The sequence below is a fragment of the Myotis nattereri genome, assembly GCF_964212035.1.
Source record: "Myotis nattereri genome assembly, chromosome: 5".
Taxonomy (NCBI): Eukaryota; Metazoa; Chordata; class Mammalia; order Chiroptera; family Vespertilionidae; genus Myotis; species Myotis nattereri.
The window spans coordinates 33,097,782-33,240,538 of record NC_138080.1 but is presented as its reverse complement, the minus strand read 5'-3'; the positions used below and the strand labels follow the sequence as shown (position 1 = coordinate 33,240,538).

Sequence of the window (142,757 nt, the reverse complement as noted above, 5' to 3'; positions counted from 1 at the left end):
GCATGAATGCCTGTGTGAAGGCTAGCCTCCAGAGGATTTTGTGTATAGGAATTTCTGCATAGCAGGCCTTCAAAGGGTTGAGCTTTTAAATAGATAAGAAGGGCCCTAGTGGGCATTTCTATCTAGACCAGTGATGACGAACCTTTTGAGCTCGGCATGTCAGCATTTTGAAAAACCTTAACTTAACTCTGGTACCGTGTCACATATAGAAATTTTTTGATATTTGCAACCATAGTAAAACAAAGATTTATATTTTTGATATTTAGTTTATATATTTAAATGCCATTTAACAAAGAAAAATCAACCAAAAAAATGAGTTCGCGTGTCACCTCTGACACGCGTGTCATAGGTTTGCCATCACTGATCTATACTCTGGATGAAGACCCAGAAGCAAGGTTTTGTTTCTCATTCAAAACTGGAAGAACAGCATTCGGAACAACCTGGACAGGTGTACACAGTGTATTTATAAGATAAAGTTCCAGAGAAATATATTTAAAACCTTCATTTAGATTCACCATTAGTTGCAAAGGATGAAGCTTAGGAATTCAGAGGGAAAGATCTAGTTTATATTGGCTATGCATGGCTTTCATTCATTTATTAAACAAATACGAAGCCAGGAGCTGTGCTGGTGCGGGGGATATGTTCCCTAGCCTCATGGACATTATAGTTTTGATACAAAAAAAAGTAGGGTGAGATTACTAAAAAAAATAAATGGGATCCCATATTGCACTAATTGAAAAATTAATTCAGGCAGCACCTATTAGGCCATATCTTAGAGAATGGGAGCCCAAAGCTGAATGAAAGTGAAGGAATGTTTGAACTATAATGTGAAAATTTTCCGTGTAATATGCTTGGTCAGGATTCCTCTAATTTTTCCACTGCCATAATGACAGAAGTAGCAAAAATATGAAGTTTTTCTTTTTATTTCATAAAATGATATAAAATTTGCATGCCATATCATAATAAAATGATATTTGTTTTAATATAAAACTAATAGTTTTACTGGATTGGGGATAGAGGAGGTGGCAGGGTAGAGGAATGCTGAGTCATGGGTAGAAGTCTGCTATGTTGGGACTTTTTATACTATTTGATTTATTTGTAGTAAGTTGCAATGCATTATTTTTAATTTAGTACTATTTTATATTTGAAAATTATATTCATACCTTCAATAAAAGAAACATTCACTTAGAAATAAAAATAATAGTTTAAATTATTTCTAGACATGTTTCTAAATAGGAAGAAAGCACCCAAAAATGTGAGTTCTTCTAAAACTATCTGTGCAATTACTGCAACTATAATTATAATACCTTTTCTTTTCAACTGAAAAAATTAATTTACATTTTATATGGAAAAATTAATGTCTAGAAATAGCCAAGAAAACTTGTAAAGGATGAGTGAGGGTGACTACCTTCTCAAAATTAAATATTGTTTTAAAGTGATGTAATGAAAACAATATGTTACACATGAATAAGGATATAAATCAGAGGAATGAACTAGAAAGTCCTAAAACAGAGCCAAGTTTATTTGGGAAACTTCATAGATGACAAACTGGCATTTCAGCTCAGCATGAATAGGGTAGTTTATTTGATAAATCATGTTGACATAATTGGCTATATATCTGGGAGAAATGAAGTTAGATCCTTCCTTCACTTCCCTCCTTCACAAGCTAACACATGCGTACACACACACCACACACACACACACACACACTCACACACACACACACACACACACACACTCACACACTCACATCATTTGAACTAAGTATCTAAATATAAAAATAAACACAGAAAGCTAGAGGAAAATTAGGAGGAGAACTGTTCATATTTTAGTGAGAGGAAGACATTCTTAAGCAAGACAGGAGACCTAGAAACTATAAAGGAAAAGCTAAGCAAATTTCACTACATAAAACATTTTAAAGCCTCCATGGTCAAAAGGTAAAAGACACATGCTAGCCTGGGAAAAATATTTGCAGCACATATAGGGTTACTTTATTCATTTGAAGTGCTCCTACAAATTGAGGAATAACTCAAGAAAACAAGAAGACAAGATGAATAGGCAAATCACAAAAGAAGTGCTTTGGAAGGGAGCAAAACCATGCTCAGACACGGAGACTGACGTTGCCAATAGTTGAACACAACTTCACTGCGGGAATTCTAGTAACATCACGAGCCAAAAGCATACAGGAGAATGTCTCTTAATAAGCCAAATGAAGAAATAACACATTCCAAAGCAATGGTAGGTTAATCACACTCTTGTTCCAGGCCAGGGGAGATGAAGGAATAAACCTGGATTTAGATGAGGTGTACCTTTAGTGCAGTTGGTACTGGGGAGAGATGGCTGAGTCAACCGAGAGCTGACAGTCAGCGGCCTGCACGAAAGTAAAAGTGCCCTGATGCTGCAGCGCCTGCTCTGGAATGAGGGCTCCAGTGCTGACAGGCAAGCTGGTCTCTTCCCTGGGCCCGCTGCGAGTTTCCGCCACGGCTGGTAAAAGTCGCCTTATCCAGGCAGCAGTTAATGCTCCAAAGCTCTTGGGAGAGCTATTTAGATCAGCAACGCATAGCCTTGCCCACACTGGATGCTCTCGGGGAGGCCTTGCAAACTCTTGATATTTAAAGTCTAAGGCCCCTTTGCCATAGCTGCTTCGCCACGTGTTCTTATCGAAAAGCCCCCAGCATTGGCCGTCATCAGCTGAGAGCTTATCCATGACCACGATCGTCATGACAATATCCTGACAGCCTCCTCGGTAAACTACTTAAGTCACAAACAAACAGACAGAAACAACTTCACCCATGTCACAAATAAGTGAATTAGAAATCATATCAAGTCAATACACAAGAGGAAACTTTATTTAAAAATTAATAGCTGAAAACAATAATTAGATGAAGAGATGAAGAAGGTAGCAAAAATGCTATTTTACCCATTAGATTGGCAAAAATTCAAAAGGACAGCAATCTCCAGCAATCTCAATGTGAGGCTCTACTTTATACCAATTTATTTGAAAGGCACCAACATATTAGGATACATACAGGGGGCTGTTTATTGTGGCCCAGCTTACCGTGGCGGAAAAAGCTGAAATAGAGGAATGGCCGAATAAATACCAAAATACCAAAAAGTATGGGTTAGATCTATGTGTTGACTTAAAGGGATGCCCATAATATTTTAAGTGGAAAAGAACACACTGCAAAGCAATATGTATAATATGATTTCATGGTTATTTTTAAAAAGAAACAGGCAAAATCTCTTATAGGTTATATAGGTAATATACTATGCATATACATATTATATTCACACACACTCTAAATAATAATGTATTCCCATTACTTGGAAGCCTGATTTTAGAGAGGATTTCAAGAAGAACGAGTGAAAAAAAAGAGAGAAAGAAGATTGATTCCTCATTAAATATTAACTTTTCTCCCTAAATCTTGGAGTGAAACTGCAGCCAGTTGTTTCCGTGTCTGTGTACTCCTGGCTCACCACAGCCTGCCGCAGGGTCAGCGTGAAACAGTTCAGGAAGCAGAGTGTGTGATAACAACACACAATTCAGCAGACGGTGCTTTGGGGGCCCGGGAAGCTTCGTACCAAATCACAGGCAGTGCCTGGCCACCCTCTCACCCTGCCAGCCCAAGCTGGTGTCTCCTGTTTGCTCCTAAAGCTGCACAAGGGGGATCAGGACAGAATGGAAACGCTAGGGGCAGGCACGCGCAGAGCGAGGTATCTGTGGGCCTCGCTGCATCAGAAGAGGGCAGAGGACCTGTAAAAAGAAACACATTTAGCTTGAGATGGAACATTTGTTTTCCGACGTCTGAAGGGCTGTGCTAAAGGGGCCTTAGACTTTAACATATAGCGCCTTAGAAATAAGATAGAGAGAAGAGGTTATGAGGAGGCAGATTTCAGCCCAGTGTAAGCAAAAACCTGCTAAGATTCCTTGACCTCTAATTTTCTCTTCTGTAAAGTGAGAGGAATACCACATACTTTAAAAAGGGGCATAGAGATGCTCTGAGGAACAGATGGGCAAACTGTAAGCCAGCAATGTGTCAACTGGAAAGCACATTACATGTACATGGAGAGTTAAAAAACTCTGGGTGCTCTATCTGGCTGCACCCCTGATTGATCCAATCACAGCCTCTGGGGGTGGAGCTCAGGAAGTGGTCATTTTTAAACTCTTCTCGGCTCATCCCATTGGATAGTTCCATGGAGAACCACTGACCTGAAAGAATTACTAGTTGTATCCCAGGTGGTTGTGGGAAAAGTAGATTTCACCCCAGGTAGATCTGGGGTCCAATTTATAAAAATGCCCATTAATCGGTGAATTGGAGCAAATGGTTAGAGCTGACCAGCTCTGCAGTGAAATACAGACCACGTAGCCATTCCAGAGCGTGAGTAACCTTGAAGATGGTTTAAGGCAGTGGTTCTCAACCTTGGCTGCCCATTAGAATCACCTGGGAGTCTTCTCGAATGAGGCCCAGAAATCAGGATTTTAAAAAGATTCCCAGGTGATTCTAATGGGCAGCCAAGGTTGAGAACCACTGGTTTAAGGAATATTTGTCTCCTTACAGTCTCACCTCTTTCCCCCAAAAAGATCCAAGATGGAAAGATAAGGGCAACACAACTGATGAAGCGAATGCTTGTGGACTTTGGGGTTCTGCCACATCAGCTGTGGGCTGATGTTACTGTATATGACTTTATTACCCATGACCTTGTTCATAACCTGTAATTGACTGAATGCACTCATTAAATAATTAAAGCCTAGAGAGTGATTCTTAATGACAGGCCACAGAGTACCGCTCTTGCCCATTTCCCGCTTGTTCCAGTTATATCAGGGACGGTTAGGTTGTCATGCTGGTGGCACTGAGCAGGGCAAGGGTGGGGACACATAACAAGGATATAGAGGAGGGGAGAGGTGGTAGGCCACGCATTAAGAGACAGACAAATGTAAGGCTCTTTACTTTCCTCCTCCCCGCTTCCCAGTGCTGGCTCCCCAAGAAAAGAAATTAAGGCTAAAATCCCAAACATGACTGCCTACATCCACATGGGAGAGGAATGATTTCAAAGCAGCATTGCCAAAAAGATGATGAATTGTAATGAATCAGCCGAGTGACTCAGCAGCTAACGAAGAGCTAATCTAGAGTGTTTGGGCGAGGGACGCGTGGTCCTGCTTGGGGCTGTGGTCAGTCCTTTCTGGTATGGGCAGGCCCAGGGCTGAGCCCCTGGCTGCAAGAGAGGCAAGGTCCAGAAGGTCAAAGGACAAGCAATGACAGGGCAGGGAGGTTAGGAATTGTGTGAGGGCTGAACCAGTGGGCCTCTGTGGTTTACTTAGAACAATCGTAATCCAGGGATGCATTTATGCATTTCAAAATTCACACTTTTCCCCTTAAAATTAAATCTTCTGAGCCCTGTTTGCCTTGCAGCCGGAGTAATCAAGTCATCATTCCCAGGGGACCACAGTGTTGGCTGTGAATTATGTTATTTTCTCCTAGTCCCTTCTCCCCCTCCTCCCTTCCCCTCCTTCAGCTGACTAAGGCAGATCTTCTTGCCTGTCCTCCAAAGTTCCACTTTTAAAAATATAATTATCACAGAGTTATGCCTCCTGTGCCAGATGCTGGGGGAGGCGGAGAACAGAAAAGTTACAAGAAGCGCGCTCAGAAACAATTCTTCTGACCTCAGGCATTGACACAGTGAGGAGGAGGCAGAGTCCAGAGAAAATGTAGCTGTTACTGATCATTAGACTTTTTTTAAATTTTAAAGGAAAATAAACCCTCCAGGAAGAAATACTGCTCCAAATTTTCACTGGATTTTTCTCTTCTTCTGGGCTGATGATCTTCTCACACTTGGCATTGTCTCAGGTGAGGGGGAAGGGAGGACCTTAGAGATGATACAAAACAGATTCAGGACCACCCATCCCTGGTCCAGAAGGAACAGAACCCCTGAGGGCAAAGTGACTGGTCCAAGGTCACCCAGCCCCTCAGTGCAGAGCTGAGACTATGGTCAGGATTCCATGTTCAGGTTCCTTCCTTCTTCCCAGGGCCAGAAGCTTTCTCCAGGTTCCCTCCTGAAGAGGGGTGGGGTCCTAGTGGCCCCTAGACTTTGGGCAACCAGGGCCTGGGTCTCAAGCTGTACCTCCAGAATTATAAACAGGAAAACCAGCCCCTGACTATACAGCTCTTCTCTGAACCCTGTCATCTCACAGGGTTTTCAAAACCCGCCACCCACACGAGGCTGCCCACACCTGCCCAGCCCTCCCATCTTCCCCCCACGAGTGAGAGATCCAACCTCCAGCCCCCTGACCTCTCTCCTGGTACTCACACATCCCAGTGGTCCGGAGCAGGTGGCTCTGCTTCTTCCCCAAGAAGTAGCCATATCTGAGGGGCTTCTGGGTGGGTCCCCTCTTTGTCAGGGGTACCGCGATGGCTCCGGTCCCTCTGTCCCCCATCACATCCCTGGACAGAAAGTCAGATAAAAGCTTCCTCCTGGAAGAAGGAACTTGGGACGTAGGGAGACAAGCGAGCCCCTTGGGAAACAGGACTGGTGATTTTCGAGGCTCGGCGCAAGATGAAAATGTGGGGGCCCTTGTTCAAGGGCTGTGAAGAACTGGAAGGCTGCAGGGATAGTGCACCAAACCAAGTGTGGGCTGCAGCGGCCCACTCCCATGCAGCCCATCCTGCTCGGCTGGGTCCCGAGTGGATGGGGACAATACTTGCTTAAAGGCCAGCGATCCGGGAGCCAGGAAGGCCCAGTTCCCCCAAATAAATGCTATGTTTATCCTTCTATACATACTTCTGCCTCCTCTTGGCCAGCCCATCACTGGGATGGTTCGGGAAGTCAGTACTTCATGCTTTCTTCTCTAGCATAACACCCCTCCCCACCCCTCACCCCAGAAAGAGTAGGATTTATGTGGTTGTAAGAGTAGGATTTATTATTTTTCTTCTTTTCTACCTAAATGAAACAAGAGGAGTGGCCTATGTTCAATAGGAAAGATTAACATTCAGTAGGGCTGCAGAACTGCGGTGTTTAATTTGGACCGGGAACAGCCGGGAGCACAGTGGATACCAGGAACCCTGAGGAGAGGGGCGCTGAGCTGGCCCCTCCTGGGGCGCTGTCCTCCAGCTCCGAGTGCCGGGGGAGCTCCAGGGCCTGTCTCCCCTAGAGACTGCGCGGTCTTTCCCGGCGCCGCTGCGCCTCCCCGCGCCCCAGGCGGGTGCTGCACCGGATCTCCTCACCCCCGCACCCGTGCACCCCCGCACCCCCTCCCGCGCCAGCTTCCAGAAAGCTCCCGTGCATTCCCCGGCATTCTTTGGGCGTGAGTCAGGCAGGTTTGCAGCCAGCCCCAAAGGGGGTGTATACGAGGCAGAGCCCTATAAATACGGCGCCGCGCGGCGCTTACCACGCCGCGTCGCCAGGAGGAGCGCACGGGCACCGCTGACCGGTGAGAGGTCCCCACCTTCCCTACCCCTGCGCAGAGCCTCTCCCGGGCAGAAGGACCGATGGGCGGGCGGGCGGGGTGGCCGGCAGGCGAGGAGAGGACGGTCGCTAGTAGTCCTAGGGGTGTCAGAACCGATCTGTGGATGCAGCGGAGGGAGTCTGAGAAGATAGGCAGCCGGAGCCCTATCACCAGGCAGCGGGGCAGAAGGCCAGCTCGCTGGGGGCGGTGCACCGGCTGGGCTCCGGCCCATTAGCTGCAACCACAATGGTCTGGGTAAGTAGGACAGGTGTAAGGAGCCTCTTTTTGCAAAGCTGGGGGAAGCCGAGACTTGGAGAACCGACGTCTATTGCCAGAGGCCCAGGCTGATGAGCGGCAGCGTCTGCCTGCACCTGGGGCCTTTCTGCAGCATCTTCCTTGGAAAGGTACCATCTCCAGGGGTGTTGCCAGCTGGCGTGCGTGAGTCACCTTGTTTGCTTCAGAGTTTTCTAGTTCTCCGGGTAGTGTGCTTATAAGTATGAGGTTTTGATTGAAGTCTATGTTACAACCACATCAATCCTACTCTTTCTGCTTCCGAATGCGCCAGGGAACAGCAGAGGAGAGTCACTCAACCCCCATCAGACGTCAGACGTCTGACTCAACCGGCTCATCGTATAGCTGATACTGTGAGGCCTAGAGAGGCGCAGGGCCTTCTCCACAGATAAACAGCAGGGAGGTGTCAGAATAGAGATTAGAACCAGAGCCACTTGACCTTCCAGAATTTCTGGACCTAATTTTTAAAAAGAGAAGCTGACTGTTATTAGTATTTTTTTAAAAGGGAAAGATTAGGAATTTAAAGGTGCAGCTACAATAAAAGGATGCCCGTGACAGTGTTCATTATAATAGTGGGGAGTTACAATTTACATGTCTAGTCCTGTGGGGTAGCACCACAGAGCATATCAGAAAATGGACTCTATTTACGCGTCCACAAGCACACTCCTGCTTTTAAAGAATAGTTGAGCTAGTGGATGCAAAGAATCTGATTGTATGCAAATGCATAGGAAATAGAAGGAGAGATACCACAGAGGTAATATTTGCCTCTGGATGGTGTGAATTACAGGTGAATTATTTTCTTATTTTTCTTTTTCGGCTTAGTTTTCTGCCCGCGTGGAGGAAGGAGAGTAGGAGCTTGGGCCTTGAGCTTTAAGCCCTGTGGTGTATAAGCTTTGCTTAGATCCCCAAGCCCTCTCCAGGCTCCCTCTGGCTGGGTAAGCCCCCCCTGGGGGAAAGGCTGCCAGGTAAAGGTGGGGAAAAGAGGGCTTTGGGGTGACTTGTCTAATCAGAGCAGTTGCCAGACAGGAGCCCGGGCCAGGAGATGAGAGGGGAGGTGCAAAAAGAGGGCAGGTGCGGCCCTGACCGGCTAGCTCTGTTGGTTAGAGCCGTGGTCAGCAAACTGCGACTCGCGAGCCACATGCGGCTCTTTGGCCCCTTGAGTGTGGCTCTTCCTAAGCCTTAGGAGTACCCTAATTAAGTTAATAACAATGTACCTACCTATATAGTTTAAGTTTAAAAAATTTGGCTCTCAAAAGAAATTTCATTCGTTGTCCTGTTGATGTTTGGCTCTGTTGACTAATGAGTTTGTCGACCACTGGTAGAGCATTATCCCCATACACCACAGTTCCAGGTTCGATTCCTGGTCAGGGCACGTACAAGAATCAACCGATGAATGTATAAATACGTGGAGAGACAAATTGATGTTTCTCTCTCTCAAATCAATAAGTAAATTTTTTAAAAAGACAGGGCCGGTAGCCGTGCAGCCACTGTCCTAGCGCTGTCCTGGGACTGGCATTATCAATGTCACCTGTGCGCATGTTAGCACGGCAGACTCAGCGTCAGGGTTATCGCAAGACCCGCCCTCTGCTCTCCGGTGATTCATAGGTGCTCGAAAGCAGCAGGTCCTTTCACTAAGGCAAAGCCACACAGTCCGGGAGGGACCGCAGGCGGCCTCTGTGTGTCCACTTCTGTTCCTCTGCGCCTCTCCAAACCGCCGCCTGCCCCCACTCCCCTGAGGGCCCTGCCAGTGCTCACACTCGGTCCTACATCAAACTGTGACGTAGTCGGAACTCACTACGGTCCTATAAGACCTTGTGTTTGCAGAACACATTCACATCTCGGAGGTCTACATCAGGCCCATTTCACAGACGAAGGAACTCACTATGGTCCTATGAGACCTTGTGTTTGCAGAACACATTCACGTCTCGGAGGTCTACATCAGGTCCATTTCACAGACGAAGGAACTCACTACGGTCCTATGAGACCTTGTGCTTACGGAACACATTCACATCTCTGAGGCCTACATCAGGCCCATTTCACAGACGAAGAAACTGACGCTCAGAGACTTAAGTGGCTTGGTGTCAAGGAAAGAACACTGGACTAGGGGTTCAGGAGAGCTGGGTTCTCGTCCTGGGGTTGCCACAAGCTTGCTGGGGGCCTTGGGGAGCCCCATTCTTTCTCTGGAGCAGAGGGATCGAGCAGAAGACTGATCTTTTTCCTGGCTCTGACGTCAATGGCTCCCCATGAAGCCCAGGCTCCAGTTGGGAGACCCTGTACTGGCTGCTGGGTTTCTGGACTCCTCATCCAGTGCTCTTGCCTTTCGTCACCCTCCCTCCCCTTTCTTCAGGGCCCAAGGCCCTGTCTTCTGGACTTCTCGGAAGTCATTGCTACCAGGGACCTCGCCTGGAATGGTATATTTTGCTGGCTTTCTCTCTCTGGCGTGACAAAGGCTCTGTCCCTGCTTCAGGCGTTTCAGGCCTCAGTGAGCAGCTAGGGCAGAGCTTGTTAGACCCGGACCTGCCTGCGGGCCTGACATCGCGCCCTGGCCCAGCCGCCCACCTGTCTTCGGGAAAGGCGAGGACCCACTCTTCCCTCCGTGATGCTCATGCACTTTGTGCAGCTGGTTGGGGAACCACCATCGGCTGCCCTACTAATTACTTTCCTGGAGAGGCTTGCCTTAGGAATGTTCCGCCATGCATCCCAGGTGGGCCTGCACAACTTTTGAATGTGCACAACTTCAGGAAGGGGGCACCCCACTCCCCATTCTGTTGTGGGAAATGGGTGCGTTCAGATAAGCAGCTGGTGGGGGGTAGGTTACAGGGGGGAGGGGTGTCTGCTTATGCAACAACTTCAGCTTCTGGGAAAGGGTCTATTATGTAAGACTGGCTGTCCCCAGGCTCAGGGCAGCCGGCCCAGAGTGGTGGCAGGAACACCTTGGCAGGGCACCCCGCTGTGGATTAGAGGGACGAGGCCACGTGAAAGGGCCTGGCAGAGCGGAGGCCATGTCCTCGCAGAGGGACTGCTCCTGGGGAGGCATCAGGGCCCCAGCACCCCTGCGTCCCAGTGTTAAGCCTTTGACGTTGCCCTTCCCTATCTACTTCCCGAAGACAGTTTTCTTTCCTTCCTGGCTCCACTCTTTGTTTATACCCACACTGGGGATGACAAATGGATTTATTCTCCTGCGCCAACCCAAAGGGTTGGCCATCGGTGCCTCAGACACTTGAAACCAGTTTTAGGTGGTGCTGAGGCGCAGTGGGGAGACGTGCTGTGATTGGTTGGTGATGCCCGCTGGGGCAGGATTAGTGATGCCCTTGGGGGCGGTGGGGCTCTGGGAGGCAGTCCCCCCTCGATGGAGGGACAGGAGAGGGCCCGCTGATGATCCAAAAGCGGTGTTTTCAGGGTTTGTTTCATATGAGCAGGTGCCCTCAGATAGACCCCTTTCTGGGTGCAGAAAGTGCGTGCGTCTTGCTCAGGCATATTTAGCTACTATGCAGGAGGTAGGGAGGAAGGCCTGGACTGGAGCCCAGGGCGCTGACTCCAGAACTCTGGCTTCTTTTGTGTTGGGCTGCTGTCTTGCGGTTCCTCCCTGTACCCACTGCCTCCACTTTCTTTTGAAAATGTAGAAATGAAGCAGTGCCAGTTGAGAGGGGATAGCTAATGGCCAGGCCTCTGTGGGGCTCCTGGGAAGCTGCTGCAGGCGGCAGGCTGGGCCAGAAACCAGCAGGCTGTCTAGCCGTTACCATGACAGTCTCCTGTTCTCCACAAACAGAGGCGTGCTGCGAGTCCAAATCGGAGGCAAGATGAAGGCTCTGCTGCTCTTGGTGGGGCTGCTGATGACCTGGGAGAATGGGCAGGTGCTGGGCGCCCCGGCCGTCTCACAGAGAGAGCTCCAGGGTGAGTAGACCAGAGGCCTCCCCCCCCCTCCCCCTTGCACACTCCTTCCCTAACAGGGCCCCAAGGGTTAAAGGCCACTTTATCCTGTGCATGAAGTCAGGTTTGCTGGGCCCTGCCCCTCTCTGAGCCTCCTCCCCCCCCCCCCCCCCCCCCCAGCCACCTAGCCCAGGCTCTTTGTGGTCAGGTTGGCTTCTAGGCATTTTCAGGTGTATCGCCGGCCTCTTCTGGCTGCTGGGTCTCATTCGCCGGTTCCCTTTCCAGTCTGTACAGCCCGGTACCCACACCTCCTCCATGAAGGTCCATAAAGCCTGGACCATTTGAGTCTTTGGGGAGCTCCCGTTTTTGAGTTTCGTAGCATTTAGTACATGTATCTCCACCTTCCCACCCAGGAACCCATGCTCCGTATTCTCTGCTCGTAGGGAAGGAGAATTATGGTTTAAAGGGAAGCTGTCATCCTTCAGAGCCCAGCTGGTGGTCCCCTCTTCTCCTAAAACCCATCCTCCCTCCAGCCCACTCTCATCCTCCTAGCCGAGCGACCCTCTGGGTCAGCCGTGGGCAAACTACGGCCCGCGGGCCGGATCCGGCCCATTTGAAATGAATAAAACTTAATAAAAAAAAAAAAAGACCGTACCCTTTTATGTAATGATGTTTACTTTGAATTTATATTAGTTCACACAAACACTCCATCCATGCTTTTGTTCCGGCCCTCCGGTCCAGTTTAAGAACCCATTGTGGCCCTCGAGTCAAAAAGTTTGCCCACCCCTGCTCTGGGTAATAGTTACAAACCCCAGCCTTGAGATCAGACCCGGGTATGAGTCTGGCCCTGCCGCTCCCCTGCTGTGTCAGCCTGGGCAGGTGTCGTGACCTCACTCTGGAGTGCGGACGATGAGAGGGCCGGGGGTTAAAGGACACGCACATGAGGTGTCTGGCCCAGCCCTTGCCCCGGGGCTGGTGCTTCGGTGATATCGTCTCCATGCGTTTGTCACATGGTGTTATGTCTTGGTCACAGTCTGCGCGAGGAACAGTGCTACTAATTCATCTTTGGGTCTCCATCACTATGAATTGGAGAAAAGAAGTTCAGATGTTTGGTGAAACTGAATTCCAGAAAGACTTGTATCCAAGAGAATAACATTTCCCATTTCGATGTGTAAGCGCTTACTCTTCCAGGATTTCTTTTTTCCCTGGGAAATTTTCTTCTGTGGCTGGGCAGGCTCGGCGTGCAGCCCGAAGGGAGTTCGTGCCTCTATCCCTCCTCTGGGGTGTGCCTGCCCCAAGTATGGGGCACGGCTCCAGTGTTTTGGACAGGTTCAAGCCTTGGACTGAGGAGAGGCACAGTCCTCTCGTTGCCACGTGCAAGTCCCAGCTGGAGGGCAGAGCCTTCCCAGCACAATTAGCCAACAGCTATAGTTGTGAGCTTGAACCTATAGTCCAGCGGTTCTCAACCTGTGGGTCGCGACCCCTTTGGCGGTCGAACGGCCCTTTCACAGGGGTCGCCTAAGACCATCCTGCGTATCAGATATTTACATGATGATTCATAACAGTAGCAACATTACAGTTATGAAGTAGCAACGAAAATAATTTTATGGTTGGGTCACAACATGAGGAACTGTATTTAAAGGGCCAGAAGGTTGAGAACCACTGCTATAGTCCAAACACGTGGCCCCACGTGCCTGTGTGATAGAGTTCAGGTGCGTGTAGTTGAGTAGGGTTGAAACCAATGAGAATGTTGTTAACATCTTGATTGCGCCCCTCCTCTGCCTCGTGGCATCTGCTATAAAATAAAGACACGGCTGTGGGTGCTGGCGCTGTCTCCTCATCAGGGAAGCAGCGTCCCACCGAGACCCAGCTTTCATTCTCTTGTCTGTTTTTTCTAAGCCTTTCACCTCTCCCCCCCCCCCCCCCCCCACTCAGGGTCACTGAACCAGGCTGAGCTGGCATGGCACATAAGGCGCCCTGGGGCTGAGTCTGCCATGGCCGTGCCGGCGCCCCACACCGAGGGTTTGTGTTTGTGAACAGTTGGTGCCCTGGATTCCGGGACTCTGGGTCCACAGTGAGCCCTGTGATGGGAACCTGAGTCAGGGAAAGCTGGGGCCCAAAGGCTGCCTGCCAGGGGTTTCCCAGCCTGGAAGCCCCTGCACCCACTGCCTTTCTGACCATTCCAGCTGGTTCCAGGCTTATATCCCCCAGCGCCATCTCTTCCTCTGGCCTCATTCTACTTCCCTGCCCTTCTCTTGCAGAAATGTCCACCGAGGGGAGTAAGTACGTTAATAAGGAAATTAAAAATGCCTTCAAGGAGGTGAAACACATCAAGTCTCTAATAGACCACACCAATGATGAGCGCAAATCACTGCTCATCAGCTTGGAAGAAGCCAAGAAGAAGAAAGAGGTAAGGAAGAGCCAGGCGCCCCGTGGCCCTGCTTTGACGCCCCCTGCTGGAAGGGGGCAGGGAGGGGTCCTGGCTTCTCCTGGAGTGTCCTGCTGGGTTGCCACGTTGGCCCTCTGTCTTTCCAGGGCTGTGTCACCTGACACTGGGACCGTGGTTAAGAAATAGGGAGGGTTTATTTGCTTTTGAAAGCCTCAAAGGGTGAGATCTTGGATCTGCTTTTGTTACCAGCCTGGCTCAGGGCCTGATACCCAGATTCACTTCAATAGATTTTTCCAAACCCTGACTATGGGCACGCTCTGAGGCAGGCTTTGGATATGGTCTGTCATGGGGTAGGAGGGGGGAAGGTGCCCTACTTTCAGAAAGCTTATCTAGTAGGGGCGATACCTTGGGATTAAGGCAGGCACACACTGTGTTGCCTCAATGTCTTTCTAGAGTTCTGAACTGCTTCATAAAATAAACAGCTAAGTCCAATAGTGAACTTAGTAGCTCTAGGCTGCGCTTAATGAGTCAACAGAACTAAAACACTATAATTCAATGAACAATTTATTTTAAAAAATCAAGAGTCTTCTTAAGGGCATCCTAAAAACCTACTCCCATTGCCATCCTACCCCCTAATGAAGGAGATGCTAAGATCAGGCCACCTGCCACCTTCATTATCCATAATGCATAGTAAAAGCATTTTAAAGGCTCTGGAAAGTTCTGCAGTAGAGCATCCTATGTAGGAAAAACCGGGGTGGGGGGCAAGAGGAGAATGGGGGACATCTGTGATAGTGTCAACAATTTAAAAAAAAGAAGAAAAACCTATGTAACTTCATTCAGCCCAGTGTTTTTCCAATCAAGTTGAACAGGAAGCCCAGTTTTATTTTTCTTGACAGCTTTTAGCACCATTTCACGGGAGCCACTTAAGGAAATGCTGGCCCGGGTGCAGCTCTCACTTTCTTTGAGATTTTGTGTCCGTCCTCGGCCTCAGTGTTAATTCTCACCATTCTATGAGAAGCCTCACGTCGCTCATGTGGGAGGGGCAAGTCTCCTTCTCGAATTTTTTGGGTTAATGTTGGAGTTTGATATTTGACAATCCAGATTTTATAGTAAAGCTCATCAAGTTTGGAAAAAGGATTCCATTTACTTCTTAGTTGAAGACTATGTGAACCGGAAAGAAAGGAGGTGACCAGCAGAGCTGACGCTTGCGAATTGGCTCAGTGGAAGGCGGCTTTCCCCAGCACAGAGCAGGGAACGCCTCCTGGTCAGACCTTCAGAGCGCCTTCATGCTCTACTTCATTCTTCTTTGAAGAGTAACACGCTCATTCATCAAGATTTTAATATAGAAAAAAAGCAGAGGAGGAAAAGATTTTCTGTAATCCTTATACTTAAGGACATTTCACTGTTAACATTTGGTCTGTTTCTTACTAGTTATTTCCCTCTATGCTTTTTTGACAAATCAGGAATTTTTAATGTGAAAAATGCTTACTATAATACTACAACTTAACATAAACATCCCTTGGAGTGCTGTACTTATCCACCCTTCGTATGTCCCACAATTCGCTTAACTTGTCCCCTAGTTTTACATCTGAATTAATTCTAGGTTGTTGGTTGTTTTGTTTATTTGTTTTTTTGCCATAAACACATATGGAAACAAAGATCTTTAAGCATAAGGGTTTTTCCTTTATTGCAGGAACTCCTTGGCATAAATTCGTATAAAACTATGGGGTCAGATGACAGGGCACATTAGAGAGTTTGGGTGATCGTGCTGACTTTGACTTTGAAAGCTGGCCTATTCCGGTTGCATGCCAGGGACCATGGTCCCAACAGATTCTAAGATCCAGGGAGCCTCCAGGAGCTTTGGATGATGACCTTTAGACACCAGAAGTTGAGCATAGAAAGTGAAGTATAAGTGAGAGGCAAATCCTGGGGTAGAGACTCTAAGTGTGTGTCAGAGAAGATGTCCACACAGGGTCTACTGGCCGGGGAGGACTAAGGAACAGTTGGGTTTTGAAGATGAAAGGATCTTTAAAGCTAGGTGGGCAAGGAAGAGGGAACACGGGAGCCAGAGCTGGGGTGGAAATGAGCACACCGTGTGGCCAGACGTGGGAAGTCGGCCTGGGTGGAGGGCCAGCATCACCGTGCGTGCGTGCTGGCGGAGGGTGCAGCCTGTGAGTTCTGCGTGGCTGACCTGGCTTTGTGTCCCGCTGTAGGATGCCCTAACTGATACCAAGGATACTGAAATGAAGCTGAAGGCGTCCCAGGAAGTGTGCAATGATACCATGCTGTCCCTCTGGGAGGAGTGTAAGCCCTGTCTGAAGCAGACCTGCATGAAGTTCTACGCGCGCGTCTGCAGGAGCAGCTCAGGGCTGGTTGGCCGGCAGGTGAAATGGGGAAGCGCTGTGGAGTGCAGCCTAGGCTCTGAGTGGGGAATGGGGAGAACCTGGTGAAACATGTTTCTGTTATTCTACACCCAATTCCAACGTGTGCGAGTTCTCGCACCCCAGCTGGGTGTCCTATAATTCAACTCAATTCTGACACTATCTACCTGGAGATAGCCTCAGATCCCACAGGTTAAGGACTCAGTCCCACAAGACTGTCCCACACCCCCTTGAGGTGCTAATCACATGTCCAGGTTGTCACCTGTGCTTCTGACTGTTGCGCTATAGATTGGAGGTTTCAACAACCCCCTCCTTAATTGATTTGCTAGAGTGGCTCATGGAACTCAGAGAAACATTTTACTTCTTAAATTACAGGTTTATTATAAAAGGAACAGCCAAAATGGAAGAGATGCATAGGGCAGGGCAAAGGGGCAGGTAGCTCCCGCGCTCTCTCCAGGTGCACCACTCTCTCCACATCTCTATGTGTTCAACAGCCCCACACACTCTGGGAACTTGTCCTTTGGGGTTTTCATGGAGGCTTCATTAACATCAGCAACATTGGCCATTGGAGATTGATTCAACCTCCAGCTCCTCTCCCCTCCCTAGAAATCAGAGTGTGGGACTGAAAGTTTCAAGCTTCTAATCAAGGTTCCCTTCCCCAGCCTTCATCCTTACGAGTTTTTTTCTAAAAGTCACCTCATTAAAATCATAAAAGATACCTTTATTGTTCTCATCATGGGAAATTCAAAGGGTTTTAGGAACTCTTTGTTAGAAAGGGTCAAAGACCAAATAAATATTTTTCTTATTATAATTAAAATGCCACAGCTTCATTTCACAGATGCAATTGATTAGTTCTGGCTGCGTTTGCGCCCAGAGTGCCATTATCAGTTGGTAAAGTCTGTGATAAGTGCAGAAATACAGTCATGAAAAGCACCTGTGCCAGGTATTTGCCACCTCTTAGAAGACTCTTATCTAGCAGTTATTAGCTGGATTACATAAATCACGTCATGGTATGGCACAGCCCTGTGTCCACTTAGATGGAAGGAATTAAGGATTTTTAGTACATTAATGTGGATTCCATCCTTCCCTGTGAGCCTGGTTAACCGGGATTCAAATTTTGCTACTCACTGAAGACATACCAATTGGTCTTTGGCTGAGCAGGGGTGGGGGTCATTAGTGGCCAAAGAAAACCACAGAGAGTCTCAAGAGATGAGCCTTGTGACTCTGGAGCAGCGGTTCTCAACCTGTGGGTCGCGACCCCTATGGGGGTCGAACGACCCTTTCACAGGGGTCGCCTAAGACAGTGGTTGGCAAACTGCGGCTCGCGAGCTACATGCGGCTCTTTGGCCCCTTGAGTGTGGCTCTTTCACAAAATACCGACTTTTGTGCATGGGCCACGAAGTTTCAATCACACTGTACGTGCGCGCCCACACGTGATATTTTGTGGAAGAGCCACACTCAAGGGGCCAAAGAGCCGCATGTAGCTCTCGAGCCGCAGTTTGCCGACCACTGGCTAAGACCATCGGAAAACATATTTTTGATGGTCTTAGGAACCGAGACACCGCTCCTCTCTCCGTCTCCAGGCGGGTCCGCCCACATGCAGATATACCCACATACGAGTGCCCGGCGTATTAAAGGGTCGCGGCATTAGGAAGGTTGAGAACCACTGCTCTAGAGCCTCACGGGTCTTCCTAAACTCTGTTGGGATGGGTAGACTGGAAGGGCACTGGCCTGACAGTTCAGAAACCAGGGAGCCAGTCTCAGGGGGGCCTTCAGTCACAGGCTGTGTGACTCCGTGGAGACCAAAGTGCAGTGAGGAGGAGCTGGGCCTGGCCCGTCTCAACAAGAGGGAGGTGCAGGAGGTTGGGACCCTCGTGAGCTTCTCCTCACTGTTCCGCATTCTGCCTGCCGCAGCTGGAGGAGTTCCTGAACCAGAGCTCTCCCTTCTACTTCTGGATGAACGGTGACCGCATCGACTCCCTGCTGGAGAATGACCGGCAGCAGGCCCACGTACTGGACACCATGGAGGACAGATTCGAAAAGATGTCCAGTATTATGGATGAACTTTTCCACAGCAGTTTCTTCAACCGGGAACCCCTGGATCCCTACCACTTTCCACCCTTCGGCTCATCCCCAAGGAGGCCTCCCTTCTTCAGTCCCAAGACCCGCTTTGCCCGAAACTTAATGTCTTTCCCCATGTTTGGAATCCCAAACTTCCAGGACATGTTCCGGCCCTTCTTTGACATGATACACCAGGCCCAGCAGACCATGGATAGCCAACTCCAGGAACCTCTCTTCGAGTTTCCAATGATGGAATTCCCGGAAGGTTAGAAAGATGTCTCCTTCCCCCTAAGAAGGGATGGGAACAACAACTTGTTGAAAAACCCATTAGATGCTAAGAACTTGGTATGTGTCGTCTTGATTTCCCCCCCAGCACCTCTGTAAAGGTGATATTAACCCCATTTAAGGAGGAGAAAACAGCGACGGAGAGATGGAGGGTTGAATCCAAAGTTTTGCAGCTGGTAAAATAGGACCTGGTCAGATCTAGCTCTGCAGGACTTGGAGTTTACCATGCCCCTTCCAGCAACTATTGGGCATTGGATTGACTCCTGCCTCTAGAGAACCAGACCCCTTTCTCTTGGGAACCCAGGTGGTTGTCTGTGGATGCCATATATATATTGGCGACAAATTATTTAGTCTTAAGAAAGCTGTTCATGGCTATAACCTTAGGGTCTGGTAGAGAATGGGCACATAATTAATATTTTTTGAATGAAGTCTAATATGGACATGAAAAGCCAATACTTTCAGAAATTATTTCCTTCATTGAACCAATCGCTATTGGTTGGCCTACACCAGTGGTCGGCAAACTCATTAGTCAACAGAGCCAAATATCAACAGTACAACGATTGAAATTTCTTTTGAGAGCCAGATTTTTAAAAACTTAAACTATATAGGTAGGTACATTGTTATTAACTTAATTAGGGTACTCCTAAGGCTTAGGAAGAGCCACACTCAAGGGGCCAAAGGGCCGCATGTGGCTCGCGAGCCGCAGTTTGCCGACCACGGGCCTACACCATCTCCTAAAGGCTATAGTTTGACTGGCACCAGGTTTGGCTTCAAATGATGTGGAAATAGAAGAGGGTGTTGAATCGAACCAGCATCTACTGCGTATCCATAATGGGGGGAGTTATAACACTCCTGTGTTATAAGGAGTCTGAAAGGAGGATCCCATTCTGGCCTTCAAGGGGCTTGCTGACTCGCTAGGGGGAGAGAAATGAGTCCGTTAAACGCAGAGCAGATGGGTTATGATGCCAAAGAGAAGTACAAATAGGGGAGTATCGAGGCAAGAGAGGGCTCATTGAGGGAGATGGTGGCGGGGTGCGGGGGCCATACCTAGCCGGGGAAACCCTGGGAACTACCTCCTTGTCCTTCTGCAGGGATCCCTGATCAGAGGCCTGTATCTGCAGCCAACTCCAACCTGCTCTTCCTGCAGAACCAGCTCAAAGGGCCAAGCAGTAGTGTCGAGGGGGTCAGGGACATTGGGGCGGCCCATCACTGTATTGCTCTGTATGGTTCTTCAGCATGACTCCCTCTTCCCCTGTGTGTCTCCAGAAAACAATGATAACCGCACCATATGCAAGGAGATACGTCACAACTCTACGGGGTGCCTGAAGATGAAGGACCAGTGTGCCAAGTGCCAGGAGATCTTGTCAGTGGGTAAGTCTGGGAGCCTTGCACCTGGTACCTCAGTGGGGCTGCCTTTATTGGTCAGATGAAGGGAGTTCAAGTTTCAGCTCTGCTGCTTTCTGGCTGTGGCACCAGGGGAGGTTGTTTGCCTTCTTCCGCCTGGGCCCCTATCTGTAGACAAGGGTTAGGATGCAGAGTTGCCCCTGAAATCGGGAATTGGATAATATACTATTATATAAAGTGCCCACCAAGTCATCCAGCACATGGCCAACAGGAAGTCATGGGAGGGGCTGTTACGCTTTTTTGAAAAGCCATCATCTTTGATTTCCCCATCATTCTTTTCCCAAGGGCCAAGCATAGTAGACATCCTCGTTTTTTCCTGCAGACGGTGACATTTTAAATAGTATGTTTTCGGTTTAGCAAACACCTACCATGTGCCAGGTACTGTTCTAACCACTTTGCAAACAGTTACTAATTTCCTCAAAATGACCCTGAGTTGGGTACAATGAATGTTCCTATCTTACAAAGGTAGAAACTCAGTCAAAGAAAGGTTAAGTAAAATTACAGGACATCCCATGTGGGGGACCTTATTGTTTGATTGTGCTCTTAACCAGCACTTTGGGGTCTGTCTTCAGCACCCCTGGGTTAATGATAATGGTCCCTTAGCCACCCGTGGGTCAGTGATGGTGGTCCCATTGCCTCTGGTGGGTTGATCTCCGAGGCAAAGGAAATCATTCCCCTCGGCTTTATCAGATCTGGACAGTGGCTAGTTTCTTCCTGCTTTGAGATAACAGCTCTAAAAGCATCTAGAAACTTTTTGGCCCGCAATAGTGTGTGCTCAGCAAGAGTTAATGGTTTCCCTTGTAAATAAAGGATCAATGTGGTGGCCGTGCTCTTATTTAATATGTGTGTGTTTGCCAGGGCAGGCCTTCAGAGTCTGGTTAAATATTCTAGCCCCATTCCTGTCATTTTAGAAGCCACTGCAAAATAAATACATGTGTCATAGGAAACTGATGGATGAATACCCAATGTCTCTTGGCCTGTTCCCATACGATATCATCGTTAGAATAGCATAAATGACATGGCACCTCACCACCAGAAAGTTAGTCATGTTAAGGCCAGAAGAAAAGACACACAGCTGCCTAGGCTCAGGTTGGCACCCCTGGCACTGACCTGCATGGTCACTGATCACAGCTTACCTACACAGCCACCTTCTTTTCTACACTGAGGGACACTGATGGCCTCTTATTTAAGGTTCTTGCAAATATCTAAGGAGGCATTGCCCAGGAACTCCAGACTGGGATTTCTCAACCTCTTCACTATTGCCATTTTTGTCCAGATCATTCTTTGTCGTTGGGGGCTGTCTTGTGCCCTGTAGGAGGTTTAGCAGCATCCCTGGCCTCTAACCATTAGATGCCAGTAGCTACCCCCCTCCTGTCAGTCCCCACCCTCTCTAGACTGAGTCGCTGTTCTCAATGACTTTTCTGGTCTTTAAATTATTTCCTGGTAAAAGAGTTAAGGTTATTTATTATCTATCTTTTCTAACCTGGCTTCTTGTTCCTAATTCTGTTTCTTGCCCCACCTAACATTTATTTGATTGTAATACCAATGATGACATTCAATACAATCATTTGATGAAAAGGATTACATATAATCATTTAATAGAAATGATCACCATTCTTTAGTGTGAAAAGATCTCCTTTCCCCTGACTCGTTTGGGTTTGATGTGCTCCCCTTGGAATATTTTTTTAAAATGTAGGGAGAGAAAAAAAGAGTAGTTTTTAGAGATAGCGGGGAGTTGCCAACACTTATCCATCTGGCGCCCTGCAGTGGGCGCTCGCTCAGGCACCAAAAAGAATGAACTCTATCTTCCCTGCTCCACCGGTGAACTTGGTGACCAGCCACGTGGGTGGGTGGGAAGCCAGGACCCCAGCCACCAGCTGCTCTTCTGCTAAATGAAGTCTTGGGGCAGCGTTTCCAACTCTGCAGCTACGGCCAAAAGACAAGCTTGGAGAATTTTCCAGACCACAGACTCCGAATAGGAGGAGCCTAAGATTAGGAGTTAAAAGCCCTGGGTTCAATTCTGGTCCCCCAGATTGTTTATTCTGTAACTTTAGGCAAGTGTGGGTCTCCATTTCATTTTTGGTAAAAAATAAAAATTCATTATTGGTGCCTCTTAGAATATACCTGATTGTTACAGATAACGGACATCCAAGGCACTTATGTGGTATCTGGTACGTGGTGGGTGCCACACAAACGGTAGCTCCACATGACACCCCCCCCCCATCTCCGGAAATGACTCATGGGGGGACGGGGACAGCAGAGTGGCCCTAGATCTGAGCACCCGGAGCAATGAGGTCCAGGCTTCGCCGAGTGGGTCAGCTGCGCTCGCCCCCAGCCGCCAGCGATGTCACTGAGCACGCTGTGTAGTCCAGCCGACAGTTTTCCAGGACGAGGCTTTCTCAGTGAAGGAAGCCACCTGCTGGGCTACATTCTGGGCGACCTCTTTAGGTTGTCACGGGCTGATGACAGACGGTTTGGGGACCGGCAACGGTTTGGGTCCTGGCTCCGTGAACTGATTTCCATCCCGTTTCTTCCCTGTTTGACTTTCCCTTCACGTGGCGGCCTGTTGTGTTTTCTGTCTCGTCTCGGGGCAGACTGCTCGGGCAGCAACCCCGCACAGAACCTGCTGCGCGAGGAGCTGAACAGCTCCCTGGAGCTGGCGGAGAAGTTAGCCAGGCAGTACGACGAGCTGCTGCGGTCCTACCAGCAGAAGATGCTCAACACCTCCGCTCTGCTCAAGCAGCTCAACGAGCAGTTCAACTGGGTGTCCCAGCTGGCCAACCTCACCCAGAGGGAGGACCAGTACTCCCTCCACGTCACCACGGTGAGTCTCTCCGACAGCTGGGACCCAAGGTGCGGCCCGGAGAGGAGGATGTGGCCCTCCCTGGGGGTGAAACGGGAGGAAGACTTAGGCTTTCCATTGAGTGTTTGTCCTGCGGCCGGAAACATCCGACCTTTATGTGCATCATTGCCTGGGAGCCTCATCGCCCAGAGGTGCAATGTCATGACCCCGTTTTATGGATGAGGAGAGTGAGAGAGGTTCGAGGGCTTGGTCAAGGCCAGATGACTGACAGGTGCCTCGCCTGGGTGACGGAGCCTGTCTGCTTGGCTGGGACCCTGTGCTCTTTCCATGAAGCCGCCCCTCCTGCTGTGTGGGCTGGGCACTCGTGAATTGGGGCAGCTTCCTGTGTCCATGATGAAAAGCTCCCCTCCAGCACTGGGAACCTGTAGGAATAGGTTTTTAAATATATTTTTACTGATTTCAGAGAGGAAGGGAGGAGAGCAAGAGAGAGAAACATCAATGATGAGAGCGAATCATTGATCAGCTCCCTCCTGCACACCCCCCACTGGGGATCGAGCCCACAACCCGGGCATGTGCCCTTGACCGGAATCAAACCCGGGACCCTTCAGTCTGCAGGCCGACGCTCTATCCACTGAGCCAAACCAGCCAGGGCTCTAGTTTCTCTCCCTGATTCCTTTTCTACCTCAGCCAGGCCAATGGCTGCCCAAAGGAAACACGGTGGCTTGGAAATCATCTTCCACTCATGGGGCTCCCCCAGGCTGGTCCTTCGCGGTGCCATTTACACCTGCCAAGTGCCTCTGAACAGCGGCACTGCTCTCCAGTGAGGCGTACGCGTGTCCAGATTAGTCAGAAGCAAAGGCGTCACCGGTCCAGATTTAGGCCTGACTTTTGTTGCAAAACGGGTGGAGTTTGGCGGGTGTCTCAGCCCTTCTCCCACCCTCCCTCTGCCCAGGTGGCTTCCCGCGGTTCCGACTCCAGCGTTCCCTCCGGTTTCACGAAGGTGATTCTGACGCTCTTTGATTCCGACCCCATCACCGTGACTGTCCCAGAAGAAGTCTCCATGCACAATCCTAAGTTTATGGAGACTGTGGCTGAGAAGGCTCTGCAGGAATACCGCCAGAGTACCCGGTGAGTGTGCAGGTCTCAGCTACGGTCCTTCCGGGCCCCCCAGGTCCCTGGGAGCCAAAAAAGGCCGAGTACCCAGTCTGGGAACCACGGCCAGAGTCCCGACAGGAGGCCAGGACCATCGAGACCCCTAGTTTTCCTCCGGAGGGAGCTCTTTCTTGTTTGGTAAGAATTTGAGTGTTGGTGAATACGGAGCCCTCACTTTCTCCCCCGCCTCCATTTTTTTTTTTTTCAGGGATAAATGAAATGTGAAGGTTGCTTTTCCAGGTATGGGGTGTCTGAATCCTGCTGCCCCTGAGAGGACCCCCAGACCCCCAGAGGAGAACTCTGCATGTCACCAAGTGACCAGACCCCAGCCTCGGGCCCTCCTGACCCCGCACTCTAATGCCTGCTCCTGCTGATGGGGGAGGGACTTCCCTGCATGCCACTAACTCAATAAAGCTGCCTGTATGCTCTGGAGTGTCCTCCTCTTTTGCTGTTTTTTTTTTTTTTCCTGTCCTCCCACACACCTTCATTTTGCTATAGAAAATAAAAAAGAAGAAGAAGTAGAAAAGAAAAATCAGTGGCTAAAATAGTATGGAGGTATCATAGAGCTGAGAATAAAAGGAGTGTGATGATGAAGCTGACCCAATGGAAGGATTCCCCTCTCTCTCTCTCTCTCTCTCTCTCTCTCTCTCTCTCTCTCTCTATATATATATATATATATATATATATATATTCTCCAATAAAACAGTAATATGCAAATTAACCATCACTCCACCACTCCATCACAAAGATGGTGGCAGCCACAGAGCTGGAGCGGGCAGGAGGCTTGGGTTGCCCCAGGCGATGGAGGAAGCCAAGCTTCCCATCTGCCCTGGCCAGCACTGGGCTCCGCTCAAGGCTACAAAGTTTCAATCATAGAAGATAAATAAATCCCAGAAAAGAAAAGAAAAAAAGTCTGGGAGCTTGGGTCGCCAGGGGGTGTGGCCAGCCTGAAAACGGCCCTCAGCCCCTCACCCATGCTGGCCAGGCACCCCAGTAGGGACCCCCACCCCGAAGGAGGTGTGGCTGGCCTGAAAATGGCCCTCAGCCCCTCACCTAGGCTGGCCAGTCACCCAAGCGGGACCCCCACCCTGATCCGGGACACCCTTCAGGGCAAACCAGCCAGCCCCTACCCCATGTACCAGGTCTCTATCCTATATAATAAAAGGGTAATATGCAAATTGACCCTAACAGCAGAACAACTAGGAATGACTGGTCACTATGACACACACTGACCAGCAGGGGGCAGATGCTCAATGCAGGAGATGTCCCCTGGTGGTCAGTGTGCTCCCACATGGGGAGCTCTGCTCAGCCACAGCCAGGCTGATGGCTGCCAGCACAGAGTTGGTGGTGGGAGCCTCTCCCGCCTCCTCAGCAGCGCTAAGGATGTCCGACTGCAGCTTAGGCCTGCTCCCCGCTGACAAATGGACATCCCAAGCTGCCAGAGGGATGTCTGACTGCCAGCTTAGGCCCGAGCCCCCGGGGAGCGGCCCTAAGCCAGCAGGTGGACATCCCCTGAGGGGTCCCAGACTGCAAGAGGGCACAGGCCAGGCTGAGGGACCCCCCTGAGTGCACAAATTTTTGTGCACCAGGCCTCTAGTGTGTGTGTGTGTGTGTGTCTGTTATTGATTTCAGAGAGGAAGGGAGGGGGGAGAGAGAGATAGAAACATCAGTGATGAGAGAGAATCATTGATCAGTTGCCTCCTGCATGCCCCCTACTGGGGATCGAGCCTGCAGCCTTGGCATGTGCCCTGACCAGGAATGGAACTGCGATCTCCTGGTTCATAGGTTGATGCCCAACCATTGAGGCACACCACCCTGGCAGATTGCTTTCTTTTAGGAAGAGGGGTGTGTTCCGACAGCCAACTAAGAGAAATTTCTGAAAGTGAACCTTTTCCATCCCATTATAGAACTGTTGACGTATCCTGATTGGGGTGAGGGTAATCTCCTGAGGGAATACATTGAAAATTCGTGTGAAGAATGGGTAATAATAACACATAGCTAGTATTTTAACACATAACTGATATTTTTCTTATGGAAACTGTGCTCCCTAAAAGACAAAATGAGGCAGATTCATATTAGTTCTAAGATCTTGGAATCCCTGTGATACCCTCTTGACTGAGGCATTGTTTGCCCACCATCCGTCCATACAAACTTTTTATCTTCCCCTCGGCCACAGGGATTTCTCCTCTTGGGGTTTTTCCTGGGGAATTCACTGCTCAGTCTGAAATACAGCTGAGCTGCAGTACCCTATGCAGCCAGCAGATGGCCCTGATCAACCACGGAGTCTATCTCAAAATAAATCAGCAAGCCCTTCCATTAATGGTTAGATGAATGATCTTCGACTTCATGGAGATTGGCGCTCCTAACCTCCACATCATTCAAGGGTCAGCTGCACTCTGAGCATAGAATTCTTTTTATCAGATGTATACTTCAAATGGGAAAAAAATCTGGCTGCATCTCAGTTTTGTAGCAAAGGCCACATGTAAATTAATAGCCATAATAATTTTAGGTCACCATCCCTTATCTCTCTTTAAAATTATAAGCACCTCTGCCACACACAAACAACAAACTTTAAACCTTAGCTTATGTCCAAAGAAGCTAGTATTTTAGTATTCTTATCAAGGAAATACAGAGTAAAGTTAGTATGATTTACTTAAATGTATATATTTAAGAAAGAAGTCGAAAAAAGTAGGATATTCTTTCCTGGTTGATAAGAATTTGAGTGTTGGTGAATATGGAACCCTCCCCTCCCCTCCCTTACCCCCACTTTTTTTCATGCAGAAATGAAATGTGAAGGTTGCTTTTCCAAATATGGGGGTGTCTGAATCCAGTTGCCCCTGAGATGAGCCACAGACCCCCTAGCTTAGACTCTAGGGCAGGGCTGGGCAAACTTTTTGACTCGAGGGCCACAATGGGTTCTTAAACTGGACCGGAGGGCCAGAACAAAAGCATGGATGGAGTGTTTGTGTGAACTAATATAAATTCAAAGTAAACATCATTACATAAAAGGGTACGGTCTTTTTTTTTTTTAGTTTTATTCATTTCAAATGGGCCGGATCCGGCCCGCGGGCCGTAGTTTGCCCACGGCTGCTCTAGGGCCTAGAGCAGAGCTTTAACAGTGATAACACACTCGATTTTCACTCCTTTTCAGGTTTAACTGATTTGAAATAATGGGTGAAGAAATAATGGGTGAAGTCAGACTAAGCTTTGAACAAGGAAAATTTATTCTAAAGTGCCACTAAGCCTTTTTTATGGGGGTACTTAAAAGATAAAGATTACGGTACAAAACCAGCAACACTTGATGAATTGAAGGTACACAAATACCGAACGAAATGATTCTTGATGTTGCGATTCCATTGCTTTGCGATACCAGCACAGCCTGGACCAGAACAGTCATCAGTTGGAAAACAGGCATTGACCACAAAAGCTATTTATTTCTATAGGTTCTTCTAAATTTTGAAAATGAACTGGATGTTAATAAACAGTAACTATAATCATTCAAAGTGTGTATACAATTTTGTATATATATATGGGTTATAGGTTCAGAAGGCATTTGTTAAAATGACAGTGATTATAAATTATATATTACACTAGAGGCCCGGTGCACAAAAATTTGTGCACTCAGGGGCGTCCCTCAGCCCGACCTGCGCCCTCTCGCAGTCTGGGACCCTTCGGGGGATGACCACCTGCTGTCTTAGGCCTGCTCCCTGGGGAAAAGGGCCTAAGCTGGAAGTCAGACATCCCTCTGGCAGCCTGGCAGCCCTCGGGGGATGTCCACTTGCCAGCAGGGAGTAGGCCTAAGTTGTAGTCGGACATCCTTAGCGCTGCTGAGGAGGCGGGAGAGGCTCCCACTACCACCGCTGTACTGGCAGCCATCAGCCTGGCTTGTGGCTGAGCAGAGCTCCCCCTGTAGGAGCACGCTGACCACCAGGGGGCAGCTCCTGCATTGAGCATCTGCCTCCTGGTGGTCAGTGTGTGTCATAGTGACCAGTCATTCCCAGTCGTTCTGCTGTTAGGGTCAATTTGCATATTACCCTTTCATTATATAGGAGTGCCTGGCCATCCTGGGTGAGGGGCTGAGGGCCGTTTGCAGGCTGACCACAGCCCCTTCAGGGTGGGGGGTCCTGCTGGGGTGCCTGTCCAGTCTGGGTGAGGGGCTGAGGGCCATTTTCAGATTGGCCACAGCCCCTTCAGGGTGGGGGGTGTTCTGCTGAGGTGCCTGGCCAGTCTGGGTGAGTGGCTGATGGCAGTTTGCAGGCTGGCCACAGCCCCTTCAGGGTGGGGATCTCCGCTGGGGTGCCTGGCCAGCCTGGGTGAGGGAGCTGATGGCTGTTTGCAGGCTGGCCACCCCAGCCACCCAAGCTCCCAGTGGAGGCTGGCTGGAAGCAGGTATCTGGGATTTGTTTAGCTTCTATAATTGAAACTTTGTTGCCTTTAGCGGAGGCTACAGCCAGCTCAGGGCTGGCGGGAAGCTTGGCTTCCTCCCATCACCCGGGCAACCAAGCCTCCTGCTTGCTCCAGCTCCATGGTTGCCGGCCATCATCTTGGTTAATTTTCATATAGTCACTCTGATTGGCTGGTGGGCATGGCTTAGGGCATAGCAAAGGTACGGTCAATTAGCATCTTTGTCTTTTATTAGTGTAGATTGTCACACATCACGTTTCCAAAATTATTTTCTGTTTTCCATTGTTATGCTGCTAGATTCCGCCAGTCATTATATAACCGCCTGTTGCTCGTTTTTATGAACCGCTTAGACTAGCACCTGAAAAGACAGAGCCCAAAGCTGACTCCAAGGTTCCCTGGGGCCTCCTCTCCATCCTCTGTCCCCTTGGCACAGGGGCCTGGTTTGAGGGTCTTTGGATGTCCCTCCGGCCCTGACAGAAGTCCCAGCCTGAGGCACTAGAAGGATTGAGGCAGGACGTGAGGTCACAAAAGCAGGGGGACAAAATTGGGGTACTCCTGGCGGGGGACTGTGCATCATGAGCCCTTGGTTGCTGGCTTCTAGGATTCTCGCAGCAAAGTGGGAGCAGGCCTTGATATTTTAGAAAAGAGGGCCTGGCATCTGCCAGGGTGGCACCAACCCTGGGGTGAGTCCCTATGTGGACACATGACTGGGCTCTGCCAGAAGGTGTATTAAGATATGCATCTCTGAGGGTGAAAATGGCCCCGGAGCTGTGCAGGGTGCAGCTTGCGTAACTGTAACCAGCAGCCATGAGCCAACCCAAGTGAACTCCTGGGCCAATGGCTTCCTGTAATCCCAGTAAGTCCCCACAGCTGCCCTCAAGGCGGGCGTTGTTCATCCCTCAGGTTACAAGGCTTTCTGGAATGACCTTCATTAGGAAAGTGTCTGTGCCCAGGAAGGACTGGAGGGGAAGGCACCGAGCCCTCGGTCCTGAGAAAGGGCCTCTGGCTGCCTGTCCTTCCCTGGGAAGCAGAGGGAATGGGGGCAGGGCGGGAGCCAGGAGGCGTGTGTGTGTGTGTGTGTGTGTGTGTGTGTGTGTGTGTGTGTGTATGCAGAGCTCACCACCCAATGGCAGGGTGGGGGCCATGGAAGGGCCATTTGGCTCAGACTTCACTCGCCCAAAGGGCCTCTGATTAGGCTTTTGACATCGTCCCCACTGGTGATCACAGACGCAAACTGCCAGGACTGACGTACAGTACAGTGTAGGGGATATGGTCAACGATACTGTAATAATGGTGTTAGGTGCCAGGTGGGTCCTGGAAATATCACGCTGTATGCCTGAAACTAGTACAGAATAATGTTGATTGTAAACTGTACTTGAAAAATACAATTTAAAAAAATAAATAAAAGGGAGGAGGGGAGAGGGCTGCCGAGAACAAAACAATCAAGTAAACAAGCAGGTGTGTCGTATTTGTCAAATTGGGATCTGGATCCTCTCAGAACCGGCTTTTACCTTGCAGCCATCATCTGGGCAAATGTATTGTAAGACACTTGGGTGTAAACATTAGTTTTCAGAAGACAGTCACATCGCCACTTGAACAGAGGACTTTCTAAGCAAGACTTTGAACATATGACATTTCCAAGGTGTGAACACATTCCCCCCCAGTACTTCTGTTTAAAGAATACATGTGTGTTACCTGGTCAGGTAAAATGTTTCAGTGCATGGGGTTATGGTGTAAAATGTTAAGAAGCTGTGCAGATTATCATTCGTGGTTATAAGTGTAATAAATTAAAATGGTCTCAATTCAAAAAAGAAAAAGAAAATGCTCATCATAGGGCAGCACCTTTGTCCCACCCCGGGGGGCTGGAGGCTCGGACTGATGGCAGTCCGAGGACACGGGGCCGCTCTGTGAGGGCGCCGAGTGAAGGTCAAGGCCTGTCTGAGGAACCACTGTCCAGTCTGGAGGAGACCTAAGTCACCAGACCAAGCATGACACCTGCTACCTCAGATAACCTTAGAAGAGCTTGACGAGAGCGAGAGGAGAGAGAGAGAGAGAGAAAGAGAGAGAGAGAGAGAGAGAGAGAGAGAGAGAGAGAGAGAGAGAGAGAGAGAAGGCCGGGAAGGGGAGAAGGCCGGGAGGGGTCCAGAGTCCGCCCAGGCCCCTTTCCTACTCTGCTCTGGGGGCCTCAGAACAGGAGGGAGTGTGAGAGGGTGGAGTGTATGCTACTCACCTCCTCTGCCCGCCTCCTCTGATGGGGGAGGGAAGAGCTTTGTTTGGACATGAGATCGGCAGTCCAAAGTAAGCAGATTGTTTATTCACTGCGACATTTTCAGGAATAAAACAATCTGCTCGAGATGTTATCCAGTGATGGGAACAGTGGTCAGAATGACTAAAATGGTTTCAAGTGTGTGCCACCAAATGGGTTGAAACTCTGTAATGAACGCATTCCAGGGAAGTGAGAGTGAGATTGAGGAAATAATAGGGACCACTTAGGCATGCAGCCCGTAAGTGGCACAGTTGGGACTGAACCCGGGTCTGATTCCAGCCTCCACAGGCCCTCAATGCCACCCTGTAGGTGCCCAGAGCCTCCCATCTCAGTATCCTATGTTGACCCAGCATTTGCCTGCTATTTTCCAGCTGTAGCCGAACAACGTGGCAAACCCAGGAAGCATTAAATAATCCCACAGCAACTTGAAAACGGCCTGGTTCCGCAGGGTTTATTAATAGAACGGATGATTATCAAATCAGCCAAGTTGATAGCGTAAATGCCAGACCATGTGGATCAAATCTATGAGGTTAATCATGAAATGCGTTTGCCTCTGAGAGAGTCTCAGGCCCTCCGGCAGAATCCTCCTAGCTTATGGCATTGCTCAGTGCGGGCTGGGCAACAGTACAGTTTGCCCGGCTCCTCCTGCCCGCCCCCACCCCTGAGGGCTCACTCATGGTCCACGGTTGCCCCCAGCCTGTCCATGTTCACGTGTCTGACGTCACAGAGATGCACTGACATCATCAAAGGGTGCTCGTGCTCCAAACGCCAGCTGTGTCCCGTCGCCTGATCACCTGCCCCGAGAGCAGGAGGGATTTGTCTATAAAACAACACCCTGCTGTTTTCTGGAGCACCGCACGGCGTCCTCTCACTCTGCGTGTGAGGGCCTTCTTTCGTGGGTATCAGAAATGAAGACAAACCAAAGTTTTGATCATCCTGTTTTGGAATTTTCTGGGCCTTTCTTGACCTCGGAGCAGCCCTGCCATGTGGGAATAAAGCCAGTGTAAACTACGATCAGCCAGGCTCTGTGCTTCACGGAACGTGGCTCAGACGCTGCCTTGCAGTTTTCCCCTTTCGTGCACGGGTTCCTCAAGGCCTCTTGGCATCAGGGTCCTCGTCGCTGTTTCTCCAGCGCACCCTCTCCATCCTCGGAGTAGCGCCTGCCCTGGGCTTCATTTTAGGAACCGGAGACCTGCAGGTAAGATCTTCCTTGCAGGGGACCCTTCTGAATTTGAAAGTTACTATGGCTTCGAGAACTCTTTCCCCTCAGCAGCCCCTTCTCGTGCCTCCCCGGGGGGTGGCTCCCTTCCCTGGGGCATTCCTGGTCACTTCACAGGGGCTGAGTGGTGGCAGGCAAGGCCCAGAACCTCTCTCAGGGCGGAGGGAGGCCTTGTGGGGCGCAGGCACGGCCATGGCAGACTCAGCCCCAGGGCGCCTGATGTGCCATGCCAGCTCAGCCTGGTTCAGTGACCCTGAGTGGGGGGCGGTGAAAGGCTTAGAAAAGACAGACAAGAGAATGAAAGCTGGGTCTCGGTGGGACGCTGCTCCCTGATGAGGAGACAGCGCCAGCGCCCACAGCCGTGTCTTTATTTTATAGCAGATGCCACGAGGCAGAGGAGGGGCGTGAGCAAGTTGTTCACATCGTTCTCGTGGGTTTCAGTCCCACTCAACTACATGCACCCGAACTCTATCACGCAGGCACGTGGGGCCACGTGTTCGGACCACAGGCTCAAGCTTATAACTATGGCCATTGGCTATAACTGTGCTGGGTGGGCCCTGCCCTCCAAGCTGGGACTTGCACGTGGCCATGAGAGGACTGTGCCTCTCCTCAGTCCAAGGCTTGAACCTGTCCAAACACTGTGGCCGCTCCCCAGAAGGCCTCCTGCAAGTGGGACTGGGGCACACACTGCAGGGTGATGGTGAGGGCGACGCCGAGGCAGCCCAGGGGCACCCCATGCCTGGCACGCCCCTGCATTGCTGGACTGGGAGATCCCGGGATGGTCCCGTCGCCACAGCAGGGTCAGCGCCACCACCTGGCAGTGGGAGAAGAGCCACTTGAGGACCCCGGTGGGCGTTTCCCGTCCACTGTGGAGGAAGTCCTCACTTTCCTGTGTGTCCTTGTATCGCCTGTTCCCGGAAGGTCGCTGTCATCTGGCCACGGGGACTTCCACAGCTGGGTCTACGGTCACAGCCTGGGGCGAGTCTCAGCCTTGGGAAGGGAGAAAGGAGGCATGGGGACAGGGAGGCTATGCCTGAGTGGCATCAGCCCTCAGCAGGGAGGGGGACCGCCCATCACGTGAGGCTCCATGGGACCCAGTGGCTTGCCCCCGCGTGGCTGCCTTGCTCATCTGAGGGCCTCACTGTCAGGATGCAGCAAGCTGTCCTGGCCTGGAGCAGGTCTAAGCTGAGACTGGGCTCCCAAGAGCGAGAGGCCCTGGGTGGAGCCTGGGGAAGGCAAAGGGGGTGTGTGTGTGCGTCTGGGGGAGGACCGGCTCTGCTGTCCCAACTCGCAGCCCCGGGGACCAGGGTCCCCTGCAGCCTCTCCCTGCCAGTTGCTCTTCCTGGGCACCATGTCTGCCAAGCTGCGTCCACCCTCTCATCGGGGACCCACCTGCCTCAGGAACCCGCTTCTCCTCCTTAGCCACCCCCAACCAGAAACCTCTGGGTTTCTCCGAAGAGTAGGATGCTGCTGGAACAGACGTTAGCTCCAGTCTCCTGCCCCTTGGCCCCACTTCCAGAGGACGCCTGTCTCATGGTCCGTTTAAGTCCTTCTCCACACTTCGCCACCTGCTAAATTGGATGGAAATTGCCTTTGACATGTGCTGTCGGTGGCTGGGTGCTCAGGCTGAGGGAACAGATGAAGCTGAACTAATCCTGATTCACAGTGACCGGGACCAGAGAGGACACACTGGCAGAAACAGGCCACGGTGGCCCTCTGTGGGGGGAGGGCGTCAGAACGGTTTTTGAGAACAAGGGGATTTTGTGTAAGATCCAGAGCAGTGAGCGGGAGGTGGCCAGTGAAAAGCGTCAGCAGGGCCCAGCACTGAACAAAGGCCGGGCACTGGTTCACTAGCTGTGTGACCGGGGGCGTGTTCTTTAACCTCCCTGTTTCCTCATCTGTGAAGTGAGGATGAGGACTCTCTCAGAGAGTGTGCGCAGCACCCAGCTAAGCGCCCGGCGCACAGTGGACACGAGAGACGCCGGTCCCCACCCATGCTCCCTGCCCTGGGCGTAAAGTGTCACACACACAGTGGGGTCTCCCACTGCTGCCCAAAGGCCAGTCTGCTGGGCTGCGCTTCCCGGGAGACGGGGCCAGGAAATCCCGCGTGCATTTTGATATGTGCCACTCAGAGTTATTTCCATCCTCTGCTCATCATTTTGAGAAACAGAGGCAATCCGTGTGAGATCAGCCCTGGATAGTGGACCAGGACTGTGGCCAGATCTTGGGGGGTGGGGGTCATTGTGTTGTCCTTCACCCCCGATTCCCACTGGGCTCTCTTGGGCAGTGAAGCCAGCTCTGAGGGGGGTAATGACACATCCATGGCGGGGGGGCGGGGGGGGGGCGCTCTGAGCACCTGGGGGCCAGGTCCCACACAATGGATCATGCTTCGGCTGCAATAGCTCTTACCTATGGGAGCGGGGCTGATGAACACGGGGTTCCGTCTTTCCCCTCCCGCTCACCCATCCCTCAGGTTGCCCCTGTCTTGCCTGGCGATTCTCTGAGACGTTTGTGGTAGAAAGAGGGAGGGGGAGGGGGAGGGGGACAAGAGCAGCCAACATGCGTGTTCCCTGCTGATGAGAAACAAGGCCAGGTTTCAAGGTCTAGATAGTAATTCTCTCATGGCGCTGGACAAAACGAAGGGAATCCCTTAGAAACTGCTTTGGGGGGTTTGGTTTTGATCTCTGAGCCTGGACCACAGGGGACCCAGCTGCATTCACAGCGTTTGCTCTGTGTCTCTTCCTCAGAGCTGGTGCTCGGCGGAGAGCTGCACGCCTGGGTGGCAGGACACACTGACCCATGACGCCCAACCCCCGGCAGTGCTGACATCTGACAGCACAGGGTGAGGGCTCTGCAAAGGGCCTGTCTCACGCCCCAAGCCCATTACAAACACTTACTGAGCACTGTGTACACTCTCCTAAGCACCCCACGTGCACGGTTGTCGTGCTCACCCCCATATTCCAGGGGGGCAAACTGCCGTAGCCAGAGGGGAAGAGACTTGCCCCGGGCCACACGGACAACAGTGGTGGAGCCAGGATGCATCGGCCGCCCGTGCTCAGCCGTGACACTCCAGTGACCACAGGCCACGTGGCCCGTGGTGCAGATGAGCCCCTGCAGGCGAAACACATGGGGAGCTTAAGCCATGGTTTCCCCACCCCTGTGCAAGGCTGTTCTTGAACGCTTAGCTCGTCCCTGGCCTGTTTCTATTCCCACATAAAGGTCACTGAACCGGCCAGATCCTGAGTGTCTGGCCGAGGCCAGGGCAGGGGGTGCTGGGAGCACTGGCCCACCCAGGAATGGAGAAGGGGCTCTTATGGGACAAGGCCAGGGCACGCTTATCCAGCTGCAGGTGCAGGTCAGCCAGGAGGATGCCAGCCTTCGCAGTCACCTGAGTACAGAGCTGGCGAAATCGATTGCTGGAGCCCGTCCTCGCTCATTAGCAATCAGGGTTAATTACTGCCACGGCTGATCCCATGACCAGAACATTTTCTACGAGGTGGAAATTGTCAGGCTGAGCAAATGAGGAAATCGCTGGGCGGACAGGGGGTTATCCCAGGGGAGCGGGACCTGTCAGGTGGCCGTAGGAACCCAGCTAAGGTGTGAACATGTGGCACTCCCGGCAGGCTCCTAGACCCCTGGCAGGCCCCTGGGGGCACCGAGGGCTGGCTGACTTGCATGGACAGGATCCCAGCACAGGGCTGGTGTCGGACTCCTGACTCTCTGCCCAGCTCTGTTGCTGACTGGCTCTGTGGCCCTAGGCAAGTCACTCACCCTCTCTGATATTCAGTTTCCCCATAAGTAAAACCAATTAAGTGCCAATCCTTCTGGATTTGTCATGGTGAGCCCCCCTTTTGGGGTCTGACTTACCATTCATGTACTAGTGAGGAGGCTCTGGCAGGAGAGGGGCGTGGACATCCTCTCCATGGCCACCAGGGGGCGCACAGACCTAACAAGAGGCCTGAGCAAGCCCAGGAAGGGCTCTGGGGAGGGGTGATCACTAGCGGATCAGGAATTGGAGTGTCATTTTGGAACTGGGGGGTAAGGAGGAATCTGGCCTGAGAGGAAAGGCCAAGGAACCTCTTCCTGGGATTGGGGATGGAGGCTGAGGCTGGTGGCTGCGGAGGCAGGCAGGAGAGGGCCGAGAGGACCTGGAGGACCCGCTTCATGTGGGTCATAAAGCCATCGGTGCAGGCAATGTCCGAGGGCGGGTGCCCCCCCCACCCCCACCCCCCCACCACCACCACCTTCAGCCTCTTGTTCTGCTGCCTGGCCAGGGCCAGCACCTGCCAAGGCAATGCCTGATCAGCCCCAGCGCAGGCCTTTCTCTGAGACGCAGGGCCTGCAGGGGGCAGGCACCCCGCCATGCACCCCCGGGGTCTCCGGGGCCCCTGCCTGGCTAGAGGCTACTGTGCTGGCCACTCCAGGCCCTGACTGCATGCAGCTCTCACTGGGCGGCAATGCTGGGATGGGAGGGCGGGGTCCTAGCCTGGGAAGCCCAGGGGCAGGGCCTGGCCTCGAGTACCCGGATGAGCTGGAGAATCGGGCCATCGCATGCTGGGCTGCGGTGGACACTCACCTCTCTGATCTCCTCCACGGATGTATGTATATGTAATAAATCTTCATCTGTATGTATATGTGTAAATCCTTTTTGGTAAATTTTAGTCTTTTTTTTTTCTTTTTTGGTAAATTTGTATGTAAATACGTCATTTTCTCCTGTTAATCTGTCTCAGATCAATTTGGTTTTGAGTCCAGCAAGAAGAATTTAGAAGGGTAGAAGGAGCACAGCCGGAGTGGCTCAGTGGTTGAGCATCAACCTATGAACCAGCAGGTCACGATTTGATTCCCGGTCAGGGCACAAGCTCAATCCCCAGTAGGGGGTGTGCAGGAGGCAGAGATCAATGATTCTCTCTCATCATTGATGTTTCTATCTCTCTCTCCCCCTCCCTTCCTCTCTGAAATCAATAAAAATATTTTTAAATAAGATAAAATAAAAGGTGCATATGCCATAATGGCCAAAAAAAAAAAAAAAAAAGAAAGAAAGAAAAAGAAAAGAAGGGTAGAAGGAAAATTATTTTTCCTCGGCCCACAACACCACGCTGCCCACCGCTCTAGGGAGACAGAAAAGGATGCTGGTGGCTACAGCACAGAGGCCAAGGGCAAGGGACTCTCTGCCCAGGATGGTCCTCTACCTGAGGTCTCCCCTCCCCGGTCTTCAGGGCAGATGGACCAGGTCTCCTCATCCATGCTCTGCTGATTAACCTGTCAACGGAAGAAACGTCCGAACCTGCAGAGAATTTTTATGAGTTGATTAGAGCCAAGCTGACAACATCCCAGGGAGCGAGGTCTCCAATGCTCCCAGTAACAGTTGTGCAGTTCATTCTCTGCATTTGAAATGGGGAGGGACTGCCAGGGGGGCTGGGGGAGCAAGGTAGGAGGGGGAATACAGGATAGTGGACATTCTGTGCTCTCGTGAGGGTGGTTATTTCAAAGGTGCACGGAGCAGTGGGCAGGGCTTGCTTAAGGCAACGGCCAACCTTTCACTAAAGAAGTTACATGCCTGGGGCGTAGCTGCCCACCATGACCTGCCCCGTTGGGAATTTATGATCACATCACCCTGTGAGGTTGCTTTCCACATGTGAGAAATGCTCACCTGTCTGAATTCAAATAACGGACTTGGGGACAGAAGTGTGGCAAAAAACGAGACTTTTACTACGATCTTGCAAGAGCGGGTGTCCAGTTGAACAGGCGCACACGGAGCAGTGGTCACAGGCTATGTATCCCTAGGGAGTGAGAGTCCTTCCTCCGGTTCCTCACTGGCTGAGTACTATGGGGTTAATAGTTTCTTCATATGTCACCTGGGTCTTTTTTTTTTTTTAAATTACCCAACTGTCTCTTATTGGGCCATTTCAGAAAAGGGGTGGGGGAGGGCGCCGAGGCCTTTTCTACTTGTCTCCGCCTCCCCCTGTCTGGTGGAGGCAGGTGTAAGGTGTTTTGTCCTGGGCACCTGGGGGTTTCCACCATGATGCTGGCTCCTGTACACCGTTCTTTGTTCTTATGCCCTCTCCCCTCCTCCCTGCATGCTGTCTGCCCTGGGGAAATTCAGTAACGTTTCCGATAAAAGTTGACCATGCTGAAGATCGATCAAGGGCCTATTTCCTACACATAGAACCCCCTTTTTGGACCCACAACCCCGAGTTTCCTCCTCAGTAAGGTGAGGGTACTTTTGCCTAATTCTCCGGGTTGATCTAAAGGTTAGAGAAGAAGCATGAGTCTCACAGGAACACAACTAGAGCCTGAAGTGACGGCGGGCTCTTCCATCTGCCCTGCGGCCAGCTCGCCTGGCAGGAGCGCGGGACACCATTGCCTGCAGCGCCACCCCTCAGCTCAGGGCCTGGCACGGAGCCCCGCCCCGAGGTAGTTTGTGTGGCAAATTAATAAGCCACTGGGCATCGGGGCTTATCAGACCCTGAAGCCAAGACCTGGTGCCCAGTGGGAACGGGAGCAGCAGCTCTGGAGTTTCGGAGGAAGAGAGGCCAGGCTGGAGGCGTGCATCTGGGGTCGGATACGCACATGCGAGGTCCTGGAACAGGGTGGGGGGAAGGGGGGCAGAGTCGCCCCTGTCCCCAAACCAGGCTTTCCACTGAGCTGCCAAGTGCGTATGCGTTCACATGAGCACAGAAATGCACCCTCCAACGCAAATGCACTAGCAGTGAGGCGGGAGCGGGGGTAAGGGGAGAGCCGGGGTGGGGATGGGGTGGTGACCATGAGCTCCCCACAGGGAGCCCCAGCTAGTGGACAGCAGTGCTCAGAGGCAGCTCAGTCCCGGAGGGGGGCGTCCCAGAGGCGGCTGAGGGATCTGTGGAGCTCCAGGCCAGAGAGCAGAGCCGACTTTGGGGAAGGGTTGCGTTATGAGGCGAATTGGGTGCCGCCCAATTTCATCAGAAGGCGACTGTCTTTGGCAATAGGGCCTTTAAAGAGGCAGTAAGTCAAAGTGAGGGCGTTGGGATGGGTCCTGATTCAGTATGACGGGTGTCCCAGTGGGAAGACAGCCACCGGCACGCCAAGGCGAGGCCTCAGGAGAAACCGACCCTGCGAGCACTTGATGCCGGACCTCCAGCCTCCAGACTGGGAAAATAGATCTGTGTTGTTGAAGCCCCTGGTCTGTGGCACTCTGTCGTGGCAGCCCCAGCTGACAATGCACCATGTCTGTCAGCCCCTGGGGGGAGGGGGGTCTCCACCAGGGCCTTTGGGAGAGAGAAGAGCAGGGCTGGGGCTCCTTCCTCTGGGCCTGTTTCCCTTGGGCTCAGGCAGGAGGCAGGGCCTGTGCAGCCCCTCCATCCCCACCCGAGGAAAGAGAGCACAGAGCCGCCCCCCCCCCCAACTGGACGTTCTGCCTGTGAAAGGCCGGGCTTGGTGGGGGAGGCCTTGGGGCTGAGGGAGGAGAAACCACCTGTCAGGCTGACCACTGTCCCTTCCCTGAAGCCCTGGAAGGGGGTCCTGGGGCTGTGGCCAGGAGGTGGGAGAGCATCAAACCCGGGGGGTGGGGGAAGGGGGCAGGGCAGGAAGGGAAGGGAGTCCCAAGGGACAGCCTAGTGTCATCCCAAATAACTTGTTTTCCACCCACCTGCAAGCCCTGTCCCTACCACCCCAGGCAAAGTATGTCCTGCTCGCATCCACAAATGCCCCTTTGGACCATAGTCAGACCCAAGTTTTCTCCTTTTGCTGAACGCAGTGTGCCCTGGGGCATCACAGAAGCCGGTGCCATGGCGTGGGTGGGCCTGGGAAGGGACCCTCCTCCCTCCTCTGCTGAGAGCCCCAGAGCCTGGAGCCGGACCAGGTTCTCCTTCTTGACCCTGAACATTTGCCCTTGGAGGGGACGCTTCCTCGCCTGCCCCGAGCCAGTCACATCAATTTTATAAATTGCCTTTATTGAAAAAAATAAAATTACATGGAAATATAAAAATCAGCAAAAGCGATGTGTATCAGTTCATTCAATCTCCGTTGCCATCATCCGTGGTCGAGGGCGATGGTTTATTGCTTATTTCTTCTTGTCTGAAGGGCTCAGCTTGTCCAATAATTGCTGAGTCTTAACTTTTTTCACACCGTTGTTGGCAAGGGAAATTAATGCTACTATTTCGATGGTCACTGAAGCTTGTGTTTTGATCTCTTCCCTGCTCGTACTTGTGAATCAGTGAGAATGAACTCCAAGTACAATTTGTCCATGGTAACTCCACTCATCTTTGAAACAAGAGGAATTTAATGACTTCTGACCTGCAGATCTTACTTCCTTGTCCCACTCAGCCAGCTCATTCTCTGTAAAATATGACAAGGGCAGCCGGGTAGCTCAGTGGGTTAGAGCGTCGTCCCCATAAGCCAAGGTTGTGGGTTTGATCTCCCAGTCAGGGTCAGGGCACATCCAAGAAGCAACCAATGAATGCATAACTAAGTAGAACAACAAATCGATGTTCCTCTTTCTCTCTAATATAAAATAAATAAAAGGGAACCTGACATAGGGCATAAAGTTCATTCAACATATGACACAAAGTGGGAGGGCACTGTGGGGGTTCAGGACGAGTTACCCCAAGATGTGCCTGAGTGGTGTGTGGATTGTTCTGAGCTCTGTGGGCTCAAAAGAAACTTCTGCCCCTCCCCTCTTACTTACCTAGAACTTGAATTCGGGGCTTTGCCTAGAGTTAGAGATGATCAGAGATAACGTTTTATGACCTATCTGTATGGCAGAGCAAACCTCTAATTACTGATCATCTGCTCTTCTAATCATCCTTCAGTGACCTTCCTCCCCTCTGAAGCCCCAAGGTCATCGTTAGCTTGGGATGTCTTACAGGAGAAGAAACATCATCGGTGTTCTTTCAAAAACAGGTAATAGCCTCAAAACCCTTGTCTTGTAGATATGACATGTATTTACGTAAACTGACAAAATGATTCCACTCAGACCTTATGAACATGAAAGCTTGAACATCTACAGTGATTGTAAATACTCCAGCTGTGTTATTAAAGTAACTATTGCATTTGTGTTTCATGCAACAGAAACCCATTGATGTACATTGCAGTTTATCCTGTGAATCCCAGCAAAGATTCATAGATGTGTGAAACCTGTTTACCATCTCTTTCTGAGTGCATGTCAGCAGATACGCCCAAGGTCTTAGTGAGAGACCCACCAAGGCTCGGAACAGTGAAAAAGTCCCACAGTTGGCCATCCATCTCCCCCAGCAGGACATCAAAGTCAAGCCCAGGAACTAACTCATTTTCCCATTCATTTGTTTATGCTTTCATTCCCTCATTTATTCAGCAAACATTTTTTTAAAAATATATTTTATTGATTTTTTACAGAGAGGAAGGGAGAGAGATAGAGAGCTAGAAACCTCGATGAGAGAGAAACATCGATCAGCTGCCTCCTGCACATCTCCTACTGGGGATGTGCCCGCAACCCAGGTACATGCCCTTGACCGGAATCGAACCTGCGACCTTTCAGTCCGCAGGCTGACGCTCTATCCACTGAGCCAAACCGGTTTCGGCAATTCAGCAAACATTTAATGAGAATCTCCAAAATGCCAGGCTGTGCTGGGTTAGGATCAAGGATGTACCACCTCGACAGGTAGTCCCTGGTCCCGAGGGCCCTACAGTCTAAAAGGGGAGGCAATGAGCAATCGGGTGCAGCAGCCAGCACTGGGGAGAAACGTCCACAATAGCTGAGATCAGAAAATATTTGATCATGTGTGGCAGGAACAGCAAAGTGTTGTATTTCACAGCCAAGTCTTGTTGCAAAACCTCTGAGCTTCTGACCTACATATTTTGACCACTGTTTGCTTTTCATTTGTGCTCCTGGTATTATTGGTGTGAACAAGGTGAACACTGGCTTGGAGTCGCTTCAAGGCCTGAAACTGTGGGTTCATTACACCCCAAGAGGGACACACATAGCTTCCGGTCCCATCTATTCTAACAGACTCACTTTTAGAAGACATTTCTCCTGGAAACCTTGGGCACTGCTAATTGGCAGCCACTATGTGTGGGGGAACCTGTAAGAGATCTGGGCTCCCTTGGGGAGCTCCGTGACCCCACTGGTGTGTGGGTATAAGAGAGAATATGGCTCTGCCATTCCCCTTAGCAGAGGTGAATACATTTGTTATTTATGCCTTTTGTAGTCATGACATAAAAGTAGCACTTTATAACTACGTCAATTGGAACGCACTCTCAGCAAGCTGTACTTAAAATGGCATCTGAAAATCGTCCCTGTCCCCTTTGCCGCACAATTGCAGCTGTGGCATGTGTCCGGACGCCCCACAGCAGGGGAAACACAACTCCGACATTCCTAGTGTTTTCCTGAATAACCTACAGACTTTCTCCAGTCCAGCAGCCTTTATGGCCTCAATGTTGTATGACTGGTGACGTTTTTGTTGCAGTGCTATGGACTTGACTCACTTGACCCTGATCTGCCCAAAGAGTAGCATCTCTGGGGCATTTTTGATGGTTTACAGGGACTGCTGGGTCAAATATTTGGAACTGAGATAATCGGGGCCAACAAGTTTGCTTATTGGTGCTTCTTGTAATGAAGGATGTTCTGGGATTCCACTCTCCTCTCTTCCAACTGCTCCCTTACAAATAAGTCTGGACACTTTATTTTAAACAATGTCAGTAAAATAGTGTTACCTGGCTTGTGCAGTCATTCCCCAGGTCACGTATTTGCCTTTTAAATGAGCACTTTCATTCTCCAAAAGGCACGAGGTGGTGGTGTAGCTGGAAATGTCAAGCCCTCACAGGCCTTGTCCTAACATAAACTAGAGATCTTGGCGCTCATACTTCTGTAGCACCTCCTCGGGGCCAGGCACCATTCCAGGGCCCTGCATATAGGAACTCACTTAATACTCACAGCCACCTGTGAGCTTGGTACAATCAGTGTCCCCTTTTATAGGTGAGGGAATTGAGGTACAGGGAACCTTTCTCGGGGTCACACAGTGGTAAGAGGCAGACCAGGAGCCCGATCTAGATAATCTGACTCCAGACTTAGAAAGCAGATTTTGCTTTTGTTAATCCTCACCCAAGGCTATTTTTTCCATTGACTTTTTTTTTTTTTTTTTTTTTTTTGAGAGAGAGAGAGAGAGAGAGAGAGTGGAAGGGAAGGAGGGAGGGGACGAGCATGCCATCGATGTGAGAGAGACACATTGATTGGTTGCCTCCTGCACTCGGGGCCGGAGTCAAGCCTGCAACCCAGGTACGTGCCCTTGGCTGGGAATGGAACCCATGACCCTTCAGTTCATGGGCCCACGCTCTAACCACTGACGACACCAGCCAGGGCTAGAAAGGAGATTTTTGACAGAAGGAGCTCAGCCTTTGGAACCAGACAGCGTGCGTCTGAATCTAGGCTCTGCCTCTAACTAGCCAAGGGACCCTGGGCAAGTTATTCGAACCTTAATTTCCCGCTCTGTGAGATGGAAGCACAGAGGTGGTGTATGCAAGGCTCCAGGCACACGGTACTTAACGACAGTTCAGACCACTCCTGACCTTCCCCTTGCTTTGTACACACACGGACACACACACCCTTTTGGCCTGGTTACTTGATACTCATCATGATTCATAATTCGGCTTAGGGAGACCACCACCCCAGCTTTCCCTGCAGAAAGCGCAGCCAGGGCGGTGTGCGGCCCCTGGGAGCACACCATGCTGGGGGCAGGGAGAAAGGGCTCATGGCCCGGCTGGGGCCTCGGCGGGGAGATGCAGGTGGGAACCCTGCAGGCTGAAGGACCCATTCGCGCAGGTGGAGGTCGAGGAGCGTCAGTGTGGTGTGTGCAGGGACTCAGTTCGGGGGTGCTGGGGGGCCCTTAGGAATAGGGGAGTGATCGGTGGGGCCAGGCAATGCATGAGCTTTCTGTGGGAGCAGCGGGGAGGCCCTGCAACGTTCAGTTCCGATCCTATATGGAGACCAGTCAGGAGGCTGCCGTGGCAGGACTGGGCGGGAGACCGGGGGCTTAAAGCAGGGTGGGCGGGTGACGTGGCTTCCAGATGAGGCCAGAGGGACATTCTTAGAACAACTCCTCCTCCTCCTCCCAACCGCAGCGGAATCACAGTTGCTTAGCTTTATTGAGCAAAAGAGTTCCAATCTCTGTGGAAAGGCTTCAGAATTACCTGCTGATTTTGCTGCAAAACTATGGATTAGGGAAAGAGAAATCACCCCTGGCCACCTCCTTTGTCCCCTCACAGAACACAAATCATCCTAGAGACCAAGTGATGTGTTTGTGCCCAGAGAATTAATAGCCTTTTCCTGTATCTAAAATTACGTCTAATTTTACTCACTTCCCTTAAAGAAAATCACCCTTAAGAACCAGGCTGCTGGTAATGAGAGACGCGGGTCAGGCCCATCTTGGTGCCAAGAGCAGCAGCCCAGCAGAGGAGGGGGCTGGCACACGTCACCCCCTAAAGCTTCGAGACCACTGGCGGGTCCCTGGCATCAGTTTCCAGCCACTGCACGAGGATCCGATTCAACTCGGCGGGCCTGGGAAGGGAATGAAAGACGATTCGTACCCGTCTGGACCCGCTCACCTCACACAAGGTGAACAGCTAGCCCAGGAAGGCCTTTACTGAAGGTGAACAGGAAGTCCCGATGTCCCCCGCCCTGGGGCCCCCAACTCCTTACTTCTCTATCTGTGTCCAGTGTCCACAATCCTTAATGTGTCCCCTTTTCAGGTGGGGGATCTGGAAGAAAACACCAGCCAGAAAAGTAAATGGCAGAGTGCCCGTGGGTCTGGTTTCAGGTTAGTGCAACCAGAAGGAATAACCACTTATTGAGCAACTACGACGTCCTGGGTGCTCTACATACATTGTCTTATTGAAGCATACCCACAATCCTGTGCGGTAATGGGAAAGCTCAGAGAGGTCAGGGAACCTGCCCAAGGCCACACAGCGTGGCTGAGCTGATTTTCAAATCCAGGGCTGACTTGTTCTCATCACAACTGTCTCCCTTCAGAACCATTCGTTCTCAGCCCTTTCACTGCCTGCAAGATGCTTGCTTGTTGTTGGCTCCCGCCATGCAGACGCGACTGCACCCGCTTCCCGGCTGTCTCGCTGGAGATCTGCACGCAGGGCTGTTTGGCTTCCCCTCTGGAACCTGGGCTCCCACAGTGGGTCACTGCAGCCAGCACCCGGGACGAAGAGGGGGCAGTAGGCAGCAGCTGGGACACGGGTTTCTTCCCGACACAGCCTTGAACCCTGACCGCGTGTGGGAAAGGATGGGGAAATCGCCCTTTTCCTCTCAGAAGCATAATGCACCCCAGCGAGGTTAGAGTCCGTTACAGGGGGCTGCAAAGGACCAGCTGAAGATCTTGAATTTCTACAGAAACCTTTGAGGGCTAGGAGCAGGGAGCCGAGCCTGTGGGCTCACAGCTTTCCGCAGCACCTTGGCCGGATCCATAGCCCACACCGCGGGCCGCATCCCACGCGCACCCTCCCCGGTGTGCCTGATGCTGCTGACAAAGCCACAGCAACTGGGGATGGGCCGCTCTCAGCAGCTAGCCAGCCCACGGCCACCCCACTGCAGGCCTCCCCAGTCACTACCAACCTCCACACTGTTAACAGAGGGAGCTTCCAATCCCATCACTCCTCTCCGGTGGCTCTCAGGCCCGTGGCCCACACAGCTCAGCCGGGCCCAGAGGGCTCAGCAAGATCCTCCTGCCTCATGGAGCTCCTGCCGTTCTCCGGGCATGCACGCTCCTCGCCTCAACACCCTGCCTCGCCTGGGTTCTCTCTCTGCCTGGGCTGAGTGTGGGATTAACTACAGGACAGTGAGTGCCTATAGGGCAGGGTCCGTATCTTACTCATCTTAACCTTCTCAGCATCTAACCCGATCCCAACACATTTAAGGGCACAGCACAAGCCCATGAAATGAATAAATGAATAAGTGAGTGAATGAATGAGAGACTGCATCCGTGCAAGGAAAAGGAAGCATCAGGCACGGTTGTTGCTCCCAAGAGGTGACAGTGAGGCTCCTGAGGAAGCCCCCATCCAGCGAGTGGTTCAGGAGAATGTCCCCCTCTGCCCTCAGCCGCCTCTTTCCTCAGGGACACCTCCCTCTCCCTCCAGGAAGCACCGAGGGCCCAGGCAGCACGGCCCTCACCCAGTCCTCCATATGCTTGGACATCTCAGGAACAAGCACTCGGTCCTTCTCCACAGTCACCATCAGGGCCGGAATCAGGATCTGGGGAGAGATGACAGGAGGTGGTGACAGCCAGAAAAGGAAAAGATGTCCCCTTCTTGCACCTTCCAGGTTAGGTCTCCCCTCCTCTGCTTCGTTTTCATGCTCCGCGACTTCCCCACTATTAACACCCGCTGAGGGGCCCAGCAGCCGCTGAGGCCCTGGCTCTGTCTGGCGCGCTTGGCCTGAAGGAGGCATCACTCCTACTGGAGATCTAGGAGAGGGATGTGAGACGGTAGAAAATATATATACTGCTCTCTGCCTCCGGGTTCCGGCACAGAGCTCCTGAAACGCCTGGACTTTTTTTTATTATTATTGATTTCAGAGAGGAAGGGAGAGGGAGAGGCAGAAAGAAACATCAATGGTGAGAGAGAATCATGGATCGGCTGTCTCCTGCACACCCCACACTGGGAATTGAGCCCACAACCCGGGCCTGTGCCCTGACCGGGAATTGAACCGTGACCTCCTGGGTCAGAGGTCAATTCTCAATCATGGAGCCACGCTCGCCGGGCTTCTCTGGACAATTCTACGTGACGGGAGCACTAGGAGCATCTAGTACTTGTCTCTGACCCCGTCCCTGACACAGGGCTCCTAAAACCCTTATAAATTCCCAAGTGCTCAGACCTCGAGGAGCATCTTTTGTTCTAAAGAGGCAACTCTGGGTGTTTCCTGGATGGGGGCTGGTCAGCAGAAACCCAGCCATGATTAGAAGTTTTGTTTTCAGCCCCCCTTCTTCTCTCTCTCTCTCTCTCTCTCTCTCTCTCTCTCTCTCTCTCTCTCCCTCCCTCCCTCCCTCCCTCCTCTAGAGAGGGGAGAGGGACTGGAATGGGGTGAACAATTGATCATGCCCACACGAGGAAGCTCCATAAAAATCTCAGTAGCATGGAGTTTGGAGCGTGTCCACACTGGGGAACTCACCCATGTACCTGGGAGGGTGGCACTCGGCTCCCCGGCACAGAGGCTCCAGTGCTCACACCCTCCCAGACCTCGCCCTTGTATTTCTCCAGGTGGCTGTGCACCTGTGTCCTGTCTCTCCTCCTTTACTAAGCTCACAGGGTAAGTAAGAGGCTCCCTGAGTTCTGTGAGCCACTCTAGCAAACAGTGGTCGAACCGAGGAGGGGTGGTGGGAGCCTCAGGTCTATAGCTGGTCAGAAGCACAGGTGACAACTGGACTTACGATGGGTGTCTGAAGTGTGTGTGTGTGTGTAGGGGGGGCAGTCTGGGAGGCCTGAACCCTTAACTTGTGGGAGGTGACAGTACCTCAGGTAGGTAGTGCTAGAATTTAGTAGTTAAAGTGTAGGACACCAGCTGATACTGCAGAGAATTGCCTGCTGGGGGACAAACCCTCACACATTTCATGACCAGAAGCGAAATGTTTTGTGTGAATGTAAAGGTTCAGGAGAAGACTGAGTTTTCTAATACAGATGAACATAGCAGTGCAGTGACCAACACAGGCTTGTGTGAGTGTGTGCATGCGCGCGTGTGTGCATGTGTGTTCGCGTGTGTGTGTATGTGTGCGTGTGTGCATGTGTGTGTATGTGTGTGTGTAAGTAAGAATGTGTGGGCTGGCCCACTCTGTGGGATGGGACAAGAAAGGAAGAAATGCCCTTGCATGGAGATCGATATTCCTTTTCTTTGAGTTAAATGGATGCTTCTAAAGGGCAGCCAAGACTCTAGAGCAGCAGTTCTCAACCTTCCTAATGCCGCGGCTCTTTAATACAGTTCCTCATGTTGTGGTGACCCCCAATTTCATTGTTACAAACTGAACATAATTAAAGCATAGTGATTAATCACAAAAACAATACATAATTATATATGTGTTTTCCGATGGTATTAGGCGACCCCTGTGAAAGGGTCGTTGGACCCCCAAAGGGGTTGCGACCCACAGGTTGAGAACCGCTGCTCTGGAGAGTGAACGGGCCAGACACAACTGTTACCAACATGACATTAGAGGCAGCAAAATGACTCCTCTTTTATCTACTGATAAATGGGGCCTGGAGAGGCCATGAAAGCCTCCATTTATTCTCTTTGTTCTCACTCTGCCATAATAATGTTCAAACAGCTCCAGTTTGTCCCTGATTAAGAAATCTGCACTATTTTTTTACCCACCGCACCCAGTCCTCCAAATGAGAGCATGAACAGGAGACATGCAAACATGCTTTTGGTGCTGAAAGTCATCCGGAGGCCGTGGTGGGCTGGGCAAGCTCTAGAATGCTCCAAGTCAAATGTAAACTGGTGGTGGGGGCATGGAGGAGGTGGGAGAGGAGGGAGATCTGAAAGGTGGCTGCAGAAGGGAATTCCCAACTTAAGCATCATCAGGGTTCGCCTTCCCAGAATCTTTGACATTATGTCCATCCACACTTGGAGAGATTTTGCCCATCAAACTGCGGCTTTGTAATTTCTGTCAATCACAGAGTACAGTGATGATAAGGAGCATTAATTGAACTACTGCTATATGCTAGGCACTGTTCTAAACATTTTATGTGCATTAACCCATGTTATCCTTACATGTTAGCACCATTGTTGTCATTCCCAGATTACAGAAGCGGCAACGAAGAACACACTGGTTAAGAGTGTTGACCAACGCCACACGGGGGTCAGATCCCAGGCCGAATTTCTGTCCAGCCCACTCTTAACCACTGCCTTCTATGCTGTCCTGCCTCCAGACCAACCCGTGTCGTCGAGACCTCGTCTGTTTTATTCGTTTGGTAAATCCGCGGTCTAGCACAGTGCCTGACACATAGAGGGTGTTCAGTCGAGAGAGTCAACAAGACGACCAGGGCTCCCAAGTGAGCGATGACCTTGAAAACGCAATCACCCTTAGGTTTTGAATGTTTTGAATGTAAACTGGGGGCCCCATTACTCCCATCGCAGACCCAGAGATTGGAAACCATCTTCTGCTGGACAAATGAGGAAACAGAGCCACAGACTGACTTGGTCACGTGATAAGGCTGAGACGAAGCCCTGCCTCTCTGAGAACACCCAGTGATCCATCAGTGAACCCTTTGGGAGTCACCCTGGACCATCTGCTGCCCTGAGCTGGGGCACCACCAGGAGACCTGGGCCTCCCAGACCGAAGCTGCAGTCACCCAGTCAGACCCCTGCTCTGTCCCTAATGCCACCCATTCCAAGAGAAGCATCAGCAAAAGAGGCCCCAAGGGAAACCCTGGAGGAGGAACTTCCAAAAGCTCAGAGGAAAAGGACAGAAAGGAGGAAGCCAGCAGGTCCCTCGGTCCACCCCCAGCTCTGACCCAGGGCAATGGGAAGCCGGGTTGGGGGTGGGCGCATGGGAGAGGGAGCAACACTAACCCAGCACTCACCTTCCGTCCTGTGCCTTTGCAGCCCCACTTCCAGTTCCTGTCTATGTTTCGATACCAGTTTAGGGGACCCCTGGGGGGCAGATCAGGGAATAAAGACAGGAAAGCGTTTAGTCCATGACTGTGCTGCAGACCCACCAGGCACCGGTCGCCCAGGGAGAGCCAGGCTTCTGCGGGAAAGAGGGCCGAGCCCGGCACAAACAACGGTGCCTAAGGGCCAGGCCTGGGCACACGCGGGGTTCGCGGAGAGGGTCTGTGGAGGGGCTGCCACACGGAGCCGGCCCCACAGGACTCTCCATGTCATCCCAGGGCTGTCACGTAAGAGGGTGGGAGCTTGTTTAGCGCCCTCACCATCCAGAGGCCACTCCCCTACCCTGGGGAGCCCCTGGAGAAGGGACTTCAGGGGGTGGTGCAGAGGTGTCTCCTCGGGGACAGGCAGGGCGGCTCTGGGGCTGGACCTAGAACCCTCTGCCAGTCCTCGGGCCTAGTCGGGGTTGGCGCTCTCGGGTCTCACAGCTCTAGGCCCTGGGAATACCTTGGGCCCGCCACATACCCTTTTGGGACTTTTCATTTTCCCTCCGGAACAAGGTGGGGGTGAGGCCACATTATCTCTATGCTCCCTTCAGAGCAAAGCTGTCCTCAAATCTGAGACTCTTAAATGGTCTCAGCCTCAAAAGAAGAAGAAAAAAAAAGCTTAGGGAAAAGTTGTAGGTTGTGGTGGTGCCAGAATGCTGGGGCTAAAGGGTGGGGGCCACAGGCGTTCCCAGCCAAGGCTGCAGGATAGAGGACTTCCGGGCGGGGCTGGCCAAGGCCGTGCCCATGGCTTGGCTCTTTCTGAGCCCTCGGGTTGGAGTAAAGGATGGAAGTGTAGAGAGGGGCACGAGGGAGAGAAGAAGGATGGACATGTGGTGAACTGCAACATCCTTGAAGAAACCAGCAGCTTCAAAGATTTGCAACGTGTCAGTGTTCGAAGTGCTATGCAGGAAAGGGGCCGTTGGAGCAATGCCTGTGGTTCCAGAGCAGAGGCCAGACCATCAGCGTGAACGCAGGCCGGAGCCAAGGGAATGAGGTCGGACCTGCTACCACGTGGAGACCCCTGAGAGCACCAGCTGAGCGAGAAGCCAGGCACAGAGGCACACACACTGTACTGCATTTATGTGAAATGCCCGGAGTAGGCAAATCCATGGAGATGGAGGGCAGATAGGGACGGCCTAGGACTAGGGGGTCGAGGGGAAGAGGGGGAGAGCTGACTGCTGAAGGAAATGGCGTGTCTCTTTGGGGCGATGTGGTGATGACCGCACAGCTCCGTGAATGGGCTAAAACCACTGCACTGAACGCTTTCAGAGTGTGAATTCTATATGGTATGTGAGCCAGCGCTCAACAAAGCTGTTTAAAAGGAGAGAGAGGTCGCCCTAACCAGTTTGGCTCAGTGGATAGAGCGTCGGCCTGAGGACTGAAAGGTCCCAGGTTCGATTCCTGCCAAGGGCATGTACCTTGGTTGCGGGCACATCCCCAGTAGGAGATGTGCAGGAGGCAGCTGATCTATGTTTCTCTCTCATCGATGTTTCTAATTTTCTATCCCTCTCCCTTCCTCTCTGTAAAAAAATCAATAAAATATATTTAAAAAAAAAAAAAGGAGAGAGAGGTCTCCAGTCCCCCTAAAAATGTATGCAGTTTTTGAGTGTCCGTGTTTTTCTGAAGAAAGAACTCAGAACTGTCATTTGATTCTCACGGGGGTCGTGACTGAAAAAAGGTTAAAAGCATCCGCTCTGAGGGGGCTCAGAAGGTAGAGGGAGGTGAGCCATCCCAAACCAGAGGCAACGGTGAGCCGCCACCACTGCAGGCAGGGAAGCAGGGCAGCCAGGCCTCCACGGGCCGTGGGGGCGGGAACCGGGGCTGTCCTGCACCCTGAGCACAGCAGCCCCCGTGCTGACCAGCCTCTCCTGTGTTCTGGGCTCCACTCCGTGTACCTGAAACCGGACTTCCTGAACTGCTGCACGTAGAAGCGGATGTCCTCCTCGGTCACAATCCTGCTGAGGCTGGGGTCTTTCGGGGATTCCACAAAGAGTCCTCCTGCAAAAAGCCACCTGTTCCCGATCCCACGCCCTCGGCCAGGGGTCCCACCGCGAGTGCCGGCCTTCGCAATGGAGGCTGACCTCCTAACTGCCTCCCGCCTCCCTGGGCGCTCCTTCACTCATCCTCTCTCATCCACAGGGAGCCCCTTTCCTCTCCGTCAGAGAAGTCTGTGTTGCCTCTGTCATTCTAGAACCCAAGACTGTCACACCCAGGCCTCCGCTTCTGGGAAACACACGAGGACTGACCACCCCCCTCCTGTCCTCCCAAAACGACACCTCCGTCCCAGGATGACACCTGTCTTCGGCCCTGCCAGCCCTCCAGCTCTCCCTCTCCCCTAGACGAAGCCTTTCCTCCCTAGCTTAACGAATCCCATCCCTCTTCAGATATATCCACGGAGAGTCTGGGAATGTTCACCAGGGCCTGCTCCGATCGTCCTCAGAGCCTGGAAAACCATCGGCCAGGGCGCAGGCGTGCTGTTGCCCTGGGCACACTCACGGGCCCTCCCTCAGTGTGGAATCTCATTTGTTTTCAGGGGTGTACACTGTGTCCTTGCAGTTCCCCGTCCTGGGGGTGGGGGGCAACCCTGTGATGCTGATGGACAGCCCAGGGACCACCACCATTTCACGGGGACAGCCCCGGGGGGCTCCCCAGGCTCAGCTGGGAGCTTTGGAGGCACAGGAGCTGGGAGATGGATGCAGCCTTCTGTGAGCTCCATCGCAGGGCTATGTGAGCAGGTGCCTCTGTGATGAAGCACTTGAGCCTCCCTGGAGGCCGGAGCTCCTAGCTCTCTGCTGTCTCGGGGCCGGGGTGAGAGCCCCTCCTGCCCCCCTCCCTGCGTTCCTGCCATCCGTCTGCCTCCCCTTGGACTCCCCAACTCTGCTGCCTGTGTTTGGATGTCTGTCCCTGCCTCACCAAGTGTGAGCTCAAACCGTCTGCAGAGCGAAGGAATGCAGAGTGACCGAGTGACCGAGAAAAGGAATGGAGGGAGGAGGCGAGAGGGAAGGGAGATGTGGTCTTGACCAGTGAGAGGTGTACGGCCCTTAGGGTCAGAGGAGTTTAAGCCCAGCCTGGCCACTTGGACAAGTTCCTGAGCTTCATTGTCCTCATGTGTAGAATACAGATAATAATGGGATTTTTAAGGGTGTCATGAGGATTATAAATAATGTATCTAAAGAGGGCCAGGCCAGCATTTGCTGCACATAGTAGGTGCACAAACAAGTAGTAGTGTCCTCATTATCAATAAAAATACAAGTGAATAATGGTAAGGCCAGAGTGTTGGGGCAAAGGTAAGGTCTGTGGGAACAGTGCTGGATCTCGGAGCCATGGATGAACTCCAGTCTGTTCTTCACTCTGACTCTTCACTTGTCTCCAACCCAGGAGGGAGGACAAGGGTGGAAATGTGATGGAACTGGAATGACAGGACTCGGGGCTGGGATGGAGGAGAGGACAGTGGACTATGACAGGGGATACCTGGCTTGGGGTCTAGCCCGACTCTCCCTCTGCCCGCACCAGGTGACCCTGCAGATGTCAGTTCCTATCTTGGGTCTCGGTCCTTGTCAGTAGAGGCTGAGATTGCCCCTACAAGCTCTAAGAGGCCCCCAAGCTCTTACTGTTTAAGATCTTGAATCCAAAGTTCCCTGAAGGAAAGGAACCTGAGGCCCCGTGGTCAGCCCAGGGCTAAGGGGAGTGTTAGTCACCTGCGGGGAACCCTATGGTAAGCCAGTCATAGTTCAGAGCTGGCAAGTGGCTGTTTCTGCTCATAGAGTCCGATGGAGAAATGCTCATTCAATGCTCAGCTGGCTCCTGCCAGGGCCCTCCTGATTCCCTTCCCTTCTAAGAATACTTCTTACCCCTTTCACAGACATCGTACATGTTGAACAGAGCCTGTAAGAAGAAAAGTTGGAGATTATGTCATGGGTAAAGTAAAGAAAATATGCTGGAACAGTCACTTACTGTGCCATCAGACTTGTACAAACATGCTAAACTCCCGAGAGGTAGGCAAGTCCTCAGGGATCACAGCAGAAATAGCTAGCAATCAAAGCTCTGGGCCCAGGCTGCCCGCCCCCTGCCTGTCCCCCCCCCCCCCCCCACTTGCAGGTCTTGGTGATATTATAAGAACTTGATTATATCAACCAATGGGAATAGAGATGAGACCTTAGGTCTATGGCAGATGGGAAGTTAAAGATAAGACCCTCCACAATAAATTTGTGGTCCCACCCATCATGACAGAGAGATGTCAAAGGAGTTGGTCCATTCAGTTTGGAACTAAGAGGAAACCAAAAAATGTTCACCCAGAAATTTATAGCTACGAGCCTGCCTTCACAAGTGCTTGGGTTTGAATTTACACTCTCTCCATGATCTGGAAATCCCCAAGATGCAAAATCAACAGCAACCACAACAAAGTGAGGATGGGCTAGTAATACCACCAGGATGTCTGACAGAAGCAGCCAGTGCTAAAACACAAGAGGGCCATTTCCTCAATCCCAGCTGAAGCCTACTGGCACAGATTCAGTGTTGCTTGAAGATGAGCTCACAAACCAAAATTACAAAACTCCCTCTCTTCTCTATCCCACCCCCCTCCTGAAAATCCCATTGCAAGAGACAGTAAACATAGCAAATAGTGAATCTACACTAATAAAAGAAAAAGATGCAAATTGACAGTCACTTTGTGAAGCCCACCAGCCAATCAGGAGTGAGTATGCAAATTAACCCGACAAAGATGGCAGGTTAATCTGCATACGCAGGCACTGAGCGGCCAGGGGTGGGGCGGCTGCTTGTGCGCGCATTGGCGCCAAGCTGCCTGAGTCCTGGGGATGGGCATCCTTGGGACCCAGGCCGCTCTGAGCCTGTAGGGCTGTATGTAGGGCCGGAGTGGCTGGGGTCCTGAAATGCCCCTGGCCACTCCAGGCCCATGCGCACAGGCGCCGAGCGGCTGGGGGCAGGGCAGGAACATCCCCGGGACCCAGGTGCTCTGAGCCAGTGCGCGCGCAAGCGGCCAGAGGCAGGGTGGGAATGTCCCCTGCAGCGAGCGAGCAGACAGCAGGGCCCTGCTTGCCCCTGGCCGTGACAGCGAGGGGCAAGCAGTCCCCTGCAGGGCCCTCACAGAGAGCAGACACTAAGGCCCTGCTTGCCCCTGTGGCAGCGAGCCAGAAAGGCAAGCAAGCTCCCACCGAGAGCAGCAAAGGGCAAGCAGGCCCCCACAGAGAGCAGACACCAGAGACTGTGGTGGTATCAAGCAGGCGGGTCCTCAGAGAGCAGAGAACCACGGGGAGCAGGCCTAAGCCATCAGTAGGACATCCCCTGAGGGCTCCCAGATTGGAGAGGGTGCAGGTTGGGCTGAGGGACCCACCCCCCATGCACAAATTTCATGCAATGGGCCCCTAGTATCAACTAATAGAACTTGTGAGAGAGAGGGAGAGAATGAAAATGAGTATGCTTAAAATTATTAAAAACATAAAAGAAACTGAAAAACAAGAACAGAACAATAGATCAGAGTGATTTGAAAGGGAGCCAAATAAAACTTTCATAAATTTCAAAAAATGTTCATTGAAAGAAAAAGCAATAAACACACAAAACTTCAAAGATGGGTTAACCTGCAGATTAAACACCACTAAAAAACCAATAATAGGGTAGACCGGAGGCATGTTTCACATAAACAATGATAGGAGCCTCTAAAAGAAAAAAAAAATTGTCAACCTAGAATTCCATATTCAAACTATACTTCAAAATTGAAAGCAAAAAAAAACATTTTCTGGCCAAAAACATTATGAGTTTACTACTAACAGACTGGAAAGAACTAACTACAAAAGAAAGTCCTTCAGAAAGAAGCAACTGAACTCAGTATAAAAGAGTGAGATGCTAGCAGTGGTCAGCACAGACAGTGGCAAACATGGGAAAGGCTAAGCAGGCACTGACTATATGAGGGTGGGTGGAGGGTATGGAGATAAACCATTATAAGCAACTGTGGTTGTTCATGAAAAGGGTTGAAACAGCAATTAATTTGGGGCTTTGATAAACAATTATGCATGTTGGTTAAAATGGTATAATTTCTCCACAGTCACTGTTATAATCATTCTTTGATTTTAATTTCAAAGCTTTACTGGTGTGTGGCAGTGAGGATGTGACCTTTCCCCATCAGTGTGACCAGTAGAGTGGGGATCCCACTCACCCTGGCTACAGAAATCAAAGGGAAGAAGGCCAGCTTGCTCATTCCCAGGCTCCAGTCCCCACCCCATCTTCTGAGGGAGGCCATCCAGAGACCTCTGCACCTCTGCAGCTCCCCCTTCCTGCTACCTATCCGCCTTCTACCCTCCCACCCCTGTACCCCTCACCTCATCATGTGCTCTGAAAAAGAGTTTGAAAGTCCGATACAGGTCCTCTTCCAGTTCAGCCTCAGCCACTCCCTAAAACAAAGTGTAAAGGAAGTCAGCTGTCTCTGAGGCATGAGTCCACCAGGGACAACCGCTCAGAAATAATAGAGCTCCTTCCTCCACACAGTCGCTGGGGGACCAGTGTTATGGGAAGGGACTGAGGCAGAGCATGGCAGTGTGTCTTCGTCCATTCCAGCTGCTATAACAGAACCACAAATTGTGTAGTTTACAAACATAGATACTTATTTAGTCTGGAGGCTGGGACGTCCAAGACCAAGGCCCCAGCAGACTCAGTGTCTGGTGAGAGCCCACTTCCTGGTTCAGAGATGGCATCTTCTCACTGTGTGCTCACGTGGTGGAGGGGGGAGGGGACTATGTGGGGTTTCTTTTTATATGGGCACTAATTCCCTGTATGAGGGCTCTGCCCTCGAGACCCAATCATCTCCCAAAGGGTCCACCTCCTATTAACATCACATAAGGATTGGGATTTCAAGATAGGAATTTGTGGTGGGGTGAGGGTGGGGAGTGGACACAAACATTCAGTCTATAGCAAAGTGCCAATCTATTTTTATTTCCTCCTTTCCAAATGCTCACCTAAACACACCCAGGCAACCACTAAACCGGATTGCAGAATGTTTTCTAAACGGGTGCCCTGCTTTCCCACCTCCTTGATTTAAAATATTGTAGCCTCCACCAAGAACACCTACCTCCCTCAGTTTGGCCTTCAAGAAGCCTTCAACATCTGTCCCAAACACTGCCTCCTCCATGAAGTCCTGTCTTCCCCCATCACATAAAATAACTCTGCCCTTCTCGGTTCCCACAGAGCCTTTGCTGTGTCTTCTCGGAGCCCCCTGAGCGCAGGGAAGCATCCACTCATCTTATTCCCGGGACCATCTGTGACTGGTCCTGGGTAGAGGCTGACGGTATGTATGTCCCTCTCCTAGGAATGTTCCCAGAGAGGAAGGTCCCATAAGCCAGGCAATAGCCACTGCAGTGGCCAGCACCCTCCGTCCCTGCTCACTGCAAGACTTCCTTCTCCACTGCATTGTTTGTTCTGCATATTGCAGATCATGAGAGCTCTGGGTCCACGGGACGCCAGCACCGCAGCAAAGGACACATTTGTCATCCGGCGGTGCTGGGTCTGCAGTTTATGATTTTATGAGGAAAGTGATGCTGTCGCGTTAATTACAATCCCTTTACATCTGTAAGATTCAATTATGATGGAGAATCAATCTGCTGTGTGATGAATGCCGAGGCAAGAAATAGCCACGGGAGGATGTACATTTGAAGTGATCGATGAAAGCCCCGGTCAGCCCTGTCGCCAGGAGTCATCACTCTTATTTATTGAGAGCAGCCACATACAGTGGGCCAGTGATGGCGCACCTTTTGAGCTCAGCGTGTCAGCATTTTGAAAAACCCTACTTAACTCTGGTGCCGTGTCACATATAGAAATTTTTTGATATTTGTAACCATAGTAAAACAAAGACTTATATTTTTGATATTTAGTTTATATATTTAAATGCCATTTAACAAAGAAAAATCAACCAAAAAAATGAGTTCGCGTGTCACCTCTGACATGTGTATCATAGGTTCGCCATCACTGCAGTAGGCTATCATTGCCTTAAGGAGAAAGGAAATTCTGACTTGTGCTACAGTGTGAATGAGCCCTGAGGACATAATGCTAAGTGAAATAAGCCAGACACAAAAGGACAAACATTGTATGAGTCCACTTAGAGGAGTAAAATTCACAGAGGCAGGAAGCAGAATGGGGGCTGCCAGGGTCTGGGGAGAGGAGTGAGTGGGGAGTTAATGTTTAAAGGGGACAGAGTTTCAGTTCTGCAAGATGAAGAGAGTTCTGGAAAGGATGGAGGTGATGGTTGCATAACAATGTGAATGCGCTTAATGCCACTGAACTGTACACTTAAAATGGTTAAAATGGTAAATTTGATGTTATGTGTATTTTACAACTTAAAAAATAATAAAGATAACTTTAATGAGCTAAATCCCACTGATCAATACTCTAAATGAAGTTTGATCAAAACACAATACACAAATACAAAACAAAACACACAATACACAGTGAAACTACTACTTCCTTTTTTCTATCTCTTGTAATTACACAAATACAGCTTTTTACCAGTATAAAGCAGTATTTCTCAAAGTGTAGTCAGAAGAAACCTTGGGGAACCCTGACGCCCTTTGAGGGCACATAATAGAAGATGCATAAATATTCGCTAGATGAAATAATGAATATTCATTCTTCACAAATAACACCAGTTAAGGCATTTCTGACCTTTGAACATTGCCGGGAGCCGGTCCATCCTTGCTGTTTCAAGGGACCTGGCATATATGGCATACTGTTCTTAATATGTTTGCTCACCTTCTTGGCACTATGTGTTTTAACCAAGGTCACCTCTCTGAGAAAGGTTGTTTCCCCAGGTAGGGATTTTCCCCTGAAGTTAGGGAGGGAATAAAACCCCTTAAGTAAGTGCCAGGCGGGTAATTAATCACTTTAACTATGAACAATCATGCTTAAGCTACATAATCTTTACTCCCTGGAATGGAAATAAGAAACGCCCTAACCTTTGGAATAGAGATTGATAGGATTGGAATCAACTGGTATAAATACAGATGTAACAAGACAACAGGACACAGAACCTACACACAGAACCTAGACACAGAACCTAGACACGGAACCTACACAGAACCTAGAGACAGAAGAACTTCGCTGGAGAGAACATGGCAAAAGATCCTGGACAGAAACTGGAGACAGAACCTAGAGACAGAACCTAGTGAGAGAACATGGCAAAAGATCCTGGATAGAAACTGGACACAGAACCTAAAGACAGAACCTAGCAAGAAAACCTGGCTGAAGAACCTAGTGACAGGACCTGGCTACAGAACCTGGATAGAACATGGCAAGAGAACCTGACTAGAACCTGGTGACTGAACCTGGCTGGAGAACCTGGACAGAACCTGGCTGGAGAACCTAGCGAGGGAACATGGCTACAGAACCTGGCTGGAGAACCTGGAGAACCTGGCTGGAGAACCTAGCAAGAGAACATGGACACAGAACCTGGCTGGAGATCCTAAGCAGAACTTCGCTGGAGATCCTGAACAGAACTTGGCTGGAGATCCTGGCTAGAGATCCTGGCTAGGCTGCTGATCAACTGAACGCTGTCTCCGTGTCATTCCTTCTTCGCCGATTCCATCCACACCTTTGGGGACCCCTGGACCTGCTGGGATTGGACCCCAGCAGAACATATTTGTAATGCTCAATCCCTCACACACATTACAGGGCACCTTTGTTTCACAGCAGCTAGGAGTCTCCTTACAAATATTCAGTCCAAAGGATGAAAAAGAGAGAGAGAAAAAAAAGAGGTAGAAGAGAAAAAAGTGGACAAGAAACCCCACACCCTCTCCCTCTCTCTGGATTCTCCACATGGGGAACCCCACTGGTGGGGCCAGAGTGTTGAGGGCCTGTACACAGGCCTTGGGGCCGGGCTAGGGGAGAAGGTGCAAGGGTGAGAAGTGACAAAGGTGCATGGGGGGTTCGAGGTGATGAAGAGACCTGTGGGGCGGGGTGCTCTGGGAGGGGAGCTCTGGGCACACAGAGGACAGGGGGAAAGGGTTGGACTCTTGTGGTGGGAGCCAAGCAGAGCCAGAGATTAAAAATGGGTCAAATAAGAGGTGAGAGGGACCCAAACCCAGCTTCCTAATTTAGTGTGGGACTCTGTCCCCTCCTCAATTCCCAGAGGCTAAGGAGCTGCCACTCAAGAACCAAGATCCACCGTTTGCTTCCCTCCCCCTCACCAGATGCTTCCCCGGTGTGAGCTGTACCAGGGGAAGCGAACACCCGGAAAAGGGCAACAAGCAGAACATCACACCTTAGACTGGCCTCCGATTTCTAGTCCAGCTGAAAGGATTTTCACGGGCCACCTGTGATGGGGTGATGAACCTCCACTACTGCTGACATCGACTACAACCTGGGGCTCCTTTCCAGGCTTTGCACAAGGTACCTACCTCCTTCCAGTCCCATTCATAGATCCATGTTTCTCACAGTCCCCACCCTTCCCCCACACTGTCCCCCTCCTGTTGTTATCCTCCTATTTCTTTCACAAGGGACACTGTCTCTTCTTCCCTTTACCCACCTGTTATGGGCTGAACTGTGTCTTCCCTAAGTTCCTATGAAGTCCTGACCCCTAGTAGCTCAGAATGTAATGGTATTGGGAGATGGGGTCTGAGACAGGTGCACTTATAAGAAGAGGAAATGTTGCCGAAACCAGTTTGGCTCAGTGGATAGAGTGTCAGCCTGCGGACTGAAAGGTCCCAGGTTTGATTCCGGTCAAGGGCATGTACCTGGGTTGCAGGCACATCCCCAGTGGGAGATGTGCAGGAGGCAGCTGACTGATGTTTCTCTCTCATCGATGTTTCTAACTCTCTATCTCTCTCCCTTCCTCTCTGTAAAAAATCAATAAACTATATTTTAAAAAAAAAGAATGTAGTTTTAAAAAAATTTAAAAAAGAAAAGAGGAAATGTGGACACAGAGACACCCACACAGAGGATATACCATGTGAGGACACATGGAGAAGAGGGCCATCAACCAAGGAGGGGGCTTCAGAAGAAACCAACCCTGTAGACACCATGATCTTGGACTTCTGGCCTCCAGAACTGAGTGATAATAAATTCTGTTGTCTAAGCCACCCAGTCCACAGTACGTTGCTATGGCAGCCCTAACTGACTACTATGCCATCTAATCATACCCATCCTTCAAGAGCAAGATGACTTCAAACTAATTAAGGTCATTTTGACTCCATTCAAACGTAAGGAAGCTGGCTCTTCCCACACCCTGGGCTGTGGCTCGGGAGGGCCCTGGCCTCAGTGGAGGATGTGATACTAGAGCGTCTTTTCATGATATTGCTGGACTCATCTGGCATCTTGCTGAATGGGTCAGGTTAGTGCTCGAATAAAAACTTCTTCTTTCGAGGCACCATCTCTTAGAGAAAAGTTACTCACTGAATCAAAACTGGGATGGTTATTGCCTGGCCAGCATGGTTCAGTGGTTGAGCATCAACCTATGAACCAGGAGGTCACAGTTTGATTCTGGATCAGGGCACATGCCCAGGCTGCAGGCTCGATCCCCAGAGTGGGGTGTGCAGGAGGCAGTCAATTAATGATTCGCTCTCATCATTGACATTTCTATCTCTGTATCTCTCCTGTCCTCTCAGAAAGAAACATATAGATGATAGATAGATAGATAGATAGATAGATAGATAGATAGATAGATAGACATATGCGTAAGTGACTGTTATGACTGAACGATCCGTTGACTAGTCTCTATGACACGCACTGACCACCATGGGGCAGACGCTCAATGAAGGAGCTGCCCCCTGATGGTCAGTGTGCTCCCACAGCTGGAACACCACTCAGCCAGAAGCTGGGCTTGAGGCTGGAAAGAGCAGCAGCTGCGGTGAGAGCCACTCCTGGCTCTGCAGCAGCGCTACCAAGTGGTGGCACCAGGCACAGCGAGTCTGGATGAGCACAGGACCTGGGCCTGGCTCAGGCTCCTCCTTGGCCACCTGCTGCTTGGCGCACTGCTACATCCCCTGAGGGGTTCTGGATTGCGAGAGGGCACAGGCCAGGCTGGGGCCCCCACACTCTCACCCCCATGCACAAATCCGTGCACTGGGCCCCTAGTATATTATAAAAACACACACAATAAAACTGGGTTGGTTGTGACCTTTGTTATAAATAGTATGACCTTCAAGTATTGGAAGGTCAAGAGCTGGGTGAGAGATGTGGGGAAACGCTCTGTGCTCTTGATTAATGAATTTGATCCACTCTTCTCTCTTTACAGTGTTAAAGAAAATTCTTTTATCCTTTCTGGAATTACCTGGATGTAGCTGGACATTGGGGTCCAGAATCCACAAATGAGTGACTAACAGGTGCCCCCGCAGCTGAGGTGAGCTGTGGGGTTAGGGAGGCAGATGATGCGGGTTCACGTTGCTGCTCTCAGTGAATCCCCATGAAATGTGGCAGTGACACCCCATCACACATATCACCCAAGCTCCAAGGGGCATCCTGGGTGTTGTGGCACATGGGGTGACACCTAACAACCTCTCCACATCTCCCAAAGCACACCAAGGGCCAGTGTAGGGCTTTTAGGCTCTGCTGCTCCCTGTGATCACAAACCTGACTCCTTGAGAAGCCAAGGGCAGGAGCTGTCACCAACATGAGGTGGGTTCTACTCTAATCTCAGGCAGAGGACTAAGAAGGAACAGCTCCAAACTAGTGCTCAGCTCCCACTCCACAGTTTTGAAGAAGCAGGAGAACCTGGTGTGCTGTCAGCCCCACCACTGTCCCCCTCACCAACCCACACACACACACACACACACACACACACACACACACACGTGCCATCACCTGGAAAGGACCAGCTGTGCTCTGGAGTCAGTTTCACCTGAGCCCATTTGTACAAAATTTCTGACGAAAGCCACAGAAAATTAAAGGGGACAGAGATACATCAAGCCAATAGCCAATGGGGAGGGGAGAGAAAGGGGAAAGAAGAACAATACCTTGCTGGGGTCATTGATCTCAGGGCCCCAAACTTACCGGTTCTTGGAAATAGAGCTGGTAATTAAAAATAGGATGGGCTTTGAGTATCTCCATCGGGGACACATTGGGGTTTGCTGGCATGAAGGGAGTATTCAAACTTGCCACTGCCCTATGGAAAGAAGAGGCACCAAGACTTAGACCCTGTCAGACGATAGTCTATAAGGACCTTACACATCAAGCCAAAGCTCAAAGCGGGAAAGTGATGTGCACAAGCTCTCACACCGTCAGTGTGTGGGAGAATGGGATCTGCACTCAGATTTCTTGAATCCCAGCCCAGGGGTTCCCCTCCCCACCCCGCCCCACCTCACTCCTGTTAAACTGCAGTATTTCTCACTTGCCTTAGATGAAGACAGACAGAGCACACACACAACTACATCTAGTGTATCAACCTTGACCAGAATATGTGAACACTACAATTTCTCCCTAATTTTTAGCATTTTTTTCCTTCCTTCCTTCACTCACTGTGTCTCTCCTGTGTTGAGTGTAATTCCATGCTATATACTAGGGGAGAAAAAAATATAAAATCAGTATTCAAGGAGCTTATTATAACTTAATAAGGAAAACTAGACAAATACACCCATGGCTTTATTATGTAATAGACTGTGAGATAAGCATGAGAACAGCACAGAATGCCGTGGGCGCTCAGGAGGATAAAACATTTCTGGATCTGGGTGTCATGGAAGACCTGGTGCGAATCTGAACTTGGCATCTAACCCAGTAGGTAGAGAAACTTTTTGGTGAATCCAATTGTTAAGAATTGGCTCTTATTTTGCCTGTGAATGAGGAAGAGGACAGAGAGAGAAGCTAAAGAGACCAGAAAAGCAAGAGTGTGAACAAATTATAAATATTTTAGAAAATGTTTGCTTTTTCTTAGTCTTTGATCCCACGCTACCATTTGAGCTGGGGTTGAGCTGAACCTAGTTCTCCTGTGTTTCCGTTCTTATAAACTTAGCCAAATAAAAAGGAACTAGATTCGTTAGGGAAACCAGATGGCCGGTAAGGATAATGCTTATTGAACCTGCTAAGATCCCAGACTAAAATGGGAGGTCAGACAAGTTTTCATTTTGGCTGCCAGCTCAAAAGGAGTGTGGCTGCAAAAAACCACCCGCCTCTCTGGGTTCGAAACCCACCATCTGAAAGCTCCTGATGCAGCTCTGAAATGCCATCCTAAGGACAATCAGTAATGATGTGACGACGATCATGAAATGCCTTTCTAACCTGACATCTGTGCAGCACGTTGCAGGTTGGGTAGTCAGGTTGCCGCTTTGTGGTTGAGGACACAAGGCCTAATGAAGTGATCTGTCACACAGCCAATTCAGGGTGAAACTGGAAGCCACATTTTCTGACTCCCTGTCCAGGACTGACGTCTCTCCTGATGCTTAATTTTATAAGCCCAACACCCCTGCTGCCTTCCCGCTCCCCTCAGGGTCTACCATCCTTCTCCCGCATGCCCACTGAGTACTGTCCCTGAATTATCTGTCCCACCACCAGCAACTGAGACAAGCCTCACTTTCTAAGACATTAGCTCATTAAGCCCTCCTTGTTAATGTGTCAATGGGCATGAAGGAGCGAAGGTACTACCTTCCCAGATAACCTATTTGTTTTCCAGACATTTTCTGGAGTTTGAGACTCAAGGAAGGATTCTAATGGGAATTCAGCCCCAGTCTTACCCAAGTTCTCATTGTTCACGGCCTAATTACCTTACTCTCTCAGGGTAGAAGAGAGCCATGCTCCACACCACCATGCCACCCCAGTCGTGGCCAATGAACACCGCTTGGAGGATGCCCTAGCAAAGGATAAAGAAGGGAGGTGAATGTGGGCAGGTTTCCGGGGTGAGGTGCTGAGAGCCCAAGGGCTTGTGCTCTCCCCTGAGCCCAACCCTCAGGTGCAATTCTCTCATTCACTTCCTAGGGACCCCTCCACTGATCACGCCATGTAAGGTCATTATAGCATCAGGCCTGGGGCGGCCACACTGGGCCGTGTCCACTTAGATGTCCCCAGCGCACTCAGAAGTTCCAGTGCCAATTCCGTAGGACTGAGAATCTGCAGAGGTCAGGGACCATGACATTTTGGCCTCATTTACTAGTGCCTGGAACCCTGCCTGGGTGTGGTACTGAAACTCATTAGTCATATCAGATTCTTCCCTTGACTCTCACACCAATTAACAAGTGATAAATCCCACTGCCTTGAGGTTCTCTTAGCTGCCCCTCCTGTTTTCATTTCTCACCATGGCCTAACTGAGGATGGCAAGAGGCTGTCACTGAGTTATTATCTCAGGAATAGTATGTGTGCTCTGCAAAAGCATATTCGCAGGTCACCCTTGTTGATTTGTTTTGAGTTTGACATTCCAAATAATGTTAACTGAAGGCATTTGATTTTAGACATTTCAAAAGAAATGTAAGTTTTAAAAAGTTGTGAAACATTAGCCTATAGCAGTGGTTCTCAACCTTCCTAATGCCGCGACCCTTTAATACAGTTCCTCATGTTGTGGTGACCCCCAACCATAACATTATTTTCGTTGCTACTTTATAACTGTAATTTTGCTACTGTTATGAATCGTCATGTAAATATCTGATATGCAGGATGTATTTTCATTGTTACAAATTGAACATAATTAAAGCATAGTGATTAATCACAAAAACAATATGTAATTATATATGTGTTTTCTGATGGTCTTAGGCGACCCCTGTGAAAGGGTCGTTCGACCCCCAAAGGGGTCACGACCCATAGGTTGAGAACCGCTGCCATATTGAGTCACGGAATCTCTCCAGTCTGCTTTTCCAAAGCTGGAGAAGGCTTATCAACTGATGAACTCAGTAGTACACAAAGGTTAAAGTTCCTTAGAGCAACCCCAAACAATAAGGGATGTGAGTCAGTGGATGAATGTGGAATCTTTTCTGTCCTCCAACACGACAACTCTGTGGTGCATTCTACATGAATCTTTAGAGAGTTCTTAGCAAAACTAACTCCCGATTGTTTATAGTGGTAATGAGTTCATTAATACCTCTTTGCCGGAGTCCATTAATTGTCTTCACTAGCTGAGTTTAGACAGAGACCCCCCAAAAGCTAGTAGCCCTCGAAAGTCCTGGCAAAGGTCAGGGCTGTGCACCACCCAGTTAATTAAGGAACCACCCAGTTAATCTAGCTATCATCCCCACCTTAGTTCACTTAATTCCTTAGATACTTATGTAGATCCTTGTTGATTATTGTTGATCAGATAACTCTACCCATTCCTGGAAATCATCTACTGGTGAGCTAATCAGATACCCTGTCTATTTCTGGAAACTGTCTACTGATGAGCTAATCCATTTGTCATTGAAATCCCCTTACCTCAGGCTACCCCGACCTAAATAAAAGATTGGAGCGACCTGAGCATCGGTGGAAGTCCATCTCCTTGAGTAGGACTTGTCCGCCTGGTCCTCCGATATTGCAAAATTATCTCGTGTCTTTTTCTCTCATTTGTGTGCGACCCATCTTTCAGATATTGAACCCTACTCCATGCGGGACGTGGAGGGAGTCCAACGCGACACCTCTTGATTGTCTTTCTTTTCTAACTTGCCTCACTGTTCCCGTCCCCTCACTTTTGTTTTTTGAAATTGTCTCTCAGCAAACTAACTGTACTCAAGTCCTTATCTTAGGTCACCTTTGAGAGAAAAACTAAAATATATGATAAAATAAATTTGGAAATCTTCATTTAATTGTAGTTAAACATGTTCTCTTGGTTACAGGAATTTAAGAGTTTTAATATGCTAATGTTGATCATGGCTCTTCAAGAGGGGATAAAGAAATTCGGGCTTCCCAAACTTGAACTGTAAACTTTTATCCCAAGGCAACTTGCAGAACTAGCACTCCTTGAAACTCATGTTAGGGATGCTCTCATGTTAGGGATGCTTGATCTAAAGTTTTTGCAACTTCTCTTATTTAAAAAAAACACACACGCGATATTTTATTGATTTTTAGCACAAAAAGGAGAGAGAGAGAGAGAGAGAGAGAGAGAGAGAGAGAGAGAGAGAGAGACATTGATGTGGGAGTGAAACATCTGTCAGTCAACCACCTCCTGCACACCCCCAACCAGGGATTGAACCTGCAACAGGGGCATGTGCCCTGACAGGGAATTGAACCATCAACCTTTAGGTGCATGGGATGATTCCCAACCAACTGAGCCACACCAGCCAGGGCCAACTTCTCTTATATTTGAATAAGAAAAATATATATTTAAAATATTAAAGGTGCTTAAGAGTAGATAGGGGAGTGAAAAGGATTTTAAAATGTATCAAAATACAAGTACCACATTTTGTACCACCATCAAGAAAAAATGGCTACAGTGCTGGTACTTAACCCCAAGATGTCCAGTGGCAGGTCCAAAGAGGGGAAATTAAATGGCTTAGACAGTCCATGGAAAACTTCCTGCAACTTCCATTGGAAGATGGAACAATGTGCTCCTTAGCTGAAAAGAGCAAACTCCTCTCACCGCACCACCCACCTCTCCCCTCTAATTACTGTGCTGGATGGTGAAATTAAACCCAGCAGGTAGGCAGCTCCTATACAGATTTCTGGAGCTATCTCATGCTCTGGTTAATTGTGTCCGCCTGCAGAGGCTGATTAGCATAATTAATCTTATCTTGCGATTACCCTGAGGAGGAACTTCTGAATGCCCAGGTGGGATGTGGTGAATGAGTGTGTCTATCTCCAAGTGACAAAGAAGCACAGGATGGAGAAGTTTGAGAACCAGAGCTAGAGTCATTTGGGGGAGCTTGGAACTGGGCTTCCTGGAATAGGAGAAAAGAGCAGAGGAGGGGCAATTTGCACAGGTCAAGGCTCATGGGCCAGGATGTGCCCACACATCTGTATACAGCTGTGGAGTTCCCTATCTCCTCTCTTTGCTAGGAGCTCCCCGAAAACCAAGTCTTTGCCTTCTATAGTTCTCTCATCACTTAGCTCAGTGATGGACCTCCTGTTAGTTTGGGGCAGAGTAAGATATCTATAATAATAAAAGGGTAATATGCTAATTAGACCAGACAGCCGAACGACCTTCTAGATGTCCTTCCGGATGACTTTCCAGATGAAGCCGGGGCTGTGAGGGTCGAGCCCCTTGCACGAATTTAGTGCATTGAGCCTCTAGTTTAAGATAAGATGGGAAAAGCAAATAGAAGAGAAGAATAGGATGGAATCAGATGGAGAAATGAAAGTATATTAGAAAAGATAGAGGAAGATAGATGGTTAGGGAGACAGATGGCTAAAGAAATGGAAAGATGGACTGGTGTGTGGCACCAACCATGTGCCAGGCTCTGTGCTATAAAATGGCTCCCAAATGCTTTATATAGAGCATCTTGTTCAATCATCACAACCGACGACACCCATTGGCTCTCAACTTAAAGGTGCATAAGAAGCACTAATAATACTTGTTAAAATGAAAATTGCATGTAAAGAGATTTTAGTTTTATAATCTTCTCATAGGAGCTAGGAAGCTACATCATTAATAAGTAGCCAGGTGGTTTCCATGCAGTTGGTCCTAGGACCTCACCTTGAGAAATGCCATTTACTGAATAAACGAATGAATGGATGGTTGGATGAATAAATAAACATACCCTTTGAGGCAGTTATTCTAGGAATCATTTGGAAAGGTAGAGACTGAGGAGCAGAGCAAGTGAGTACTTGTTCATCTCTCACTGTTAGTAATTGAGGGCATTTGTATCTGCCCTCCCTACTATAAGAGACATTTAGAGAAGGTTATATAAGCGACTGTCCATGCTCTTCAATGCATTTTCTTAGAGTAGAAAAGGGCAGAGGCTCAAGGTGAATGTATCCAATTTGAAGAATTTCTACCCTTACTCATTCAACCAATATTTTAAGCACACACTCCATGCCAGCCATGGAGGTTGTACTAATAAACAAAAACAACAAAAGGACAGCCTTTTTGGAGTTTAAAGTCTAGAACAGATAGACATTAATAATCTCACAAATACAACCTTATAAAGTGCTCCAAATATTTTTTTATAAATGCCCTGTTTATGGTGTTAACAGAAGCTAAGAGTCAGGGAAGGGTTCTTATTTACACTGTTGTCTTAAGTATGAGTCTGGAAGGGGGGAGGGGGAGGATGGAGGTACAAAGATAAAGAGGATAATACTGGAAAAAACAACAACTGTCAATCAGGAATTCTATACCCATTGTTAATACCTTTCAGAAATAAAGGTGAAATAAAGGACTTTTCAGACACAGAATCCAAACAATTCAGTAGAGGCAGATTAGTCACTGGAAGACATGTTAAAAGAATTTCTTCAGGCAGAAGAATAATAATTTTAAATGAAAACTCAGGGCTACATGAAAGAAAATGGTAACTACATGGTATATAATGATTTTGTCTTATCTTTTATATTTCTTTAAGACATAATTGACTGCCTAAAGAAAAAATAATACTCATAAAGATGTGTTATGAGGAAATCATTATGCCCATTTTATTTGTTTTTTTTTATTTTTTATTTTTTTAAATATATTTTATTGATTTTTTACAGAGAGGAAGGGAGAGAGATAGAGAGTTAGAAACATCAATGACAGAGAAACATCGATCAGCTGCCCCTGCACATCTCCTACTGGGGATGTGCCCGCAACCCAGGTACATGCCCTTGACCGGAATCGAACCTGGGACCCTTCAGTCCACAGGCCGACGCTCTATCCACTGAGCCAAACCGGTTCCGGCAATGCCCATTTTAGAGACAGAAAACTAAGATTATTACAATCATTGGGGAGCTTGTTAAAATTCAGATTTATATCGAATAGATCTGAGGTGGGTGTCTAAGATTGTGCATTTCTATCAAACTCCCAGGTAATGCCAATGCTGCTGCTCTATGAACTATATTTTGACCAGTATATATCATAACGCAAATTTTGATAAATGTACACTCCTTGTACTAGGCTTGAGGCTAATAGGTCTCATGGGAGACTCCCAGCAGGACTATGCTTTGTTTGTACAACTCAACTCAAAAGCAAGAAGATCATAACAACTAACAACCTGTGCACCCAACTAGTAAAAGAGATAAATATGTCCAAGTTCTTTACCTTGGATTTCCAGGCCATCCATAAGTTACCTCTACCTTCCTTTATGTTTTTTATACTATGTGGTTCCACCCAGAATGGGGTGAGGGTTGGAAGTGCCATTTACATTTCTTTTTATTTTTAATTTAAATAATTTTTTCAATTGCAATTGACATACAATAAAGTTTATATTAGTTTTGAGTGCACAACAGAGTGTGGAATAAACTCTCAAGACATGAATTGCTTGCTTTTTGGAGTACTGGGGGAAATCAACTTTCTTCATCCCTTTTGTCTTTATAGGAGTTGTTCTTTCTCCCTGCATGCTCTTTGTCTTCCACTGAGATGTTCATCTCAGATTTACTCATTCTACAAGGTCCAGTTAGTTCAGGCTCTTTCTCTAAGAAGTCTTCCAAGTACCCCAACCACAATGAACTGTGCTCTCCTCCACTGCATGCCATGGCTACTTATATTAACACTAGAGGCCCAGTGCACAAAATACATGCACGGTAGGGTCCCTAGAGGCTGCCGGCTGCTGGCCAGGGGCCTCCCTTTGTTCTGCACTGCTCCCTGATGGTTAGTGCACATCATAGCAAGAGATTAAACTCCCAGTTAGTCGAACTCCCAAGGGACACTTTGCATATTAGGTGTTTATATATAAAGATCATTATCGTACAGCATACTTTATATTGGAGCCATGGGCGTTACATTATCTTTCCCAAATTATATGTTGAACTCTTGGAGATAATGACCCTTGTCTTCTCTGTTTTTAAACCCTTTTCCCCATAGTACTTAATACAGAGACATACCCTAATGAATACTTGCTTAATTAGTTAATTATGGAGAAAATGTATTAGTGTCTAGAGAAAAACTTACCATCTCCTTTTGAAAACAAAACTTAAGAAACAATTTGAGAAAAACACAAGACCAAAACTAATAAAAAATAACTGTCATATACCGAGAGATTATTAAATTCCAGGTACTGTGCTAAGCATGCTTCACACATTGTCATTGAATCCTCATAAAAACTCTGAGACTAGACGTTACTTCTATTTGTAGAAGAGCAAACTGAGACTTAAAAAAGACAAATGACTTATCCAAGGTCACTGGTTCTGAAACGTAGATGTACATCATATTGCCTGGGGAGTTTTAATAAATATTGATTGATGCCTTAACCCCATCCCCAAATATTATGACTTCATTGGTCTGGGGTGGGGTTTGGATATCAGAGTTTTTAGGATCCCCTGATCCTAAGATGCACCATTTCTATTTCCTGGATTAACTTGATAATCCTCATGAACCCTCATCCCAAGGGATAGCGGGTAAAACCCAAATTTAGTTTAATCACATTAACTCCAGCTGAGGTGATATTTCAATGCCTGAAGGTCACGCAGCCTTTTTCTCTCCAGTGTTTCCAATGTCTTCCCTCTCTCCTCAGAGCCACTGCCCAGGCCCTTCCACTGAATCCTGGATTCTCTGGTCCTTTGCTGCCTGGTTCCTGGAACCTTGCTTGGCAGACAACCTGAAGGGCAGTGACTGGTGAACTTGACATCAGTGTTCTCTCACTCCAGACAGGGCCCGTGGTAAGTCTCTCCCTGCTCCTCCACAAGCTACACTTCCCTCTGGGGGTGATCACTCCCTTTCAGCTTCAGGCCAGGTGGCCCACTCTGCAGCACTCCACCATGGATCACTTTGCCTCCAGAAGAGCAGCCCTTAAGGCAGTGATGGCGAACCTTTTGAGCTCGGCGTGTCAGCATTTTGAAAAACCCTAACTTAACTCTGGTGCCGTGTCACATATAGAAATTTTTTGATATTTGCAACCATAGTAAAACAAAGACTATATTTTTGATATTGATTTTATATATTTAAATGCCATTTAACAAAGAAAAATCAACCAAAAAAATGAGTTTGCGTGTCACCTCTGTCACACGTGTCACCTATGTCACACGTGTCATAGGTTTGCCATCACTGCCTTAAGGCAAGCTCCCTGGCCATTCTCAGCTAACATCCAGGTCCCTCAAGAATTTTTTTTTTTTAAATCTAGCTTTTCCCAGACCTCACAAGAGCTAATTTACATTTCTTTTTATTTTTATTTACGATATTATCTCAGACTAGCTCTTCCCTTAACCACTGCAAGCCTCTGACTTGGCTCAGAAGTAGCCACCCCTCTTGGATCCTAAATAGGAAGCAGGAAAAGAAAAACCCTCTTCTGTTTTCATTTTCCTCCTAAATCTACCTAAAAGCTTTCTTCTTTCTGCACTTTAGCCCAGAGAGGCTGATAAAGATACATGGGGCCGAAACCGGTTTGGCTCAGTGGATAGAGCGTCGGCCTGCGGACTGAAAGGTCCCAGGTTCAATTCCGGTCAAGGGCATGTACCTGGATTGCGGGCACATCCCCAGTAGGAGATGTGCAGGAGGCAGCTGATCGATGTTTCTCTCTCATCGATGTTTCTAGCTCTCTATCTCTCTCCCTTCCTCTCTGTAAAAAATCAATAAAATATATATTTTTTTTAAAAAAGATACATGGGTTTTGCCACCTTCGTCATTGAGCTACTAACTTGTTCTTCCCACCCCGCCTGTGATAGCAGGACCAGCCCTCAGAGACTTCTTCTTCTCTCACAGTGACATTCCCTACTCTGAACCCTTCTCCTTCCCATGGTGGCATCTTTCTTCCCTCATACTCTAGGACTTGAGCAGAAGAACATGATTTTCCACAAAAAGGAGAAAAAATATCTCTTTAACATTTTCAAAATATTACCCTCATTACATGAGTAAATCAAGATGTAAGTGATGAGTATCTAATCTAATAATAGACAAACAGGGTAATTGACCATACCTTCGCTACGCCTCCCATTGACTAATCAACAAGATATGCAAATTAACCACCAACAAAGATGGCGGTTAATTTGCATATGTAGGCGAAAAGCAGTGCAGCGAAGGCACTGAAGGTGGATCCAGCCAGAGCAGTGAAGGCGCTGAAGGCAGCTCTGGCCGGAGCGACGGCCTGGGTGCCGGGTGCTGGAGGAAAACCGGTGCCGGCAGCCAGGGGAAGGGAAGGCCTATTGCACAAATCTTCTCATGCAACAGGCCTCTAGTTAAGAATAGAATAAATGGAGTAGAAGTGGCAGAAAATAATAAAAAGTTTCTTAAAATAGTGAACACATCCAGGGCATAGTGAACCCTCAATTTTTTAAAAAAAGTATTGTAGTTGCAGCATTAATTGTGGCATTGTGATGGGTAATTCCACTGTTAACTGCAGTAATCGACGAGATGTCAGAAGATGGGTAAGCCTGTTCACAGCTCAGCTGGCGACGGGGTATGGCTTGACTGGTGTTGACCTCAAGCAGTATTTCCAAATATGAATGTCATTGCCAAAATTCACAGTCCACCTTCCAAATCTGTGCCATGTACCAAGTGTTCACAAATAGTATGTCTGTGGCCACAGCCATCTTTGTTTCTATTAGCTGTAGCACCCACTCATGGCAATGCTGCAACTTTAAAACCAGCAATATCGCATTTATATCAGCCCCTGACATGCCATCACGGTGAGGGAGACCAGAAATGGCAGGGCCACGTGAGCCATGGAGATGGCCACATAAGCAAGCCCCAGAGGCACCTGGAAACCAGGGTTATGCTAGTGGCAGGAGTCACCACGGGATCAACTTAGACAAATGCCACCCAGGTAACTTGGCAAGGTTAGTATGAGGCATTACCACTTCAAGGGGAATGAAAACTTCTGTCCACTGTCAACCTCAATAAACTATGGACCTTGGTCAGTGAGCAGATACAGGTACATCAGTGGTTCTCAACCTTCCTAATGCTGTGACCCTTTAATACAGTTCCTCATGTTGTGGTGACCCCCAACCATAACATTATTTTCGTTGCTACTTCATAACTGTAATTTTGCTACTGTTATGAATCGTAATGTAAATATCTGATATGCAGGATGTATTTTCATTGTTACAAATTGAACATAATTAAAGCATAGTGATTAATCACAGAAACAATATGTAATTATATATGTGTTTTCTGATGGTCTTAGGCGACCCCTGTGAAAGGGTCGTTTGACCCCCAAAGGGGTCGCGACCCACAGGTTGAGAATCGTTGGCCAATAGGATATTTTCCAAACTTCTTGACTCAAGCAAACAGAGGTAACCTATTCCCTGGTAGATGCTTTTCATGAAACAAAAAAACAGAATAAACTCATCTCTGCCTTGGTAACTTCTTCTGGTCAACCACCCACCTCCCACTGTCCCAAAGTGTGCCTTTCCTAGCCCTGCTACTCTGCTCAAGGGCTCCAAAAGCTAACACTTTGAAAGGCTTACATCTTGTATTAATTGCCCAGACCCAAACAGAATTCTCCAAAGAGATCAGTTCAAAATTATTACTTACCAACTTATCTAGGAAGGTTACCATGTCCTAAGAAAGAAAACACAACACAAAATCAGAAATTGTATCCACCCACCTCAGCCACTTCCAGATTAGAATTACTGTGTCAGCCTTTGTATTGGACTGAATTTTATCTCCCTAAAATTCATAGGTTGAAGCCCTAACCCTTGGTACCTCCAAATGTGACTGTATTTGAAGATGGGGTCATTAAAAAAGGTGATGAAAGTTAAAATGAGGTCATTAGGGTGAGCCCTAATCCAATGACTGGTGTCCTTATAAGAAGAGGAGAGTTAGCTCCGTCAGTGGGAGGGTCGTCCCATTCACTGAGAGATCACCAGGTCAATTCCCCATCAGGGCACATCCCTGGGATGCAGGCTCGATCCCCAGTAGTGGGTATGTAGGAGGCAGCCAATAGATGTCTCATTGATGTTTCTCTCTCTCTCCCTCCCTTCCTTTCTCTCAAAAAAATCAATTAAAAAACACATTTTAAAAAAACAAGAGGAGATTTGGACATAGATACACACAGAGGAAAAACCATGTAAAGACACAGGGAGAAGATGGCCATCTTCAAGCCTCATCTAGAAGCCTCAAATAAACCATGCTGACACCTTGACCTCAGACTTCTAGCCTCCAGAATGGCAAGAGAATAAATTGCTGTTGCTTTAGCCACTCAGCCTGTAGTACTTTGTTATGGCAGCCCGAGCGAGCTAACACAATGTTCAATCATTTCACTGGCTTTTGAGTCATCTCCCTTCCCTTTCCAGCATCCTCTCAGAAGTGGCAGAGTGGGGGAGGCAAAGACTTAGAAATTGAGGAAGGAAAAACAACCCTAGCTGGAAATTAAGCTTTTACCCATGCTCCCTTATGAGATGCAAAGGCTGCATGAGGGGCTGAATGGGGGGAGCTCCACAGGAGTGGCGACTCTGAGATGGTGGCTTTTTATAATTTGAGTGTAATCAGCATTATTTCCAGTTTCCTGTTTCTTCCCCTTGACCCCCCCAGCCTTTGCTTTTGTTCTAAGAAGGTCTGCCCCTTCCTCCCCCTGCAAGCTCGGAGGTGAGGGGCCCCCTCCCCCATGGTGCTTCTGGCCACCTTAGAATAGGAATGCCATTACAGTCACCAATCCATACAATAATCCTTAGGGCTGGCCACCAATATCTTTTACCAAAATATAGTGATTTTTAAAATTCCCAGGATGGGAAGACAATCGGGTGGAGTGGCTAAGAGGAGGGATGGGGGAGCTATTGTATAGGGTTCAAACCTGGCTCTACTGGCTGTTGACCTCAGGCAATGACTTTCTCTCCCTGTGACTCAGTTTCCTCTTCCATACAGCAAACGTTGGCTATCATTTTGAAATGTTATCTCAACTTTCAGTAAGAATTTACACCTAAATTCTGTGAAATGATGTTTCCCTAGGATTTAAATGAGTACCCACATTTCTGTCTTATAACAGTAAAATTTCCAGGATGAAAAAGATATTACAGATGTTATCCAAAGACTCTTCTTACCTTGCATACTATTTCCAAGGAATATTCTTCTATTTCTGCAATTAAAAAAAAAATATATATATATCATAATAAAAGAGAAACATGCAAATTGACCACACCTCTGCTACACCCAAGCCACACCCACCAGCCAATCAGAGTGACTATATGCAAATTAACCCAACCAAGATGGCAGCCGGCAGCCACAGAGCTGGAGCAAGCAGGAGGCTTGGTTGCCCTGGTGATGGAGGAAGCCAAGTGTCCCGCCTGCCCTGGCTGGCTGTGGCCTCCGCTCAAGGCAACAAAGTTTCAATTATAGAAGATAAATAAATCCCAGATATCTGCTTCCAGACAGCCTTCACTGGGAGCTTGTGTGGCTGGGGGCCGTGGCCAGCCTGCAAACAGCCATCAGCCATTCACCTAGGCTGGCCACACCATCATGGGGTGAGGGTCTCCACTGGGGGGCTTGGTCAGCCTGCAAACAGCCATCATCCCCTCACCCAGACTGGCCAGGCACCCCAGCAGGACCCGCCACCCTGAAGGGGGTGTGGCCAGACTGAAAACGGCCCTCAGCCCCTCAGCCAGGCTGGCTAGGCACCCCAGTGGGGACCCCCACCCTGAAGGGGTTGTGGCCAGCCTGCAAGCAGCCATCAGACCCTAACCCAGGCTGGCCAAGCACCCCAGGGGAGACCCCACCCTGAAAGGGCTATGGCCAGCCTGAAAATGGCCCTCAGCCCCTCAGCCAGGCTGGCCAGGCAACCCAGTGGGGACCCCCACTCTGAAGGGGCTGTGGCCAGCCTGCAAACAGCTATCAGCCCCTCACCCAGGCTGGCCACACCCTCATGGGGTGAGGGTCCCTGCTGGGGGGCTTGGCCAGCCTGAAAACAGCCATCAGCCCCTCACCCAGGCTGGCCAGGCACCCCAGCAGGACCCCCACCCTGATCTGGGATACCTTCAGGGAAAACCAGCCAGCCCCACCCATGCACCAGGCCTCTATCCTATATAATAAAAGGGTAATATGCAAATTGACCCTAACAGCAGAATGACTGGGAATGACTGGTCACTATGACACACACTGACCACCAGGGGGCAGACGCTCAATGCAGGAACTGCCCCCTGGTGGTCAGTGCGCTCCCACAGGGGGAGCTCTGCTCAGCCACAAGCCAGGCTGAAGGCTGCCAGTACAGCAGTGGTGGTAGGAGCCTCTCCCACCTCCTCAGCAGAGCTAAGGATGTCCAACTGTAGCTTAGGCCTGCTCCCCGCTGGTAGGTGGACATCACCCGAGGGCTCCCAGGCTGCCAGAGGGATGTCTGACTGCCAGTTTAGGCACAATCCCCCGGGGACCGGGCCTAAGCCAGCAGGTGGACATCCCCCGAGGGGTCACAGACTGTGAGAGGGCACAGGCAGGGCTGAGGGACACCCCCTCCCCCAGTGCACAAATTTTTGTGCACCAGGCCTCTAGTATATATATATATAATTTGCATGATTAAAAATTACCAACAAACTAAAAGGGCCTGTTTGCCAAAAATAAATAAATAAATAAATAAATAAATAAATAAATAAATAAATAAATCTATCTTATTAAATTCTTAGATTGAAGCAGTCTACTTGCTTACTTTTGTTTTTGTTGCCTGTGCTTTTGGTGTCACATCCATGAAATCATTACCGAGAAGCTTTTCCCCTATGTTTTCTGCTAGAAGGTTGTTTCAAGTCTTACTTTTAAATTTTATTCCATTTTGAGTTGAATTTTTAAAATATATATTTTTATTGATTTCAGAGAGGAAGGGAGAAGGAGAGAGATAGAAATATCAATTATGAGAGAGAATCATTGATCAGTTGCCTCCTGCAAGCTCCACACTGGGATGTGCCCCGACCGAAATCGAACTGTGACTTCCTGGTTCATAGGTTAATTAATGCTCAACTACTGAGCAATGCTGGCCAGGTGAGTTGATTTTTTTTTGTAAGGTAAGGTGTAAGATAAGGGTCCAACTTCACTATTTTATATGTGAATATTTCGTTTCCCCAACACTATTTGTTGAGGAGACTATCCTTTCCCTATTGCGTGTTTTTGGCATTCATGTTGAAGAGCAGTTGACCGTATATGGGTGGCTTTATTTCTGGGCTCTATATTCTGTTCCATTGGTCTGTGAATCTGTCTTTATGCCAGTACCATACTGTTTTGATTACTGTAGATTTAATATATTTTTAACTCAGGATGTGTGAGTCCTCCAGTTTTGTTCTCTCTGATTGATTTGACTATTGGTCTTTTGTGGAGCCACATGAATTGCAGAATTGTGTTTTCTTTTTCTGTAAAAAATGCTATTGGGATTGTGATAGAGATTGCATCGAATCTGTAGATTATTTTGAGTAGTATGTGTATTTTAACAATATTAGCAATTCCAGAAAGGAAAAAGTAAAAGGAAGAAAAATTACCAAAGAAATGATTCAAAAAAATTTCCAAGAACTGAAAGATAAATGTATCCAGCAAAGTATATGAAAAAAAACACACCTATATCTTAGCACAATATCAGACCATTTTAGAATAAACAGATAAAGAAAAGACCCTAAAGTGTCAAGAGTAAGGAAGAAAAAATAAATGGTCACCAAAAGGCTTATTGGTCAGAATGGCATGGGATGTCTCCGTAGCAACAGGAAAACTAGAAAGTAGTGGGACAAAGGTGTCAAAATTTTAGGGAAAATAATTTGTTACTTAAAACCTACTAACAAATTATATAAAATTTATACACAAAACATTTGAACTGAGTGTGTCTGTATTCCAAATGATTATGCTTGGCTTTAGAATTCATGTTATACAAAATATTCAACAATAGTTAATGTGTAAATTATGAGTTTATTTTTAAAAATTAGTTATAATTCAGGTATGAACATAAGTCCCAGTTTCAGTTTATATGTGTTATTATTAATAGTGTATTTCTTTTACTTTTAATCGTGTTCTAGATTGAATGATAAATTATATTACTAAGTTATGCCTAGGGGATTCAGGGAAGATTGCAGTATAGATGAATAGACATTTTATCCAGGGGAATAATTTAATTTAAATTGGGGGAAGCAGCTCAAAAAAAAGGGTTTTAAACAGCTGGGCTGGCTCACCAAGCCAACACTGCTAACAGCATAGCTGATACAGGGACCAGGAGTTTTGCTGCAAACCTGGCTGTTTCGGGTTCCTGCCTCCATACCTAGGGTTCTTAAACAGTTTTGGGCTGAAGACCCCTCTGAAGTTGATCAAAACAATGAAAAATGCTAATAAACCCACATGTGGTCTCAGGGGCTCACAGGCTCCCTGATACCTATCCTTAGATAGACTTCCACTGGGATCCATAAGTGCTGGGTTAAGAATGGGGCCTATAAATTACCTATGACCTAGCAATTTGACTTCTGGATATATAACCCAAAGAATTGAAAAAAGGGACTCAAACAGATATTTGCACACCCATGTTCAAACCAGCATTATTCACAATAGTCAAAAGGTGGAGGCAACCCAAGTGTCCATTGATGGATGAACAGATAAACAAATGTGGTATATCCATTCAATGGAATATTATTCAGCCTTAAAAAGGAAATTGGAAATTGTGATGCAACATGAATGAACCTTGAATACATTATCATAAGTGAAATGAGCGATTCACAAAAGGATAAATACTGTTTGATTCACTTATATGAGGCTCCTAGTGTAGTCAACTTCATAGAGACAGAAAGCAAAAGAGTCGTTGCAAGGGACTGGGGGAAGGAGGAATGAAGAGTTATTATTTAATGGGTACAGAGTCCCAGTTCTGCAGGATGGACATGTTCTGGAGCTGGATGGTCCATCGCACACTCTACACCCCCACCAACCAGCAGGAGACACCCTCAGGACACAGGCTATTGGGCTTCTCATATTCATCCAGAGTAGGAGGAGCAGGGACATCTGGGACCCGAACCGCATAGACCGAGGACACTGCGGGAGGGGGAGGCACAAGGTCAGGCACCCTTAAAGGACTGCCTGCTCTGACCTGGGACCAGAGGAAGACAGTGCAGTGGAGAGCTTGAACAGTCAGAAGGCATGACCAACAGCTAACCCACCGGCAGGAGCAGATGAGTCTCCATAACCTTTCATGTCCAATGCTAGTACCCGGAAACCCGCCTGGACCAGAGCTGGGATCTAGAAAACAAACAACTTAGGTACATACAGGGTAGTCTCATAGTGTCTGGCTGACACTCCCTCTTTGCTTCCTCTATCCCCATGGTCTTGTAAATGGCTCAATCCAAAATGCCACCTGACATTACCAGGTATCTCCATGGAGCTGGAACGAGCCCTCCTGGATAGGGCTGCCATGGACCACTGGTGGTAGGGTTTGTGCACTGCATCTAATGCCACATCTAAGGGAGCACCTTTCCTAACAAAGACCTTGTATATTTCTATAATCATTACAAAGACTTCCGGGAGATGGCATAAAGTGTCTTGAAGAAGTCTGCTTTTTCTTCTTTACTCTTCAAAAGTGGCATATGGACTAACACAGCTCTGAGGTCTGGAGCAATCTCCAGCCCCAACATTTCTGCGGTATCACAGCCATACTTTGGCAACAATGCTTCACTGTAAGGTTTCGCTTCTTAATGACGTTTGGGCTGGGGCACACCATTAGGCTTTCTCCTTGCCTCGCCTGACTGGGGTACCTCTACCCAGTTTTCCTTACCTGGTACCTCCAAGAGAACCAGCACTCAGGAAACCCATGGCAGAGGCACACAGCAGGGCCAGAGCCCAGCTCCACGAAATGCAGATGCACCCCGGGCTGTGGAAGAGAGAGGTGAGCAGGAAGTCACCACACCACCAGGCCAGCCAGAACCAGATTCCTCTTCTGCAGACCATCCAGGCCACTTCAGCATATATCCAGATCTTGTTTGGACAAGATTTCTCAGCCTAAGACCCCAATGCTGAAAGTTGTCTGAAAAGGGACAACTCACCAAACTGCAATAAAAGCAGGTGGCTTTCACTGTAACTTATATAAGAAGCTTGCAAAGAAGATTATAATGTTGGGGGAGAAAAACCCAAAACCAAAAGAACTTTGCATCTTCCTTAAAAGGCCCGTATACTATTGGAGTTTCTGGTGTGGTTTGTCATGTTTTCAATATTTAAAACTGGGGATCAGTTTTGTGCAGAGGGGGCAGATGCTCAATGCAGGAGCTGCCCAGGATTATTTGGTTAAAAGCTGTTTGTATCTTGAATATGAATTTTTTTCAAGTTTGCTAGAAGCTTCTAGTCCGTTCTGGGCTACATGGGTGTGGCAGCGGCTGCTAGGGCTCAGTATTGGTGTTCTCTTCTCCTGGCACATGGTGGCATTTTCCAGATCTCCCCCCACTTCTTTGCAGTGGGTGTGGCCATGTGACGGAGTTCTGGCCAATGGCATATGAGTGAAAGAAACGTGTGCTACATCCAGGCCCTCCCGTGCTTGGTCCTCCCTCTCTTTCTCTGTCGGAACCTGAATGGATTGGGCCTGAGGAAGGTGGAACCAGCAGAAGGAAGGGCCTGGGTGCTTGAATGACTGCGTGGAGAGAGCCCACTCCTCACCCACACTGGACTGTGCTGTACAAGAAGCAGACCTGGTATTCAGCCACTGAAAGCTAGGTTGTTTTAAACAACGCTAGGCCTCCTCTGACTAGTACAGTGGGGCCTAACCAACCAAAGCAATTCAAAATATGGTCAAAATATAGCCTATCTTTCCCAAATGTACATATCTCCAACTTACTACTGGAAATGAATGAGAAAAATAATCTTCACATTATAGAAATTCACTCAGGACAATTCCATTTAGCTGCATCCCAGATTTCTCCAAGCCGGTGTTCCAAACTGGAAGTTTGGGTCATGATTCCCAACAAGCTATTTTGCTCAAGAAAACATTAGGCCGACTTTTCACAAACCCATTCCTGAACTACAATCTTTTTATCAGAATATGTTCCACTGCCTTAGCTGGGTAGCTCAGTTAGTTAGAGCATTGTCCCTATATACCAAGGTTGTGGGTTGTGGTCAGGGCATGTATAAGAATCAACCAATGAATGCATAAATAAGTGGAACAACAAATCAATGTTTCTCTCTCTCTCTCTCTCAAATCCTATATAATAAAAAGGTAATATGCAAATCAACTGAAGCAGAACAATCGAGTATGCCTGTAGTCCCTTGCCCCAGCTGGCTGGCCCTGCCCAGGAGCGGGCACCCCCATCCCGATCAAGGATGGGGCCAGCTGACAAACCGCCCACAGCCCTTCGCCCCAGCTGGCCTGCCCCCGATGGCCGCTGGACCCCACCAGTGCACAAATTTGTGCACTGGGCCTCTAGTCCAGTGATGGCGAACCTTTTGAGCTCAGCGTGCCAGTATTTTGAAAAACCCTAACTTAACTCTGGTGCCGTGTCACATATGATATTTGCAACCATAGTAAAACAAAGATTTATATTTTTGATATTTATTTTATATATTTAAATGCCATTTAACAAAGAAAAATCAACCAAAAAAATGAGTTTGCGCGTCACCTCTGACATGCGTGTCATAGGTTCGCCATCACTGCTCTAGTCAATAAAAAAACTTTTTAAAAGAATATATTTCACAATTGTCCCTTTAGTACTTGGTAAAGGGAGGGAATTTAACTTTAAACTCCATAATCCTTATACTGAAAAATGTTATAATGCTGAAGTCCACTCAAATGATCCTCATCAGCCTCTGTTCTAAATGGATCCTAACTAAAGGCCCATTTTGCTGCTTTGTATTTGACTCAGCTGAGTAGCTCAGCAAAAGTGCTTTCCCGTCCTTTAAATGACATGTTAACAAAATTGCCTTAAAGCTGGAAAAGGGGAAAGATCTATTACAACCCAGTTTGGGTTGCATTAGCATCCAGGGAGATGCATACAACAGCACCCCCTGCGCCTGGGCTCAGCTGGGGTTCCCCAGAGGTCACTGCTCCAGCTCTTGAGTCTGGGTGGTGGCAGAGGCAGTAAAGCAGTTCTGAACACCCTTCTTCAAGGCAAAATGAGGAATCTATTGCAAGTGGTGGGATATGCATCAAGAGGATGACAAGAATAAGCCTGTCCATGGGGTTGAAGACACAAGGTTACAGCCCAGACCCCAGACCCCAGACCCAGGCAATGAGCCCCTCACTCTTCATCAATATAGAGATGAGGTCTGAAGGGACCTCATAGGAGGGGCTACACTGACTCTGACCCGTAGCTTCCAGTACTACTTTCTTACACTCAACTCCTACTCATCCTGTAATGCCCACTTTACCATGTCGGCTGCACCCCTCTGCCCGCATTTATGACTGCTGCTTGCATATGGTCTGTGACTTCTATTGATTTTTGAGAATTTATGCTTGTGGGAGGTATGATTTCCCTATAAACAATGGCTATTCAACTACCCTTGATATTGAACAAATGTCTCTGTGAGTCATTTTAGGAGACCCAGTTACAGTACTCAGCTGACGGAGGGAGAGTGCTCACTTACCTTGATTGGCACATACCCATGGCTCACGTCATTTGGATGGCAGGGGATTGGGAGAGGGGCTGCGACTTCTGCTTTGAGAAGCTGAAAGTAGAAGGTACACAGTGAGAGGTACAGTGAGAGAGGCGTCTTCTGCTTCCTTCCATGAGGGCTTCTCAGAGTGAGTTTCCAAAACTCCAGCGAGCTCACCTCCCACAGCCTCCATCAGGGACTGACCCACCCATCCTCCTCGCCTGCGGCACCACCATCTCATTATAACGCTGGGAACACTGAGATTCAGAGCGATAAGAAATGCACCGAAATTTGCCATCTGAGAAATGCCAAAGCCAGGATTCACTGCCTCTGTTTGATTAGAGCACAACTGGACGTCATTTGTTCTCCCTTTCAGTTCCGTGGAGGCCCCTGGCTGAGTTCTGACCGATGAAATGCAGACAGAAGAGTATGGCCTGTCGGCCTAGCCCATGAAAATCCCCACCTGATCCTCTACGCCCCCTTTTCCTGATTTCCCAGTTGAGTGTCCGATGTGAACTCGGAAACCACAGGTGGAAGATGGTGGGTCCTCCATCAGCCAGATCCTTGAATAGCTGGGCAAAGCCAAGTCCCTGGCTGCCATCAACTGCTTTTACATAAGCAAGAAATAAATACCAGTTGCTCTAAAACACTGAGATGTTGGGCTTTCGTATAATTCTCCTCTAGGGCAGTTCCTCACGCGGTCGGTCACCCAGGCTCATGTTGAATACCGCCAGGAACACAGAGTTCCCAGAACAGCCAGCCGTACCACCATGGTATGGCTCTATGGCTCTGTTGAAGGGTTTCTCCTCCAACTCAGCCAAAACCAAACTCTCTGTGCCTTTGTTGGTCTTCTAAGGTTGCCATAACAATGGACCATAGACTGGGTGACTGAATCAACAGAAATTTATTTTCTCACTATTTTCAAAGCTAAAAATCCTAAATCAAGGTGTTGGCAGGGTTGGTTCCTCCTGAGGCCTCTCTCCTTAGCTTGTAGATAGCTACCTGCTTGCTGTGTCCTCATGGCCTTCCCTCTGTGTGTGTCTGTCCTAATTTCCTCTTCTTATAAGGATAAGAGCCATATTGGATTAGGGTCCACCCTAATGACCTCATTTCACCTTAATTCATTCTTTTAAGACCCCATCTATGGCTGGTGTGGCTCCATTGGTTGAGGGTCATCCAATGCACCAAAAGGTCATCGGTTCAATTCCCACACAAGACACATCCCCAGGTTGTGGACTTGATCCCCAGTGTGGGGCATTCAGGAGGCAGGTGATTGAGATTTCTCTTTCACATTGACGTCTCTCTCTCTCCCCCTCCTTTCCTCTCTCTATAAAATAAAAAACCAATGGAAATAAACACATTTAAAGGCTCCCTCTATAAGTACAGTCACATTCTGAGGTCCTGGGGCTTAGGGTTTCAACATATGGATACAATTCAGCGGATAGTCTTCGCCTGCACGCTGCTTTCTGTCCTCTGGAGTCCTAGGGGATCAGATAACCCACCTTTTTACAGTATTCAGGTAAATTCCTGAACAAAGTGTTCTTGGGGTTTCTATAACTTATTGGTGTCAGTTTCCTGGAGACAGATGACAAAGGACGATGAGCACATGTACGTGAATGGAGCAGCATGTTAGTGACTTCTGCTGCTCAATTTCTCATCTTTAGTCCCAAAGGTGCAACCTGAGGAAGAAGCACTCCACGGCCATGCAGTATTCTCACCTCTAAAATGGGGAAATAAACTGTGGAATCCACCTCCCTTTTAAACATGGGAGAATCCGCATAGGTGTCCTCAGAGGGGGACACAGGATGAGCCCTCCACCTCTGTGGTGTCTAGAGAGGACCTGGGGTATGGCAGTGTGGATGGCGGGTGGACAGTGTGTTACCTCTGATGGCAATGAGCCTTGTCTGGCCAAAGGAGTCAAGACATGGACCACTATGGCCAGTGACCCTTGGGGACCTTCTTTTGTTGTGTTCCCGGCTTCCTAGGTCACTCACCAGTGATGCCCCACTGCTTCCACGGTGGAAAGGGTGGGGGTTTCCTACTCTAATGGTTCTCCCATGTGTTTGTACAATTTATAAGCATGCTCATGACTGAGTCCCACAGCCTTCCTGAGAGATAAGAGGCATGTCTCTGTTCAAAAGGGACTCATTTCCATTTTCCCCTGTATCTTCCCCACACCCCTGAGGAGAAAATGGGTGAGACATGCCTTCCTTTCCCAATTTTACAAAACAGGAATCTGTGGATCAGATGTGATGAGGGGGCAAACCTCGTAAATGGGACAAACAGGTGGATGCCCCGGTCCCAAGTCTGGGCGCTTTCTGCTCTGCTGGGTGAGACTTCCAGGCTTGTAGAAGGACTCAATATGCTTGCGCAAGATGCTTTAATGTTATGAAGTCATTAGATATACATTTTTATTTATTTGTTAAAGACAAAAAGGCAATTGTTCTGAGCTAAATTGTGTCTCCTTCTGTTGAAATCCTAACCCTCAGGGCCTCATAATATGACTGTATTTGGAGATAAGGTCTTTAAAGAGGTGATTAAGGTTAAATGAGGCCCCTGGGTGGACCCAGGGGAGTAAGAATCCCATTTAACTGGTGTCCTTAAAAGTAGAGGAGATTAGGACACACACAGGGGAAGACCGTGTGAAGACACAGCAAGAGAGCAGCCATCCACAAGCCCAGGAGAGAGGCCTCAGAAGAAACCAACCTGCCAACACCTCAATCTTGGACTTGCAGCCTCCTAGCGAGACTGTTGTTTCAGAAACCTAGTCTGTGCTGCTTTGTGGTAGCCCGAGGAAACGACACAATTCCCTTTAAGAAAATGGTTGTGACGCCTTTGAAATCCATCTGGCACAATCAAGTGTATGGGCTCCCTCCTCCCTCCTCTCCCATTACACTGACAACCCTGAGCAAAGAACAGCATTATGCTAAAGGTTTGTGTAACTGTCACTCCTGGACTTGGTGGGATGGGTGATCTTAGGTAAAGTCAAAAGAGCAAAAGGTTCCTCAGCTTTGGCAGAGCAGGCTAAGGGCCAGGCAGCCCCCAGGGGGTGATTAAGGACACCCTGTCCTCAGTGTGAGGGACAGATTTTACATAAAAGCCTTCCTTCAGACTGGCATGAGGCATAAACCAGCAGGAACCAAACAACTACACCCGAGTGCCAGCAGCATGACCTGGCACACAAGGTAAGGGCTGGGTTCCCTATGCCCACTGGGGCAGACCTACCAGCTAGTTTTTCAATATTCACTCGAAAAAGTAAAACAGGGTGACTTTGAAAGCCCCACTCTTGTCTTGGTTCCCCTGACTCTGACTAGTACAGATTCTTGTTCTCAGAGCATCATTTCTCTGTCCATTGACTGCAGAGAAAGCAACAAGGTGTTCTTCAAGGACTCCATGATGCTTGCACAATGGGTAATGAACTTCCACCCAGGAGGGCTACCTTGGAACCATGTCTGGAGCAATGAACTGCCTCCACAGTGGTTCTGCTCTGACTTGTTTTGTCTCATGTACCTAAACAGAGACAAGAAACAGGATATCCCACTCAGCACAGACATGCAGTTACCTGCACCCCGGTGACTTTCTCCAGCTCTTGCAGGGCCATGTCACTGTCGCGGACGAGGATGGTGACCATTCCTAAATCACGGGCTGGCTTCAGATTGGCCCCGATGTCATCCAAGAAAACAACCTGAATCCAAATAGCATGGACACTAGCATCACTTCAAGCAAAGTGAACTTCATGCATGAGAGACAACACCGAAATAAATACATTAATTTGTATATAGTGACTATCCTATATAATAAAGAAGCAATATGCAAATTGACCCTCACACCATAACACCGACACAAGATGGTGGCGCGCACAGCGGTGGCAGGGCAGGCAGGGCATTGGGGAACCACTCCAGGACTCAGGGCCATCCCACGGTGCACCAGCCACGTGGGGTGGGACTCCGGGACTTGGGCAGTCCCATGGTGCATGGGGGAAGGACCCTGGGTCTCGTGCAATTTTGAGTGACATGTCACTAGTTTTACAATAATGAGATAAAGAATGATTTTTCTCTCCATGTAACTTTACTCTTAAAATTAAAAACATTTAATTACAGAAGAATCACATAAACACACAGATATATGTGTTCCCACATACACCTACTGATTTCAGCCTGAATTCTGAAGCTGTGAGAAGATTAAGGAAGAATATAAACTATCAAAATGACATTCAAATTCATCTAGAAAGATCAACACATGTGAATTGACAAAAAAGTATGTCTGGAAAAGAACTGTAATACATGCAGATAAGAAAACAAAGCTATAAAAGGTTAAAAAGTAAAGTTTGGTACTAATAAAGATATGAACCAAAAAATAATAATCAATGAGATAGAAGAGAGTCTAGGAATAGATCCAAATACAAATTACAGTTTAGCTTCTAATAAAAGTGTCATGTCTAATCGATGAAGAAAAAGATTATTTAAAGAATATTTAGCTACTAGAGGCCCCGTGCACATTTGTGCACTGGGTGGTGGGGGGGGGGGGGGTGTCCCTTAGCCCAGCCTGCACCCTCTCACGGTCCAGGACCCATCAGGGGATGTCCTTAGTGCTGCCCCGGAGGCAGAAGCAAGAGAGGCTCCTGCCACTGCCGATGTGCTCACCAGCTATGGGCCTGGCTTCTGGTTGAATGGCGCTCCCCTGTGGGGGAGCTCCTGCATTGAACATCTGCCCTCTGGTGGTCAGTGCATGTCATAACAACTGTTCATTCCTCTGTTTGTTCAATTTGCATATTAGCCTTTTATTATATAGGATTTTACCAGTTTGAGGGGAAAAGTGGATACTCCATATCTTACTTCAAAATAAATTTTGAATGAATCAAAGGTATAAATTTTAATAAAAATAAAGGAGTAAGAGGTTCTTAGAACAGTAGAAGAAAGCATGGGTGCATTTATTTATACTCTTGAATTAGAGCAAGCCTGGACTTGTAAGCAGCTCCTTCAACCCCAAAGACCTAAATGAAAATACATTTACTTATGTGCATACAAAAATTTAGAGCATTTTTATAATGCTTAACCCAGGGACTGAGGAGAGCAGAAGCAACGTTTTAGAGAAAGACCTTCCTGGTTTCATTGAGCCTGATAAGGATTCCCAATGATGGAACTCAGGGTTTCATTGGATCAGGTGTGGGTGAGGTGGGGCCAATAAGAAAGAGTCAGAAATATCAGGGAAAGGAATTTAATCTTGGTCCAATCACCTTTTTGAAAATTAGAGTAGGGGAATACAATGCAAAAATTATTTTAGAATGCCGGGAGCCGGTCCATGCTTGCTGTTTCAAGGGACCTGGCATATATGGCATACTGTTCTTAATATGTTTGCTCACCTTCTTGGCACTATGTGTTTTAACCAAGGTCTCTGAGAAAGGTTGTTTCCCCAGGTAGGGATTTTCCCCTGAAGTTAGGGAGGGAATAAAACCTCTTAACTAAGTGCCAGGTGGGTAATTAATCACTTTAACTACGAACAATCATGCTTAAGCTACATAATCTTTACTCCCTGGAATGGAGATAAGAAACGCCCTAACCTTTGAAATAGAGATTGATAGGATTGGAATCAACTGGTATAAATACAGATGTAAGAAGACAGAACGAAGAGAGACAGAACCTAGGCACAGAACCTACACAGAACGTTCTCTAGAGACAGAAGAACTTCGCTGGAGAGAACATGGCAAAAGATCCTGGACAGAAACTGGCCTCAGAACCTAGAGACAGAACCTAGCGAGAGAACATGGCAAAAGATCCTGGACTGAACCTGACTACCGAAATTGGCAAGAGAACCTGACTAGAACCTGGTGACTGAACCTGGCTGGAGAACCTGGACAGAACCTGGCTGGAGAACCTAGCAAGGAAACATGGCTACAGAACCTGGCTGGAGAACCTGGAGAACATAGCAAGAGAACATGGACACAGAACCTGGCTGGAGATCCTAACCAGGGTACTTCATGTAGATCTAGAGCAGAACCTCTCTGGAGATCCTAACCAGAACTTCACTGGAGATCCTGACCAGAACTTGGCTAGAGATCCTGGCTAGGCTGCTGATCAACTGAACGCTGTCTTCGTGTCATTCCTTCTTCGCCGACTCCGTCCACACCTTTGGGGACCCCTGGACCCGCTGGGGCTGGACCCCAGCATTAGAATAGGTCAGAATTAAGGGATGCAGGGGTGCTTGGAAGACTGTTGCAATATTGGAGCCCATTCCTGTTCACCCTTTGGTGGGGTGACCCTGACTAACCTGTGGCTTTGGGAAAATCTCTCATGGTTGACCTGTTTTTACAGGTAAACTGAGGCAGCTGGTCTAGAAGTTTTCAATAATACCTATTTTGATCAAGGTCCTATAAAAGCCACAGAGAGGGGTCAGATGCTTATCTTTTGTAGAACTTTCTAGAAAAGATGGGTAAAAAGTCCTTTAGAAGACCTGGCCTGAGAGAAGTGGAACCTGCCACTGGACCTACAACCTTCATGCCAGGCCCCAGATAACCCCAACCTGCTCACTCCTCCTCCATTTTTCTTTTTGGCAATATCTCTAGAGCATTCTTTCCCAGTGAAAGGAAGCATCTACTATGTACCTCATTGGGGCTGGCCTTCAAGGTGTCCAACATAAATTTGTAGATCTGAGGATCAGGCTTGGCCATTCCAATCCGACATGACTCTATCAGGAAGTCAAAGTGTGGTCTCAGTTCACACATCAGCTGGGCCAGGCTTCTCCTCTGGGTGCTGTCATCCAGCCAGTTGTTGGTGAGGATGCAGGTTGTAAACCCTGAGCAAGAAGTCACCAGTGAATGGACCAGCTATAGAACTTTGTTCCGAGAAGCTCTGCCTGGAGCCAAGTAGGGTTCTACTAACTTACATCAATCTCCTGACATTGGGAAAGAATAATCTTCACCCTTAAGCACCTCCTGACACAGGGACACGAGAGTGAACCCACTGTGTATATTAAGGGCTTTCAGAAGCCCAGATGGAGATGCTGCATCTGCCTCCGGACTGTCCCTCCAGTATACCTTCCAGTCTGTGTTATGCAAAATCTGCTCAACTGCATTTCAAAACACCTGCTTTGGCTTTCAGAGACTGATTCCTATTTCAAAATGCAAACAGAGACAGCAATGCCCCCGGGCTTTCTCTGCCTAACCAGATGGAGCAAGAACCCCAAGATACTGGAGAGGAGACACAGCTGAGGCGATGGTGTGACACTTCCCACATGATATGAGTGAGAAATATGGGATGACTTGCCATAGTCAGGCAAGTCTACTGATAAGTGAGTGGAATGATTTCAAATACACTCATGAAGATTTGGGCTCTGACATTAAATAAATTGCCATTGAATGAACATGATTTCATGTCTTAGACCAGTGGTAGGCAAACTTATTAGTCAACAGAGCCAAATATCAACAGTACAATGATTGAAATTTCTTTTGAGAGCCAAATTTTTTAAACTTAAACTGTATAGGTAGGTACATTGTTATTAACTTAATTAGGGTACTCCTAAGGCTTAGGAAGAGCCACACTCAAGGGGCCAAAGAGCCGCATGTGGCTCGCGAGCTGCAGTTTCCCGACCATGGTCTTAGACCATTTGACACCATCTGAATCCAGATCACCCAACTCATAGCTCATCCTATGACAACCAGAGGTTGAAAAAAATATCATAGTTGTTTAAAAGGCCTTATATCATCACTGTGATAAGAGGTTGGGTCATTCAGGTCATTACTAATGTCACCAGAGGGAGAGAATTTTGCTCACAAGGCAGTCTCTGGTAAAAGTCACTTTATTAAATTCAATTCTTTCATTTTCCCAGCCATTCTGATAGTGCTGCTTTTTGCCATTTGGTATAACTTACTTTGGGACTATGTTTTAAGGACAGTTTTCCATCAAGGCCCAGACGATTTGTGACCTCAAAACACATTTAGATGTACCCTCTACCAAGGGTTCTGGTGTGGTTGGGTCAGAAAACGGCCAGTATTAGATCCTTACCCTTCTTTCTGAGAGCGAGAACCGCCTGAAGCATGCGTTGGTTGATCTTCCTTGCTGAAATGGCCTTGCCAAAGATCTGACTAACAGAGAAATTCTCAGGGAGGCTGATTCCAGAATCTTCGGCATGTTTCTTATAGTCTTCTTCCAGGAGTGACACCCACTGTAAAAATAAATTGTCCAGGGACTGACAGTTGGTACAATCACTTGGAAAAGCTTTTGGCAGCATTTACTAAATCTGAATATGCATTCCTTGTGATTCAGCAACTTCACTCCTGGACACATACATTGCAGGAAATGGAAATGTCTACATGTGTTCACTAAAACATGTACAAAAATGTTCGTGGCAGCATTACTCCTAAGAGCCCCACACTGGAAAATACTCAAATGCCCCTTTATGGGCTGAATTGTGCTCCCTCCCCTTTAAATTCGTGTTGAAGTTGTAATCCCCAGGACCTCAGAATGTGACTGTCCTTAGAAATAGGGTCTTTAAAGAGGTGATTAGGGTAAAATGAGGTCATGGTTTGACCCTAATCCAATCTGACTGGTGTCCTTATAAAAACAGGAGATTAGAAAACAGACACACACAGAGGACGGGCTGTGAGGACACAGGGCACAGATGGCCATCTAATGCCAAGGAGAGAGGCCTCAGAAGAAACGAACCCTGTGGATACCTTGATCTTGGCTACTGGCCTGCAGAGCTATACTATACATAGTCTTCCAACCCTTTCCTCCCATTCTTTCTAGAACATACTCTAATCAAACATTCACCTCCACATTCCAGAAACTTGTCTCATCAAGGTTACCAATGACCTTGTTGCGTTGCTATATCTAATGGGAACTCAATGTTAGATATTTTCATTTTACTTGACCTATTAGCTGCATTTGACACAGTTGATAACACTCTTCATTTAAAACTTGATAACCTGCCATGGCTGGGTGGGTCAGTTGGTTAGAGCATCATCCTAATATGCCAAGGTTGTAGGTTCAATTCCTGGTCAGGGCACATACAAGAATCAACCAATGAATGTATAAATAAGTGGCACAACAAATGGATGTTTCTCTCTCTCCCGCTCTCCCTCCCTTCCTCACTCTCTGCAAATCAAATAAAAATTTTAAAAAGTAAATAAAACTTGATAACCTCTTGGCTTTTAGGACTCCACACTCTCTTAATTTTCTTCTTTAATGGAGATGCATTATCCATCTCTGACTGCTGGGTCCTTCTCACCAACCTGACCTTTAACATCAGAGTACCCAGGACTCTGGCTCCTTCCATTTATGCTCTCTTTCTCCATGACCATATTAAGTCCAATGGTATGAAAAATACCATCTACCTGATGTAAATATGTATGTATGTGTATATATATATATATATATATTAGAGGCCCGGTGCACAAAAATTTGTGCACTTGGGGGGTGTGGGGGGGGGGTCCCTCAGCCCAGCCTGTGCCCTCTCGCAGTCTGGGACCCCTCGGGAGATAACGACCTGCTGGCTTAGGCCTGCTCCCGGGTTGCAGAGGGCAGGCCCAATCCCTAGGTGCAGCCCCTGGTTGGGCTCAGAGCAGGGCCGATTGGGGAGTTGGAGCGCTGCCCCCTGTCATGCACAGAGCAGGGCAGATCAGGAGGTTGCGATGCCACCCTCAGTCACGCTCAGGGTAGGGCCCATTGGGGGGTTGGTGCACCGCCCCGTGTCACACTCAAGGCAGGGTCGATGGGGAGGTTGCGGCGCCACCCCCTGAACAGGGCCAATCAGGGGGTTGGGGCTCTGACCCCTGTCACTCACAGAGCAGGGCCCATTAGGGGGGTTGGGGCTCTGTACCCTGTCACACACAGAGCAGGGTCGATCAGAGGGTTGGAGAGCTCGCCCCTGTCACACACAGAGCAGGGTCAATCAGGGGGTTGGATAGCTCGCCCCTGTCACACACAGAGCAGGGCCCATCATGGGGTTGGGGAGCCCCCGCCCTGTCACGCACAGAGAAGGGCTGATCAGGGGGTTGAGGAGCTCCCCCCTGTCACTCACAGAGTAGGGCTGATAGGGGAGTTGGGGCACCGCCCCCTGTCACAGACAGAGCAGGACGGATCAGGGGGTTGGGGCGCCACACCCTGTCACACTCAGGGCAGGGCCGATGGGGAGTTTATGGCTCTACCCCGTCACACACAGAGCAGGGCCCGTGGGGGGTGGGGGGGTGTTGGGGCACTGCACCCTGTCACACACAGAGCAGGGCCAATCAGGGGGTTGAGGCGCCGCACCCTGTCACACACAGAGCCACAGGGTGATCAGGGGGTAGGGGAGCTCCCCCCTATCAGGCACAGAGCAGGGCTGATCAACTGGTTGGGGCGCCTTCCCCTGTCACGAACAGAGCAGGGCCAATAGGGAGGTTGTGGCCCCGTCCCCTGACACACACAGAGCTGAAGGGCGATCACGGGGTTTGGGCACTGCCCCCTGTCATGCTGATCCTGGTGCCGGGAGGCCTCTCGGCTCCGCTGATCCCAGTGCTGGGAGGCATATTACCCTTTTACTTTATAGGATAGAGGCCTGGTGCATGGGTGAGGGCCGGCTGGTTTGCCCTGAAGGGTGTCCTGGATCAGGGTGGGGGTCCCCACTGGGGTGCCTGGCCAGCCTGGATGAGGGGATGATGGCTGTTTGCAGCTGGTCACACCCCCTTCAGGGTGGGGGTCTCCACTGGGGTGCCTGGCCAGTCTGGGTGAGGGGCTGAGGGCTGTTTTCAGGCTGGCGGGTGACTGAAGCTCCCAACCGCTCCTTTTTTTCTTTTTCTTTTTTATTCTGGGCCAGCTTTAGCTGTGAGGCTTGGCTCCAGCTCTGAGGCCTCTGCTGCTGAAAGCAGGTATCTGGTTTGTTTGGGTTCTATAATCGAAACACTGTTTCAACTCCAGCTCTGAGATCCTGGCTGGCTGAAAGCAGGTTTATGGGGTTTTGTTTAGCTTCTATATTTGTAACAATGTTTCAAACTGCAAGTTCAGAGGCCGGCAAGGTAGGTGGGGAACGTTAGCTTCCTCCGTCACTGAAGCAAGCAAGCCTCATGTTCGCTTCAAGCTGCCTGGCTGCCGGCTGCCATCTTGGCTGGCAGTTAATTTGCATATCACCCTGATTAGCCAATGGGAAGGGTAGTGGTGTGACACCAATTTGCATGTTTCTCTTTTATTAGTATATATATTCAACCTGGACCTCTTTCTTGAACTCTGAGTTTGTATATCCAGCTGCCTATTCCACATCTATTTGGATATCAATGAACATTTAAAATTAAAATATCCCAAATTGAGCACCTGATTTCCCAACCCCCACAGCCATCATCCCTCTTCCATTTAAGAGAAAACCATACTTCCAGTTTGCTTTGGCCAGAAGCCTGAGTCATCCTTAACTTCTCTCTCATGCCTATCATTCAATCCATCAGATTGGCCCCGATTCAGGAAAACCTGTTGAATCTACCATCAAAATAGTCCCAGAATTTGACTACTTTTTACCACTTCTACCAACACTACCTTAGTTTAAGCCATCATTATCTTTCTCCTGGATTTTCTAATAGCTTCCATAATTAGTCTTTGTACAATAATCTTGGCCTTCTTGATCTATTCATGTAATAGCCAGAGGAGGTTTTAAAAATATATGTCAGCTAACATCACTTTGCTGGTCAAATTCTCCCAATGCCTTTCCATCTCACTCAAGGGAAAAGAAGAAGAAGAAAAAAGAAGCAGAATGGAAAAAGAGATTGAAGTATATTCATATGATGGAATATCATATGGCAAAGAGAATAAAACTATCTACAACTTCACATTTATAATTTTCATTAATATAATGTTGAGGGAAAAGAGCCAGATAAAAAAGAGTGTGCCTACATGATTCCATTTACATGAAGTACAAAATAAGCAGAAGTAATCTTTAAGGTTAGAGTCCTGATGGCAGTCTTAGAGGGCTAAGTGTGGTACCTGGTGATGATAATGTTTATTTATTTATTTTTAATAGGTTTTATTGATTCTAGAGAGAGAGGAAGGGAGAGGGATAGAGAAACATTGGTGAGAGAGAGAGAAACATTGATCGGCTGCCTCTTGCATGCCCCCTACTGGGGATCAAGCTCAAAACCCAGGCATGTGCCCTGACCAGGAATTGAACCATTGACTTCTCATTGCATGGGACAACACTCAACCAACTGAGCCACACCAGCCTGGGGCTAATGTTTTATTTCTTTCCTGGTGCTGGTGACAAGGGTGTATTTATTTTATGAAAACTCATCAAACCATATACTTTCTGTACTTTTTATTTGTACAATATACATAAAAGCTAAAAGATGAATTCATTCCTAAGGTATCCTATATAATAAAAGGGTAATATGCAAACTGACCCTAACAGCAGAACAACTGGTCACTATGACACACACTGACTACAAGGGGGCAGACGCTCAATGCAGGAGCTGCCTGCTGGTGGTCAGTGCGCTCCCACAGGGGGAGCTCTGCTCAGCCACAAGCCAGGCTGATGGCTACCAGTACAGTGGTAGTGGTGGTAGCCTCTCCCGCCTCCTCAGCAGAGCTAAGGATGTCAGACTGCAGCTTAGGCCTGCTCCCCCCTGGCAAGTGGACATCCTCCGAGGGCTCCCGGGCTGCCAGAGGGATGTCTGATTGCCAGCTTAGGCCCAATCCCCCGGGGAGCGGGCCTAAGCCAGCAGGTGGTCATTCCCCGAGGGGTCCCAGACTGCGAGAGGGCACAGGCTGGGCTGAGGGACTCCCCCCACCAAGTGCACAAATTTTTGTGCATCGGGCCTCTAGTCTCTACTAATAAAAGGGTAATATGCTAATTAGACCAGGAGTCCTTCCGGACAAAGCCATGGTGGCGGGGCAGTTAGGGGAAATCAAGCCAGGAGGGGAGGGCAGTTGGGGGCGAGCAGGCCAGCAGGGGGGGCCAGTTGGGGGCGAGCAGGCTGGCAGAGGGGGGTAGTTGGGGGTGAGCAGGCTGGCAGGGGGGACAGTTGGGGATGAGAAGGCCGGCAGGGAGGCAGTTGGAGGCAAGCAGGCTGACAGGCAGAGTGGTTAGGAGCCAGCGGTCCCAGATTGCAAGAGGGATGTCTGACTGCCGGTTTAGGCCCGATCCCACGAATCAGACATCCCCCAAGGGGTCCCAGATTGCAGAGGGTGCAGGCCAGTCTGAGGGACACCCCTCCTCCCCCCGCACGAATTTCGTGTACCAGGCCAGTAGTCTATATATATAAAAGCCTAAGTGACCGTTACGACTGAATGACTGGAACGGCAGGTTGACCAGTCACTATGATGCACACTGACCACCAGGGGTCAGACACTCAATGCAGGAGCTGCCCCCAGTGGTCAGTGTGCTCCCATAGGGGGAGCACTGCTCAGCCAGAAGCCAGGCTCATGGCTGGCCAGCACAGCTGCAGCGGTGGGAGCCTCTCCTGACTCCATGGCCTCTCCCAACTCCGCAGCAGAGTAGCAGGCACAGCAGGTCAGGATGAATGCAAGCAGCATAATGTCAGCTCAGGCTCCTCCCTAGCCACCTGCCGCTTGGTGAACTGCTACACCCCTTGGGGGATGTCTGACTGCTGGTTTAGGCCCGGCCTGTGGGGATCGAGCCTAAACCGGCACTTGGATATCCCCGAGGATCCTAGATTAGAGAGAGTTTCTAGTAATTGTAGTGAAAATCCTACACCCATTTAGTCTTCTTTAGCCTGTGTGTAGTTTCTAGGAAACTTGAATAAGTTAGAGGAAGTGGTCAGAAAAACCAGTTATACTATGATAAAGGCTAGGCTGAGGGAACCACCGCCCCCTCCATACACGAATCTGTGCACTGGGCCTCTAGTGACTTTTTAAAAGACAAATGGAACCTAAGTAGCCTTTATCATAGTATAACTGGTTTTTCAGACCACTTCCTCTAACTTATTCAAGTTTCCTAGAGACTACACACAGGCTAAGGAAGACTAAATGGGTGTAGGATTTTCACTACGATTACTAGAAACTCTCTCTAATTTCTATGTTTATTGAAAATATATAGTACTTCTTTCTTTCCTTACTTTTCAACAGTATTAACTGCAGCTTTTTTATTGATTCAAGCTTAGTAACATTTATTCCCAATATCATTCCAGTTTTCATTCACTAGTTGCCACAATGTGTGTGTGTGTGTCTGTGTGTGTGTGTGTGTGTGTGTGTGTGTGTGTGAGAGAGAGAGAGAGAGAGGTTTAAAGTGCAATTCATTATACTCCACACACTAAGATCACATTTGCCTTCACAGAAAAAGTGGGCTCTTGCTTCCTATTACAGTAAGCTCCAAGTTCTCTGACTGACCTATAAGTGGCTGTAAGTCATAATAAATTTTTAAAATATAGATGGTTTTATCTGTGTATTTATAGAGTAGATTCTCAATAGCCTTTCTTCTTTGAGGCACTAATAGAGAATTCAAATGGTGTTCAATCCTGATTACATTGTTAAAAAATAATTGAGGTTGTAATAACAGTAATAACTATTATTTTTTGAGCACTTACTCTGCACCAGGCACTATGCTAAGCACTTTTCAAGCTTAATAACAACCTGGGAAATAGATAGTATTATCTCATCTTATAGGTGGCAAAACTGAGACTGTGAGAGGTTTAAGCAAGTTGCTGAGGTCACTCAGTCTATAAGGGGGAACTACGGTTCAAATCCTGATCTCTGACCCCACAGTCCACCCATAATATAGTTATTAGTTAACAACCCTCCCCAGTGGCAATATCTGAAAATAGCTACTCCAATGATGACCACTATAAAAAATAAACAGAAAATAATGTGGGTTGGCAAAGACATGAAAAAATTGGAACCTCTGTACACTGTTGGGGGAGAATGTAAAATGGTGTAGCAGCTATGGAAAACAGCATGGTGATTCCTCAAATACTAAAAATGGAACTCTCATATGATCCAGCAGTTTCATTTTTGTATATATACCCAGAGAAAATTGACATCAAGGTCTCAAACAGATATATTAATAATACACCCATGTTTATAGCAGCATTATTCACAATAACACAAAGGTGGAAACAACCCAAGTGTCCATCAACGGATGAATGAGTAAACTAAATGTGGTATATATATTAAAATACAAATGGAACCTAATTAGCATTTATCACAGTATAATCCCTCCTGTGAGGTAGCACATCATGTCCCCTGCTACACCACAGATGAACCCTGAAGACCTTATGCTAAATGAAATCAACCAGTTACACAAAGACAAATATTGCATGATTCCACAAACATAAGGCACCTGCAGTAGCTAAATACATAAAAAGAGAAAGTTCAATAGCAGTTACAGGGTGAGGAGAGAGAAAAAGAAAGCTATTGTTTAATGGGTATAGAATTTCAATTTTGCAAGATAAAGAGTTCTGGAGATGGATGGTATGCAATATGAATATACTAACACCACTGAACTGTATACTTAAATATAATCAAGTTGGTAGATTTTATGGTATGTTCATTTTACCACAGTTTTTTTAAAAAGCTACTTTGGCTACTGTAACTCCCTGGCACAGACCTTGAAAAGTTTGGAAATTCCCCAGTCATTGAGGTATGTCTCTCTGCTTGGCCCCAAAAGACAATAACCCAGTCTAAAATGTCCCTTTTGTGTGTCTTCGGGCTTCCAGCCCGTCTTGTGAGTTAAAGGCATAAGGGGTACATGGGTAAAGCAGACACGGCTCGGCCCTCAGAGGGGCATGGTCAGTGCGGGAGATGGGCACGTAGGCACTGAATGTCTTCTCAAGGGTGTCCCTTACCTGGGAAAACGTGATCTCTCCCCTCATGAGACGGAAACTGGAACTATCCGGGTCTCCTTTCTTGAAAACTTCATTGAGAAAGCCTCTGAAAGACAAATGTCATAAATGTCCAGGGACTTCATCACAGTGGCAAATGGGGACAGACACTATTTAGATCCGTGGTAGGCAGTTAGACAGACATGAGCAGAGCAAGGATGATGCTGGAGCTGAAATACACCTGATGCCTACATGTATTTACTGAGGGTCAGAACCTCAGTGTCCTGGGGGCTTAATGCTTAAGGGCTATCCTCTGGCCCCCCTGTTCATTCCCTCTCTAGGTGGGGGCGGGGGTCTAACCCACATGACTAGCAACATGCCAGGGGAGGACAGGTCAAAGGAGGCTCCGAACACATGACCAGCAATACGAAAGGTCAGGGGTCTAAACCTCATGACCAGCCATATGCTAGGGGAGGAAAGGCTACCCTGAGGGCAAAGTCCTGATTTTCCCAGTTTTTCCCATTGCTGGGCACCTGGGGCTTTCCACCCTGGTGACCTTCTGTACATGGTGGTTGTCTTTGCTCTGCTCATGTCTGTCTAACTGCCCACCACAATGTACATGTAATGAACAGTATGGTTAGGAGTTGCTAAAAGAGACAAACCTTAAAACTTCTCATCAAAAGAAAATAGTTACAAATAAAATACTGATTTCAGTTTTCAATAAAATTGGAAATTTAGCAATCATGTTTTGTTGTAGTAAAACATACATGACATAAAACTGACCATTTTAACCACTTTTAAAGATATATATGTTTTTTATTGATTTCAGAGAGGAAGAGAAAGGGAAATATCAATGAGGAGAGAGAATCATTGATCAGCTGCCTCCTGCATGACCCCAGTGGGGTCCAGCCCACAACCCGACCATGTGAAGTGAATGGGAATTGAACTTGACATCCTAGTTCATAGGTTGATGCTCAACCACTGAGCCACACTGTCCGGGCACATTTTAACCACTTTTAAGTGTACAGCTCAGTGGCATTAAGTAATACATCTGCATTGTTGTGCAACCATCACCACATCCATCTCCAGAACTTTTTCATCTTCAAATCTTTGCCAACCTGAAACTCTATACACATTAAATCATAACTCCCCATTCCCCCTGCAGTAAATCAGATTACATTGCATATATTTCGCAACCTCCTCAGGCTCCCACAAATCATTAACTATATATGAAATGTAATCTCACACTGTTAACTACAATAATCTGTTAGTGACTTTCACACAACTGAACAATTGAAATTTACGATTATATCTAAAACCCATTACCTGTCCCCCAAAGGGATTCTTTACATATTGAATGCATACATTCATAGCTGATAATGTATTGGGCAGAGCAGCTGAAAGCATCAGATCTGTCCTATGATAAACTGAAGGCAAAGTAATTTACCCTCCTTGGGGAATGTTTTGGTATGAGTGAGTGGGGGAGGCTGGAAGGAAGGAAAGCTAAACAGACCTGGGTGTGGCAGTGTGGGGCAGAAGACCAGTGTTGTTTCCACCCCAACTGGCCAACAACAGGTGAGTGTACTGCAACTCAATGCTGCCAAGAGTCAGCACAGACCTGTGGACAAAAAGGGGCCACATACTAAACCTGACAAGCTCAGGAGAGGCCTGGGTGGTGGCCTTACAAACTCAGACACCTAAAAGAGCCACATAGGATGGTCTGAAATTGAAAACTTTTTAACCAAAAACAGTGCATGGTCTATATGACAAACCTACAGCCAACATCATACTCAATGGGAGAACACTAAAAGCATTTTCCTTAAGGTCAGAAACAAGACGAGGATGTTAGCTTTCACCACTCTTTCCACTGGAAGTCCTAGCCACAGAGATCAGACATGAAGAAAAAATAAAAGGCATCCAAATTGGAATGGAGGAAGTAAAACTAATTATTCACAAATGATATGATATTGTACATAGAAAACCCTAAAGACTCCAAAAAAACAACAACCCTGCTATATATAATAAATAAATTCGCAAAGTAGCAGGATAGAAAATTAACACCTGGAAATCAATGGCATTTTTTTGTGTTTTTTTTTAAATTAAATCTTTATTGTTCAGATTATTACAGTTGTTCCTCTTTTTTTCCCCCCATAGCTCTCTTCCATCCAGTTTCCACCCCACCCATTGTCCTTACCCCTTCCACTGTCCTCATTCATAGGTGTCCGATTTTTGTCCAGTCTCTTCCTTCACCCCCACACCCCTTTCCCCCCAAGAATTGTCAGTCCACTCCCTTTCCATGCCCTTGGTTCTATTATATTCACCAGTTTACTCTGTTCATCAGATTTTTTATTCACTTGATTTTTAGATTCACTTGTTGATAGATATGTATTTGCTGTTCATAATTTTTATCTTTACCTTTTTCTTCTTCCTCTTCTTAAAGAATACCTTTCAGCATTTCATATAATGCTGGTTTGGTGGTGATGAACTCCTTTAGCTTTTTCTTATCTGTGAAGCTCTTTATCTGACCTTTAATTCTGAATGATAGCTTTGCTGGATAAAGTAATCTTGGTTGTAGGTTCTTGGCATTCATCACTTTGAATATTTCTTGCCACTCCCTTCTGGCCAGCAAAGTTTCTGTTGAGAAATCAGCTGACAGTCGTATGGCTACTCCCTTGTAGATAACTGACTGTCTTTCTCTTGCTGCTTTGAAGATTCTCTCTTTGTCTTTTGCTCTTGGCATTTTAATTATGATGTGTCTTGGTGTGGTCCTCTTTGGATTCCTTTTGTTTGGGGTTCTCTGCGCTTCCTGGACTTGTAAGTCTATTTCTTTCACCAGGTAGGGGAAGTTTTCTGTCATTATTTCTCCAAATAGGTTTTCAATATCTTGCTCTCTCCCTTCTTCTGGCACCACCATAATTCTGATGTTGGTACGCTTGAAGTTGTCCCAGAGGCTCCTTACACTATCTTCATATTTTTGGAATCTTTTTTCTTTTTTCTTTCCCGGTTGGGTATTTTTTGTTTCTTCATATTTCAAATCTTTGACTTGATTCTTGGGATCCTCTTGTCTGCTGTTGGATCTCTGTATAATATTCTTTATTTCAGTCAGTGTATGCTTAATTTCTAGTTGGTCTTTTTTCATAACCTCTAGGGTCTCACTAAATTTATCGGCGGTTTCCAGAAAACTCTTGAAAAACCTTATAACCGTGGTTTTGAACTGTATATCCAGTCATTTGCTTTCCTCCATTTTTGTCATTTGTGACTCGTTTCTTTGTCTCCACATTTTTTATGCTTCCCTGTGTTGGTAGAGTGGCTTTGTGTGCTAGGTGTCCTATAGGGCCCAGTGGCTCAGCCTCCCCAATTACCTGAGGTGGACACTCTTGGTGCACCCTTTTGTGGGCTTTGTGCACAGTCTTGTTGTAGTTAAGCCTTGATTGTTGTAGGTATCACTGGGAGGAATTGACCTCCAGGCCAATTGGCTGTGAGAATCAGCTGTGTCTGCAGTGGGAGAACTTCTGTGCTGAAGACACCCTTCTGGGGCAAGACTTGCTTCAGTGAGGCTTTGGTGCTCACTGAGTCGGCCCCCTGAGTGTGTCCCTTATGGATCTGAGGAGTTTTAATCTGGATGGTCCCACTCTGACCACTGGGTACACTGGCTCTTGGATTTAAGGAGGTGCTAATTTAGCCTCAGCCTGAGGCTACCCAGCAGGAGCTACGAGGAGATCTGCAGATTCCCCTTCCTTTTTTGGGGTTTGGAGGTGCCCAGATGAGGCCCAGCTGTCAAGCAATGCAAGCTGCTGTGGGGCCTTGGGCCTCTCTTGGAAGTTCTGGGTCTGTCTGGCCCAGATGCAGTTTGTTAGGTAATTTTCAGATTGCAAAGGGCCAGGGCATTCATATGCAAAAGCCTCTGCTGCAGCTTGGGTTGGGTGGGGTCTCAGGGAATCAACAGGGCGGAGCAAGCAGCTATGGCTGATCCTCAGCCCTGCCCTAAGAGGCCCCATGTCTCAGTGTCCCGGTAATTGCTGCAAGCACCTCTGAGGGAAAGCCGCCCTCAATTTCCGAGTTCTGCCTGCTGCCAGACAGTCCAGTTTCTCCCCGTATGAGTCCTGGGTCCCCAGAGACTTCCCGGAGCTGGAGTTCAGAGCAGTCAGGAGCTTGTGACTCCCTCCCGATTCAAAAAGACAACCACATCCTCAGGTGCCAGCCCCTTTCCGCGCGCGCTGGAGCCTCCGTACCTCTGCACTTTATTTCCGCAGCTCCTCTGAGTCTCATGGAAGTGTGCTTTTTTCTCTTTCCTTCTAGCTGTAGAATTTCCACTCAGCCAGCCTTCCTGCAGTTCTGGATGATGTCTGTTTTGTCTTTTCGTTGTATTTTTGAAGTTGTTGTGGGGAGGCAGCAATTTCCAGTGTTTACTTATGCCACCATCTTGGTTTCTCTCAATGGCATTTTTATACACCAATAATGAACCCTCAGAAAGAGAAACTAAAAAATATTCCATTTACCATTGCAACAACAACAATAAAAAATATTGAGGAATAAAGTTAACCAAGGAGGTAAAAGACCTGTACTCAGAAAACTATAGAACATTGAAAAAGGAAATAGAGGAAGACACAAAAAAGTGGAAGTGTACCATGTTCATAGATAAGAAAAATTAACATGACTAAAATGTCCAAACTACCCAGAACAATCTACAGATTCAACACAAACCCTATTAAAATACCACTGGCATATTTTACATATCTACAACAAATACTCCAAAAATTTATATGGAACCAAAAAGAACCTGAATAGCAATCTTGAGAAAGAAGAACAAAGATGGAAGGATCACAATACCAGATAGAAAACTATACTACAAAGCCATTGTAATCAAAACAGCTTGGTATTGGCACAAGAACAGGCATATAGGTCAATGGAACAGAACAGAGACCCCAGAAATCAACCCAAGCCATTATGCTCAATTAGTATTTGACAGAGGAGGCAAGAGCATACAATGGAGTAAAGATAGTTTCTTCAATAAATGATGTTGGGAAAATTGGACAGGTACATGCAAAAAAATGAAACTAGACCCATGGTCGGCAAACCGCGGCTCGCGAGCCACATGTGGCTCTTTGGCCCCTTGAGTGTGGCTCTTCCACAAAATACCACATGCGGGCGCGCACGTACAGTGCTTTTGAAACTTTGTGGCCCATGCACAGAAGTCAGTATTTTGTGGAAGAGCCACACTCAAGGGGCCAAAGAGCCGCATGTGGCTTGCAAGCCGCGGTTTGCCGAGCCACAGTTTGCCAACCACTGAACTAGACCATAAACTTAAGCCATACACAAGAATAATCTCAAAATGGATAAAAGACTTTAATGTAAGTTGAGAAACCATAAAAATCCTAAAAGAAAAGCATAAGCAGTAAAATCTCAGACATCTCATGTAGCAGTATTTACACAGACACAATGCTTAGGCAAGGGAAACAAGTGAAAAAATTAACAAATGGGACTACATCAAACTAGAAAAGCTTCTGCACAGCAAAAGAAACTATTAACAAAATGAAAAGGAAACCTATGGTATGGGAAAACATATTCATCAATGATACATCTGATAAGGGTTTAATTTCCAAACAATACAAAGAATTCATACACATCAACACCAGGAAGACAAACAATCCAATTTAAAAATAGGCAAAGGACCTAAATGGACATTTCTCCAAAGAGGACATACAGATGGTCAATAGACACATTAAAAAAATGCTCAAAGTCAATAATCATCAGAGAGATGCAAATTAAAACCACAAGTTATCACTTCACAGATGCCAGAATGGCTACCATCAATAAATCAACAAACAGCCGTGCAGGCAAGGATGTGGAGAAAAGGGAATCCTAGTACACTGCTGGTGGAATGAAGATTGGTGCAGCCACTATAGAAAACAGGATGTAGGTTCCTCAAAAATTTTTAAATGGAGCTTCCATTTGACCCAGTGATCCCACTTCTGGGAATATATCTTAAGAAACCCCAAAAAACAATCAGAAAGAATATATGCACCCCTATGTTCATTGCAGTGTTATTTATAACTAGAGGCCTGGTGCACAAAAATTTGTGCACTGGGGGAAGGGGGTCCCTCAGCCCAGCCTGTGCCCTCTCACAGTCTGGGACCCCTCAGGGGATGACCACCTGCTGGCTGAGACCTGCTCCCCAAGGGATTGGGCCTAAGATGGCAATCAGACATCCCTCTGGCAGCCCGGCAGCCCTCGGGGGATGTCCACTTTTCAGCGGGGAGCAGACCTAAGCTGCAGTCAGACATCCTTAGCGCTGCTGAGGAGGCAGGAGAGGCTCCCACCACCACTGCTGTACTGGCAGCCATCAGCCTGGCTTGTGGCTGAGCAGAGCTCCCCCATGTGGGAGCGCACTGATCACACAGGGCAGCTCCTGCATTGAGCGTCTGCCCCCTGCTGGTCAGTGTGTGTCATAGTGACCAGTCATTCCCAGTTGTTCTGCTGTTAGGGTCAGTTTGCATATTACCCTTCTACTATATAGGATAGAGGCCTGGTGCACGGGTGGGGGCTGGCTGGTTTGCCCTGAAGGGTGTCCCGGATCAGGGTGGGGGTCCCGCTTGGGTGCCTGGCCAGCCTGGGTGAGGAACTGATGGCTGTTTTCAGGCTGGCCACACTCCCTTTAGGGTGGGGGTCCCCACTGGGATGCCTGGCCAGTCTGGATGAGCGGCTGAGGGTTTACAGGCTGGCCAAGCCCACCAGCGACTGAAGCTCCCAGCCTCTCCTTTTTTCTTTTTTCTTTTATTCTGGGATTTATTTACCTTCTATAATTGAAACTTTGTTGCCGCTCCAGTCTGAGGCCACAGCCTGCTGAAAGCAGGTATCTGGGGTTTGTTTAGCTTCTATAATTGCAACTTTGTTGCTTAGAGTTGAGCTCAGAGCCTGGCCACAGCAGGGAGGAAGCTTGGCTTCCTCCATCACTGGAGCAAACAAGCCTCCTGCTCACTTCAGCTGCGTGGCTGCCGGCCCCCATCTTGGTTGGCGGTTAATTTGCATATCTCGCTGAGTAGCCAATGGGAAGTGTAGCGGAGGTACGGTTGATTTCAATCTTTGTCTATTATTAGATTATTAGATATTAGATAGGATAGCCAAGATTTGAAAGTAGCCCAAGTGCCCATCAGTAGATGAGTGGATTAAAAAGCTGTGGCGCATTCACACATTGGAATACTGTGAAGCTGTAAAAAAGGATTTCTTACTCTTTGAGACAACATGGATGGACCTGGAGAATACTATGCTAAGTGAAATAAGCCAGTTAGAGAAAGACAAATATCACATGATCTCATTTATAAGTGGAATCTAAAGAACAAAATAAACCGATGAACAAAATAAGTCCAGAGGTATGGATGCATGGAACAGAATAACAGACCTGAGTGTGTGTGTGTGAGTGTGTGTGTGTGTGTGTGTGTGTATGCACACACACATACACTCGCGCGCATGTGGTGTGGGGGGCAGGAAGAGATTAACCAAAAATCATATATGCATATATAAGCATAGCCCATGGACACAGACAATAGCAAGGGGAAGGCCTGGGGAATTGAGGGGGGCAAAAAGGGAGAAAATGGGAGACATCTGTAATAATGTCAACAATAGAAATTTTTTTAAAAAGCAGTTTGTGGCAGGTAGTCATGTCCTAGCTAGAATCTTCCCTGACAGAATCTTCACCGTAATTGGGCCTATTGACTTTTTACATCACCATAACACACCTTTGGAATGTAGGGTAACTTCCCTTTATCGGGACCACACCCCACCCAACCACAAATCCTCTCATTGTTGTTGTTTTCATGTTAATTATGCAAGAGAAGTATGTGTCTATCATTTTACTTTTTATCTAATCCCAGAAGTTGCTTTCTTCCTCCCCACCCTCCATCCTCTCCACTTTGCTTTCTCCCGCCTCCCTAATCTATCACCAATGGATTTCATGTAACCCACTTATGACTCCTCTTTGGGTTGTAATATATAAAACAAGGTGCAAAACTGCCATTCTCTGGAGTATTTTCCCAATCCATTGAGATTTTGCTTCCTCGCAATTTTTATCAGTTTGGCTCAAAAAAACTCACAAAAAATTCTTTATAGGTTTGAATGTTTCTTACATTGACATTTACTTGGCGTCGTGTGGCAGGATTCCGAAGAAGCCCACCCAGGACCATCCCATGGACCCAGACAAAGTGCTAGTATCCAGCAAGGGGTCTATTGTGCCCCCCACAAGCTCATCATTTTGCATTGAGTGGTCTTGGGTGAGTTTCACTTGGAATTCCAGGCCTCCCTATTTTAAGGTAAGAGGACTTAATTTTATTCCAGCTGCATTTTTACTATTTTTCAAATTTACCTTTATTGTTGAAAATATTACAGATGTCCCTTCCTCTCCCTCCCTGCCGCCATTCACCCCTTCCACCCAACTCCCACTCCCCACCTCCACCCCCACCCCCACCCCAACTTCCCTCTGAGATTCCTCAGTTTGTTCCATGCTTCCATGTCTCTGGACCTATTTTGTTTGTCAGTTTATTTTGTTCATTAGATTCCACATATTAGTGAGGTCATGTGATATTTGTCTTTCTCTAACTGGCTTATTTTGCTTAGCATAATACTCTCCAACTCCATCCATGCTGTCTCAGAGTAAGAGATCCTTCTTTTTTACAGCTGCATAGTATTCCATTGTGTGGATACACCACAGCTTTTTTATCCACTCATCTACTGATGGGCTCTTAGGCTGTTTCCAGATCTTAGCTATTATAAATAATGCTGCTATGAACACAGGGGTGCATACATTCTTTCTGATTGGTGTTTCCAGCTTCTTAGTGGCTGCACCAGTCTGCATTCCCACCAGCAGTGTACGAGGGTTCCCTTTTCTCCACATCCTCGTTAGTACTTGTTTGTTGACTTATATTTTTTTTCTTTATTAATTAAGGTATTACAAATGTGTCCCTATCCCTCCATTGTCCCTCCATCCCCTCAGTCCTGCCCTCACCCTCACCCCCTGTTGTCTGTGTCCATCGCTTAGACTTTTTAATAGTAGCCATTCTGGTAGGTATGAGGTGATACCTCACTGCAGTTTTAATTTGTCTCTCTCTGATGATTATTGACTTTGAGCATTTTTTCATATGTCTCTTGGTCATTTGTATGTCCTCTTTGGAGAAGTGTCCATATAGGTCCTCTGACCGTTTTTTAATTGGATTGTTTATCTTTTGTTAAGTTGTATGAGTTATTTATACATTTTGGAAATTAACTTCTTATCAGATGTATCACTGGCAAATATTTTCTCCCATGCAATGGGATCCCTTTTCATTTTGTTGATGGTTTCTTTTACTGTGAAGAAGCTTTTTAGTTTGATGTAGTCCTATTTATTTTCTCCTTTGTTTCCCTTGCCCTTGGAGATGTACTGGTAAACATACTGCTACAAGAGATGTCTGGGATTTGCTGCCTATGGTTTCTTCTAAAATTTTTATGGTTTCAGGACTTACATTAAAGTCTTTTATCCATTTTGAGTTTATTCTTGTGTATGGTGTTTCTTTGTTTTTTGTTTTTGTTTTTGTTTGCATGTACCTGTCCAATTTTCCTAACACCATTTATTAAAGAGACTGTCTTTACTCTATTGTATGCTCTTGCCTCCTTTGTCAAATATTGAGCATATGGCCATTATACTCGATGGCTTGGGTCAGTTTCTGGGGTCTCTGTTCCATTCCATTGGTCTATATGCCTGTTCTTATGCCAATACCAGGCTGTTTCGATTACAATGGCTTTGTAGCACAATTTTATATTCCGTATTTTGATCCCTCTTACTTTGTTCTTCTTTCTCAAGATTATGGCAGCTTTTGGTTCCATATAAATTTTTGAAGTATTTGTTGTAGATTTGTGAAATATGCCATTGGTATGTTCATAAGGATTGTGTTGAACCTATAGATTGCTATAGATTTGGGTAGTTTGGACATTTTAATGATGTTAATTTTTCCAACCCATGAACACAGTATATTCTTCCGTTTGTATCTTCCTGTATTTATTTTTTCAAGGTCCTGTAGTTTTCCAAGTATAGGTCTTTTACCTCCTTGATTAAGTTTATTCCGAGGTATCTAATTATTATTACTAGTAGCCCATTGCGCAATATCGCACAAGCGCAGTAGGCGGCGCACAAGCGCAGTAGGCGGCCGCTGCTTCCATGGTAGCCAGCGGGAACCGGAGGCCGGCCTGCCATCTCCTCTCTGGGCCTGCGCTCTGCCATGGAGGCTGTGGGCCGGCCCCCTGTCCCTGTTCCTGTCTGCTCCAGGTCCGGGGGTTGGCGGCTCGCCAGCCCCCTGTCTCTGTCTCATCACCACTTCAGGCCTCACCTGCACGCGAAACCTCTTCCTGTCTGGTCCTGACCCTTTACAGCGGCGGCGGCATCTGGGCCTAATTTGCATATATATATATATATATATATATATATATATATATATATATATGTATATATATATATATATATGTATATATATATTTGCAATGGTAAATAGCATTATTTTTTAGCTTCTCTTTCTGAGGGATAATTATTGGTGTATAAAAATGCCATCAGTTTCTGGGTGTTAATTTTGTATGCTGCTACTTTGCAGAATTCATTTATTAAATCTAGTCGTTTTTTTGGTGGAGTCCATAGAGTTTTCTAAAATCCTCGCGATGGAACTAAGGTTAAGGGTTGACAGAACCTAGGCTAATGCCAGACTGGAGGAAGAAATGGGTAGCTGGTTTTTAACTTTGGCTTTTCAATTGGAATTGCTTTCTGAGTCTGAAGTGCAGACTCTACAAATCTCAAAACAAAACTGAAATTAACAAGGGAAGTTGTGCCTTCAAGGCCAGCAACTCCCTAAAACCAGCCCTCATTAATACTTCTGGAGAGGTAGGAAGCCTTTATTTGCAAGTACTTTACAGAAATGGGGAGATTTAACTAGATATCATATCTACTTAAAAAGGGTAGGGAACCTTTTTTCTGTCAAGGGCCATTTGGATATTTACAACATCATTCACGGGCCATACACAATTATCAAGCTAAAAATGAGCTGCTGGCCCTAGCTGGTTTGGCTCAGTGGATAGAGCGTCGACATGTGGACTGTGGGATCCCGGGTTCGATTCTGGTCAGGAGCTCATGCCCAGGTTGCGGGCTCAATCCTCAGTGGGAGGCATGCAAAAGGCAACCGATTGATGACTCTCTTTCATCATTAATGTTTCTGTCTCTCTCTCCCTCTCCTTTCCTCTCTGAAATAAAAAAAAATATATTTTTTTAAAAAATGAGCTGCTATATTTGGTCAAACATTTAATTAACTCACCCCTAATGACTTGGCAGGGCTAGACCAAATGATTTCACAGGTCTGATACGGCCTTTGGGCTAGACATTCCCCACCCCCGAGTTAAAATGACTAAAATGCAGTTTTCTTTAGACGCCTAAATTAATTTTGTCACATGCAAATTTAGAAAAATGCTGGCTCTAAAATTAAACTGAATGGTTCTGGCCAGTTTCTCAGTGGTTACAGCTTTGGCCCGTGGACAAAGGGTCGCGGGTTTGAATCCTGATCAAGGGGCAAATATTTCAGTTGCAAGTTCAATCCCCAGCCCTGGTCGGGCCCATTTGGGAGGTAACCAGTCAATGTGTCTCTCTCACATCCATGTTTCTCTCTCTCTTCCCTCTCCCTCACTCCTCCCTCCCTTCAAATCTCTCTCTAAAGATCAATGGAAAAAATACCCTCAAGTGAGGATTAAAATAATAATAATAATAATTAAATGGAATGAATGGGAAACATATCTTGATTGGGAAATTAGAAACTTCTAGGAGGAGCATGGATAAATTCTTTTTTAAGAAAAAGGAAGAAAATAAATTAATAAGAAATTTTAGAAACTGTCTCTGAACTAAAAAAGGCTTCTGAAGCCAATACCCCATTCCTCCCCTTCTACAGCGCCTCCACTATACTTGCTCTCTGAGCTCCCTTGTCCTGACTTGCACTCCTTCTCCCTTTTTCCTTCCCCTTCTCTCTATATCTCCTCCACTACCACTCCCTATAGACCTAAGGCAGTGGTTCTCAACCTTCTGGCCCTTTAAATACAGTTCCTCATGTTGTGACCCAACCATAAAATTATTTTCATTGCTACTTCAAAAATGTAATGTTGCTACAGTTATGAATCATAATGTAAATATCTGATATGCAGGATGGTCTTAGGCGACCCCTGTGAAAAGGTCGTTCGACTGCCAAAGGGGTTGCAACCCACAAGTTGACAACCACTGAGCCCTAAGGGAACAAAAATAGGAATTCAGACAAGGATAGCCCAAGGATCCTAGCAGCTCCCTTTGAAGAATAGCTGGTCTTGGGCAGAGAGATACCAGAAATTGTTCCCCTATTTTCTATGGGATCCTGATGGGTTCGCAAAGAAACCTGATTAAACTGTTAGAACATGTAACCCTGGCCATTCTCACCTATACTAGTTGATACACCTACGGGCTTCTGGGAGCAAAAGCCACACAATGACTAAGTAAGGTTCACAGGAAAGCTCCTGCAGAGGCCTGTCCACCTTGAAGACCATCGGAAACTGACAGGGGATTTAGAAAAACACAAAAACAGAAGCAATCAGAGGGCTCCTCTGAGGACTAAGACCAGGTATTTCCCCTTCTCTTTACTAATAGTTTAGGAGAAATTAAAATTACTTTTAAAAAGCCCTTGAAATACTGGAGCTACTTTACCGGTTCCTGACCACACCTAACTAAGCCGGAGGAAAGCTTCTGTGGACTTTATAGGGAGATCTAATCATACCAACTGAGAAAATAATGATTTCAAAGCAAACCTCCCTCCACAAGAGGAACTGAGCGTTCATTACAGGATGTTCCAATGCAACTTCAGGCCTTTTCCAATCACCAATATCCTTTATGCACAAACTGGAATTAAGACCAGTACAGAAGATTACTTTTAAAAAGTGGCTTACAATTCCATGCACAAGCCCCTGTAGTTCTCCTATCCTTCTAGTAAAGAAACCAAATGGAAAAAGGTGGAGAAGCGTATGAGCTCTCAGAGCTATAAATAAGACAGTTATTCCCAGATATCCTGTGGCTCCAAATCCACATACCTTATTATCAGTCATTTCTGGAGACTGCCAGTAGTTTTTAGTAACAGATTTATGTAGTGCCTTTTTCAGTATTCCAGTAGAAAAAGACAGTTAATACCTCTTTGCTTTCACCTGGGAAGACTACAAGTTTACTTGAATAGTAATGCCCCAGGGATGTACAAAGAGTGCTACTGGGGATGAAAGGGGCCACCTGCTAACCTGACAAGCTCATGGCAGTCTTGCAAACTCAGAGACCTAAAGTAGCCACAAAGGATGGTCTGAAATTAAACTTTAACTAAAAGAAGTTATGGTGGGAGTTACATCCTAGGCTGGTATCTACACTGACAAGGTCAACCGTTACCTTAACTGAGCCTATCTGTCTTTTTGCACCTATAATAACATTAGAGACCCGATGCATGAATTTGTGCACGGGGGGGAGGGGGGTTCCTTGGGGTGGCCTGGGTGATCGACCCAGCTTGTGCTCCAAGCCTCTCAGCCCCACCTGGTACCCCGCCATGGCCTGGCACTGCCCCCTCACCTGCTCCACCAACCCGCCTGCTGGGCCATCTACAACAACAGCCTTGACCTGGTGCCACCCGTTCACCTTTTCCACCATCCCACCGTCGTCCCCCACTCGTTGGGTCCCATCGGGGCTGGCAGCTCCTCCACTGCCACCCACTACCAGCGCTGTGTAGTCGATGCCCGCCATGTTCCACACCGCCCCTGGTGGTCAGTGCACGTCATAGCGAGCAGTCAAATGGCAGCCCAAGGGGACAATTTGCATATTAGGCTTTTATAATATAGGATACCCTTGAAATGTCTGGGTAACTTGTAATTTCCCTTTTTTGGGTGCCAGGACAAATAACACAAATCATCATGTTAATTGTTCCTGCACCAACCTAAGTATGTGTCTATCATTTTGCTTTTTATCTAATTCCAAGGGTTCCCCCCTACCCCCCACTTTGCTTTCTCCCACCCCTCTAATCTATCACCAATGGATTTCATGTAACCCACCTATGTCCCTTCCTTTGATTGCAATGTATAAGTATAGATGTAACCTGCCATTCTCTGGAGCAATATCTCAGTTTGTCGAGGTTCTGCTTCCTGGCAATGGTCAACAGATTGGCTCAAATAAACTCACAAAAATTCTTTACAGGTTTGAATGGGTTTTTGGTTTTTTTTTTACATTTACACTACCTATTGTCTTAGATACTAAAATCTAATTTAAATGATGTTAAATTTCCTAGAGCATCCATTCTCATCCAATGTGTGGATGATTTAGTTTTATGCTCTAGAAAATTACTAGACTCCCCAAAGGACACAATTTACTTACTACAACAGCTAGCTATAAAGGGACATGGCTTTGAGTCAGTCTATCTCAGGCAAAATACTTCAGTTATCTAATATCCAAAAATGGGCTGCTAATTAACCTTGAGGAACTGTATCTTGTCCTCTTCTGAAAACAAGAAAGTAGCTTAGAGGATTCCTGGGTTTGACTAAGTATTGTCATAATTGGGTCCCAAATTTTTCATGAATGGCCCTGCCTCTGTATATCTTATTAAAATCAAATTGACCTGATCTAATTCAGTGGCACCTAGAAAATAAACAAGCTATATAATCTCTAAAGAATTATCTAAAACTTCCACTCTGGACACCTTAATTATAAACTTCTAACTTTTTATACGTAGTAATTTCTTTCATTACTACGTATAAAAACTATAGCGATCATAGACCTACAGGCTATAATAGCAACTAGACTCAGTAGCCAAAGGGCTCCCTCCCTGCATGACAGCCATTTATGCTGTAGACATATTATGCAAACAAACAAACGCAAAAGACAGTCATGGGCTCTCCTTTATGTTCCCCATTATGTTAAATCTCCACTGAATTCTCATCACATTTTACATTTCTGTCAGCCAACTGGCTCTGCCTTCTGCACCTAATCTCATTTAAACTTCATGTAACAGTCTTAACCCAGCAACTTTGCTACTTTCTTTGCAGGATAAAGACATCCACAATGGCATTTTGCTTACCAACCACCTTCTTATTCCTAGCAATGGTTTATAGGAAACTCCTTAATAATGCTGACTTAATTTGGTTTACAGATGGAAAAGATAAGCAGGAATGTTACCAGGCTGGATATGCAATAACTTCTATGGTGGACATCATTAAAGGTTGTTATTTACCTGAATAAAATGTCCAACAAGCCTAATTATTCTAACTCAGGCTTATCCAGCGGCCAAAGATCAAATAGCCAATGTTTACAGTGACAGTAGCTATGGAAAACAGGTTGCAAAATTGTTAGAGGCCATACAGAAATTAAAATAGTTGGCAATTATCAAAATTTCAGTACTTCTAAAGCTTCCTCCATGAAAGCAAAAGGAAATTATTTAGCTGATGCTGCAGCTAGATCTGTTTTACCATTACAAAGGGAAATGGGCGGAGGTTCCATATAGCCCAGCTTTTCTGGCTCTCAGAGGCAACCCTAAGCTTGTACTGTCTGTAAACTAGAAACACGTACCCAGGTGATGGAAAGAAACATTCCAATAATGGGTGAGTGGATTTGCCTGTCCGTTGCCAACATTTGGGTGGCAGCCTAATTGTTGAGGTAAAAAAACAAACAGAAACAACCTTAGCCATATCTGAGCAAATCCATTTAATTTATTTCAACTATTTCTTCCTAAATTAGTAAGTTTGATAAAAGTGATTGAATATCTGGGTATTTTGAAATGACATGGAAAGCTGAGACGCTGACGGTTAGGGCAGTCTTAAGTTGGCCTGCTCCGGTTTGATCGAAGAAAGGCTGTGAGTGGAATTGGTGCTGTTGGTGAATGTCCTGTGCTTTATTGGAGGTGTGCTTCTTGAAAGTGAGTGTAACTGCCAACAGAGGAACCATTTCTAAAGGTTATGCAATATGTTCATAAAAGTCAATCTAGGAAACACTGACTGCTTACTTTGCGGTTATCATTGGAAACTGAGGTTTCTAATAGTTAAAAACTCAAGTAAGTTGGAAAGAAATTACCAGTATATCCTATATGACAAAAGCCTAATATGCAAATTGTCCCCTCCATCAGGAGTTCAACAGGAGTTCGACTGTTCCCTATGATGTGCGCTGATCACCAGGGGGCGGTGCGGAACATGGCGTGCATCCAGGACACATGCTGCAGCCTCTGGCCAGCTACCTGGGGGCGGGGATGATGGGGATGGAGGTGTGGTGAAAATACAGAGTGTCCGCTGAGCTCACTCTCACTCCCCCTGTTACCCTCCCCCGGGACGCGAGGGCTCACACACCGGGGAAGCCCCCCACCCTCAACCCCCCCACGCTCAGGTGCCAGGCGCCCACCAGAAGCCCACCCTGTACCCGCACATGGCCTCTTCTGGGTGAGCCTGGCCGCAGCCGCCAAGAGTACAGGGTCTGATTGGGCTCTCCGTGGGTTTTCACAGGAGCCGGTTTGTGAGGCTGGCTGGCTGGGTGAGAGCGTGCTGCCCACCCAGCTTCCGTGTGGCACCGCTGGGCAGCCCAGAGGCCCACGCTGAGCCCCGGCCTGCGAGGACCAGTCACGCTCACCGCAACTCTGCGTGGGGACTCGGGTGCCGTCACTCAGGTGGCGGGGGGTGTGTGAGGGTCTGGGTGCCCAGGTACTGCCCAGGGCCCAGAGGTCAGCTGGGACCTGCCCTTCCACGCCAGACGCTCACACTTCGATAGAGCCAGGCCTAGGGACCACACCCATGGACGAATTTCGTGTGCCAGGCCTCTAGTAATTTTAATAAAGAAGATATAAAGTATAGAAATGCATTTTTAAGGGAAAAGGAAGAAAGTGAGTTATCCTTGGATTACATGTATAAGATTTATGTGATATGAGTGGTGCATTTTCTGCTTCCAAATGGCATAAATATTTTAGGCATAATATTTTATTAGCCTAAAAAGATTAAAATACTTATATAAATTAAGCAGCATTCTGTGGGCTGAACAAAGTACTTAATATTAAAACCAGTTTAAATTTAATGAATGTCTTTTAAAGTTATTACCACAAAACATGTGTTTGTTTTACTCAGGTTTTCAAAAAAGGCTTATGTTATGGTCTTTTGGTGAAGTTTGACAGCCTTTCAAATTTAAATTTTAAGAGACTTTTTTAACCAAGAGATGACTTTGGGGTATTCCAATGGGGCCTGGAATACCTCAAGGATTTATTCTCTCTCCTTATAAAAGAAAAGTTTTCAAACTAATTAGGCATACTTAATATGCTTGAAGTTACATGGGAAGTTTTGCCAAATAATAACTATGCTCTATATGTATACATATATTTTTTATTACAACAGATGTTCTAGAAATTTCAGCCTGCCCTAGGGAGGAACTTGCAAAAATTCAGAAGCAAATTCAAACAGGGAGCTCTCAGGGGTAGCAAGAGTCAGGCAAGCCAAGAGTAATGGTTCCTTGTGGGGGCATCCCACAGTAGTACTCTGGGTGTTTGGGGTCCACACATTGGGAGTTTATGAATTGCTTCCAATGTTCAAGGCACACTTCTGATAAGCCAGGTATAGCGTTTTTAAAGTCTTGCATATTATTTCTTCTTTACTTATTGAAATTGTGTATTGAATCTAAACAATATGGACTTTATATTGTTCTTCTTGTTTTTTGTTAATTCTCACCTGAGAATATTTTTCCATTAATTTTTAGAGAGAGTAGAAGGAAGGGGAAGAGACAAAACAGAGAAACATCCATGTGAGAGAGAGACATCAATTGGTTGCCTCCGGCATGTGAGCTTGCAACCAAAGTACATGGTCTTGACCGAAATAGAACCCAGGACCCTTCCGTCTGCAGCCAATGGTCTATCCACTGAGCCAAACCAGTGAGGGCTTTCTAATGTTCTTTTATGTCATTTTACAGTGATTATTATTTACCAAGAGATTACTGTCTTGGAATGTTATATCTTACAGAAAAGCAAAGTTGTTTTTTTAATCAACCGTAATATCTAAGCACTGTGTGATCAAGTTCACCTCTTTGGTAAGCCTGTTTCCACATCTGCGAAAGTGAGGGTTGCTCTAGATTTCCCAACATCATTTGGCTTGGTGTGTTTGCAGACACCAGTCTTTTAGAAATCTTTATAAGAATAGCAGGTTAGCCCTACATGGTTTGGCTCAGTGGATAGAGCGTCGGCCTGCAGACTGAAGGGTCCCGGGTTCGATTCCAGTCGGGGGAATGCAGGGGGCAGCCGATCAATGATTCTCTCTCATCATTGATGTTTCTGTCTCTCTCTCCCTCTCCATTCCTCTCTGAAATCAATAAAAATATATATTTTAAAAAAAGAATAGCAGGTTAAAAGGCCCTGTTGGTCTTTGGCATCACAAGAATCAAGAATTCCTTAGATGGAGCAGAACTCTCAAAGTTTCTACCCTACTCCTTGTTCTTGCCAGTAGTTTAGAATTTACTCTTCCTTGGGTGCTGCCAAGGTGATCTTTCTTTTTTTACCTTTTAAAAGAAATATGCTTGCCTTTCCTCTGGCTGTAGGAGTAACATATGCTCATAAGTAGGAAAACTGGAAAATACAAAAACGTAGACAAATGAAGGAAATCATTCATAATCCCACCTGGGATTAATAATCCCAGAGATATTTGGGGATATGTCTTCCAGACATTTTTCTACATGTAGCTTTTTTCCCATAGTTGAGACCACATTGTATAAGTAGTTTGGCATTTTGGTGGGTCTGTTCTTTTCACTTATTACACCTAACACGTATTTTCCAATGTCGCTGAAATATTATTCCGAAAGACAGGGTTAGTGGTGCTGCGTACTAGTTTGCCATTTCCCGATGATTGGGTTTTGAAGCTGTTTCTCTAGTTTGCTATTATCAGTAAAACTGCAGGGCACGGAACCTTTTTCTCTTCGAAACCTCAGGACCTTTTCTAAGATCCACTCCATCGCACAGAATCAGGCGGGCAGCGGGCAGCTCCGCGAGTAATTCCTCTCGCTTCAGGAACAGCTTTCTGCCTACAGCCGGCGATTCTGGAGTCCTTGGAGAGGTTTAATTTCTTAACATTTGGGAAGACACTGTATCTGCTTACACGTACTGGTTTAGAGCCGGGTAATCGTTTTAACCTCCTTCCGCGGGGCTCTCAAACGACAGCGCTCTGAACGCAGGGCTGGACATCCTGAAAGGCAACTTCTAGGCCGGATTCCCGCCCCTTACGGCGCCGGGTGCCCTTACCTGGGCAATGCCAACTCCTCCTCGGCGCGGCTGAGGCCGCTCGCGACCGACGGCAGCGCCAGGACCCCGTCCAAGTCGAACACGACCGCATGCAGCGCCATGGCGGCCCGAGCCTCAGCCTCCCCTGGGACACGGCGCTGCAGAAAGTGTGGACGCCTCTGGGCTGCAGACCGCGGGTTACTCCCAGTTCCAGTCCCCCCTGGTCCTCTGCCCCAGTCCCGCCCAGCGCCTCCGCCCGCCCCGCCCCTGCCCTGGGATTGGCCAGGCCCTCTAATTCTTGCCCCGCCCCCTACCCCAGCCCCGCCCAGGCGCTCACCTGTGCCCTGGGATTGGTCAGCCCCTCGCCTCGCCGCCAGATGGCTCCGGGCTCGCTCGCTGACCGGGAGGTGTCTTTACCCTGGAAGAACCCCATTAGCTCAAGGTGGTCAGAGCCCCCTGAGTCCCAGGAAGCCTGAGAAGGCAGCTGCCGATCAGGAGTGCTCTCCCAAGGGAAGCATGGCGTTCTCAACAAACAGAAGGTGACTGCCGCCCTGCCCTCTCTCCCCCAGAACGTGGGCCTGACCCTGCGGAAGCTGATTGGGAGCGTGGACAGTATCCTGCCTTCCTTGCCGGCGTCGTCACGGACGGAGGTGAGTGTCCTTGTCTCGGACAGTGCCTCCGGCTCCCCTTCGCCTCCCCCTGCCCCAGCTGTGGTTCACACCGGGGGGCGCACAAGGCCACCGGGGCAGCCTCACTTCTGCCTGCCGAGCCTGCAGCCGGGCCGTGCACAGCGTGTCTGAGCCTGTTCCACGGGGGCGCTGAGTGGGCACCGGGGCCCTGGCCGGCTTCCTAGGGCCGGTTTCCCAGTTTAGGTCTCAGGTAGCTGCAGTGACATCTTAAAGTGTGAGGACACGAAGGAGGACACACCTTCCCTTCTGCCCCTCCTGCGGTCCTTGATCTAGTCCCCTCCCTACTAGAGGGAAGGTGAGTGTGTTATGGAAACAGCAGTGAAGGGTGCTTTTGTTGGCCATTGAATCTAATTTTCTCTATTTAAGTGAGAAACAGTCGCCGAAAACTGACATAGGAGGCTTGGTGCTCTGCATGGAGATGGGGCCTGTGTGGGCAGAATATTGGCTCCTCAAATCGCTCCCTGTCCTAGTCCCAGAACCCGGGACTCGGTTACCCTCCATGGCAAAGGGGACTTTGCAGATGGGATAAGTTAAGGATCCTGAGGTGGGAAGATTGCACTGATTACAACCTAGTCACAGGGTCCGTTTATGAGGGAGGCGGGCGCAGAGTTCTTGTGAGAGTCAGGGAAGGAGGGGTGACGACAGAAGCAGAGGTGAAGTGATTTCAAATTTGCCTGGAAGGAGGCACAGGCCAAGCAGGACAGGCAGGGGCAGCGTCTCCCCGGAGCCTGCAGGAGCGCGGCCCGCGGCCCGGCCACCTGGGCTCCAGCCCCACAGGACCTGGCCAGACTCCTGCCCTCCGGAACGGTGGAGGATAGTCTAGTCTGTGTGGCTTGAAGCCACCAGGTTGCGGGACTCCATCACCGCAGCCATAGGAAGCGCAGTCAGTGCGCTGACATTTGTCTGCTGGGAAACCAGATGTAGACCCTGAGGAAGCCCACGCCCCTGCCGGGCTGTGGGTTGATGTGGCATCTCCCTGTGGACAGTGACGTGGCACAGGTGACCACCGGAGCCCCCAGTCTGTGCTGCTCAAGACAGCACTGTGGGGGAGGGGGATTCCCAGCCTCCCTCTGGGTGGCAGCAGCAGCCCACAGAGGAGCAGGCCCGGCTGTGCGGTCTGACATGAGAGCGCCTTGCCCTGAGCACGATGACCCAGCCACTCATCTCACCCGATAAACACTTGAGTGCTGAGCTTGTGCTCAGAACTGTGCTAAGCTTCGGTCTGTAAACAAACGCTTCAGCTCCATCCACAGGCCCAGGGCTCTGGATTTGATGACAGGCAGCTCACAAATGGATGAAAGCACTTGACCTCAACCATCCAATTGAACGTTGGGCCAGCACAAGAGGATGCTGTGATAAGAGGAGGGCCTGTGGGGTTGGATCAGACGGGGCTGGCATGGCGTGGGCTGGGGTCTAGGGTGTCTACAATGTCAGTCCTTGGTGACTGGGCTCCGGCCGTACAGGGCCTTGCTCGGCCCCGGCCTGGGTGTGACTTGTCCCCCAGAGAACTTCTGACTGCTTCCGCCTACACCCAGGTGTACACGTGCGTGGCTTAGGCTCCCAGCCTCTCCTGTGCACCCCTCCCACAGATTGAAGGGACCCAGAAACTGCTCAACAAGGACCTGGCGGAGCTCATCAATAAGATGCGACTGGCCCAGCAAAACGCCGTGACCTCCCTGAGCGAGGAGTGCAAGCGGCAGATGCTCACGGCCTCCCACACCCTGGCTGTGGACGCCAAGAACCTGCTCGATGCCGTGGACCAGGCCAAGATTCTGGCCCACCTGGCCCACCCGCCTGCAGAGTGACAGAGGGTGGGCCATCCGCCTGCGTCTTCGCCCCGCCTGTCGTGTCCCTCCCTTGACCCCGGCCCTGCCCTGCCTTCGGTGGGTCTTCTCAGGGGGAAGGCCGAGAGGAGTCCTTCCCTTGCCACTTTGCACGACCCCCTCTCCCCACCCGACACCCAGACTGTGCTGCTCAGGCTGCAGCTGGACAGAGGGGACTCAGGGCTGTAGAATCCAGGGGGTGACCACCAGGGCTCAGAGGGAGCACAGCTGCCACTGGCCACTCCCTTCTCCTACCTGCCTGGCCTGCTGGGGGTCCCGCTGATGCCCCTAGTGGCCAGGATGGCTTTATGCATGGACATAGCAGGCCCTGTGGGAACCAAGCTATTCCTTCTTCCTCTTCTGCCCACGGAAGTCCCCCGATGCAGAGGGGCCCTAGAGGGTCTTTCTTTGGCGGAGTGGATGGTCGGTGAGATGAGGGATGGACCTGGCTTTCTTGTACAGTGTATATTGGAATTTATTTAATGTGAGCCTGATCTGGACAGACAGCCATGCACCCCTGGAGGGGGGCCTGGGACACAGCCCAGCACCAAGCTAGTGGGAGGCTGGGCACCGGACGCTGTGTGGCCAGCATGCCAAGCGTCAAGGAGAAGGGGAGTGGAGGCCAAACAGGACTTGGACCACAATCCACTCTCTTCCTCACGCTCACTTTTCTCTTTCTTTCCTTATTTTGCCTCCTCCTCCTTCCTTCCTCTTTTCTTATTCCTCCCTCTTTCCTCTTCCTCACCAGCTTCCTCCCTCCTCCTCCCTTGTGTTTGTGCAGAACACCCTTTGCGTTCTTTCTATTTGCCTTGTGGATGAATTAAATTGTACTATTTGCTTTGTGGTTTGATTGCTTTGTTGGTTTGACCTGCTCTCAGTGGGGAAACACAGACCTCAAACCACAGCCCTCCCTCGAAGACAGGGATTGTGCTCAGTTGGGCAGAGATCAAGGGCTGATGCCTGGGCTCAACCAAGGGGTGCCCGGTGACACCCAGGCAGGGGGGTCAGACATGAGCCCCAGCCCCTGTGCCCCTGCACCTGACCAAAGGGACATTTCCCAGGGGGGACCCAGGGCAGCCCCCACACAGGCACGTGAGGAATGGCACTCTCACAGCGGGCGTCCCCACAACCAGGGCTCTGGGGGAGGTTCTGGGGGTCCTGGGGATGCTGACACGGGGTCCCACAGCTCGATGAACAGCGCCTTCCATTTTATTTGATTGCTTTATTCACATGCAAGATGGATGGGAGACAGACTAACGTAAGGGAACATCACGGCACCAGGAGATGCAGGCTGGGCGAGCCAGGAGGGAGGGGAGGTGGGGCTGTGTGCATTGAAGCGGGGAGGGGGGGTGAGGGGGGGGTCAGAAATCAGAATGGGCCACTGAGTGGGGTCTTGGGTGAGAACTGAGAGGCAGAGGCTGGGCCTGAGGTGTCTTGGGTTTCCCCGTGGTCTGTAGGGGGAGGCGAAGGGGGACTTTGGAAGGAGAGGACCCCAAAGGCCGAAGGCAGGGGTGGGGGTGGGGCCAGGCAAAGAGGAACAGAACACATGTGCCCCCCGTGTGCCTCCCCTCTTCCCAATGATGCCTCCTGACGCTCAGTTCCTGACAGTCAGTGTCTGCCCAGCTCTCTGCCTGGGGTCCCCACACCGACCCAGGAACCCAGTGCCCAAGTCTTTTGGCTGCTGGGGAAGTGGGTCTGGATGGGGCAGGGCTGGGGCCTGACCACCGCAGCCAGGGCCATGGACTGCTGGATTCCAAGTTCAAGAACAGACAGCACAGGGCAGCTCAGAGCCAGTCAGACACGCTGTGGGGCTTTGGGAGGGACGGGGAGGGCATGCTGGGCAGGGAAGGGGTCCTGGTCCTGCGTGTTTGCATTTACACAGCAGTCTCGGGTTCGGAGTAACCCACTCACTCCCCTCAGCCCCTTCTCAGTGCCTACCAACCACCGCTTGCCCTGTGGAGGGAGGGAGGGAGGGAGGGAGCAAGCTGTAGGCTTGTTGTGGCTTGAATGGCTCGAGATGGCCTTGTGGTTTGAAAGGCAGACGGTGCCCCCGGAGACAGGGACTCTCAACCTCCTGGGGCAGCTGGTTCTGAGCCGGTTTGGGGGGATGGGGTGGAGGGGAAGGCTAAAGGCGAGGGCATGTCTCAGGGCTCCCCGGAGCTGCGTGGGCTGGCCCAGTACTGGCATCCAACCATGCACCCTCCTTCCTCTGCCGAGGGTCGCCCTGCATTTCCACTCCCCTGCCCTGCCTCCCCTCCTCCCCTTCCGGAAAGCCTTCGCCGCTCTATTGTCAGGTCTGCGGTCTCAGACTCTGAACCCCTTTCTCTACCCAGTTCAGACACCCCAACCCACCTTCCCAACCGCCAGCCACTCTCCCCACACTGGAACCAACCCCAGCCCGGCTGCCCGGACACTTCAGGCTCATTCATTCCAGAATCCAAAACGCTGCTCACAGCTCGTGTGCCCCACGTGGTGCCTTCTCCCCTCTTCCCAATGACAGGTCCTTTGAGGTCTGTGTTCTGTTCCTCTTCGCCTGGCCCCACCCCCACCCCTGCCATCGGCTCCCCCTGCTCGGCCCTCCTGACACTCGGTGTCTGTAGCGCTGCTTCAGGGGACTCTCCTGAGCTTCACATGGTCAGCACCTCGGCATGGCCTTCTGCAGAGCAGCTGCCTCCATTCCTGCTCCTCCCATCCCTACAGGGCTCTGGGCCCAGGAGCTTCTCAGCACAGACTGTGTCTGCTGGGTGAGTGGGGCCAGGAAGTCTTCGATGGCGGGGTCAGCATCGGGACGCCACGGAGAGGCACCGGCAGTCACGGGGTGTGGACCCCAAAGGTGGACTCTAGAGGCAGCAGCAAACAAGGGCAGCGGGGCCACCTTCGGGCGGAAGCCAGGGATGTGAAGTCAGATCATTCCAGCCAGGAGCGGGGGGAGAAAGAGTCCCACGGTCCCCAGGATGCAGACGATGACGAACAGCCAGAGGAAGATCCTGTCAATGACCATGGCCACGTACTTCCAGTCTTCCTTCACCTGCAAGGGGGGGGGGGGGGGGGGAGGCGCACTCAGTGACAGGCCCCAGCCTTGGAAAGGGGTGGGTCTCTCTCAGGCCCAGCCCCTGTAAAAAAACGGCACCGGGGCCAGGGGGCCCTCACTGAGACCTTGAGAAGCTAAAATGGGGGCGAGTGTGGAGTAGCGTTGTTTCAAGACTCAAGCAATATTTCCCTAAGTGATTCCCGCCCTGACCTGCCCTTGACATAGCCCAGAGCTCTCCTGAGGCTCCCAAGGCCCAGGTGAGAGAGGCTGGAGGGGACAAGCAGGTTCTGGGCCCACCCAGGGCCGACAGTGGTTTAAACACACCACCTGGTACTTACAAATGGGGAAGACTCGCTGCCCCACTTTGCTCCCGCGGCCCCCACTCACCCACCCACCCAGGAGGTGGAGAGGGGAAGGGGAGGTGCTGCCCAGGGAAGGTTGGGGAGTTGGAGGTGAGGGTGGGGGAGTGGGGGGCTTTGTGGAATTCGGGCTCACAGAGCAGGTGAGTGGGTCTGAACTCCTAGCTGCTCCCAGATTAGATCATGATGGATGTTTCTTATCGACTCCACAAGGCCACCCAGGGATAGCCTCCCGCCTTTCACCCTTCCCTGGGTTGCTAAGAAGAGTTGTGTGATCCTGGGCAGGGCCGGCTCACCGATAATGACGGAGAGGCCGGGGGGGAGCCCACCTGGTCAACAGTGAAGCTCACAAAATGCCCAGGAGGAGGGAGACATCAGGACGAAGGAGGAAGGCAGCAGCCCGACGTCTGGTCTCTCTGGATGGTACTCCCTCCCCCACCCCCACCCCCACCCCCACCCCCACGGGGTAATGGTGAGAAATGGCGGGGGGCGTGAGAAGCTCTGCACCTGCGATCCCTCCCCTCCATCTAGCTGTCTCCCAGTCAGGCTTAGTCTGCCACCTGCCAACTCAGGTCTTAAGAGCTGCCAACTAGACATTCTCCATCACTATTTATTTCTCCTCCCCAGGCCAGGACTGAGGGAGATGGGTCCTCTCATGAAGGAGACTGGTTTGGCCCACCCAACACCCTGGGGTAAGGTGATGCCCTTCTAGGCTGATAGGGTCACCCGGGGGAGGGGCCCAGCCCCAACTCACCGAAGAGTCAGCGTCCTCAGACCGCAGGTGCTCAGCAATATAGTGCACGCCTTCCAGTGCCTTCTGCATGCGAAGTGACAGCAGGAGCCCGCCCTTCTGCAATGGGGCCTTCGCCTCGGGACCGGAGAGCCTTTGGCGCAGACCACCATGGCTGTAGAGGACACCCGTGGAGAGGGATGGTACCCATCTGTCCTCCTCCTCCTCCTCTTCTTCCTCTTCCTCCTCCTCCTCCTCCTCCTCCTCCTCCTCCTCCTCCTCCTCCTCCCTCTCCTGTGCATCCACATTGGTCTCCAGCCAGTAATAGGGGGGGTCGAGCTTCAGATCTGGGGAGCCATGGAGCTCCAAGGGTGGCAGAGGCCGTTTCATCAGTACCCACCGGGACACACGGCTGAGAAAGGCCCCCCGCACCCAGTGGGGCATATTGTGGGTGCGGGGGGAGCGGTGGTGGACATTGAGGACGAAGACCGTGATGACGATGGACAGGGTGACGAAGATCATGGTGAAGAGCAGGTATTCGCCGATGAGCGGGATGACCAGGGAGGTGGAGGGGATGATCTCGGTGATGAGCAGGAGGAAGACAGTGAGCGAGAGCAGCACGGAAATGCACAGGGTGATCTTCTCCCCGCAGTCGGAGGGCAGGTAGAAGACCAGCACGGTCAGGAAGGAGATGAGCAGGCAAGGGATGATGAGGTTGATGGTGTAGAAGAGGGGCAGGCGCCGGATGACAAAGCAGTAGGTGACGTCGGGGTAGATCTCGGCGCAGCAGTCGTACTTCTTGGTGTTGTAGGTGCCCGTGGCGTTGACGATGGCCCACTCGCCACTCTCCCAGTAGTCCTTCAGGTCCACTGCTCCATCGGCTGCAGGTCGATCTTGGCCTTGTCGTACGACCAGGAGCCGAACTTCATCTTGCAGTTCTGCTGGTCGAAGGGGAAGAAGGTGACGTCGATGCTGCAGGAGCTCTTGTAGATGGCGGGGGGCACCCAGTGCACCGTGCCCGTGGAGAAGAGGTGGGCCTTGGTCATGTGGTTCACCACAAACTCCCCGTCTGCACTGAGGAGAAGAGAGGAGCTGGAGGGCCTGGCACACCCCACCTGCCCAAACCAGGCTGCAGCAGGGGGACCCCAGCCACAAAGCCAAACTTGACCAAGTTATTGGGTTTTAAGCCATTGTGTGAGACTCCCCAAGAACATGGCCATTTATAGCTACTGCAGTTGTCTTTTCAAGCACCATTTTTTTTTTCACATTACAAAATAGAAATATTGAAGAATATAAAATTCCAAGAATGTCAAAAACAGCCACTATTAACATTTTGATGTTATATCCTATTTAATAAAGAGCTAGTATGCTAATTAGACTGAACAGCAGAATGACTGTCCAGATGAAGCCGGGGCTGCGAGGGCCTACTCTTGCATGAATTTTGTGCATCAGGCCTCTAATATATATATATTTGACTGCCCTATAGATCATATATATATTATGTGTTTATGGGGTAGTGTAGCTTGATTTTTGTTTGTATTTATTTACCAGTTTAAAGTGATTATTTATGAGTGCGTTTTCTCCCCCCAGCAAATGGTAAGGCACTCCACTGGGGGTCACGTCTTGTCCACCTGGGATCCTTAGTACCTTGCTGAGAGGAGACCCAACATCTTTGCTAGTAAAGGAAGGAAATGCCTTGGTGCCATCCATTTACTGTGCATTTCTGAGCCAGCCTCAGCCACTAGGGGGACACAGTGTGAGACTCAGCCTGCCCTGAAGGAAGCAGGAGGAAATAGGACACAGCCCCAAACACCCACCACCCAAGGGAGGCAGTCTGCCAGCAGCGCTCTGAGGGCTGTCTGAGCACTCCTCAAGAACTGTGGGGGAGACTCGCTTCTGGCTGGAGCAAGCACTTCTGGCTGAAGCGAGCACTTCTGGCTGGAGTGAGCACTTCTGGCTGGAGCGAGCACTTCTGGCTGGAGCAGGCAGGGTCCCCATGAAAATTGCCACTGATGATAGGACTTGGTGGGGAGATGAGGTGGAGAAGGTCCCAGCAGAGCATCCTCCAGAACAAGGAACAGGAGGGGAAGCACAAAATTCACGGGGTGTGCCTGGATTAGAGGGGCAGGGCCTGCTGCATCATGGAGCCAGGCATCTAAGGACCCACAGGGGTTCTGGGCACACTGGAATTGGGTGCCTGAACCCCTGATTCCCTCTAGGAGGTGGCGCAGTGTTCTGCTCTCTAGTTCTCCATAATAAAAGCATAGTATGCAAATTATTCCCTCCACCAGGAGTTCGACCAGGGGGCAGGTAGAAGGGAGAGACTGCCCTGCTGGCAGCCAGCAGCCTCTAGAGACACTACCAATGCATGAACTTTGTGCACTGGGCCTTTAGTCTTTAATAATTCTCAAGGTCAATCCTAAACGCAGGAGAACCAGAACATGCAGGAAGAGACTTCTTTCCCATGGAGTCATTCCAAGCTAGAGATTAGAAAATGGGAACCTTTTAAAGAAAACGCTGGCCCAGCCAGTGGCATGGCTCAGTGGCTGAATGTTGCCTATGAACCAGGAGGTCACAGTTCCATTCCCTGTCAGGGCACACACCGGGGTTGCAGGCTTGAGCCAATAGTGTGGGGCGTGCAGGAGACAGCTGATCAATTATTCTCTCTCATCATTGATATTTCTATCTCTCTTTCCCCTCCTGTCTGAAGTCAATAAAAACATATTTTTAAAGAAAACGGGTGAAACTTTGAAAGAGAATCCCAGATTGGGCAAAAGTTAAAAAAAAATGTTTTAAAGGCATTGTGTCATCACACAAAACCACCACTAGATGGACACATGCGCCCTGTTTTGAGGAAGGAGAGTGTGATGTCTTTGATCTTCATTAAACCTGGAATGGGGTGTTTGGGTGGAGGACATCCTTCTTCAAATATAAGAATTTGATTTGCGGTTTGTCCTGTCGTAAAAATTACCTGTTACATTCAAGTAACACTGGCCAAAGCCTGGCTGGCCATCCTACAACTCCAGGGCATCTGGGATGCTAAGGACTTTGCTTCTGACTCGTGCCAGAAGCACAAGAAGCTGAAAGTAGGTGGATCTTGGCTTCAGGACACAGATATGGGGTGAGGTGCCTGTGATTCCGGTGGCAGCAGCAGGCCCTGGGCACCTGCGGTGTTGACCTCCCAGTAACCCTTGCTGACAGTTTATAGAAATGGCTCCACTGAGAGGGAACCCTTGTGGCTCCGCTCTGACCCAGCCGGAGGCACCCAAACTCCAAAAGTCTATCTTTTCCCTTTGTCCTATTGTTTTTAAAAATGGCTTTTCCAAATTTGGGTCAAATGGACCTGGAGATGCTGGGCTGAACTGGTTTCCTGGCTGCACAACTTCTAACACTGAAACGCTGCTGTGCTTCCCAGAGGACCGGGAGGGTCAAGGGCTGCAGTGCTATCCAGGATTATTTGACCACAGGGCCATTTTTTCATGTCTACTCATATCTCCAGGATTTCCTAAGAGCCCCACTTTAGACAACATTTCACATGAGCATAATGCCAAATACCTTTTAATTTTAAGCGCTAGACTTCTGAATGAAGAACTACTGCGACCAAACACCATTCTCCTCCCCTCCTCTTGCCTGGCTCTCTAGAGACCATCCTGCCTTTTATTGGCTTCTAGTCATTACGCTCAAACACTGGTCCTTTTTGGTCTTGAATACAAGGCAACTATATAAGTGATACGATTTTTAAAAATACCCATGCCAAGTGAGCTTGCTGCCTTGGAGGGTGGTACCCCAGCCGCTGCCTCCCTGCTCTAGCAACACTGCCCTCCTGCAAAATTCCAGCCTTAGGCATTGTTTTCACAGCCCGCACCAGCCACGCTTTTCAAATAATAGTGTTGGAAAATCTGTATCCCACTCGCACAGCACCAAGCACTGAGACATAACAGGTGCTCAGTAAATTCGGGTGTATGGGCAAGAGAACAAAATGAAAGAAAGAAAGGCATGGAGAGAAAAGGTGGGAGTAGGAGGTAGTAATAGCAGAGCAGGACTTCAGAGAAAGACATAGAGCTGAGACACAAGGGGGCGCGCTGCCCAAGTCCAACCCAGAAACTCCTCCCGGGGGCCTCCCCCCCCCTCCCCAAGACCCCGGCGGCGTCCTACTTGTTGTAGAGGACAATGTCCGGGATCCAGATCATCTCCGAAGGGACGCGGAGGGATGTGATGTTGCCGAACTCGGCCGGGTTCCAGCGCAGCTTGTGGTCGCTCCACTCCTGTGCGTGGGGAGGGGAGTCAGGGCGCCTGGTGCTGCCGGGGAGGCGGTCTCGGGGCAAACACGGGGCAGCCCGGGACGCCCCAGCAGCCGGATTCAGGAGCTCTGACCAGACCTCGTCACCCAGCCCCACGGAGCAGGCAGGGCTCGGGGCTGGGCGTCAGGAGCCTGGTCGGACATGGCCAGTCTCTCGCTTTGCCCCAGCTCTCATGTGCAGAGTCCGGGGCACATAAGGCACCCTAGTCCCGCTTCTGGGCGTCTTCGTTCTGCTATGCCCTAGCGGTGGACTTAGCGGAGGGGGTGGGGAGGACCTCACTCATTTGCAGTAACATTTGCTAATGCATCACAACTTACAGTTTTTTGCACCCGGGCAGGGAATGCCAAAAGGTGGGAGTATTGCTCCTTTTCACAGAAAAGGCAACCGAGGAGCAGAGAGGTAAAAGCCTGCCAGAGTATACAGCTAAGAAAGGGGAGTTCAAATGTGCGCCAGAGCGCCCCCTATGAGTCCCAGCAGGGCTTACACCAGCGGGTCCAAGTGAATCTGTTTTCTCCCCCAAACCAGGTGAGTATTACTCACTCTCTGAAGTCTCCTCTATGGCCCTGTCACACACGCTAATGACAGGTGGCTGTGCGTGTTTATTGATGTAATGCCCCTGGAAGCTCCAGGAAGCCAAGGACAACACCTGCATTGCTAACACCCGGCCCCTGGTACATGCTCAATACACGAATATCCCAGCAATGAAATAACTCGCAAGTGGTAGGGTCCTACTTCCGGGAGGGTTTCCCGTGTCCCTTCTGGACCTAAAAGGAACAACCACTCCCAAGAGAGAAGGACTGGCATGGACACGCAAGCCTGTCCTTCGCCTCACGGGGGCTTATCATAATTAAAATAATAACTGCTACCATCTAGAAAGGCAACTTTGCTGGCAGCACCGGAACTTGCACCCTGCCTCCCAGTCCATGGGCCCTTTTGCTTTCGTGCATTTGCACTGAAACAGCACCGAGTTGAAAAGGGCCCCCTGCGTGATGCCGTTTCCCCTCCAGGAATAGTTGTGTAACGTGTACACAAATGCATGAACCTGGGGAGGGACCCGGGGAGGAGAGGGAGCTGGCGGCAGAGGGAAAGCATGGCCCCTGCTCCTGCCTCCCCGAGGGGCCCTCACCTGCTTGAGCCAGACATTGGTGGTCATCATCTGGTTCTTCTCATCCTGGCCGGGAGGCAGCGGGAGAGAGGAGAAGAGAAGTTAGAGCGGCAGAACCAGCCCCAGAAGCCAGGGGGACCTGGGGTGGGCTGACTCCAGCCCCTCCCTCTCCAGAAGGCCCTCTTACATGCTACAGCAAGCCCCTCCCGACACTGAGGACCACACAGGCCCCTTGGGTCCTCTGGGATTGTGTCCAGCGGAATGAGCAGAGCATCTAGAAACCCACTGCGAACTCAGTGTCCTCCCAGGAGGGGCCCCAGGGCTGGGAGGAAGGGGAGCTTTGATGAGGTGGGCTGGGGGTGCAGAGGGACAGGCGCTGGAGCTGAGGAGGGAGGGAGGACCCCAGCAAAAGGGCCTGTGTTCTGGGGGCTGATCCCTAGGGCTCAAAGGGCGGTGGGACAGGCATACCACATCGATGAGCTGGGCTATGGACAGCCCGAAACGCACGATGACCACGTCGGAGGTGTGGGGCACTGGCCGTGCCCAGCGGTTGTAAGCCCTGAAGAGGTGTTTGAAGAGGCGATCCTCGGCTTGGGTGTGGGGGGCTCGCGGCGCCGACACTGTGGGACAGGAAGGAAGAGTGGGGTCTCCAGGAGTCCATGGTGGTGGGTGCCCGAGTCCCTCTCCCATCAAATCAGAGCCACTCAGCCTCACTGCGCCTCAGTTTCCTCATCTGTAAAGTGGGGAGGCTCTCCAGAACCGATCTCACAGCACTATTGGGGATTAAATGGGGTCATGTGTGTGCGAACTTAACAACCAGCCCATGGTTGGAACTCAAGAAATGTTAGTTGCTCTTTGTTCTCTACAAAGGCATGGAAATGAGTGTTGAGGAGGGGTGTCAAGGCAGAGGAGTGAGGAAGAAGTCAGACCTAGAGAGGAGATTCAGCCCAGAACTGAGGAGCTAGGGAAAAGTGTCCCCAAACTTGTCTGACGGGACTCTCCGTGTCTGTTCTGCGAACAGCTTCACCTCTTAGGGCCCTGCTGCCTGAGCAAGTGGAGGCTAAAATCCAGAGAAGCGACCAGTAGGAGCAGTCGCCATGCATTGAGCGTGACTGTGTTCCAGGTGCTGGTCACGACCTCTCATTTCACAGGATCCTTACAGGCGACCTGGGAGGTTCACAGCGCGATTGGCACTTACAGATGAGGGACACTGGAGCCGGGGAGGTTCCGGGTGCCGCAGCTGCCAGTGTCTGACCTGTGTGCGCCCTGCCCCTCACTGTGGACCGAGCTACTTGAAGTCCCCTGCAGACTAGCCAGGAGACCACCCAGGAGTTTCCTCCACAGCCTGTGAGCTTGTAGGTGTGACATGAGATCCTAGTGATGACACTTACTCACCTGCTGGGGTCAGAAGGAGCCACCACAGGCCAAGCTTGGCCAGGGCTGGGCGTGCAGGATGGGAGGGGCTCATGGCTTCAGAGGAGAGGTCTGGCTGCCCCTGGGCCTCAGGAGGAGGGCAGGCCAGGGCTTTGCTGTGACTTGAACCTCGACGGCGTCCCCAGCAGGGCTTCCAGTTGCTGACCTGGCGGAGCGCCCGCTGGATTCCACGCAGCTCTCTCTCACCGCCAAACCTGAGGAAGCACCGGAGAGGGTCTTAGAGACACGCATCCTCGATACAGATGTGCCTTTGCTCCTCACATTCCACACAGATGTGAAAGGTGAGGACCAGGCCTCCCAGGAGGGGAGGGCTTTTGGGCTCTCCTTGGTTTGAGGACCAGCATCTTTCACATTCTCAGGGTCAACCAGCTATTCTGCCCTATGATAAGCCTGACCTCGCTGGACAGAGGAGGCCACAAGATGACAGCAAAGCCCCCCTTTGTCTGGTCCCAGTGTTGCATGTGTGAAATGAGGATAAACAGCCCAGGCAGTGTACCTCATGGCTGAGTGTCGACCTTGAACCAGGAGGTCAAGTTTCCATTCCCAGTCAGAGCACATGCCCAGGGTTGCAGGCTCGATCCCCAATGGGGGCTGTGCAGGAGGCAGCCAATCAATGATTCTCTCTTATCACAGATGTTTCTATCTCTCTCTCCCTCTCCCTTCTTTTCTGAAATCAATAAAAATATATTTAAAAAATACAATAAAATGAAGACAAACATACTGAAAAGGGAGGCCAAAAGAAGAATTTCGGTGCCATTTATGCTAGCCAAATGGTGGAAGTACCCAAATGCAAATCAGCTGAGGACTAGATCAACAAAACATGGTACATCCACAAGATGCAATACTATGCAGTCATAAAAAGGATGAGTTGCTGACACATGCTACAGCATGAATGAACCTTGAAAACATTATGCAAAGTGAAAGACACCAGACCCAAAAAACTATATATTATATGATACATGTATATAAAATATCCAGAATAATAAATCTATGGGGACAGAAAGCAGATTAGTGATTGCCAGGTTTGGGGGGAAAGGGAGAAAAGAGAGGATTGCAAATGGTGCAGGTTTTTTAGGGGTGGGGGAGATGAAAATGTTCTGCAATTACATAGAGATGATGATTGCACAACTCTGTGAATATACTAAAATTCACCAAATTGTACATTATAAACATAAGAATTTTATGGTATGTGAGTTATATCTCAAAGAAGCTGTTATTTAAAAAAAATGCTTAAACATCTTCTGGAATGATAAGAAATAGCCAACTCTGTTTGCACTGTGGAGACGATACTATAAACCAGGTTGCAGGCAGCTGGTTCAAAAAGTGCTTCTGGTTATAAGGAAGACACTGATGTCAAAGATGTGAGCGAATGTGGAGAGTTGGGGGAAAGCCGTGTTTTTAAGTGAATGTATTATTTTATATAGCGTGTGAATGAAAACATGTGTCACTGGAAAATATATGAATATTACCCTAAAAAGTTTATATATTCAAGTTGGTGTTTTAAAAAAACAAAACTTCCCTCATTGGGAGACTGGGGTTGTCTTACATTCAGGCATATCTTGTTCATATCGATGTGTTAGGCTCTGGCCAGGTCCTCAGTACATCATCTGACTCTCAATACAAATAGTGGGCACCAGGGTTTCCTTTTAGGATGATGAGAATGTTCTGGAACTAGATAGGGGTGACAACTTGTACAACATTGTGAATGTACCAAATGTCACTAATGGTAAATTTTATATTATCTATATTTTACTGCAATTTAAAAAGAAAAAAAAGGATACGCTGGAGGTCCTTTAATAGTGTCACCACCTTTGTTCAGGTGGGGATCAGAATTATTATTAATGGAGTCATAAAACCCGTTCCATCTGCCTCATTCTCATGCCCCCAAGGCCATTCAGTCCCAACTCTTGGAGTAGGTTCCATCACTGGTGCTTCATTTCTCCTCAACCTGTCACCCCACCCTCCTGCCCTCCCTGCAGGAGAGGAGTTTGTAAGTGTGCCTTTGAGTCTTGGCCCCACCACCTGCTGAGCAGCCTTGCGCGGGGCGTTCGACCCGCTGGCATATTGTCTGATCTAGAAGAGAAAGATGGCACACTCTCCGCCCTGACCACCTCTCCAGATGGGGGCAGCGAGCAGATGGGATCGTGCCCACAAAGCTGCTGGCAGCTGCAGAGGGTTGGGTCAGGGACCCAGTGCTCCATGGTTATCAGGGCACAAAAAACCCCATGGCACCGTCTGTTGACCATGTGTGCCAGCTGGATAAAGACTGGAGAGTCTGAAGGAGACCAAGGCTTAGGGCTTAGTTTAGAGAACAAGACCATGGAACACTTGTTCCGATAATCCGATGACTCATTCTTTTCTTTAATCATTCATCTTTCCACTCCTGCTACTGTTATGGGGCCAACAATGTTCCAGGCAATGGGGACAGAGAGCTGAGCGTAGGTGGTCCTGATGAGAATACTGCAGAGAAGAGTAGAAAGAAGGAAAATTCTAGAACCTCATCTGCTCATCCACACCTGCTTTGAGGCATGACTTTGTTCAGTTAGTCCCACTGGTTTCACAGCCATGCTGAGAGGCCCAAGTTCCCAGAGGCCTTCCTTCCTGACTTTTACCGCTCCTCCTATTGGGAAGTTCTTCCCTGAGTCTGATTCTGATTCTGTGTAAGCATCTGAGAGATGCTTGAGTTGAGTGAGTTGAGTTGAATTTAAAGATTCTGGTGTCAGCCCAGCCAGCATGGTTCAGTGGTTGAGCATTGACCTATCAACCAGGAGGTCACAGTTCAATTCCCGGTCAGGGCACATACCCAGGTTGCAGCTCAATCCCCAGTGTGGGGTGTGCAGGAGGCAGCCGATCAATGATTCTCTCTCATCATTGATGTCTCCATCTCTCTCTCCCTCTCTCCTCTCTGAAATCAATAATAAAATAAAAAGAGATCTTAAAAAAAGTTTCTGGTGTCGCCACCAAAGACTAAATCTCATCAACACCCAGGGAAAACTTCAGAGCAAGGGAAGTTTTTTCCTCTCTTCTCACTCAGTGCGAACCTGACAACCACAGAGCTCCCTTTCCGGTTCCCTTTCTCTCCACCATCCTCTGCCCCAGAGGATGTGTCCCATCCCCTCCGAACTTACCTGGGGACATCAGTGACTACCTGACCACCTGACCTCTACTAGCACCACCATCTAGAAGTTTTGTTTGCTGTTAAAATAAAGAGGAGTTTTAAAATTCCGTCATTCAGCGCCACAGTCACACAGGCACAGAGTCCCTGCTTTGCTTTCGGATAGCTGTAAGGAAACAGGGCTGGGCGAGCACAAGGAGAGAGGACTCTAGGGTCCCCTTGGCTGGCAACTCCTAGAAGACCTTCCTAAGAACTCTTGGCATTTGTGCAACTTTAAGGTGTGCAAGGCACTTTTGTGCCCTTTCTTAGGCCTCACATCACCCCGAGGAGGGCATGGGAAGATATATTATTATCCCTTTTATATATATTTTAAAAATACTGGTGTTCAGAAGTATTGACTGATTTGCTTCTAAACTATAATGCAGTAAAGCACTACCCAGTGGCAGCATCCAGGAGGGCAATTTAGTGAGCACCTGGGCCAGTACTTGCATGTTTTCTACAGTTCTAGCACTAGGACTGTCATTGCTAAGCCACTATCAGAACAGAAGTCTGCAGTAGGCAGGTGGTGAGAAGGGAAAGGTACCCCACTCCAAAGCCAGACTCACCTAAATCCAAGGTTGTAGGAGGTCCTTCTATGTGCAACTTCACTCACTCCTCCTTCCAATCAAATGCACTAAATAAAACAAATGTGCCTCTCCCCCCACCCCCCCGCTTAGTGAGAGTAGGAAGGAAAAATAGAAATCTAGGCATGCTAAAATTGCATCATATCAAGATCCAAAGAGAGGTACCCAGGACCCTCTGGAAGAATGTGCAAATGAGATTCAATAGACTCTAGAAGACCTATCCCTGCAAGATGCCTCAAATTTGCATCCCTTGTATTTAGCACACTATGATAATTTCATTAATTTGTCACTGGAAACCAAAGGAGAAATTGTTCCAGGCAATTGACTGTAATTAGAGTGACCTTCTACCTCCTAGAAAGATATTAAAAGAGAAAGAGCCCTAAACCCTTTGATCCTGGAAGTGGTGGGATTGGCAGGCGTATGGGAGAGGTGCCTGTGGGGTGATGTCCCTGTTTGTAAAGTGGGTCTGGGTGAATGGAGTGCACAGAGAAATCAACACAAAAACATTGCATAAAGGGCTCAGGCACTAACATTCCCACTGAGCTTGTATTGCTGCTGATGGATGAGGGTGTCCAGGCTACCCTCACAACCACCCCAGCTCATCGCAGCCTCTCTCTCCCACCTCTTGAATCCTGGACCCACTGAAGTCAAGGTTCCTTGGGCTTACTTCCTTGTCTATCTTCCTACTGCAGCTGGTTTACAACCTCTCACCCACCAGGCCACGTTCTATTCGTTTCACAAGCACCAACTTCCCCAGAAAGCCTGCTCAGATCCCATCAGCCCCTCCCTGCCATTAGCACCCCACCCACCCCAGCATGGGAGTCTCAAGTCCCTGCAACCAGCAATACCCCCAAAAAAGCCCCTTGATTAAAGGAAATGATACTTTTTTTTTCCAAATAATTTCAACCAAAGGCTCTTGGGGTGGGGGTGGGGGGTGGAGCATACTGGTAGTTTGTATAACTGCTCTGCTCAAGAAAATGAGCAATCGCAGAAGCTTAACATCTCAAGGTTGAGTGAATCTTAGAGGTCATCTGGATCACCACACCAGCTGACCTAGAAATGCTCTCCAAATTCTAGCCTCAGAAAAGCCCAGCAATGAAGAACTTGCTACCTTCCAAGTCAGTGAATACCATTGATGTCTGTTACTCTGTCTCTCTCTCTCTCTCTCTCTCTCACACACACACACACACACACACACACACACACACACACACACCCTCTCTGGAGGGGAGGAGGCGGAGCCTGTGACTATTCAGTCTGTGTCCAGTGGGGACAGACAACAGATTTGCTTTCCCTTGTCCAGTTACTAGGATGCTTTGCTCTTTGCTCCGAAGGACCCCATGCTCCTGGATCACTGCCTGGGCCCTGACCCACCCTCGGGTGGGGAATCTGCTGAGTCCTGGGTCTGTGGGTCCACAGAGCAGTGTGGTTTTGAGGAAAAAAGGATGGAGTCGCTGGACAGCCAGCCTACAGTTCTCTCCTTGCCCTTCTCCCCTGGAGCCCCGTCTCCCCCAGCCAGCCTCCTGTGGGAACACCAGGTCTCTCCTGCTACCACCCGGTTGGCCTGCCACCTCTCAGCCTCCTGGCTGGTGACTTTGCCTCCCATTTATCAGAGAAGCAAGGTCATCCTCCTCCCAACCACCAACAGACCCCTGGCATCCTTCCTTCTGGCATCACACCAGGGGTCTGCTCCTCCTCCCATGCAGGCACAGTAGCACCTGTGGTCGTGACAGTGCCCCATCTATTAACTGTCCCCAGGTGTCCTCAGGTCTTCCCCTCCCCCTCCTGTTTCTCCCTCCCCCTCAGCCCATGAGTAAGTTCATCTTCCATCCTGAAAACACTCTTTGACTTCTGCCTCTCCCTTAAGCTACTTGCTATTTCATCCCTTATTTTGTTAAAGCAAAGGGCAGCCTCGGACGTGACTGCCAGGGATTGGTTTCCGGCTCTGTGATTTGGGGCAGGTCTCTTAAGCTTTCGGTGCCCCATTTCCCTCATATGTAACAGGAGGATGTTTGTTTGAGGAGTCAATGAGTTAGTATGAATAAAAGGCTTAGAACAGTGGAATAGCACCCTCTCTGCATACATTTACACATGTGTATATTGCTAATATTATCTTTTGAGAAAATTTAAGTACTTAAAATAAAAAATGATAACAATACCCATATTCCCATTACCCATAATTAGCAAATGTTAGTATTTCACCATATTTACTTTCATCTTATATATATATCAACATATATCTATCAATATATATATCTATACATATCAATATATGTATATATCAATATATATACACATATATATAGTGTGTGTGTGTATATATTTAAAATTATATAAGTATTTAATACATACATTCTCCAGAGAGAAAGACAGGAAGACAGGAGGAAGGAAGGAAGGAAATAAGGAAAAGAGACAGAAATGAGGCAAGAAAGAAAATAATCATAGATTGTATCAATCAGGGTTCTTGATTATAAACAATAAAAGCCTAGTGATTTACTTTTAAGCAGCAAATGACTTTATCCAAGGACGATGGGCAGTTCACAGAAACACTTAGAAATCTGGAGAACCTGCTTGGGCAGAGGTGAGAGCAGGGAAGCATCAGCCAGACCGGAGCCAAGATCAGGACCACCACCGGCCCAGGGACCCTGCGGCCGCAGACCCGGATGCAAAGCCTGTACTGTTGCTAGTGCTGCTGGCGCTGCTGTGCCTGGGAACCAGCCATTCCTGATGCTGCTGCTACGCTGCTGCCAGACTAATTCCCCTCCCTCCCTACTTTCTCCTGTCACTAGCTCCCTATGCAAAGGCCAGGACAGACGCATCTGGTTGGTCATGTGCCCGTGAGTTAGATGGAAGGAAGGCAGAGGAAGCAGGATCTGGTGTTCTGAGCTTCTATGTCAGTGGTTCTCAACCTTCCTAATGCCGTGACCCTTTAATACAGTTCCTCATGTTGTGGTGACTCCCAACCATAAAACTATTTTCATTGCTACTTCATAACTGCAATTTTGCTACTGTTTTGAATTGTAATATAAATATCTGATATGCAGGATGTATTTTCATTGTTACAAATTGAACATAGTTAAAGCATAGTGATTAATCACAAAAACAAAATGTAATTATATGTGTTTTCCTATGGTCTTAGGTGACCCCTGTGAAAGGGTCGTTCGACCCCCAAAGGGATCGTGACCCACAGGTTGAGAACCGCTGTTCTATGTGGAACCTTCATGGTGGGGACATTCCCAAGATATTTAAAAGAATTTAAATGCTGGGAAGCGCCGCCAAACCTAACACTGTGGTTCCTAACATCCAGGCATACCCAAGTTTTCATCATTACACTTCGAAAAAAATGCTGACACTTTACTGTTCTAAAATCTGTGCCCAGAATTGGTTTAATCAAGTGTGGTAAGACGTGCAGACAGCAGAATGATTGCCATGAAAAAAATGATCGTCACCGGTCCCTAGAAGCAGGAGTCATGGTACACTCTCCAGGCTCACATGGGGGAGCCCCAGGGCCAGCCAAGGGCAGAAAGGGCAAAGAAGAGAGCAGGCCCCAGAGTATTTATCAGAGTTTCTGTAGGAGAGACACGGAGAGGGTAAGCCGCTTAGGACTGGATAGTTTGAATAATGTTGGCAAGCTGTGCACATTAAGATGATCGTTACCTGGTCCTGGGGTGATTTAGTGCAGAGCAAATATTGGTTTAGTGTGTGTGTGTGTATGAGAGACAAAGGAGGTGGTTGGGGATGTTGATCAGGACTGGTTGGAGGATTTGTAATGTAATTTTTGTATGCCCATAAAAGCCGCGTCACAGGGGAGGCATAAACAACCTTCGCCATTCGCTTGGCTCTGTGAGTAATGGGTGCCAAACAGGCAAATACGGGATCTAAGAAAATGCAGTTAGAACTCCAACACAAGGCAACCGGGCCTCACATAAATAAAAGTGCTCATCCTAACCCGTCAGCCTCATCAGTGACTCCGTCCGCTTCGTTCTAGCCTCTCTGGGCAATGCCCATTCTTGCTCCGCTCCTGGCACATTGTCACCTTGAAAGTGTGTTTCCTATGGAGTAAATTGTGAGGTTTATCAAAAGCACTGCTGCCTATAAGGGCATGGGGAGGGCAGGAAATAACACCAATTAACAAAGTAAAGAAAGAAATAGAGGCAGAAACAGCCCTCATTGTTGTAAAAGATCATTAAGTTAGAGGTAGTCTTTACAGCTTCTCCCTTCATCCATTCTCCAGAAGCAGCACCTATTCTAAAAAGACAAGGGCAGCCCCGGCTGGGTAGCTCAGTGGGTTAGAGCGCCATCCCCATAAGCCAAGGTTGTGGATTTGATCTCCCAGTCAGGGTCAGGGTACATACAAGAAGCAACCAATGAATGCATAACTAAGTAGAACAACAAATCGATGTTCCTCTCTCTAAGATAAAATAAATAAAAGGAAATCTGACATAGGGCATAAAGTTCATTCAACCAACATATGGGGGTTCAGGACGAGTTACCCCAAGATGTTCCTGAGTGGTGTGTGGATTGTTCTGAGCTCTGTGGGCTCAAAAGAAGCTTCTGCCCCTCCCCTCTTACCTACCTAGAAGAACTTGAAATCGGGGCTTTGCCTAGAGTTAGAGATGATCAGAGATAACGTTTTATGACCTATCTGTAAGGCAGAGCAAACCTCTAATTAGTGATCATCTGCTCTTCTAATCGTCCTTCAGTGACCTTCCTCCCCTCTGAAGCCCCAAGGTCATCGTTAGCTTGGGATGTCTTATACACCCATGTTCCCTTTCTGTCTTGGAACCTCTCATGCGTGTGGGGTCTCTGTCTCATGTGTGCAGAGTTCCCTTACGTGTGCATATGTTAAACTTGGTTATTTTCTCTTGCTAACCTGTCTCATGTCTATTTGACTATTGGACCAGCTGAGAGAGCCTAGAGAGCAGAGCAACGTTCCTTCCTCCCCCACAGCACCGTCTAAGCTCGCCCCTGCCTCACAGCTCTCCACTCTCTCCCTCTGCATCCAGGAGGAGTGACGGAGGCAGTGACCCCATGCCACCCCTTCATCCATTCAAAGGCCAACTAGGAGCACTGTGCTGGGCTTTCTCTGGGATTTTCCTACACCGAGGTGCATAAACCAAGAATTGTTTCTGTCTTCCAAATTGTGACACAAGCCAAATAGTCCCAGGGCCCCCAATGCGGACACATCCTGCCCTTCCGTCTTGGCACTAACGTCATGGAACACAGTGAGGAACCGCATGAAAAGCAGAGGCTCGGTCCTAACCTACGACCCTTTGAATATGGAAGCTAGTTTTTCTTTGATTAAAAAGTGTGGGAGAAAATATTTGCAAATCATCTATCTTATAAGGGATTAATATCCACAATATATAAAGAAGTCCTACAACTCAACAACCAAAAACCAAACAACCTGATTCAGAAATGGGCAAGGAACTTGAATAGACACTTCTCCAAAGAAGATATACAATGGCCAATAAGCACACGAAAAAGATGCTTAACGTCACAAAGTATCAGGGAAATGAAAATCAAACCACAGTGAGAGGCCCAGATACCCATTAGGGCGATGGTTACAAAGCACACACACAAAATCACAAGTGTGGTTGACGATGCAGAGAGATTGAAACCCGCTGCATTGTGGGTGGGGATATAAATTGGTACAGCCACTATGAAAAACAGTATGGTAGTTCCTCAAAAACTTAAAAATGGGATTAGCACATGACCTAGCAATTCCATTTTGGGGCATATCCCCAGAGGAACTAAAAGCAGAGACAGCCAAAAGGTGGAAGCAGCCCAAGTGTGGCATATACACTGAGTGGCCAGATTATTATGACCACCTGACGTTTGTAGGCAAATTAGCCGTACACTGCATCGTATGGGAAATGGAGCCGAAGGCCTGTTCGAACACCTTTGCTGTCTGCAGTTACCAAGATAAAACGTCTCCAATTCGCACAGGAACACAAGGATTGGACAGTCGAGCATTGGAAAAAAGGCATGTGGTCCGATGAATCACGCGTCCAGTTGCACCATGCAGATGGCAGAGTGAGACTTTGGCGGAAACAGCATGAAAGCGTGCACCCCACATGCAAGAGTATAACCCTTCAAGCTGGTGGGGGCAGTGTTATGGTTTGGGGCATGTTTTCCTGGCATGATTTGGGCCCTTTAGTTCGTGTGGAACAACATCTGAATAGCACAACATATCTAAATATCGTTGCTGATCAAGTTCATCCTATCATGTTGATGGCGTATCCCAATGGAGATGGCTTCTTCCAACAAGACAATGCCCCATGCCACGGTGCTCATATTGTGCAGGAGTGGTTTCAAGAACATGAGGGAGACTTTACCTTGCTTAGGTGGCCCCCACAATCACCAGATCTCAATCCAATGGAGCATTTGTGGGATGAAGTTAAAGGAGCCATCAGGTAGCTGGTTCCACAACCATCAAATCTCACTGAACTGGACAGTGCTATTCATCAGGCATAGTGTCAGATTCCTCGCATCATCTTTCAGCACCTCGTTGAGTCAATGCCAAGAAGAATCACCACAGTACTGAAGGCAAAAGGTGCCCAACGAAGTACTGATGGGGTGGTCATAATAATCTGGCCACTCAGTATATATATATATATATATATATATATATATATATATATATATATATGCACATACACATACTAGAGGCCTGGTGCACAAAAATGTGTGCACTCAGGGAGGGTCCCTCAGCCCGGCCTGTGCCCTCTCACAGTCTGGGACCCCTCAGGGGATGACCACCTGCTGGTTTAGGCCCACTCCCCGGCAGTCAGACATCCCTCTGGCAGCCCGGGGATTTGCATGTTTCTCTTTTATTAGATTAGATCATGGTGTGTTTTTTCTTGCCATCATTATCCATAGTAACTGTTGCTTATGTATTAAAGTTCTATTCCTGCTAAGTCTAGAAGCAGCCTCAGAATCCTTCTCACCATTCATCTTAAGTCTGATGCTTAGTTGATCAGAATTAATACCTGAGATGAAGCCTCTTACTGCAGATGTATCCCAGAATGTATGGCATCCTCTCTGCGTTATGATTCAGCTAATAATACATTGCCTCAATCATGTTGATTGGGGTCATTTTTCCCCTTGCAGTTTCTAGTAGTCGATTACTATCTACTGCCTAGGAAGTAAAATTGACTGTCTCCCTGTAGATCGCAAAATAAGGCATTTTTCTCATCAATAAAATGTCATTCTTTCAGCATGAGTAATTTTGTCAACAACGTTTTGAGGCAGTAACAGTTTATAACAAATTGAGTGAATTATTGTTTCAGGTACTGTGCTGTGTCATACACAGATTTCATTTTATCTTTGCAACAACTCTACACAGTAGGTACTATAATGACACAGATGAGAACCCCGAGGGATAGAGAGATCAGGTAACTTGACCAGTAAAACCCCAAAGTGGCTGCGTCTCATTTCAAACCCATGAGCCTTGGCATTTAACCGTTACACTCCACTCAGTCTTGTGCTAGAGCCTGCTCTTACTGGCTCACACATTTTCAGGAATTTTGTAAGCTGGTTGTTAAACATGCTCATTATTAAAAATTAAATTATGTAATCTTAAAAGTGAATAAATTACATTAAAACC

At 48.5% G+C, this 142,757-nt stretch overlaps 5 protein-coding genes across 6 annotated transcripts; 2 read left to right on the top strand and 3 right to left on the bottom strand.

The window, feature by feature from the left end:
* The first annotated feature begins 7,242 nt into the window (after positions 1 to 7,242).
* Positions 7,243 to 24,507, top strand: CLU (clusterin). 2 transcript variants are annotated; one of them, XM_081091815.1, is made up of 9 exons: positions 7,243 to 7,426; positions 11,502 to 11,626; positions 13,864 to 14,012; positions 16,205 to 16,375; positions 18,287 to 18,698; positions 19,985 to 20,089; positions 22,717 to 22,946; positions 23,878 to 24,053; positions 24,286 to 24,507. In XM_081091815.1, exons 2-9 carry the CDS (start codon positions 11,533 to 11,535, stop codon positions 24,293 to 24,295), a joined length of 1,347 nt encoding a protein of 448 aa, XP_080947941.1. In that variant the 5' UTR covers positions 7,243 to 7,426; positions 11,502 to 11,532; the 3' UTR covers positions 24,296 to 24,507. The 2 variants fall into 2 exon arrangements, with proteins under 2 accessions (XP_080947941.1, XP_080947942.1); XM_081091816.1 differs by lacking the exon at positions 7,243 to 7,426 and adding an exon at positions 7,501 to 7,696.
* Positions 24,508 to 32,575: 8,068 nt separating this feature from the next.
* LOC308520212 (L-gulonolactone oxidase-like) lies at positions 32,576 to 37,210 on the bottom strand (the record flags this gene model as incomplete). The annotated part of the gene is made up of 6 exons (XM_081092739.1): positions 32,576 to 32,724; positions 34,918 to 35,077; positions 35,253 to 35,354; positions 36,115 to 36,249; positions 36,543 to 36,691; positions 37,156 to 37,210. 6 exons carry the CDS (start codon positions 37,208 to 37,210, stop codon positions 32,576 to 32,578), a joined length of 750 nt encoding a protein of 249 aa, XP_080948865.1.
* Positions 37,211 to 44,040: 6,830 nt separating this feature from the next.
* LOC308519963 (bifunctional epoxide hydrolase 2-like) lies at positions 44,041 to 118,162 on the bottom strand. Its single transcript, XM_081092338.1, has 19 exons — positions 117,960 to 118,162; positions 98,695 to 98,779; positions 90,941 to 91,100; positions 89,542 to 89,732; positions 86,503 to 86,625; positions 82,932 to 83,012; positions 80,140 to 80,235; positions 79,529 to 79,607; positions 75,473 to 75,507; positions 73,968 to 73,994; positions 64,246 to 64,331; positions 62,543 to 62,654; positions 55,891 to 55,962; positions 53,410 to 53,443; positions 51,454 to 51,556; positions 49,487 to 49,556; positions 46,089 to 46,169; positions 44,613 to 44,671; positions 44,041 to 44,471 (listed from the first exon to the last, which is right to left on the bottom strand). Exons 1-19 carry the CDS (start codon positions 118,058 to 118,060, stop codon positions 44,393 to 44,395), a joined length of 1,674 nt encoding a protein of 557 aa, XP_080948464.1. The 5' UTR covers positions 118,061 to 118,162; the 3' UTR covers positions 44,041 to 44,392.
* On the top strand, positions 118,059 to 121,300 carry LOC308520211 (protein-tyrosine kinase 2-beta-like; the record flags this gene model as incomplete). The annotated part of the gene is made up of 3 exons (XM_081092738.1): positions 118,059 to 118,131; positions 118,449 to 118,588; positions 120,217 to 121,300. 3 exons carry the CDS (start codon positions 118,059 to 118,061, stop codon positions 120,430 to 120,432), a joined length of 429 nt encoding a protein of 142 aa, XP_080948864.1. The 3' UTR covers positions 120,433 to 121,300.
* Positions 121,301 to 123,020: 1,720 nt separating this feature from the next.
* Positions 123,021 to 131,444, bottom strand: LOC308520602 (neuronal acetylcholine receptor subunit alpha-2-like; the record flags this gene model as incomplete). Its single annotated transcript, XM_081093208.1, is given in 7 exon segments — positions 123,021 to 123,478; positions 124,595 to 125,439; positions 125,442 to 125,644; positions 128,726 to 128,835; positions 129,998 to 130,042; positions 130,445 to 130,596; positions 131,372 to 131,444. Coding segments are annotated over 7 exon segments (1,554 nt in total). The 3' UTR covers positions 123,021 to 123,352.
* Between the last annotated feature and the right edge of the window lie 11,313 nt (positions 131,445 to 142,757).

Excerpts from the sequence above, each read along its gene's own strand:
- CLU (XM_081091815.1), top strand. The coding sequence starts at position 11,533 with ATGAAGGCTCTGCTGCTCTTGGTGGGGCTGCTGATGACCTGGGAGAAT. Across the intron at positions 14,013-16,204 it reads AAGCCAAGAAGAAGAAAGAG|GATGCCCTAACTGATACCAA; the intron begins GTAAGGAAGAGC and ends GTCCCGCTGTAG. Across the intron at positions 20,090-22,716 it reads CCAGGAGATCTTGTCAGTGG|ACTGCTCGGGCAGCAACCCC; the intron begins GTAAGTCTGGGA and ends GTCTCGGGGCAG.
- LOC308519963 (XM_081092338.1), bottom strand. The coding sequence starts at position 118,060 with ATGGCGCTGCATGCGGTCGTGTTCGACTTGGACGGGGTCCTGGCGCTG. Across the intron at positions 73,995-75,472 it reads CCTTGGAAATAGTATGCAAG|GACATGGTAACCTTCCTAGA; the intron begins GTAAGAAGAGTC and ends TTTCTTTCTTAG. Across the intron at positions 64,332-73,967 it reads TAACCTTCCTAGATAAGTTG|GGCATCCTCCAAGCGGTGTT; the intron begins GTAAGTAATAAT and ends ATCCTTTGCTAG.